General features: G+C 39.6%; 4 protein-coding genes across 6 annotated transcripts; 3 read left to right on the plus strand and 1 right to left on the minus strand.

Moving 5' to 3' along the window:
- Positions 1-1,827: 1,827 nt before the first annotated feature.
- On the minus strand, positions 1,828-7,121 carry qpct (glutaminyl-peptide cyclotransferase). The gene is made up of 7 exons (XM_087780501.1): positions 6,921-7,121; positions 4,349-4,495; positions 3,990-4,271; positions 2,552-2,719; positions 2,390-2,489; positions 2,199-2,315; positions 1,828-2,136 (listed from the first exon to the last, which is right to left on the minus strand). The coding sequence occupies exons 1-7, from the start codon at positions 7,068-7,070 to the stop codon at positions 1,958-1,960; spliced, it is 1,143 nt and encodes a 380-aa protein (XP_087636627.1). The 5' UTR covers positions 7,071-7,121; the 3' UTR covers positions 1,828-1,957.
- Positions 7,122-7,201: 80 nt separating this feature from the next.
- Positions 7,202-15,841, plus strand: mocs3 (molybdenum cofactor synthesis 3). Its single transcript, XM_087780502.1, has 13 exons — positions 7,202-7,696; positions 7,867-7,999; positions 8,057-8,149; positions 10,860-10,980; positions 11,335-11,409; positions 11,487-11,604; positions 11,661-11,769; positions 11,843-11,905; positions 12,952-13,115; positions 14,176-14,223; positions 14,533-14,629; positions 15,271-15,378; positions 15,690-15,841. Exons 1-13 carry the CDS (start codon positions 7,604-7,606, stop codon positions 15,839-15,841), a joined length of 1,374 nt encoding a protein of 457 aa, XP_087636628.1. The 5' UTR covers positions 7,202-7,603.
- A 3,024-nt stretch (positions 15,842-18,865) lies between these two features.
- Positions 18,866-60,378, plus strand: prkd3 (protein kinase D3). 3 transcript variants are annotated; one of them, XM_087780498.1, is made up of 18 exons: positions 18,866-19,159; positions 44,505-44,643; positions 48,920-49,051; positions 49,231-49,388; positions 50,606-50,801; positions 50,864-50,941; positions 51,010-51,196; positions 51,384-51,507; positions 51,573-51,650; positions 54,096-54,366; positions 55,088-55,140; positions 56,153-56,225; positions 56,294-56,400; positions 56,462-56,623; positions 57,885-57,983; positions 58,304-58,571; positions 58,666-58,751; positions 58,814-60,378. In XM_087780498.1, the coding sequence occupies exons 1-18, from the start codon at positions 18,866-18,868 to the stop codon at positions 58,985-58,987; spliced, it is 2,679 nt and encodes an 892-aa protein (XP_087636624.1). In that variant the 3' UTR covers positions 58,988-60,378. The 3 variants fall into 3 exon arrangements, with proteins under 3 accessions (XP_087636624.1, XP_087636625.1, XP_087636626.1); XM_087780499.1 differs by having other exon boundaries at positions 50,609-50,801; XM_087780500.1 differs by having other exon boundaries at positions 50,612-50,801.
- An 11,387-nt stretch (positions 60,379-71,765) lies between these two features.
- On the plus strand, positions 71,766-75,916 carry foxa2 (forkhead box A2). The gene is made up of 2 exons (XM_087780252.1): positions 71,766-71,912; positions 74,407-75,916. The coding sequence occupies exons 1-2, from the start codon at positions 71,841-71,843 to the stop codon at positions 75,568-75,570; spliced, it is 1,236 nt and encodes a 411-aa protein (XP_087636378.1). The 5' UTR covers positions 71,766-71,840; the 3' UTR covers positions 75,571-75,916.
- Positions 75,917-144,179: the final 68,263 nt, after the last annotated feature.

Consider the following 144,179-nt stretch of genomic DNA (forward strand, 5'->3'; position numbering starts at 1 on the left):
CCCTTAAAGTCGATGTTAATTTGGGTCTCGATCTCCTGAATTTTCGCGGTATTTTCATTCACAATTATTGTTAAAAAATAAAGCAATAAATCTGCGTTAAAAACATAATCTCATAGTCATAGTCTCGACTGTCCACAATCTTTCCTAATAGCTCACTAGTGTCACCTGCTGTGCAAAGTGGAGATGGCAGCGAACTTTTCAAATCTTTGTGTTTAACCGAACTCTAACCAAAGCAAGGTCCGTGGGCTACATCTGGCCCTTTGACTCCAATCAAATTACAACGGAGTAAATAAGAAACGTAGGTTAGAAAGTAATAGTTTAAGTTGTAGCTTTTTTTTTCTTACATTAAATATATTTGATTCATTTCAAGTAAACGCCACCATTGCTTTTGTATTAAATAAATTAAAGTAAATGTATAATATTGAGAGTATAAAAAGATTAATGTTGAGCTACTTTTTTGATTCTTGTGATTTCAAAAATGGACCTTTTATGTCTAGAATTGTGGTACGATTCGCATTTTAATGATAATTCAAGGCAGTAAGAGTTCCATGGAACACGTGACATTCCAAAAATACATCTAAAGATAATAAGAATAAAGTTCCTTAGAGAAATAGCAAGAACCACGATCGTCCAACATCATGAAGGAAGAGCAACTTTTGTGTAAGACATTTAGAAATTTGATTTACTTAACCTTACGTTTGCTTTTCCCCAATAATGCAGTAAATATTCCAATCACAAAATCAAGTTTAATCCAGAGAAAAGTCCATTTCTTTGACTGTTGATCCGTCGAAGTTTATTTCCAAGTGTCAAACTCAGGAGGTCCATCTTCTCCGTTGCTTATTGTTCCGGATCAACATCACGAAGTCGCGTAAACACAGCGAGTGAAGTTCTCCAGCGCAGGAAGTTATTCTCCGAGCGACGGAAGATGTTGTTTCAACATAAACAAAGATGAACCGAACGTGTCGCTGTGTAAACGTTGATCTACGATGTTTACCACGAGACAGACGGAGCCGCTGGAGAAGATCGACTGGACGAGGTTTAGAACCAGTGGATTGACTCGACGTGATCTTCTAAAGGGGAGAAAACTACCCGGACGGGCGGTTCTGGCCTGTCTGAGCCGGTTTTATCAAATCCTTCAGGAGGATTTGAGCGAGTGCAGCGTGAACTTGAACTTGTATTCACGGTAAATACAATAAAAAAAACATCAATATTTAATTTATCTCTAATTTATCACTGGCTTGGATGGTCTGAAGGTTGCAGGTTCAAAACCCTGAACTTGACATCGTAATTTTATGTGATTATTATAGACCTTGTTTTGTTGCGGCTGCAGTAGTAGACTTGCGCTCTATTTATTTATTTATCTGGATACACGACTTCTTTAATATAATGGCTTTTAATACTGCATTGTTTTTTATAAACACTGAAGGAACTTGAACAATAGTTGCTTTTTATTGAATTTTCAGGCTTTTTATGAATATTTTTGCATGACCTATAGAAGAATACATTATTTTGAGAATTAACTTAATAACTGTATCCTCTCGTCCTCAGTCATCGCCAGAATCTCGCCGGATCTCATTAATCCTTTTGCCGAATAGTTTTTCTCAGATTTGTTAAACTAAAGGTTACAAATTTACACAGAAATACATATATATTTTGACGATCATTTCTTTGTGAAATGCTTTAGATAAATGAATGTTTTCTCTTTATCAGAATATATTTGTTTTAATGAGTTGGAAAAACTTTCAATCTGACACCGAAAACTCCACGTAGCAGTTTCCTGCTTTGACGACGGTCACCCTCAGTAAAGTCATCAGGCGGAGGCTTGGATTTGAGCAGCTTCTCATCAGTTACACACATAAAATACTTCTTTTATTTGAGGTGAATGAGTTGGACAACTTCTAAGAGTCAAAGAGTACCTGCTCACATGAGACTTCACAATCTTCCAGTCAAGACTACGTCACGGGACGTTCTGAAGGACGGGGGTGGCCGGTCTGGCCTTGAGGTACTCCAGGACGAAGACCTGCAGGATCTTGTTGAGGTTGTCCACCGTGGACACGTCCAGGTTCTGCTCGTTGTCGTCGAACGTGTGCCACACGAAGGGGAACGGAGACGGGATGAGGTGGAGGACGCGGACGCCTGCGGGAGCAGAGGATGATGGGTCATTATATAAAAAAAAGAAAAACATGGAAAAAAACAACCTCTGTTCAGGAACGGGATGTGATCGTCTTCCACGCGTCCGACGGGTCGATCGGGCCAGAAGTACTCGACTTCTTCGGGGTGATTCTGGAGCTGGTTCAAGGAGTGAAGACGCTTCTCTGGAAAGTTCAAGAAGAAAAGAACGAGTTAAAAAAAAGTGGATTTCGTTCATTTTTTATTTCTGAGTTTTCACCGATATCCTGCAGCTTTGACAACCATTGGAGCGTGTTGGGGAACTGGTTTCCAAACCTGGGGCTCGGGGCTCCTAAAAGGTCCAACAACACGAACAGATCCTAGGAAGACGGATAAAGATTTAATAAAAACATCTTCATGAGTCGAAGGTCGTCAAACGCACGATGCTGTGCAGCAGGTTGGTGTCCGTGGCCCCGGGGGGGTGAGGCGTGGTCGCCATCTTCTGGGCCAGGTGCCGAGAGCCGTACAGGGAGTCGGAGGAGGTCCACTGGACCAGAGCCTCCTCCCCGTCGAAGAAGATGAGCTGCAGCGTCAGGTCGGAGTTGGAGGTCTGTGGAGGAGAGACGCTTTAAGCCGATCTGCTGCCCTCTAGCGGAGAGTGTTAGCGCTACACTGAGAGCCGCTGAGACCTTTTTGATTGACAGCTGGGAAATATTCATCTTCCACACAGCATCGCGACAAGAATGTTGAGGCAGTATTTTTTTTGTCTGTTATTAAAACCGTATTTTTTTCTTATATATTCATATCTTTATATCTCATATAAATGTCTGATACTTAAATAAAGGTTTATTTTTCATAATTATAATTCCCATCTTATATTTCATCACCTTTTCTCTGTACTTACTTTTATGTCTACAAATAAAAATAAATTTAAAAAACAGTTAAAGTTAAAATACTAATTACATTGAATTAAGTTTTTTCCTCAAATCTTTACTTCTCTTAACATTTTTATTACTGGAAATATTTGTTTAAATTTTATTTTAAATTTCTGCTATTTTTTCTGAAAGTATATATATATATATATATATATATATATATATATATATATATTTAAAAATATATAATTATTATAAATAATAATAAAATAAAACACTTTTCCTTTTTTATATATATTATTTTTCACACACATCCATTTAGTAGTGATGGTTGATGAGGTCTCTTGATAAAAAGTAATTTTGAAAAGGCTAAATAGTTGGAAGTATTTATAAATACAATAAAATATAATTTAAAACGACCTGAAAAAATGTAACAAGAGCATAACCTATGTTTTTTTATTAACCCTCTTAATGATTGTAACTAAAAAACGATTCAAATTTGATATGATGGCAAAAAAAAATAGAATTAAAAAACAAAAATTCCAGTGATTAAATAAATACATCCTGGTACTAAATGTAGTTGAATAATTTAATTTAATTAATTTAATTTGTATGAGAAGGTATGAAAATGAAAACACAATCTAAGTCTATATAAAAAATAAAACTGGATCAGCATTAAATTAAAATTCTGAAAAATAATTAGATTTTAAAAGGTTTTATTTAAGATATAAAAATAAGAACTAAAGAATGAAATCCGGCCTCATTTTCAAGTGTCATCTGTCGACACTGTATCACGATCTTCTTCAGGTGTTTCACGAGCTTCATCAACACATTAACTGACCATAGAATGAACAAAGTTATTCCACATCACTAACCTAACGGAACTAAACTATTGATTCTCTGATAAGTTTGTTTGAAATCGACTGGTCTGCGAATGATTCACCGGGTTCTTTGAAGCGCCTCACGAAACACGTCGATGAGGTTCGAACACACTGACCCTTTTACCTTCTGAGCCTTGAGCTCCTGGTCCAGCGCCCGGGCCAGCTCCAGCATCATGGCGCAGGGGGCGGCCGAGTCGGTGGCGCCCTGGAACTCCCGGCCGTGCCACTGCGGGGAGTAGAACTTGGAGTCGTAGTGGCACGCCAGCACCAGGCGGCGCCGGGCCGCCGGGTCCAGCGTGGCCACCAGGTTGGTGAAGGGCAGCGGGCCGTACGGGGTGTTGGACCTGAACCGGTCCTCGGCGACCTCCCAGCCGGCGCCGAGGGAGCTGAGGGTGGACTTGATGTGCTGGTGGGCCGGGAAGAACAGAAGGTTCCAGAAGAGCCGCATCTCTTGAATCTATTGATTATGGGTCTTGAACTCACCGCCTGCACCGCCGAGCTGCCGGTGGATCCTGGATACCTGGTTACCAGCAGAGGCCTTAGATCCCGCAGCCACATCTGCTGCACGCTGGTGTGAGTCAGCGCCGTCCGGGTCTCAGCCGGCGTGAGCGTGATGGACTGATGCTGCAGCTGAGACCACACAAGACGGGTCGAACTCAAATGTCAATCAAATACTATTGAATATTGAAATATATATATATTTCAAATATAATAAGTAGATTATTTGAGTAATAAAGAAACATGTGGGAGTAAATCAGAGTGCTTAAAGCGTCCCGGGGGTCTCCCCTCAATTCATTGAACGTTTCAAAGTCCAACCAATAGTGTCCCACCGTCGCCATGGAGACGAAGAGCTGATGGTCATCAATAACCCAGGATATAGTCGAGTGCTAAGAGGGTCAGAAGTCAGTGTTTAGAGCTAAACCATCCTCTGAAAATTAACTTTAGCTTTCGAGTTTTTTTCCCCTCTTTACTTTACTTTACTTTAATAATACTTGAATATTGAGTCGATAATAGAGCTGAATCACAACATTTTAAGGATCACCTATCCCACCATTTAACAACAAGGAATCTTCCTGGACTATTGCAGTACCAAGGCTTCAAGACGCAAAAATTCTACTGATAGAATATTTTAATAGGGATATCAATATGTCAATACATCCCTATAATCTTTTCCATGATACTGTATCAATATTCAACAGCAGTATATCGATTTATTAAAAAAACATATATATATCTATTTAAAAAAGCTTCTTTTTTTTTTCGCTTGCAAATCATATTTTATGTGTTACCGTAGTTATTCCATGGTTTATATTTCAATAAAGTCTGTGTACAATTAAAAAGATTATACATCTTTTTATTTACAATTAATGTATTCGCAGCATTTTTTCATTTTTGTGTTGCAATTACACTTCCAGACGCTAGATGGCAGCAGTCATTACATCCTTTGCAGCCAAAGGAACAATGATATGCAGCAAGATTACTGATAACTGAGGACGAGAGGATACAGACGACTCCAGCAGCTGATGTTTGGAAATATTTTGGTTTGAAAACAAATGAAAGCAGTTACGACTTCATCAAGAGTCATGTGGTCTGTAAATTCTGCAACACCAGAGTGAAGTCATTGACAATACTACACATATATCCTTGTTACTACAGTATTACAATGTGTTGCACCGATGCGCCTTGGTACATAAAGTGTCGCCAGATTCTTGCCAATACACACCCCTAGTTAGCATGATGCTAATCTGCACAATGTTTTGCAAACCAAACATAGCGTTTTTGTCATTTCCACGATCTAAGATCATCCGCATAACTAGGAACTTTTATAAATATACATATATTTTTTAATGATTTGAACAGAAATACAGTATATTATGGAAATATGAAGAGTAAGAATATGAAATACATAAAAACAAGTATTGGTACTTCATGGAAACCCAAGTGTGTTTGTTCCAGTTTCTTAGGTTCATCCATATTGTCCACTTGACTCATAAATCTCTCAACTTTTTGAGCCTGAATACATGAGACTTTCATCATCCTTGATGGAGAAAACATAAAAATCAGATTTCTTTAGACAGTACATTAAAGTACATCTATCTGGTTATGAAACTGCAACTTCAGAAAAACTAGTGGGATACAGAGGAATGTGTTGTCTCAGGCTATAATGGACACAGTTGCTTGGAAACACAAATACCTGATGAGATATGAAGTCAAAGATTAGACTATATTGGTTCATAAATACAAGACGCTGCTTAATTCAATTCACGTTTTGACATAAAACAACATCGTCGTCGGTCCAACATCTCAGGATGTGGTTTTCATTTCCGTGTCTTTTTAAAATTTAACGCGCCAAACGTATTCCTTTATATTTATGAGAGGAGGCCACATACAGGCCTGTACTACTACTATTTTTTTTAAAGAAACATCTCAGTGTTTATACAGTTTTTTCTTGAACAGTATGGACAAAAGATGGCCTCATAGTCAGAAGACCTTTAAACCAGTCCATCGTTTCTAGAGGCTGTGTGTGAAATATCCATCGTGACTTGTTACTGTGATGTCAACCTGAATGGTCGTCTGCTCCGAGGGTCACCGTCACACCTAGAGTGACCAGTTCTGGTGAAAACAGTCGCACCAGCAAGACTGAAGGACGTGTACAAATCACTCGGAGGAAATTAGTCAACGTGTAGTTTCACAACGATGGAAATAAACATGTTCCGAGCAGTAAATTGCGAAACTTGTCGACTAGATTTGGAGCCACAATTACACCGTGACGCACGTCGTAATAACACAGGTACACACTGAGGGTGACAAACATGTTTTAAGTGACCACTCGGGGTTCACTTAAATCTATAAATACCAAGAACAGCAATTGGAGGATCAATGACGATGACCGTGCTGCCATAGCAACTAGACAAAGAGGAGAAGATGAACCCTGAGAGGTGTTGCACAACAATGACATGTCAATTGAATCTGTTTGAAAAGCAATATCGTTTGAGGTTAACTAAAAAAATTGAATTATCAACTCAATGGGTGTTTCTTGTGGATTTCGTTCTACCTTTTCTTGTGTCCAGGGAATTCCATCGCTGCTCTGGACGCACGTGACGAGGATGGTCAGAAGGATCCGCGTCATGAAGGAGCGAGGACCAGCCATGGCGGTCGTTGTTGTCCGCGTTCTCGCTTCTCTTCTGCCAAAGCTACAGATCATGTGAAAGGCAGGAGGGAGGACCGGAGCCGGAGCGCACCACACACACACACACACACACACACACACACGCACACACACACACATGCGCGTGTTCTGTGTGTGTGTGTGTGTGTGTGTGTGACCGCTCACGGGCAGGAGACACAGTGTCTAGCGAGTTTAAAAAGTATCAACAACCCAGACTTGATTGAATTACTATCAAAACATTCACACATTACTTCGCGTCGTTAACGGTAAACTATTGAGAAAAATCCGTTATTTACTTAAAACTTTTTTTTTTAATGTAAATAAAAACACAAATTATTATGTGTGGGTTAAACATACACTACAGATAAACTTTATAAAAATAAAAAAATGTAAAACGAACGGTGAATTGTGAATTATTTTTTTTGTGACGTCAGGTATCACGTGGATGCATGACCACGTGAGGAAACGCGGAAGTGAATGAGGTGCGCGGCATGTGACAACAAAAACAAACACCGGCGACATAAAAAAAGCTTAAACCCTTTTTTTATTTATATAATCCAAAAGGCGGAATGGCAGAAGAGCTTTTGTTACTAAAGGCACAGCTCGTAGAACGGGATAAAGAGATCGCTATTTTGAAGGCTAAACTGGATTCACTGGAAAATGTAAGTTTAAATAAAAGTTTCGAATCTAAACGTGGATTTTTTTTAAATAGAAAGATTATTATCATTATAATTATTTTTGACGCTTAAAAATGTGCCAGATTAAGTTAATTTTCCGTATAAAAAAGTAACATCAGGACGAGCATTAACATCTCATCCATGCATGTTCTCAGGGTGACAAGCAGGAGCTGGAGCTGCAGGACACAGTGACCCCGCTGACCCCGCTAGAGGTCAAAGCTTCTCTCAGCAATGAAGATATCATGCGCTACAGCCGACAACTTCTTCTGCCGCAGCTGGGAGTGGAAGGTACACATGACCGATCTCCAGTTTGTTCATCCTGACCAGGTGGGTTCTGTCTGTCAGGTCAGCTGAGACTATCCAAGACCTCGGTGCTGGTGGTGGGCTGTGGAGGTCTGGGCTGTCCCCTGGCGCAGTATCTGGCAGCAGCTGGTATAGGTAAATACACCGTTAAAAACTTTTGTTAAGTCATTGTTTACTGCAGTGTGAGAAGCAGCAGTTTTCTCTTGGAGTTATAAGCATTTCACACTTTATTTTTATATCATATAATGATAATTTCAGATGGAATAACTCGCTTAGAAACAACTATCAAATATTTACAGAGTATTAGCAGTTTCAAAGTTACAATAAGAACGACTGGTCTGGACGAGATCAAGGATAAACTTGGAGAATAAAGTACTTATTAGTCTAAAACAAGTCAGCAATAAACTTGTGGAATAAAGTACTCATTAGACTAAAACAAGTCAACAATAAACTTGTAGAATAAAGTACTTCTTAGACTTAAAAAAGTCAACAATAAACATGTAGAATAAAGTGCTTATTAGACTAAAACAAGTCAACAATAAAAATGTAGAATAAAGTACTTATTAGACTAAAACAAGTAAACAATAAACTAGTAGAATAAAGCACTTATTAGACTAAAACAAGTCAACAATAAACTTGGAAGATAAAGTACTTATTAGACTAAAACAAGTCAACAATAAACTTGTAGAATAAAGTACTAATCAGACTAAAACAAGTCAACAATAAACTTGTAGAATAAAGTGCTTATAGGACTGAAGCAAGTTAACAATAAACTTGTAGAATAAAGTACTTATTAGACTAAAACAAGTCAACAATAAACTTGTAGAATAAAGTACTTTTTAGACTAAAACAAGTCAACAATAAACTTGTAGAATAAAGTACTTATTAGACTTATACAAGTCAACAATAAACTTGTAGAATAAAATACTTATTAAACTAAAACAAGTAAACAATAAACTTGTAGAATAAAGTACTTATTAGTCTAAAATAAAGTCAACAATAAACTTGGAGGATAAAGTACTTATTAGACTAAAACAAGTCAACAATAAACTTGTAGAATAAAGTACTTTTTAGACTAAAACAAGTAAACAATAAACTTGTAGAATAAAGTACTTATTAGTCTAAAATAAAGTCAACAATAAACTTGGAGGATAAAGTACTTATTAGTCTAAAACAAGTCAACAGTAAACTTGTAGAATAAAGCACTTATTAGTCTAAAACAAGTCAACAGTAAACTTGTAGAATAAAGTACTTATTAGTCTAAAACAAGTCAACAGTAAACTTGTAGAATAAAGCACTTATTAGTCTAAAACAAGTCAACAGTAAACTTGTAGAATAAAGCACTTATTAGTCTAAAACAAGTCAACAATAAACTTGTAGAATAAAGTACTTATTAGTCTAAAACAAGTCAACAGTAAACTTGTAGAATAAAGCACTTATTAGTCTAAAACAAGTCAACAGTAAACTTGTAGAATAAAGCACTTATTAGACTAAAACAAGTCAACAGTAAACTTGTAGAATAAAGTACTTATTAGTCTAAAACAAGTCAACAGTAAACTTGTAGAATAAAGTACTTATTCGTCTAAAACAAGTCAACAGTAAACTTGTAGAATAAAGCACTTATTAGTCTAAAACAAGTCAACAGTAAACTTGTAGAATAAAGCACTTATTAGTCTAAAACAAGTCAACAGTAAACTTGTAGAATAAAGCACTTATTAGTCTAAAACAAGTCAACAATAAACTTGTAGAATAAAGTACTTATTAGTCTAAAACAAGTCAACAGTAAACTTGTAGAATAAAGCACTTATTAGTCTAAAACAAGTCAACAGTAAACTTGTAGAATAAAGCACTTATTAGACTAAAACAAGTCAACAGTAAACTTGTAGAATAAAGCACTTATTAGTCTAAAACAAGTCAACAGTAAACTTGTAGAATAAAGCACTTATTCGTCTAAAACAAGTCAACAGTAAACTTGTAGAATAAAGCACTTATTAGTCTAAAACAAGTCAACAGTAAACTTGTAGAATAAAGCACTTATTAGTCTAAAACAAGTCAACAGTAAACTTGTAGAATAAAGCACTTATTAGTCTAAAACAAGTCAACAGTAAACTTGTAGAATAAAGCACTTATTAGACTAAAACAAGTCAACAGTAAACTTGTAGAATAAAGTACATATTAGACTAAAACAAGTCAACAGTAAACTTGTAGAATAAAGTACTTATTAGACTAAAACAAGTCAACAGTAAACTTGTAGAATAAAGTACTTATTAGACTAAAACAAGTCAACAGTAAACTTGTAGAATAAAGTACATATTAGACTAAAACAAGTAAACAATAAACTTGTAGAATAAAGTACGTTTTAGACTAAAACAAGTCAACAATAAACTTGTGGAATAAATTACTTTATTAGACTAAAACAAGTCAACAATAAACTTGTGGAATAAATTACTTTATTAGACTAAAACAAGTCAACAATAAACTTTTGGAATTAAGTACTTTATTAGACTAAAACAAGTCAACAATAAACTTGTAGAATAAAGTACTTTTTAGACTAAAACAAGTCAGCTATAAACTTGTAGAATAAAGTACATATTAGACTAAAACAAGTAAACAATAAACTTGTAGAATAAAGTATTTATTAGACTAAAACAAGTCAACAATAAACTTGTAGAATAAAGTACTTATTAGACGTAAACAAGTCAACAACAAACCTTCTTTACGTTTTGGTTTGAATATTTAAAATCAAGAATATCTTAATTTATATTTGAATAAAACTTTTACTGAGTAATATTTTCATCCAGCAACAGGAAACTGATCTGTTCGCTCATAAACGTATGTTTTCCAGGACGTCTGGGTCTGCTGGACTACGACGAGGTGGAACTCAGTAACCTCCACCGTCAGGTCCTGCACGGGGAGGAGACCCGGGGCCAGGCCAAGGCTCTCTCCGCCGCCGGCTCTGTCAAAAGGTTCTGTTTGCTCGCCAACATTAGCGCTCAGATGTTTACAAAAAAACATAAATAATTGCCGTCATTATGAGCCGATGTTCCGTAAGAGCCGAGTCATGGACACGATGTCTGGCCACGAGTTAAATGCAGTTGTTTATTTTGTCTACAAATATAAACATATTTTTCAGCTCATTTCTCAATGGCTGCTCTGTCCGTTGCTATTTTAAAAGACCACAAGGGGGCGTCATTTCCCTGATAAACAACTGTGCTCCTTACATAAGATAATTACTCCTTCTAACGTGGTTTTCTCAGCGATTAATGAGGACTTTAAGATGAACAAAAGTGCCGAGTCATGATTCCGTGTTTGTGTCTCAGGCTGAACTCGGGAGTGAACTGCGTTCCTTACCACCTGCAGCTGTCTCCGGAGAACGCTCTGGACCTGGTCCGACAGTATCCTTTCCGACGTCCCGGCTTTTTTAAATCCGAGAGCAGTTTCTGACCCGCGACCTTGACCCCGCGCCCTCCATGTACGACATCGTGGCCGACTGCTCCGACAACGCTCCCACGAGGTACCTGGTCAACGACGCCTGCGTGCTCAGCGGGAAGCCTCTGGTGTCGGCCAGCGCCCTCAGGATGGAAGGACAGGTAGATGTTCCTCCTCCATGTTCTTCTTCTCCGCTTGACTCCTGGTGTGTCTGCAGCTCACCGTCTACAACTACCGTGGAGGTCCGTGCTACAGGTGTCTGTTCCCCGTCCCCCCGCCGCCCGAGACCGTGACCAACTGTTCGGACGGAGGCGTGTTGGGAGTCGGTAGGTTTTCGCTTCTCGACTCGTCGTCTGCGAGCCACTGATCTTCTTCTTCTTCTTCTTCTTCTTCTTCTAGTTCCTGGGATCATGGGCTGCCTGCAGGCTCTGGAGGTCCTGAAGATCGCGTCGGGAAAAGTCTGTATCTTTTGAGGATCCTCGTCCTCTTCTGTGGTGGGTTCAGAAAGTGGTGATGAAGGAGCGATCCTTTCCAGGGTGTCCCTCCACATCTCTGAAGCAGGTAGACTCCAGTTCTCTGAAGGGAAAATGAAGAAAAGAGGTGGAACTTCGACAGTTTTGCAGCTAAATTTCATCACATCTTTGAACAGAAACATGAAAGTATTTCACAATCAGAGTGAAACTGACATCAATTCCTTTTTATTTTAAATAATTCAAAGTGACAGTCATTAAGCTGTCCATGAAAAACCTGCAGTAATAAGTAGTAATAATAAAAAATTAAATATACTTCATTCAAAATTAATTAATTAACTTAATATTATGACATCACATATTTTATATATATATATATATATATATATATATATATATATAAAATTAAAATTTATTTTACTTTGAGTTGGATGTACTGTATTAGAAATCAAAATGATTCCAGCAGGATTAGAAAGCGGTTCCTAAACTCCTTCACTAATATTTTAGAATTTTCTTTACATAATGTTTGAAGGAAATACGTATTAAATTTGTTTTCTACAATTTATTACGCACACATATGTAAAAAGAAATGCATTATTTGAGGAAATTGTAAATGTGCAACAAAAAACAGAATATCTAGGAAAATATACCATAATTATTTTTTAAATATATATATATTTTTTTTTCTTAGTTATTTGTTATATTTGCCAGTGAACCAAAATATTTACCAGAATATTTTCAAAATAAAATACAATTTTATTTAAAATAAATGTTTGACTATATTTTTGGGCAGAAAAATGTGTATAACTGGAGTTTATATTGAACATAAAACACTAATAAGGATTATTTATATATATATATAAAGAAATGATCGTCAGTGTGATTAACAAGGTAAATAGTAACCAGGTTCTCTCCAGTGCGATGGGTTGAGATGTTCCTCCAAACGTTGACACAACCCCCCCCCCCCCCCCCCCACAGATGACCTCACACTGGTGTCACTTTTCACACGCGAGTGTTTTGCTTGACCAGACGTGTCAGCTTCCTGTGTCCAGCAGCTTTTGATGTTCGACGCCCAGGACGCCCGGTTCAGGTCCATCAAGCTGCGGCCCCGGCAGAGCGGGTGCGCCGTGTGCGGAGAGACCCCCAGTGTGACCCGGCTCGTGGACTACGAGGTGTTCTGCGGCACCGGAGCCACGGATAAGGTACGACTCTCTAGTGTCGACTAATACTCTTTTACTAATAAAGAGGCGAAACTGAAACTGAAACAAATGTGTATGTGTATCCTTTGTGTTGTCTCTGGGTCAAGGTGACCCAGAGGCCCAAAAACAAATGTGTTTGGGGTATCTCTTGTGTTGTTTTGGGGTCAAGGTGAACAAGAGGCCCAAAATCAAATGCGTTTGTGGTATTCCTTGTGTTGTCTCAGGGTCAAGGTGAACCAGAGGCCCGAAATAAAATGTGTTTGTGGTATCCCATGTGTTGTCTTGGGGTCAAGGTGAACAAGAGGCCCAAAATCAAATGCGTTTGTGGTATCCCTTGTGTTGTCTCAGGGTCAAGGTGAACCAGAGGCCCGAAATAAAATGTGTTTGTGGTATCCCATGTGTTGTCTTGGGGTCAAGGTGAACAAGAGGCCCAAAATCAAATGCGTTTGTGGTATCCCTTGTGTTGTCTCAGGGTCAAGGTGAACCAGAGGCCCGAAATAAAATGTGTTTGTGGTATCCCATGTGTTGTCTCAGGGTCAAGGTGAACAAGAGGCCCAAAATCAAATGCGTTTGTGGTATCCCTTGTGTTGTCTCGGGGTCAAGGTGAACCAGAGGCCTGAAATCCAATGTTTTTGTGGTATCCCTTTTGTTGTCTCGGGGTCAAGGTGAACGACACATTTGTTTTCACGCCTCTGGGTCACCTTGACCCTGAGATAACACGAGGATTAATAAAAAAAGTGAAAATCGAGAAAGAGGGGTCCAATTTCAAAGTGATCTACTTTTATTTATTGTTTTATTTGATAAAACTTAACAATTTTTCTAAATGTTAATAATTTGCTTGTGATTTTTTAACTTATTATGCTCTATTATTATTTTAATTTTAGGGAACTTAATATGAAGATATAAGAACAGATGTAATACTCATTATTTCACTGGAACTTTATATTCAAAGTTTTAATACAAAAGTGATTTATGGCTTCAAATAAAATAAATGTGATTTTGTGATAAAAGAAAATGTGGATTTAAATGTTTTTAAACCTGATGTACATGTTCTGGTCCTCAGTGCCGCCGGCTGCAGCTTCTCTCCACAGACCAGCGGATCACAGTGCAGGTAGAAACTCTTCTCTCTCCACTCACTGCTGTTCTCAGTCCAAGTTTCCAAGTATTCATCAGCAGATTACAGGCTCGTACAGGAAATCATGGAACTTTTGTGTGGGAAAGAATAACATGTTTCTAGCGGCTAAGATGTTTATACTCACGACAGAATCGGCTTTTTTTTTTTAGAATCGCTGAGTCATTAGCGAGCAAGATGGCCGCCGCGATTAATTGTGTTCAGAAAAACTTTAATTTCCGTGCTTCACACACACGCCACTTTGCATGAGAAGTGTGTGGTTATTTTTGTGTGTTTTTATAATTCCAGGAATACAAATCCATACTGGACCAAGAGGAGCCACACGTCTTGTTGGATGTGCGCCCCCTGGTGGAGGTGGATATATGCCGCTTGCCCAGCTCGTTAAGTATCCTTTGAAATTATGAAATTCAGAATTAATAGTTGGGAGATCATTGTTTACTCATTAGTGATCAATCCTTCAAGTTTTCTATAGATTTTTCAATAGTTTTAAATTGTAGATAGTTATTATCGATATGTGTATAATGAACATGAACTGCAGGCAAGCATGTGACCCGAGGCTCTGATCCAAATTTGATCTTAGCCAAGATTCCAAAAATTGACCTCCTGGACTGTAGGTCGTAACCTCCCTCTTTTTTTGTAACGATAATTCAAGGTGCATTTCTTCAAAACATGAGTTTCTAGAGCATATTTTGAAGCCATAAAGTCGTGATCGCTGGAGTGAGATGATCCCGTCAGCGAGAGAACATGATGTTCATTCAGAGGCTGAAATAATCTAGTGGAGACAACATGGCGGGCACCATGACCTCTGCTGGGACCCCATTACGTGTAGTGACTTATGTCTCTATCGTGTCAAACAGAAGAATCTAGTATGTGGCCCCTGGATTTCTTTAAATTAATTGTGACTGGCCAAGGTGAAGGCCTCCCACCACTTGATGGCAGTGTTTTCCGACAAGTACCTGAGCCACCTTTCACCCCACCACGACAGTTAAAAAAAATGTTGTCTATAGTTCCTTAAGATCTCCCCAGACATCCCACTATCAAGTCTGGAAGAGAGGAAGAGCGATCCTATCCAGTTACTCCGGGAGCAGATCAGGCGGGTGAAGGAGCAGATGGCAGGTGACGACCGGCCTAAAGGTACGAAGTCAAAACACCACCTCAGCTCGTACTCACGGCTCGGAACGAAAAGCCGACCCGCATATTCATGACACGGCGCGTCAACTCTTTGCCGCCGGCTGGTTTTACAGGTCGTATTTGGGTTGCTAGGTAACGCTTTTCCAAGACAATCGTGTGCAACCTGACCAGCTGGCGTGAGAAAGAAATTCATATGAAAAAACTGCTATTTCTGGGGCTTGTTTTGTGCCTCATCAGCTAAATTTAGAGCCTCTGATAATGAGAGTCGGGCTCGTCTCATGTTTTTTATTCTCCTTCTCACGTCACTCCCGAAGTGTACGTGATCTGCAAGATGGGCAACGACTCCCAGAAGGCGGTGAAGGCTCTGGAGGAGATGATGGGATCAGAAGTGGACGGTGTGAAGGACATCAGCGGAGGTCTCGCGGCCTGGTCGCAGAAGATAGACCCGACATTCCCTCAGTACTGAAGTGTTTGCATAATAAAAATGTATTTGTATTTTTTTTTTTGTCTGATTCTTTTGTGGAAAACTTGTGGTTTAAGGAAACAAAACTTTTATTATCCTTTTGGATAGTTTTAAGTTTACAGAGGTGTTTCTATCTGGGACTGAAGATGCCAATCTAAAGTAGTTTCCTTAAAAAAATTAGTTTTAAGTTTTATGCTAGTTTTAACATGCTAATGCTAGCAGAAGTTGCTTCATCAACACCTGAAAAGTTATCAGTTAATCTTGTTATTTTTTCTTTCAGGTTTTCTCCTATAATAAAGTGAGCACAATGTACAAAATTGACATAAAATGTATTTACTCCTGCCTAAAAAAAAGGGAATATATATATATATATATATACATACATATGTGCCTAAATAAAATTGTTGTTAAAAATAATTATATATATAGATATATATATATATATATATCTATATATATATAGATATATATATATATATCTATATATATATAGATATATATATATATATAAACGTATATAGTTGTTTTTTGTTGTATGTGCTCATTTCTATTCCTTTTTTAAATTAATTTAAAATTGAATGTTCCACATGTGTAAATACTACAATAACATGTATAATTATTATTATTTTCCTAAAGATGTATCAGTCTGAGATTTGGCACCAATGTTTTTATTTTATTATTCATCTAAAATATGTCCAAATATCATCTTTAAAAAACCTAAAGAAAGAAGCCAATGGATCAAATACTATTTTACACACCTTTTTTTTAATCCTGGAATAGTAACATAAATGTAAATATAAGTGTAATATTTTATTATTGTTGTTAAATGAAAGTTAATCTGTGTAAATAAAAGCTACGTTAAACACAATGATATATGTCGAAAATTTCATTTAAGAAATCATAGAGTAACATTAACATTATTCATAATTAACTTGTTTTTGTAGTGTTTAGTTTAAAAAGTTGATTATCATAAGTTTATGTATCTCAGAGCAAACCATCGCGTTGAACACGTTTGTAAATAAAGTTTTTTTTTCCCCTCTTGACAATAGCTAAAGTAACGGAAAAGGATCGCGCATGCGTGTTTGCTCCTTCTCCCCCCGGCGGCGGTTTTGCTTTCAAAGCGGCTGTAGTTCCTGTTTCCTGCTCTCACGTGGGAAATCAACTGACCGCGGAGGGGAGCGACACTCCAACTCCCAGGGAGCAGCGCGGCTATTTTCTCTCCTCTACCAAGGGGGAGTCGTCACAGCTGGAAGGATAATAAGATGCGCATGAATTTACTATCTTAAAAAATTCACTTTAGACAAAAGCAAACACGCGTCCTCGAGGACAAGCGCTGTTCCAAACGCCGCGGCCGTAGTCAAGGAAACCAAACTTCCACTCGTTTCTTCTTCTTCGCTTTTTTCACCCTTAGTTTGATGAAAGTTTCTGGGGTCCAGTGACGATGGAAAGAAGAGTTCTGAGCGCCGCCTGCGAAGGTAACGTGTTGTTTTGTTTTTAAACACCGAGAATTCAACGTGTTTTCAGACGTGCGTGACGACAGGGCGTGAAGAAGTGTCGCGAGCTTCGCTGCTTAAAACTTCGCTTTATCCGGTTTGTTTGTTTTTTTCGCTCGTGCCGCCGGATTTTCGGGGCTCGCTGGGGTCTGTGTCTGCCAACGAAAAGTGGGAGGGGGTACAGATGTTCACCCCGATGTGCCCAGATGTGGATCGATCGTCGAGGAGGTTTAGGTTGATCGATGAGAAAGTGCGAGACTTGCGAACAAAAGTCATCGATGATCGAACCTCGAGTCCTCGCTTCCGAGATATGCCTTTAAAAATAATGTCAATAAAGTTTTACAGTTTGAATAACAACCAGACTAAAGATCCAATAGAATAATTAACATATTACATAATAAAAACTGCCTCTATCATCTTAATACATCATAAAACAAGAAGTTAAAATTCTTCAGCAGGGACAGAGTAGATGTCAGTCATGTTTCACATACTTCACATTTTTTTATCCTTGTTTTTAGATAATTCCACGTACAATAAAACCACTTTTAACAATCCTTGAATTTAAATAAGTACTTTTTGTATATGTAAAAAATGTAGTAAACCACTTTTTGTGGTTTGATATACACCTATTTATTCGTTAAACAGTTAATTATTAGTCAAAACAAATGAAGCATTAGTCAAGAACTTAACTAAGATAAAAATAGTTTTTGAAAATAAATCAAAAGTTAATAATAAGAAGGACTTGAACATTACACACAAGACAACTTTATGGCGACACATTTAAACGATGGAGAAAATCCGCCAACGGTTTCATTCAATAACATGAACATTAATAGTTTTCTAATTAGAAATAAATGTGATATTTGTAAAGTTCCTGGAGATCCTTAAAACGTCTTAAAAGACATTCATGAGTATGAAAAGTTCAGAAAGGTTAAAAATGTGAACACATGTTACGTAAGATTTGCTTAAAAGCTCAAAACATCTTGTAAAATGTACTTATTTATTTAAAAATAATTAGAGATTTAACCATAATCACAGTCGCATCAATAACTAACATGTTGTTCTTAAACTTGTTTATTGTTTATTTAATTAAAAATATGATTCAAGAAGTCTTGATTTTAACTTTAAGCTGTCGAAAAAGCTACATGTTTGACTCTGAAGACGTTGTGAATGTTTGACAGTCGCACTCTTCAAACACGAGTCAGTGATGAATAATAAATAGTCGTAATAAATAACCGGTGGTTGTGTGTGTTTGCAGTGACGACCCACCAGTCTCCTGAGGTCATCACCGACTCGCTTGGAGATAGAAAACACCCGTCAAAGCTATGAAGTTCCTCAAAGTGACTTCACTGCGACGCCTGCAGCTTAGACTCTTCCTCATCACCTGTCTGGACGAGAGAGTGTTTGGATATTTTCGTGTAGTGCAGCCACTGTGCTGACACCCGTCCCCACCCCTCTATGAGGACCCTCTCGGACTAAGGATCTACTCACAAACTTCCCCTTCTGAAGACACCGGTCGTGAAGATCCCCCCAAATGTCTGCCTCGTCACCGCCGTCCTTACCTCGAGCCTTCGCCCACGCGCTCCCCTCGCTCCAGGCGGCCGTTCCGCCGTCGCCGTCTCCGTCGCCGAGCCCCCCCGCGGTGCTCTACGCCCGGCTGTCCAACGGCAGCCACAGCGCCCCCAGCCCCACCGACTCCAGGGGCTCCTTCCACGGAGTCTCCTTTCTGCTGCAGATCGGACTGACCCGGGAGACGGTCAACCTGGAGGCCAGTGACCTGTCGCTGTCGGCCGTCAAGGACCTGGTGTGCTCCATAGTGGATCAGAAGGTACGGATCCAATTCTTCAGATGTCTAAGTAGTAATAATCGAGTAGTTATGAGGAAAAGTGACTCTAAAAAATGTGATTCATCCTTGAAAAACTGGAGGCAAGAAGTAATCAGAGGTTTTAATTTCTCGGACACGTCTGTAGTTGGGATTAATCCGGCATCCAGTCCACTTTCTTTTCAATTTTCTTTTAGAACGCTAGCACAGACAAGGGTTAGTTGTACGGTTGGAGCTCAAGTTGAGGAAGAAGCAACTAGTTGTTAGTTTTTAAATGTAATATTTAGTTTGATGCCCCTCTAAGAGGTTGAAGATTTCATTTTTCAGAGGTTTTTTTCTAGCTAGGAAGCGATCACGACTGTATCTCCTGACGTCCTAATGGTGGAACAAAAAAAAAAGGATTTCCTAGAAACTCATATTATAAAGAAACGCTACAGTAATGAATTGAATTATCGTTGAAAAAAGGCGATGGGGGGGCTTACAGTGTATAGTCCAGGAGGTCAAAAGTATCCCTGAGTTTCCAGATCTCTAGATATTATCAGGTAAAGTGAGATCAGAGGAGACCACGAACTCTGCAACTGTTCTTTACCAGGTTTACAGAAAAGAGAATGTAGCTAAAACCTTTCGGGGCAGAGCCGTGGGTCACATGCTTGCATGCAGTTTGAGCAAAGACATGTTAATGTTGTTAGTATATGCATTAAACTTTAAAATAAGGGGGTAGTATTGGAAGGAATCTTGTGATACGTATCACAAAACAGGGTTAACGATACAATCTATCTATCTACCTATATAGAGATACTGTAGTAACAAGTATATATGTGTAGTATTGTCGAGTACTTGTCTCTGGTGTTGTAGTATTTACAGACCACATGACTCTTGACGAAGTCGAAACTGCTTTCATTTTTTTTTTAAAACCTTAATATGTCTAAACGTCAGCTTAAAGTGACATTTGCTTTTTTCCACTCATGACTTTAAGTGTCAGCTATAGTAGGAACTGAGGCAAACTACGTTAAACCACCTGAGATTTGATTGAGGAAGTTATTTAAAACACTATTTAAAAAAAAAGGTTTAACTATCATAATATATAAGAGGATAGTGAGCAGAGGTGTAAGATTAGGACGACATGACGATATATCACAATGTTATTTGCTATTGTTTCTATTTCATGTGTGGCTTGCAAATCATATTTCATGTGTTTAATCATTCTTCCATCTTTTATGGATTACAGTTCAACAAAGTGTTTGTAAAATAATTAATAATTCGATAAAAAAAGGTACTATTAACACACAAATATTCACGCCGTGTTAATTTATGTGTTGAAAATAAACTACTGTTGCTAGATGGCAGAATTTGATATGTCCTCAACAGCTAAAGGAACTTTGCTAGATTCCGCTGATGACTGAGGACGAGAGGATACAGTTGACTCCAACTGCTTTTAAAGCTGGTGTTTGGACATATTTTGGTTTCAAAACAAATAAAAGCAGTTACGACTTCTTTTCAAGAGTCATGTGGTCTGTAAATTCTGCAACACGAGAGTCAAGTACTCTGACAATACTACAAAGGTATCCTACAGTATCACTATATATTGGCCCTGTATCATGATGTGTATTTTATTGCTAGATTCCTGCCAATACACACCCCTAATACTGTGTTTGTGTTTGATGCTTTTAAGTTAAGTCAGAAGTCAACAGCTACTTTGGGGGTCCCACTGCTTCTACGATACTTATTGTTGATACTTATTGAATTAAAAGTACTACCTTAAAGTGTAAGGATATGAGAACTTCATCGTAACAAAACCCTATCAAAGAATTTTAATCTTGAACATTATTCATTGACTTCATAACCACTAATTTGTTTTGTTTTCCAATGAAGAAGTTATTGTTAAAACTGCAGAAAAGTGTGTTTTGCCATTTTCAACCATGTTGATGCGACTCAGGTTTTTTCCGAAGAAGAATTCTGGGCAGCGGGCCCTAACGTGAGTCAGACGCCACACAAGTGTGCACACTACAGATGCTTACATATCGGGTTGTTTCCAAGTCATTACGTCGCAGGATGATTCATGCTTGTATTTCAAGTGCTGCAACGCTGTCGATGTGAAAACTGGAGGTGCGGACGCGGTCCCTTGAGGTGTGCCGTGTTGCTTCTTCTCACCACTGTGGAAACATCTCCATGCTTTAGTGACAACATGCGCGATTTATCAAGAGTCGATCTCCCGATCTGTAACTGACAAAGACGTATTTCATTTCTCCACACCAAATACCAAACAAACAAAAAAAAAATGTCTTTCACGTGGTCGCCTGCATTCTTTTGAAAAATTGAACTTGATAGATTCTAATTTTGATCTATGGCAGACAACAACCACAGGCGCTGAAACCCTGAAACTAATCACAGTCACATTGGAACAAGAGCGAACTCTTCCCACGAAGTTTCCAAACTTTTTGGGGGAGAACATAGTTCAGTTTGGGTCGGAGTAATCGCTTCAGACAGGTACGATGTGTGCCGAGTATAAACTCATGGTCCAGGTTGTCAACTCTGTAACACTGTACATATGTTTTTCTCCGACTGTTACCTACGCCAAGGTGGTAACGCGATCGCCTGCTTCTAGTCTGTCTGTTCGCTAAATAACTGAAAAGGTTCTGATCAGATTTAAACAACATTTTCCGGAGATGTTGATGATGGTAACAAGTGATGGTGTTGTGGGTTAAATGAAGTATTTTAGAGAGTCTTTGAAAGGTTGCAGAGAGCTTATTGAGTTTACACATTTATCTCTACATTTTTAATTTTAATCAACTGTTGCAGATTTATTCTTTTACACTTTCGTAGATTCATTTTATTATTGATAGCTACATTCTTAAAAGGTAACTTTCTGAGACTCCTGTGTTGTTCTTGGTGTTATCTTGTTCTTTTAAGTATATGTTTTATTGAGTATCATTGTTTGATTGTTTAAGTGCTTTGTGGCCCTGGTCTGGAAAAGCGCTGTATAAATATAATTTACTTACTTACTAATGGTTGATTTAAGTTTGTCTTAAATTGACGTTGGTCCTCTATTATACTCATCAGTATGTGTCTGTCTGTACAAAACTCTCTTTAAATATATATTTACATTAGAAAACATGCTCAAACTCACACTTATCCTGCCACTCTCCTGTGATTGGATGTTTGTCACTGCGCGTCATGAATCCCTGAAGTCTCCCCTTCCAAGGGACTCATTGTATAAACAAAGCGGGGCGTAAGTACAGCTGGCTGATTTTTTTATGTCCACCACAGCTAAAGGAACTTTGCTAGACGACTGAGGACGAGAGGATACAGTTGACTCCAACTCCTTTTAAAGCTGATGTCTGGACATATTTTGGTTTAAAAAAAAGAAATGAGTCAGTTATAACTTCGTCAAGAGTCATGTGGTCTGTAAACTCTGCAACACGAGAGTCAAGTACTTGGACAATACTACAAAGGTATCATACATCCTATAGTATCACTATATATTGTATCATTGCCCGTATGGTATTGCTGGATTCCTGCCAATACACACCCCTAATACTGTGTATGTGTTTGAGGCTTTTAAGTTAAGTTAAGTTACAAAAGTCAACAGCTACTTTGGGGGGTCCCACTATTTCCTCATTAGCCCCTAATGTTCTTCAATACTGAATACACCCACTGAAAAACTTGCCATTCTCCTGTGATTGGAGGTTTGTCACTGCGCGTCATGAATCCCTGAAGTCTCCCACTCCAAGGGATTCATTATATAAAGAAAGCGGGGCGTGTTATCAGCTGGCTGGAGGAGCAGTGAAGCCGTTATTACGTCATAATGGACTCTCGTAACCTCTCGTTCGCTGAGATTTCAGACGGGGGAGAACTTTATAAAGTAATAAGTTCAAAACATGGTCATGACAAGAGACTTACTGCATCTTGGAGACTTGAACATTTGAAACATGAGAGTCAGGAGAGTCGGGTTTTCACATTAGTTACCCTTAAACATAACTTAAATCCTCACTATGTTGGTTCACCTCGATTTCAAAACCGATGTTTCAAATCTCCTCGTATGCTCGGTTAGAGTTAACAACCATTTTTCATAATTTTCTCTCATTTCCCTCGACATTCCGGTAGAAGACAGAGCCTTAATTTCGATGGCGGTTCCGTGCGGCTCAGCAGTTGTGTGGGATTAATGGCGTGCAGATTTTTGGGTAAAATAATGAAATGGCAGCGCGTCCACACGTTCCTCTCCTCAACCCTATTGTGCGTAATGATGATTACTCCATTTGTGGCTGTAATTATCAAGCAGTGTGTAAAAGCTTGTGATTAGACAAAGCACTTTCATCAGCCACCGGCAGGTCAGAGCCCCGACGCCGGGTTTTTTTTTTTTTCCGACCTTGTTTTTCAATGAAAGATCGCGAGCCGTCTGGACGTGAATCCTTTATTGTCCGAAGCTGACATTCCAGAGGAGCGTGGTAATGTTCCTTTTTTTATGAGGTCTGCTGATCTTCCGCCGGGCCAGCTATGATCGGTTCTGGTCAGCGGAGCAGAACATCTCATCGGCGTGCGTATTTAAACAGATGCCGTAACACGCTGGCACGGATCGGAAGGCTGGAAAAATACCGTTAAAATGTTGCACTTTGATGAAAATGCCTTCGTAGCGCTCGCCTGTTTACATGGCTTTGCCTGCTTTCACGAGACGCCGCTCGCTACCTCGTCGGTCCGAGGATGTCATGAAACACAATGAGATATGGCAGGAAATGATCTAATTTATGGCTAATGAGTCATGCGAGCTCATTTTACAAGCTCGCATTGTATTTGCACGATACCAGGCATTTGTGTAGTTTCTGATATCACATCTGGTGGACGTGGCTGATCGACTTTTCTCTAATAAACCTGTTTGATCCATTGCACTTTATTGAAGCAATTTATTTTTTTTGTAAATAACATCTTCTGTCTCTGTGCCACAAAACTGAATTTACTTTCTCTGATTCATTAGCTCAAATAAAGCTATCACATGCAGTGCTGCACTTTACTTTCGCTGACGTTGTACATTTTTGTGTAGCGTTTCATCTTATATCATGGGATTATTTGGCCTGTATGTGCAACATTCTCCTCATATCTCAACATTCAGCCCAACTTGTTTTCAATCGCTAGTGAATTTGTTAGCATAAATGTGCTAGCATAAACAGACACATGAGTCTACCGGCATATAAGGCAAGGGGGCGGAGTCTCAAGGCAATGATTGACAGGTCTCAGTCATAACATTTCCATGACTGTCATCTCTCGATTTCTCTTGGCGATGCCTGGGGACGAGAGGATACAGTCGACTCCAGCAGCTTTAAAAGCTGATGTTTGGACACGTTTTAGGTTCAAAACAAATGAAAGTAGTTACAACTTCATCAAGAGTCATGTGGTCTGTAAATACTACAACACCAGAGTCAAGTACTCGGACAATACTACAAATATATCCTCACATTATATCCTACAATATCACAATGTATTAAGGGTGTGTATTGGCAAGAATCTGGCAATACGATATGTATCACGATACACGTGTGACGATACTATATATTGCGATACTATACTAGGAACAATAATATGTTTTTTCTTCATAAGAAACAACACTTTCTCTAATCAAATTTGAAAGTGCTTGTAGGAAAGTGCTTCTGAAAATATTAACGAAAAATGTGTCAAAAAAGTGAATCAACATCTCAAACAACCTGGAGCATCATGCACTATCCAGTATCTGTCAGGGTTTAAGTTTCTTTAAAACTTTGTTTTAAAGCCAAAATGAGTCCAAACATCAGCTTTAAAATTTCCTGGACTCTGGTGTTTCCTTTCTTTTTCACTCATTGATGCCATTTCACCGGTTTTGTTGTTACTTTGACAGGGAGTAAACGACGAACGATGCCCACTAGTGGCTGGAGGTTTAATTGCAACACACAAATGAACAAACGCTGTGAATATTTGAGTGTTAATTTTTAAAATAAAACACCAGCTGATTGTCTTTTAAACACACACTATTCAATTATAAACCATATAAATAACTTTCTATTAAAATAAAATGTTATATCAAAGGTAAAAAAAACAACAAACTTCTGGAATAAAAAGATCACAATATATGGTTATTTTGTTATATCGTTATATTTCCTAACTTGCCTTCAATATATCATATCGTGATACGTATTTTATTGCCAGATTCATTCTAAAACATACCCCTAGAAGATAGAATAGTGGGGGTATGTATCGACCTTATACAGAGGAAGTGATACAGTGAAAAAAATGGTGAAAAGTGAATATTTTCCTTGTTAATCAAAGAAATCAATAGCGAGTAGTTGTGTGTATGGATGCTTCCTCACACCCCTATAGAACATAGGTATTTTCCTGACTGTGGTTGGTCCTTCTCGACACCTCACCAGCTGTAACCACGGGGTTGTTACGAAGACAAATCCCTCGTAGAGTGACGACGTCATATTTGTGTGACTGTAGCAGCAGGTTTCATTCTTATCTCTCCATCCATCTCCTTTCTCTTACATAAAAATCTCCCTGAGTGCGCTGCGCCTGCTGAAATCCTGCCATATGGCTTCGATATCGACGGAAAATATGACTCCCCGTCCTCGCTGCAGCACTAAAATATGCATGACAATGCACAGAGCTGCTCATCTGGACTTTATCTCGGCAGCAGAAACAAAAAAAAAGGAAAGGACTCGAGAAAAGCTGTCGACATTTGTTCCAAGATCCCGACAGTCAGCGAAACATCAGGTGTGATTTAGCCGAGGTCAGGCAGGAAGGACTTGATGTGGTAATATCTGCACGGACATACTTTTGGATGGAAGCGAAGCCTCCCCCCTCCCTCGCTCGCTTCCTCTGCCGAGAGCTGGCCGGACTCTAGCCGGTGACTCACCCTCCTGTCACGCCGACAACACGGACCGTTACCTGGATCTGCCCGTCCACTCCTGCTGAGTCAGCACTTCCTCAACTTTTAAAGGGTGAAAATAAAACCGAAGATAACTAGTTGTCAACGTCAAAGCTGACTTTTTATCATCACTTCACACTAAGACAAATTTTTAATTTGTTATTTGACTTCTCTGGACTTCTTGAAATTTGGAGTCTAAACCCTCCCTTTAGCCTATTTATCTTTCTTTGTATCAAAATGAAGAAGGTGTCTTTCTCTGCCTAACCATCCCATAAAACAGGGGTCTATTTTGGTTTGTTCATTTCAGGTTTTGACTATTTTCTGCACTGAAATGTGCATTTATGGGGCTAAAAAGTTAAAGAAAGAGTAGAAGAAAGTAGTATAATTTGCAGAGGAGAAACAAGAGGCACCTGAAGAAGAGACATTTTCAGTTTTTGACCTGTATGGGTTCATTTTTGAGCATTTGCTCTGGCAGGGATCACTCAAATATAACCTGTGTGTTTAGCTGTGTATTGTTTGTTAAAAAAAGTATTAAAGAAAGTGTTTGAAATGTGATGAAACGTTGCTTAATGGTTTACGATGATGACATACTGTACTTTTAATTTAAATTAAGAATTAAGAAAGTTGTTACAGCAGTTAGCAACAAGAGATTAAACGTAGATAAACATTATATCAACACATACAATACAAAACAATAATAACGATAATAGAAAAATAATACAATAAAATAAACACAATGATTCATTAAATAATGATACATATATCAACAAGAAAAAACATAAACTCTGGTCCTGAAGCGTGTTCAGGAACCATCAGTAGATTCTGATCCACAGACCTCAGAGCCCGAGCTGGGGTGTAAGTCTGGATCAGATCAGTGATGGAAGGTCTGACCATGAATAGATCTGAAAGTAAGAACCAGCATTTTAAAAAAGGATCCTGAAAAAAAACTGGCAGCCAGTGAAGAGATTTAAGGTTTTCGAGAAATGTGAGTTCTTCTACTAGAGTTTTGAATGAAGTCATTTTTGTTGCAGCTAAGGCGGAGGAATACTAGTAGATGAATAAATTGATTCCTCTCCCATTTCACGTTCATTGTTGGGATTTTTCCACCAAAACAATTCGATAAATATTCGCCAAGACTTGCTTGATTCATTCGTCTACTTTCAAATCTATTTATTTATTTAATTTCCTCGGCCAGTCCGACTATAATCAGCACAGATCATCTTGACGTCTCATATCCTCCCTTTAAAAGCTTTAAGTTCTGAATCATTGTCATTGTTGGACGAGCTGCTTGGATCTGATACGCTTCATTCTTCTGCCTCCTAAAGACCACATGACTTGGCGTGGATCCACGGGGGAAAGATCTCCGCTGATCTAAAGCGAAACAACATTCTCTCCGAGTCAACTTCACCAGGTCTGCGGTGAAAGTCGACTCGATTCTGGGAGAAACTGGACCCGAGTCCCATTGATGAAATCTTAGATCGGCTCCTGCAGCAACAGTGACTTTTTTAAGAATAGTTCAGACCCGAGCCTTTCCCCTCCAGACTCCCTGAGGGGACGGGGAGTTGGACAAAGGGTTGTTGAGACCCTCCTGGTTAGGCAATGTTTAGCCCAGATGTGACCACCTCTGTGGTCTCGAAGTCTCCAGTCACACTTCCTTCGTTCTCGCTGGTTGGATTCTGGCTTCTGTGTCTCCTCATGAGTTTGATGAATGGCGCTCGATAAACATCCATAAGCTTCCACTTGTTGAGCGTTTCCTGTTTGGTGTCGCCCCGAGTCCCTCTCTCGCGCAGACGCCGCCGCCGGTGCAGCCGCGGGACAAAAGTTCATGACTCCTTGAGAATGACTCGCCATCTCGGGGCAGCCAGTCGGCTACACAGCATTCCTCGTCGCTCCGGCATTTTTGGGGGATGATGTGATGTCGATGGGGATGGGAAGGATCGGGATCGCTTAGTAACCGGGAGACTCGCAGCCAAACAAGAGTTCTACATCCTGGTATCTGCGATCCAGCTCTGAGGGAAGTTCAGTGTTTTCGATATTTTTGAAGATGTTCTCCTGGAGCTACTTTACTATATTCTTTAAGACAATCTTTTGCATCAAGAAAATGGGTAAACATAGCCATTATCGTGCCAGTGTTTCTTCCTGTTGGACAAGATTCCTGAGTAACTCCAACCGAGAAGGACGTCATGTGCATTATTATGGTTTCCAAGGTGGACGTCACATGGTCACACTCGCTCGTTCTCTGTGTTATACTCCCAGATATTTACCTTCAGCCTTTCAACTCAATTCGTTCAGTTGGTAGAGCATCGGACTCTCATTCATAAGGCTTTGAAAAACACCTGTTGGTGAAAAATCAAATTGTTTTTATTTAAATTTTACTTTCATTTGATTTTACATCACACTACTAACCTCCCCGATCTGTAAAAAACAATTGTTTAATAATTATTTTAATTGTATTTATTTTATTTAAATGTTTTGTGACCTAGTAACTAGTATAGCAGAGATATATTGCAATCATTTATTTCTCAGTAATGTTTTTTTTTTACATTTTTGGGGTACTCCGGTTTCCTCCCACTGTCCAAAAACATAAAGAGGTTGATTGAGAACTCTGGGAAATTGTCCATAGGTATGAGTGTGTGTGTGATTGGTTGTCTGTCTTTGTGTGCACTGTCCAGGGTGTCCCCTGCTTCTCGCCCAATGATACTGGGATAGGCTTCAGTCTCCCGCGACCCCGGTAAGGGATAAAGCGGCAGAAAATGAATGAATGAATCAATACGTTTACAATACTTATTTTTTGGTTTATATTCCAATAAAGTGTATGTTGAATTTAGTAATTAAACTATTTTATTTACAATTAAAAAAAACAAATGTTAACTGCGTTTCTTTGTTTTTGTGTTGCAAATAAACTTCCATATATCAGCAGTCATTCAATCCTGTGAGAACCCGGCGATGACTGGGGACGAGAGGATACAGTCGACTCCAGCAGCTTTTAAAGCTGATGTTTGGAAATATTTTGGTGTCAAAACAAATGTTAAAGTTACGACTCTGTCAAGAGTCATGTGGTCTGGTATTTCTACAACACCAGAGTCAAGTACTCGACAATACTACAAATATATCCTTACATCATATCCTACAGTATCACAATGTATCAGGGGTGTGTATTGGCAAGGATCTGGTGATACGATACGTTTCACCATACTTTATATTGGAATACTGTACTAGGAACAATATATTTTTTCGAGAAGAAGAAAGCAGTTACAACTTCGTCAAGAGTCATGTGGTCTGTAAATTCTTCAACACGAAAGTCAAGTACTCGACAATACTACAAATATACAGTATCCTTGTTACTACAGTATCAAAATATATTGTATCGTTGTTCCTCTATCATGATACATATTGTACTTGTATATCCAATAAACACCCCTACTAGTAACTCATAAGTAAGTGAAGCTTTAGTAACTGTAAGTCACTGATATAACTTTTCCAACACTGAAGGTAACACTTTTCTTTCTTGTTGTTGTCGTTACATGATTGTTAAATAGCCTGCGATTATCAAGTTGTTATTGGAGCAAAGGAACCTTCATCTCCGCAGTTTCACAGGGAAATCTGACGTGAATTCGGGAAAGACACAAAGAGGACCACTTGTGTTTGTTTGTTTATAAATATTCACTTCTCGAGTGGTTAAGAATGCTGCGAAGCACAGCTGCCACCGCCGCTGGTTTTGTAAGCCCTGTAACTCTGGGTTCGGGCTGTACAGCTGCGTCTGTAATTATGGAGACAAAGGCCTTTTTGAGTCCGAACTAGGCTACACTCGGAGTTTTATAAAACAGATGGATTGAGATCACTCGGAGACCCTCCAGTAGTATCGCTCCATCCGCACAAGTGGGAAAGTAGCAAACAAGTAGTTTGCGGTGAAATGCGTTACACAGCTGCCGGAGACGTTTGCGTAACAAGGGCGGCAGAAAATACAAAAAAAAAAGCAATAAGGTGAGGAAATGAAGAGGAGAAAAATAGCATTTGAAAGATGGAACTGTGGCAACACGACGTCAAATTAAAGTAGAAGCTCACAGGAAGCGTTTTACCGTCCTCATCCCGCCTCGACTAAAGTCTACATCTGTTTTTAAGAAGGTTTGCCGCCATGTTTCGACCCCCGGGGGGACGTTTCCTGGGAAGCACGTTCGGCAACTTCTGGAAACCAAAAATGTTCACATGGTCACTGGATCTTGCGGTCTTTATAGCTATGATTTGGGTCCGAGAAAAAGAAGTGGAAGTTCATGTTTTTTGAAGAAGAGGATGTTGACTAGAAGCTGTTAACGCCAAAGTCGAGCGCATCAGTCATGAGTCAGCATTACAGAGCGTTTTACAACGAGTACAAACGAGGCACGACACAAGGACAACAACACTATTGTTCGATAAAAAACAGCTACTAAAATGATAGTACAGTTATTAGATGGTAACAATAATATAGGATATCATTACAATATTGGGAATAACTACATTTGCTTTTTTTTTTTGCTAGAAGAAACAATAATAGTAGTAAAAAAATGTATAAAATGATATATACAGTATTGTGCCATAGTGTTTGTTTTCTTTGTGGACCCCTTGCGTTGTACTCATCAAAGCGCCCTGTAACGCTGACTCAGCTGATTCAACAACATTTGTGTTGCATGTGATTTTGTCGTCGACAGCTTTGACCTTCAATTATTATCATATTACCCTCAGATCTGAAACTAAAACACACTATGTGAACATTTGGTTTCCTGAAGTGTGTCCCAAATGTGAATCTATGAAGGGCAATAAATTGCAAATTATAAATTGATGGAAAAAAAGCAAAAATTAATCAAAAGAGAAAGCTATTAATACATGAATATATAAATGTTGAAATAATCAAAACTTATTAAATACACAAATAATTACAAGTTAGTTCACAATGTAAAGCACTTTTTGCTTTATTTTTTATGTATGAAAAGAGCTCTATAAATAAAGTTCATTATTATTATTATTATTATTAATAAGATAATTCAAATCAAAGTCATTTATTTCTTTTTAAAGATGTTTACATTTACTAACACATTCATGTATTTATTTATACATTTAGTTATGTATTTATTCATAATTATGTCACTTGTCTTCCTTCATGTCAATTAACCCAATTGTTTCTGCAACAGACAATCATTTTGTGAGGATTTTGGAGTTTTTAGCATCGCAAAAAATCTTTTTTCCAATATGAGTGTTTCTGTCATGACGTCTGATAACTTTACTTTATCAACAAACATGCACAAATTTCAAATGAGAAGCTGTTTTAGTAATGAATCCATGTGTGGTTTTTCTTTTCATCACTACCTATTCTGGGTCACTTTTCTGGGCCTCGCTCAAGAGAAAGAACGACGGTAAGATACCGAACCTTCTTTCTAGCTTTGACTTTTTAAGAAGAAAACATCCTGGTTCGCCGAAAGAATATCACAGTGTTCCTCGATCTAAGAGAGTCACACACTTCCATCCTCGCTGACTTAATAAACGCTGCAGTACATTCAAAGACCCACTTGCACAAGGAATCTATCAATTTACCCAATCTTGGAGTAATTTGTGGAAAACCAGAGAGGGGGGGAGGAGGTTTTGTGGGGGGGGGCGGGGGGGGGGGGGGGGGGTACAACATAAAGGGAATATCTCTGAAGTTAAGTGAGCTAAGTAATTTCCAACATCTGTCGTGCACATTTCTACTGCTTCCCTGCGCTTTAACGTTGAATTAAGAAGCGACGCTCTCGCGGAAGATTCATCGCGTCGCTGATGCTCCCTTTTCAAAGCCACAGGTAGAAAAAGCCGACAAAATGCTTTTCCTATGATCCGCGAATGCCCTTTAGCCGTACTTGACGCGAGATAATCTCACATCCATCCAATCTCTCTCTTCTAATGCTGGATTGTGTTGTCGTCACTTCACTTAATCATCCGCATTATTCGCGGATCGGTAGCGCCGTCGTCAACAGTTTCCTGGTTTTAAAAAATCTCGACGCAGACTCAAGAAAAACAATCTGATTTACCATCGATTTTTGCTGCGACGGCAGTTTTTCTCAATTTGTTATTTTGTGTTGTTTTCCCAGCGCTGTGGGCCTTTCCTGTCTTTCAGTGAGTGATTTTTCAAACTGATATGAAAGTGGCGAGGGTGAGGGGTGAGGGGGGGTTCTTTTACCACAAGAATACAACTGAAAGTGCAACATTAAGAAGGTTCAGGAGGTTGGTTTTGGAGTCACCCACCGTGAAAGTTGATGTCATGACCCACACTGGTTGTGGGGTATAGTTCCCCTCAGAGCCACTCCCTGTTTCCATATTCCCTTTGCTGCTGCTGCTGCTCAGTGTGCTGTGGTCAGCACCCGTACAGTCTGTGCCTCGGTTCAAAAGGCTTTATAGCTGTCGGCAACCGCTTTGACTCGAAATGTCATGAAAATGTTCTCTGGTTCCAAAAAACATCAATAGATAGAGTTTTATCAAATATCAAATGACTAACTTGACTATGCTTTAGAAAAAAGTATCAAAGGCGAAAATCAACGTATTATATTAGATTTAACTTTATCGATCCCTCTGGTGAATTCCTTATTAGATGGCGTTCTACTCTCAAGGTCACTGTAGGTAGTCCATGGAGCTTGAGAGCAACCAGTTGATGACCCTTGACCCAAGAGAATATCTGAATTAGAACCCTGTATCTAGAAGTCAAATTAGGCTGTGCCACGACGCACTGGTACAGCGATATATCGCATTGTTTTTCGCACAATACTTTATCATCATTTAACAGCACTGTATGGATGTTTTTTATCATAGTTATTTTATGGTTAATAGTTAAATAAATTGTAATTTAATTCAGAATTAACAGGTAAATATTCACAGCATTCGTTGGCAGCAGTCATTACGTCCCCCGTACAAACAACAACAACAAAATCCAAAGATTTGGGCAATGACTGAGGACGAGAGGATACATTCAGTTTCTGCAAAGAGAATTATTTTAAACTGTGTATGTGGAGGAAAAAAGGCAAGGTACTTTGATACAAGTGAATGTATCTCCAAATATATTCTGTATGGCTGGGGATGGATTTACAGAATCCACAGACGTACGTCCAAAGTGTAAAGACACCGGACTACGACACAAACCTTTATTTGGACCATCATCCTACTGGTTGAGCACAAGAAAAATTCATTTTTGGAGGTGACACACTAACTAGCTGACTAGAAATACAGCATCATGAACACCGGTAAAACCAAGTTCAGCCATTATCGGCAAGATTATAACCCCTTAAAGCTCACTCGGTGAAGGGTGTCAAGGAAGGGGTTTGGAGTTACTGTCCCTGCAGGTATTGTCGAGTCCATGGGAGACATCAGTAGATAACCAGCCATTGATATGAATGTTTGTTTTGAGAAACAGCTGCACACTCCTGCATCCTGCCTTCAGCTCCCGCCTCCCGACCTCTGCACCGTCTCCATCAATCACTTCCGCACATAAATTCCATCAGTTTCACCTGTTTATTTGCCCTCTCTGGAGCCAGGTCTCCCCCCTCGAGTGTCTATCTCTGAGGCCGGGGAAGGATTGCACCGTGGCGATAACTCAAGAAAAGGGAAGGGGTTGGCAGGGCTGGATCGTGCCACACTTTTACTCACTGTAGACCTGTTCGGGGTTTAGACGGAGCTCCGACTGTCTATGGTTACTGTGGGTAAAAAAAAAAAAATCCACCTGGGTTCGATTATACTTCAGTGGCTCGAGACACAAACCGTGATCTCACCACCAATATCTCCACTTAACTTCTGTGCTCTCTTCTCGAATCACCACAGTAGACTATTGTTTCTGGGGATTTAAATAATCAAAGGCATTTTGAATTCTTGTGGCTTTTTTTTTTTGGAGAGCCTCGCAGCTTTTCTTTTTTTTTTTCATGAAACCAGAAAAGAGAAAAACCACCGGCTATTGCGGCCGATGGGGTAAGAAGGATAGTTTAGTTAGGACCTCTTGATAATTCACAGAGGTCTAGGATGACAGGTGTAGAGTCTCCTGCAATGACACATGCGGTCTGGATGCGGCGGCGAGCCGAAGTGGTTATAGTGCTGATTTCACCTTGTCTGCGCCTGAAACGAGCGCACACACACACACACACACACACACGTGCTCGCTTAAGTACAAACACACATGCACAGCGCTCGGTTTACAGTGAGAAGGACTCGATGTTTAATTCATCACACATGAAGACTTGGCCCTTTTTCAAGCCCTTGTTTTTCCTCGAGTTACCAGTCGAGGCTCGTCGGTCTCTGCTTTCACACTTGACCGGGACTTACAGGAGATAAAACACCAGGAGCGGTCGAGCGTCGCGCGGATTAAAAGGTACCGTAGCTCCGAGTCACAGGTGTTAAGAAAGTATACAAGACGGTGAATTACCAGGAAGCCACTTAGAAAAGTCCAGAGCGATGTAAACACGTAGAGCCGAGAGTGACTGACGACTTTAGTGTGTTTACAAACATCGAGCCCAGGCCTGGATGATATATTCATGACGCACCTTTCAACGACAAATTGCGGTCAAATCTCACTTTCGCTGACACGGTCACGTAGCCTTGAGAAAGATTAAAAAACTGTTGAAATTAGTGGGAATGTAAGTAATTAAGTAAGTAAGTAATATTTATTTATATAGCGCTTTTCCAGACCAGGGTCACAAAGCGCTTAAACAAACAAAACAATACTCAAAAAAAGTATATACTTTAAAGATCAAGATAATACTGAGAACAACACAGGAGTTCCAGAAAATCAAGGAAAAGCCTGAACAAATAGAAATGTCTTAAGATGTTTCTTAAAGGAGTCAGTAGACTCCATCAAGCGCAAAGAGAGAGGAAGATCGTTCCAAAGCTTAGGAGCAACAGCCTGGAAAGATTTCTCTCCTCTGGTCCTGAGTCGTGTGCGTGGAACCATCAGTAGATTCTGATCCACAGACCTCAGAGCCCGAGCTGGGGTGTAAGGCTAAGAGCTGGGGTGTAAGTCAACTAAGCACAACAGATTCAGTACAGTAGCAAGGTCTGTACTAATGCAAACACGGAAATTGAAGGAGAAGCTCAATGGGTTTCGCCCCCAAAAAGTTCTAAACTAGTCCTCAAGTTGGTTTTCTGTTTATATCTTGGGGTCAAAGCAAGGGGCCGAAAAAAAAGGTTTTAAATATCAATGTCAATGTGGAAGTGCAAAAAGCCGCAGTTCATCAAGTGTCCACTTGAGGCTAGAAGTCGAAAGACTGGAAGTCAAGGACAAATCCAGACAAAAAGACAGACTTTTACAGCATTAAAAACACATTTACAGCATGTTAATCACTAATTTCACTATCAGCATGAATATGAATATTTGTTTCCACCCACCATTATATTCCCAGTTTTCCTTCATAATAAGGGGCGTAGTTGATAAAGTACTGCCTAGTATCGCCATAGCCTCGACTTAAAGTTTAGCTCATTCTAACTCTTTTTACCGGAGTCTGGCTAAACCTGAAAAAGACATTTCCAAGATTACCACGGATTTGCATCTTAAGTTGGTCGGAAAATAATACTGTACAATTGTTATCGAAAAAAAGTATGGTTCAGATACCGGTATCGAAGCGAAGGAATCGGTATCAAAACTGGTTTCAAAATGTTTGCAATGGATACCAAGACCTCTAGGTCAGGCTACAGTGTTTAAATGGTATATTTTTGATCATGATAAACATATTTCTGTTAAAAACTTGTCTTTTTTGTAAGTTGATACTTACAGTCGTGAGGTCATCGAAACCAAAAAACATGATCAAAGACCAACTGAGTATCTTAAGACGTTTCTATTTGTTCAGGCTTTTCCTTGATTTTCTGGAACTCCTGTGTTGTTCTCAGTATTATCTTGATCTTTAAAGTATATACTTTTTTTGAGTATTGTTTTGATTGTTAAAGCGCTTTGTGACCCTGGTCTGGAAAAGAGCTATATAAATAAATATTACTTACTTACTTACTAATGTTGCGAAGGTCATTATTCAAGGTCACTTCAGAGCTCGGGTCACCCAAGTCCATCTCAAATCCAGGTCTCTGGCTCTTCGGTGGATCATGACCGTAATATATATAATCCTCTCTGTACTTCCCACCACAACACAAAACACCTGCACCACTCTCAGCCACTATATTTCCACATCCATGTTTTTTTTCCGAGCTCCAAAAAGTTGGCAGCGGCGACTGCATACTCTCGGAGAGAGCGTTTAAATCTTCCCTGTCATGGTGATTTATGAACATCGTTTTAGGTTTTGGAAAGAATATCTTCTCAATACATCTTTCTGCTTGATTCACTCCCTAGTTTGCCAAAGAAGCTTCTGGTTCGTGGCCAGATCTGCTGTAAGGCTTCACAGTACGTCGTTCACCCAGAACGACTCCTGGAATACTTTTTTTTTTTTTGTTTTCCATTAAAGGATGTTTTTCGTTTTCATCTCAGCGGTGGAAGAATCCACGAAAACGTCCTCCAGTGATGAAGTTAACGTCAACGATCCGCCGACGAAAGGAAGGCTTTTGACTTTGACTTTTCATTATGATGCAACCTTTTTGGAGAGGAAACAAAAGTGAAAGTCTGGAATCGTACATGTCAGCGTCTTCACTAGCTTTTCTTACAAGAGGGCCTTGTTAGCGTGTTAGCTCACGAGTCCGTTTCTGTTGATTCACCTCCGAAAACATCTTTCAAACAAAACTTAAAAGCTTCTTAATCTCATTTAAGTCGATGTAATCTCGACAAACACGACGGTTACGGCGACGTCTACGTCCGACTCTCTGGTTTAGAGATCAGCGTAACACGTCTGTTTGTCTGACCGTGTCGACTAATCCCGCGACGTTGTGAAACAAGTCTGAGACTCAAGAGTCAAAAAGCTCATGTTGCAACGTCAAGTTCTTCCTTTTTTTTAAAAGTTAGAAGCCAGAAGATGTTTCCATGTGCTTCTGAGGGTTTAATATCTTTGCGGTGAAAGTAGTTGCTTTTCTTGTAATCAGTTGTTGATTGTAAAACACTTTTCTTGCGACTCGAACAAACCTTTCTCCGCTCGTTCTCAGGCTACAAATCACTGCTTAATTGCATTTTCCAATGTTCTAATTTGACAAGTCATTGAAGTGGATTTTCCTCGGTGCGTGTTGTTAACGTTTGCCTCGCATCGAGAGCCGCTCTTGGCATTGATGGGTTTACTTTTGTGGAGCCTTTGTGTTGTCATGATGACACACACACCCGGAGATGTTACACAATAAATCCATTCACTCTGAGCGAGGTTAAGATAATACTTGGGTGTAAGTTTTAATACTAAATATATGTTTTGATCATTTTTCATAATACATTATTAGGATAAGATGAAATATATATATATATATATATATATATATATATATACAGTATATATATAGAACATTGTGAGGAGAGAAAGAAATGCAACTAAAAACTAAAACTAAAACATGCAAAATAACAAAATCATGTATATGTTTAAGAAAATACAAAACGTTTTGATGATAATGTACTTACAAATATTTCAAAAATGACTATAAAACATTTTAGTGTTGTTTCAAAATAAGTGAAAGTGTGATAAAAACAAAAATAAAAAACATCTGAAAGAGGTTTATATGTTTAAATAGGATTATAGGTTTAATAAAATACAAAATGTACAATATTATAGACTTATATAAGCAGGTGATTTTGATGGTAATGTAATTACTAATACTGAAAAAATGAATATACTCTTTTTATATATAAATGTAGTTATTAAAATTAATGAAAGTCTGATCAAAACAAAAATAAATAAAATTAGAAAGAGGTTTATATGTTTAAATAGGTTTATATGTTTAATAAAATACAAAATGTACAATATTATAGACTTATATTAGCAGGTGATTTTGATGGTATTGTAGTTACTAATACTGAAAATGTTTTATTTATACATGTAGTTATTAAAATGAATGAAAGTCTGATCAAAACAAAAATAAATAAACATTCGAAAGAGGTTTATATGTTTAAGAAAATACTAAACGTCCAATATTATAGACTTATAAATGGATCATGATGAGATTTTGTTTAAAATTTAAAAGAGAGAAAAGTATATATATAATTAAAAGGAAGTTCTAAAAACAAATGAATGAATAGAATTTAAAAAGAGAAGAACATTTTATGTTTAATGTTAATGTATGATTGACCTAAAATATTAATGTTACATTAAATGTAACAATTACCAAAAAGGTAAATATTCATTTTTATTGGGCAAAATATATAAATATAAATACAAATATTAAAAAATGTGTGTAAATTATTTTTTAGATGAATCTAGTTATTAAATGAAGTGAAAGTGTGATGAAAAGAAAAATAGATAAACTGTCTTCTCAGCCGAAAAATGATGAAATAAAGTAAAAATATGGAACAAACAAAGTAGGACGACTAGAAAATTCTCTAGAATTGTTATAACATATAATGAGAATTAATTTTGTTTCCCTGAAGAATATTGTTTCCAGTCAAAAGACTTGTTCATGGAAGGAATAAAGGCAACTTCTATCGAGCAGATCTTGTGACCTTCTTTATCTCCAACACCTCAAGCGAAGAGGTTTTAACCTCCTGACTTGAGCCTCGACATCTCTTCCTCGTATGAAGGTCTTGACAAGGCTATTATTGTGTTACATGTTTCGTTAACTCTTGCATTTTTATTAATTATTTCATATATGAAGCTTTCTTTAAATCATTTATGTATTCCTTTCTTTTTCTAAACCCATTTGGTAATTATAGTTTTTCACCTTAGGAAACAAAAATATTCTAATAAGAATTAATAGAAACATTTAAATATAAATATCTTTGATCTTTTTATACAATTAATTGTCCCATACGTCAATTTCAGTGAATTTAAAGAAATATTTTTTTTACAATCACACACTTTCGATTCATGTACAATTAAGTTTCGTAAACATGTTTCCCGTACGATCGTAGAATTCTCAACTACAATATGACAATTTTTAGATGATCAAACACATTATTTTATAGATTGACAATAAGAACATACAAGGACAATTATTATTATTTATGCCTCTTATTAAAACATTTTCTGTTCACTCCACAAAATATCAAACTTCATTTTTATTGTTCCTTATTCTGTATATATAAGCAACTTTATTGTCATATAAGTGATTTACAATTTTAATATCAAATACATGTCTTTAGGAAAAAATACACATTATGATTATTACTTATAATAATTTTAAATATTAAAAATTCAACTCTACCAGTAGATTAACAGCTAAAATTTCCCAAAATATTTTGTATCATTAATACAAAGTTGTACAATTTTCCCGCTCATTTCCTGGTCCGACTGTCACTCTCTCTCTTCTAACAGGATTTAGCATCTCAATGACGGATTAGTAAGTTTAACAAAAGCTTTTCTCCCGCAAAGCCCCCTTTTTTCCACTCGTCCTTCCAGCCTGACTTGTGGACCTCACACACAGCTCCCGTGCTCCCGGGTCTTTGGTGAGCGTGTGTGGTCGCACAGCGCCGCCGTTAAAACGCCTTTGTGTTTGAAGATCGTCAAAAGAGTCGCTCTGGTGTGCGACGCTTCTGTTTCGCCGACAAGTCACTCGTCGACTCGCTTGTATTTTTTACCACGACCTGCCGCCATGATTCCAGTTTTTAACCCCCCTGAACATGTATTGTACTCGCACCTCACTTCCTCTCGCTTTAATGAGGCGTGGAAACATGGCGGCGTCCTCCGGCCTCGCGGCGGTTATTCTCCGTGGAAAAAACACACACAGGGGTTGCCAGAAAGTCAGGGACCCCTGCTGAGTGTGAATGTGGTTCGCGTGTGTCTGAGAGCAGGCGTGTCATGGCTGTGAGTCGGCACCTCACTTAGGAAGGATGTCCCCTTTTCACCTCGGGTGCTGACCGCTGCCGGGACAGCATTAATCACAGGAGAATGTGCCGGTGAAGGTAAAGGCGGGGCCAGTTAAAACCTGATATTCAAAATGCTTATTCTAGTAGAACTAGTGTTCTTTATCCATCCATCAATCTATCATCAACAATGTTTTCTCTGCATAACGTCGTTGTGAAATCTCAGCGACTTATTTTCAACATGGACGTTCAATGCTACAGTTATTACCAGGAACGTATTGCTAGAAATGTGTCACTAGAAACAAGTAGTCAGAAACATTTTGTTGTTAGAAACAAGAAGCTAAAAAGAAGTTGCTAATAACACATAGCTCACAATGTGTAGCTTTAAAACATTTGAGCTAGAAACGTGAAGCTAAAAAAGTATCTGAAAACATGTTTTCAGAAAACATGTAACAAGGAACTTTTAGCTAGAAATGTGCAGCTAGAAATGTGTAGCAACAAACATGGAGCTAGAAACGTTTAGCTAGAAACGTGAACCAAAAAATGCATTCACGTATTCGCTAGAATCACATAGTGAATAACTTTAAGCTAGAAACCTGTCGCTAGAATCACATAGTGAATAACTTTAAGCTAGAAACCTGTCGCTAGAATCACGTAGTGAAGAACTTTAAGCTAGAAACCAGTCGCTAGAAACACGTAGTGAATAACTTTTAGCTAGAAACCTGTCGCTAGAATCACGTAGCGAAGAACTTTTAGCTAGAAACCTGTCGCTAGAATCACGTAGTGAAGAACTTTAAGCTAGAAACCAGTCGCTAGAATCACGTAGCGAAGAACTTTTAGCTAGAAACCTGTCGCTAGAATCACGTAGCGAAGAACTTTTAGCTAGAAACCTGTCGCTAGAATCACGTAGCGAAGAACTTTTAGCTAGAAACTTTACGCTAGAATCACGTAGCGAAGAACTTTTAGCTAGAAACCTGTCGCTAGAATCACGTAGCGAAGAACTTTTAGCTAGAAACTTTACGCTAGAATCACGTAGCGAAGAACTTTTAGCTAGAAACCTGTTGCTAAAATCACGTAGTGAAGAACTTTAAGCTAGAAACCTGTCGCTAGAATCACGTAGCGAAGAACTTTTAGCTAGAAACCTGTCGCTAGAATCACGTAGTGAAGAACTTTTAGCTAGAAACCTGTCGCTAGAATCACGTAGTGAAGAACTTTTAGCTAGAAACCTGTCGCTAGAATCACGTAGCGAAGAACTTTTAGCTAGAAACCTGTTGCTAGAATCACGTAGCGAAGAACTTTTAGCTAGAAACCTGTCGCTAGAATCACGTAGCGAAGAACTTTTAGCTAGAAACCTGTCGCTAGAATCACGTAGCGAAGAACTTTTAGCTAGAAAACCTGTTGCTAGAATCACGTAGCGAAGAACTTTAAGCTAGAAACCTGTCGCTAGAATCATGTAGCAAAGAACTTTAAGCTAGAAACCTGTCACTAGAATCACGTAGTGAATAACTTTAAGCTAGAAACCTGTCGCTAAAATCACGTAGTGAAGAACTTTTAGCTAGAAACCTGTCGCTAGAATCACGTAGCGAAGAACTTTAAGCTAGAAACCTGTCGCTAGAATCACGCAGGGAAGAACTTTTAGCTAGAAACCTGTCGCTAGAATCACGTAGCGAACAACTTTTAGCTAGAATACTGTCGCTAGAATCACGTAGCGAAGAACTTTTAGCTAGAAACCTGTCGCTAGAATCACGTAGCGAAGAACTTTTAGCTAGAAACCTGTCGCTAGAATCACGTAGCGAATAACTTTTAGCTAGAAACCTGTCGCTAGAATCACGTAGCGAAGAACTTTTAGCTAGAAACCTGTCGCTAGAATCACGTAGCGAACAACTTTTAGCTAGAAACTTGTCGCTAGAATCACGCAGCGAAGAACTTTTAGCTAGAAACCTGTCGCTAGAATCACGTAGTGAATAACTTTTAGCTAGAAACCTGTCGCTAGAATCACGTAGCGAAGAACTTTTAGCTAGAAACCTGTCGCTAGAATCACGTAGCGAAGAACTTTTAGCTAGAAACTTTACGCTAGAATCACGTAGCGAAGATCTTTTAGCTAGAAACCTGTCGCTAGAATCACGTAGCGAAGTACTTTTAGCTAGAAACTTTACGCTAGAATCACGTAGCGAAGAACTTTTAGCTAGAAACCTGTCGCTAGAATCACGTAGCAAAGAACTTTTAGCTAGAAACGTTACGCTAGAATCCTGTAGCGAAGAACTTCTAGCTAGAGGCTTTACGCTAGAATCACGTAGCGAAGAACTTTTAGCTAGAAACTTTACGCTAGAATCACGTAGCGAAGATCTTTTAGCTAGAAACCCGTCGCTAGAATCACGTAGCGAAGAACTTTTAGCTAGAATACTGTCGCTAGAATCACGTAGCGAAGATCTTTTAGCTAGAAACCTGTCGCTAGAATCACGTAGCGAAGAACTTTAAGCTAGAAACCTGTCGCTAGAATCACGTAGCGAAGAACTTTTAGCTAGAAACCTGTCGCTAGAATCACGTAGTGAAGAACTTTTAGCTAGAAACCTGATCCTAGAGATGTGACCTAGGAAAGCGCTGGGGCTGCCGCGAGTTGTTGCGCCATCTGCGCCAATAGGTGCATGAATCTGAAGTTTCTGGGTCATTTTGGGGTCATTTTCTCACCTCACGAGCTCACAATTAACAATTGTATATTCTTGTCGGGAGCCGCTTCCATGTGAACTTCCAGTCCGACCCCCCCTCCCTCAGACCACCCTCCTGTCTCCACACAATCGCCCGTGTTTTCCTAAACCATTAATCTGTCTCTCTGCCTTGATACTTGTGTTCTTTGGACGCCGGGAGGCTGCAGGTGCTCGTCTTCACCGTCCCGGTGCTCTCCGGCCACACAGGCATTGTTCTGCGTGGCCCGTGTTGTGTGACCCCGTTTGATGGGGAAACAGCTGGTAGATCCTCCGCTGCCAGGGACGCTTGGCATTTCACCAGCGTGCCCGGGTTTTGATGTCGGAACCCCCCTGGCCCGCTTTTCATGGCGCACTCTTAAATATCAGCAGAGACTCTTGATCCTGCTTCTCCTTCCTGTCACCCCTCGACAGAAACTGATGAGTCCGAGAGCGTTTCCTGCACAAATCTTCCTTCGAAGTGGATGAGCGGCGGCTCAGCGTAATGGTTCATATAATGTCCCTGTTTTGACAAGAACATTGCTCTCCAGGACGTTATGAACTGTCTTCAGCACAGGAAGTGAGTCAGAATTGACTGACGCGGCGCTTCCTCTGCCTGGATTCTTCACTTCTCCTCTCAGGATGTTTACCTTCTGCTTCTCCCCGGCGCTCGCACTCACACCATTTTTCTTTTTTTCTGCACATCGTGTCAAGAGATCTTCGTGACACGTCGAATTAAAGGACCGGTTTGACGCCTCAGCGGCCCACAGTATTTGTGGCCCATGATGTTGTTTTATGGGACCGGCTTTCACTGTCACAGTCACTCCTCATAGTACTCATGTTTATATATTTAAAATGTTTGTGTGTAACCATCGGTTTTTAATGCAATATAACCTAAAACATTTGAACAGATTTTATTTAAAATATTCAAGGAATTTTCGACACAATTTCAAGGGACAGATGAGTGAATTTTCGTGGGTTTTTTGCTACTTTTTAAAGACCCATGAATTTGTTTCACTACTGTCATGAGATCGCAATGTGTGTGTTGTGACAGCAAGGCAATAATGGGTTAAAAAAAAAAAGGCAAATATTCTTTAAATATACTTTTTGAAAATTCAAATTTATTATTCAATTCATCCAATTATTTTCCAATTATTATTTTTCAAACATAGTAATAAAGTAATACATATTATTGTTATTATTGTAATATTTATATTATACTGCAACTGATCCTAAGTCACCCACGATAAATACAAATAACAAAAACACATGTATAAGAAGATACAAAAAAAGCAAAGTAACAATTATGTTAATTGATTTTAAAGTAATTTTCAAATTGTTTTGTGCGTCATTAGTTTGAATTTTCACGCAAATTAAAAACTTTTTTTTCTTAACTTTTATCAATATTTGGTTTGTCGTCAATATTTGTAAGAAAAAAAAAAAAGGAACAAACACATTTACGTTTATAATCTCTTTGAAGTAGAACAAATCAGCCGACATTTTATTTAAATGTAGCAATGCATTATGGGACTTGCAGAATCATTTTTTTTTATGTAGCACATGTGGCCTGCGAGCCTTTCGTTTGATCAAACTGCCATAAGCCGTGAAAACATTTGACTTGAATATGTTCGTACGTATAAAAAACACCACAAAACAGAATCAAACCGGGATTAACCGCCGCAGCTTTTACAAAGAGACTTCCAATATGGGGCTGAGAGTAAAGTGGGAATGAAGGGAACACTCTTAACAGCCACATTAAAATAATCCTCCAGACCTCCCAGACTCTAATAACTTTTTATTACTGCTAACAAACAATTTTTACAGCCGCTCATTATGTTGGTGCTTTCACTTTCAGACGAGCGAAGTCACGAGAAGAACATTCAAGACGAAGCGATTTTTTTTTTATGCTGACTTTAATCCCTTCTCTCCTCCTAGTTCCCGGAGTGCGGCTTCTTCGGCATGTACGACAAGATCCTGCTGTTCCGCCACGACCTGAGCGACGAGAACATCCTGCAGAGGCTGACCTCGGCCGAAGACATCCACGAGGGGGACCTCATAGAGGTGGTGCTCTCGGGTACGTCCGGCGGAGTTTTTTGTTTTTTTTGACATTTAGACGTTTTGTTTTTCTTTCGTTTCTGTCGAGAGGGAACTTGAGGGCGTGGTGGTGGATTGAGCGCGGCTTTAAGGTTACGTAATGCCTGGTGAGCTCTCTGCGGATACGCCGCGGTAGGAGGGTCCGGACTTCCCGTCGTTGTGAGGCTCACCTGCCCTCAGAGTTGGACGAGAGCGTCTGGTGCATCTTAGACTTTTTACAAGGCGGTGCTAATATCCTCGTTACTGAGAAACATCTGGAATCCAGCGTGAAACTCATCAGAGAAGTTCCAGTTCCTCCTCTTCCTCGGTCCTAATCCGACCTTCTGCCTCCACCGGGGAAGCACCTGATACCACCTGTGCTCAGTGGCACCCCCCGAACCCCTTCAATCCCCTCTCAACCAACAGTATTGTTTGCAGAGATTTTCCACGGGGGTTGATGGTGTGGTTTCAGGATCTGCGGATACTTCAGGCATCAGGCCGGAGGAATGTAGACTTAAGACTGGAGGACTTCCTTCGTCTTTGTTTCTCCCCCGTCTGTGTTTGTCTTGTGATCTGGTCTGTGTCAGTCGCTCCTCTCTACTCCCGGCTTCTCCCTCGACTCGGCTTTCGCCGCGAGAATATTGACGCAGGTGTGGACGACACCGAGGTCTATAAGCTGTTGTTGAAAAGGCTCGGGAGGAATATTGATCACCTACTGATCAGCAGATGAAGGTTCAGGATCAAAGTTAGAAGCAGCGAAATAAATGCTGGGTTTTCTCTGAGAGACGGAGAAGCTCAGACATCCAGGTGAGCCTCGTAGTAGATCCACTTGTACACCTCAAGAAGCCAGGTAGTTCAGACATCTTCACCTCAGATGACGGGATTGATTTATCTCAAACAAAAGACACCAAAATAGCACATACCTCCGCCAAGGAGCTCATCTAATATGGCTTCATAAAACAACCAACACAAAAATCAGATTAGATAAATTGATAGATAGTCTGTGTGAAACTTTACCACCGGACCACGAGTAACATCAGCATTTACGACTTGCCAAGACTACCTAGCAGCTCTAAAAAGAAATCTTAAATCAAATTTAATTAATTTTGTCACCACGGCCACGCAGAAGTTGATTCGTTTTAGTGATTCATTTGTGTTTAAAAAAGCCTCGAAAAAAGGTTTTTGGTCCTTCAAAACCTGCCTGGATCCAGATGGATCCAACGTTATTAAACCACCTGTTCCTTATCTTATAAACTAGCCCCATGAGTTTTCTTCATACATATGTACAGAACTTTTTGAGATATTTTGCTAACCGACAGATAAACAATGACGAAACAAGATAGTTTGGATCGGTTGCACCCTTGCATGCTGGGAAAAGGGGAGTTCAGGATAGTCTTTTCTTATGCGAGAGACATGTTTTTTCAAAAGACATTTATTTACATCTATATAAGACGATGTGGTAGTTGAGATGACTCACGGATTTGTCGCCTTCGAGATAATTATTGTGTGTTTAATTCAAACGTATCGACATTAAATGGATGTTGGAGTAAAGATTAAGCCAAGAACCGTTTGTCCGCCGTTATCTTTCATTCACTTGTAAGCAACCTGTTCCCGGATCTGATCTCTCCGTCTTTCTCCCTCTCTTTTCGGGTGGAAATGGAGGCAGAAGTGGTTTTTCTTGGCCGTGGGCTCAAAGAAAACGGCTTGTTTTCGCAGCGGTAATTGATTGTAGTGGACCCGGGGAGCGTAAACACACCCGGGCCCGAGCGCGAGGTTTGAGGTCCGACCCGACCGTCACTCTCTCCCGCTCTCCACTCTCTCATTCTGTTTGTCGGGAACACATTGTTGATCCGATGGAATACTTGTGGTTCTCTCCGAGTGGAAAACCCGGGAGCAAAGGCAGCGCTCGAAATAATAATAAGCGCCGTTGATGTTATACTCGTTTGATTCCGTCGAGCAAATCATCAATTACATTACGAGGCGTCCCGAAGAAGAAGCTGGTTGTTTTGGCGGGCGTGGAAGAAGAGCAGATGAATACCACTATTCATTTATCTGTTGCCCCCGTGACATGTGATTTTCAGTTTTTTTCCAACCCAAACTGTGAACATCACCCCCCTGAAGTATTTGCCCTTAGTTGCTTCCAAAACAAGGTCCCACTGTTTGCCCGAACGCTGGATCTCCACCGAGGTTCCGAGCAACTGTGTATCATTAGCAAGAGACTGCAGTTTGACCCTCGTGTTGACCCCTGACCCGCGAGGCCTTGGGAAGTGTGTCATTGTTTTTGTCAAGCTAACGGCTTTAAATCAAAGTGGCTGTTCGTGACCTGGAGGCGTCGGCTCGTTGTTTTGGTTTTTACATTTAGGTGACGAAAGAAAATAACTTGATTTTTCTGTCTTTTATCCTTAATGGCTGCGAACATTCACAATTGTTTTTGTTTCGCCGACAACCTTTCCAGTGACTTCACCTCAACTGTGTTTGGTTGCTCACTGTTAGCATCACTAGCCATAGATGCAGAAAACAAAAGATTAAAGGTCTTAAAAAACTCTATATATCTATATAGCAAAATAAAATCTAACAAAAAATGAAAATATTTCAGAATTAATCATTTAGAAGAAAATAAACTTGCCAGGTAAACAAGTAAATAATTATCCCAAATAAACTAAACCAGACTTCGAAAAACAACAACAAACAAAAAGTAGCCAAACTCATTGATATCAACTCCAGATTAGCCAAATTATTTCTCCCTAGCCTTTCACTTAGTGAAGAAAATGGAAAAGTTTGTGGTTAACTTTTAGCATCTATAGCTAAATAAATGTAAAGAAAAAAATGTTTTACAAAGATTGAAATTATTTAGAAAAAGAACATCTACAGCCAAAACCAAAATGGAAATCAATGGTCAAAATGCTTGTAACACAATCCCATAACCAGTAAGTAAAAAAAAAACAACTTGAATATGAATTAAATAGTGAGCAAAAAGCAAATCATTTTTGTTAGCAATGTAGCTTCTAACAGCTAACTACGCTAAAAATACTTCATATGAAACCTTTCACTTAGTAAACAATGTCGTTTGTGGCTAACATTTAGCCTCACTAGCAATAAAATATTACAATAGAAAGATTTCAGAAAATGGAAATAAAAAATAAAAACCAATTGCCACTAAAAACCAAATTAGAAATAAATAAATCACACGCAAATAAGCTAAGATCACCACAAATAAAGAGAAAAAACAGCAGCCACACTTCATGTTGACGTGATCAAAACAACTCTAGATATGGAAGGTTCTAGTTAAATTAATTAAACAAAGCTGGTTAAGCTTTTTAAGCTTTTGATAGCTAGCTAGCAACGTAGCTCACCACGCTAAAAATAGTTAATACGATTGTAAACTTGTCTATTTTAATAAAAGAGATGTTGATTTCTAAAAGAACAAAAATCAAACCTTGATTCAAGTTCAACAGACTCTTAGCTAGAATATGATATTTAATTGCTCCCATCTTGAATCATTAACAAACGTTTTAAAACTTTCCTTTCATTTTTGGGTTTAAAATGAAGAGAAATATCCCCCATTTATTTTTCCAGACACAGTTGAGCTGCAGCAGAGAGCAATTTTATTCCCATTTGAACATTTGTGAGGTTTATCGGATCATTCTTTTTCGTCCATTTTTCAAAGGGAAAGAATTGTGTTTTTTATGAAATTATTTCATCTCGGGTTCAAAGAAATAATGTGATTAAACGTGAAAGCAGAAAATAGGTTTTAACCTGAAAAAGAGAAACTTAATTACGTGAAGTCGTCATGAAATAATCTCCTTTTTATCCTCATATTAGCTTTGAAAGAGGGAACATTAGAAGAAAACAAAAACGCTCTTGCCAATTTCCTGCCGACTCAGCGGCTAATACAATGCTACGACACTGTCAAGTGTGCTGACTTTTTAATCAGAACCAAAAAAACAAAGGTTCATCTCAAAAAGACTCTGTTGAAATGAGGTGACACACATCTACCCACGCGATGACATCACGCTCGCCACCTCAAAGGTTTCGTAGCGAAACCGCAGTCTAACCATTAACCATCCGTCAGCAGTCGCTGCCACATCAGTGATTGCGCGAGTAAATGATTCTGTAGCTATTGAACCCAACGTTGTGTTTATCGTGTCCTTCGGCGAGTCAATCGGAATAACGTCGCCCGGCGAAAGTTTACAAACTTCTCTCCTCTTTCATCGCCTCCCATTTGTTTTTCCCCAAGTCGTTTTCATTAATGGTGTCGTTTGTCTTGTTGGCTGCAGCTCAGGCCACGGTTGAAGACTTCCAGATTCGACCCCATGCCCTCTACGTCCACTCCTACAAGGCCCCCACCTTCTGCGACTACTGCGGGGAGATGCTGTGGGGTCTCGTCCGACAGGGGCTCAAGTGTGAAGGTCAGACACGCTCTTGGATTTTTCTGCTTCTCAGCCACGGGTCGACCGTTGTCCACACGCACAAACACAACCTCAAGAATGCTTCGCTCGGATACACAACGCACTTTTGGTCTGGCTGCTCCAGACGGCAGGATTCTTTGAATTGCATGTGTGACTTTCCTCCTCGCCCGCTGCTCTAGGATGTGGCTTGAACTACCACAAGCGCTGCGCCTTCAAGATTCCCAACAACTGCACCGGCGTGAAGAAGAGACGGTTGTCCAACGTCTCCCTGCCGGGACCCTCTCTCTCCATCCCCAGACCGGTACCTGCGGAAAATGCCGTGGTGGTCTTGGACGAGGTGAGATCTATTTGGCCCCCCCGGGCTAGACTTTGCTCAGGTCGGAATCACTTCAAAAACGCAGACCTCCGTCCAGAGTCCTATCTTTGGGTCTATAATTTGATAACTTTTTTAGTGAGTATTTAAAATATTCTCCAGGGCTATGAGTTTGATGGTACCAGTAGCAATCCAGAAGAGAGCTCGACTTATCCTTCAAAGGATTCTCAGATCCAGATGGCGATTCCCAAGACGCTGTATCCTCAAAATTCCACTGAAGTCCATCCCTCCCTTATTTGAGTTGATAACTTTTTAGTTAGTATTTAAAATATTCTCCAGGGCTATGAGTTTGATGGTACCAGTAGCAATCCAGAAGAGAGCTTGACTTATCCTTCAAAGGATTCTCAGATCCAAGTGGCGATTCCCAAGACGACGTATCCTCAAAATTCCACTGAAGTCCATCCATCCCTTATTTGAGTTGATAACTTTTTAGTTAGTATTTAAAATATTCTCCAGGGCTATGAGTTTGATGGTACCAGTAGCAATCCAGAAGAGAGCTCGACTTATCCTTCAAAGGATTCTCAGATCCAGATGGCGATTCCCAAGACGCTGTATCCTCAAAATTCCACTGAAGTCCATCCATCCCTTATTTGAGTTGATAACTTTTTAGTTAGTATTTAAAATATTCTCCAGGGCTATGAGTTTGATGGTACCAGTAGCAATCCAGAAGAGAGCTCGACTTATCCTTCAAAGGATTCTCCGATCCAGATGGTGATTCCAAAGACGACCTATCCTGAAGATTCCACCGAAGTCCGTCCATCCTTTATTTGAGTTATAATGTAAAAAGACATGATATTTTGTCTAGACTCTTAAAATGGCTCCATTTTTGTAGAAAACTTTTGAAATCGGCAGAAAAAGGTTGAACTGGAAACGATGGGTTTCAGTGTGGAGAAGGCCATAGTCATCTTCTTGTTCTCCAAGAGTCCTACGATATCCGGAAGCGTTTTTACGAGCTGTATCGGTTACTTTTGAAAGCTAGGGCTAAATCAAACTACACATCTCAGAAATCGTAGCTCCAACCTAAGAGGCCGGAACCCAGTCTGAGTTTGAATTAATGTATAGATGGATACGCGGTAATAAAACATTTTTGCGTAAGACCTACTAACTTATGATAAAACTACAGTATAGCACTTGAATTTTTGAGTTTCTTGAGATTTGGAAATACTTTTCCAACCCTTCAGCAGCAGAGGTCCCATCAGGAGGCGGGGAAGAGGATTCTCTCCTGGAGTGGGCGGCCCATCTGGATGGAGAAGATGGTTCTGGGTCGGGTCAAGGTTCCGCACACCTTCGCCATCCACACCTACACCCGCCCCACCATCTGCCAGTACTGCAAGCGGCTGCTCAAGGGGCTCTTCCGTCAGGGCATGCAGTGTAAAGGTAAACGGGGAGCGACTCCTGACGTATCAGAAGATCATCTTTGAAGGAACCTTCTCGTCCAGACTGCAGGTTCAACTGCCACAAGAGATGCGCCTCGAAGGCACCGAGAGACTGTTTGGGAGAGGTGGACTTCAACGGAGGTTTGTGTCGTCGGTGCAGACTTAAGAATGGACCGGTAGCTCCGTTACGAATTGACGCTGTCGTTTAGAGCCGGCCAGCCCGGGCCCGGACTCCGACACGACCTTGGACACCATGGAGGTGGACAGCAGCGACCTGGACAGCGGCAGGGGACTGGACGACGCCGAGGAGCCTTCTACGCCGGACGATAGGATGTTCGACATGGACTCCCCTTTCTTGGACCGAGAGAAGGACGAGGAGCCCATCAAAGCCATCAGGTGAGCATATGTACCCTTGACCTTTCAGAGTGAAGGTCATGTATTTGAAACGGTCTCATAATGCAGTGAAACGGTTGAATAAGTCGCTTTTTTTCACACTAAACAGAGGATTTTTGATTGATGATTTGAAGTCGCAACATTATAAACATTTGTGTTATTGTGCGCTGATAGTTGTGTTGTTTCGTAGCCCGTCCACGAGCAGCAACATCCCTCTGATGCGGGTGGTCCAGTCCATCAAACACACCAAGAGGCGGAGCTCCACCGTGGTGAAGGAGGGATGGATGGTCCACTACACCAGCATGGACAACCTGGTGAGACCCAACCGGCCAATTCCTGTGCACTTGGTACGACTGACCCTTGACTGTGATCTCCACAGAGGAAGAGACACTACTGGAGGCTGGACAGCAAAAGTCTGAGTCTCTTCCAGAACGACACGGGAGCAAAGTTCTACAAAGTAAGTTGACTTTACTTTAGTACTTTAGTTTTTTTTGTATGATGTTTAAATGACCTATAGAGGTCACGGTGAGGTCATACCAAAGACAAACAAATTGTAAATACTAAAAACCATATAGAAATACTACATCTAATTAATTAATTTGATTATTTTAAAATGATAACAATCCACTAATTTAATAATTATTTTAAGTACATTTATTTTCGGTTGCTTCAATTTTAAGTTCTAAGGAAAAATTCTCCAGTTGCTTTATATTTACAAGCTTTTACGTTCATTTTTGCAGTACCATTTGCTATTGCAGTATAAAATAACAAATAACAAAACTTTTCTTTTTATCTTGGCTTCAAAAGAAATTCAGTTTATATTAAAATGACAAGTCTTTTTCAAGGGAACATTTACCTCTAGAACTGTGACACCAGAAGTGAACCTTTAATAAAGGTTCAACCCCAAAACTGCATTCACAAAAGTCGAAATAACGGCGACGTTTTTTTAACTGCTTTTTCCTCACTTTTGAAGATTCTGCCACAATGAACACAACAGTTCTGTTCTTGAGTCAACTGAGGGATTCACTCTGATGTAACCGTCCCACTGCAGATGTGTTATTAGCATCGATGCTACAAAAGTTTAGCCTCAAAGCAGTGATTTTATTCCTTTAAACTTTTAACCAATTTTTTTTGTTGCAAATTAAGATATACCTTTAATACTAAGTAAAACATTACCACCACCTGTGTGATACTGAAAGTGAAACTGTCCCCCTGTGCCCCCCTAAATTATAAATCTTATTATATTGACACCTTTAAAGAAGTATTTACAAACACACACTTTTTCATGTGAGCCATGAGAATAAATGACCACATTTTTTACCACTTTACCACCGTCCACATGGCCGACCCTAGCACAGGATGCAAAAAGGGAGCTCAGAATGAGCAGGTGGTTATTATGTCATTGTCCGAGTCAAATTTCCTTCAGAACGCCTGGATTTTAAACAATACCCAAAAGGTTGGAGGATGTCGAACGCCTGCAACGTTGCCGTGTAAAACGACTTCTGGAGCTTGTGTGACACTTCCCGCTCAGTGCCAGCCGTGCAGTCAGTCATTACGCTGCCGCAGGGGCTTAATAGCACAGTAATTACACGGTGAGCGGGACCAGAGGAGGTAAAGACTTCCACATGTGAGCCGGGGCGGGGATGTAGCGCTTTTATTGTGCATGTCACGGCATTTGTTTGGAGACGTTGACACCTCTCGGAGCCGGGGACGGGTGTGAAAGAAGGAGATGTTCTGGATCTGGGTGTGTGGGAGGAAATCGGCCGGTTTTCGTGCAGCTGCAACTCCATCTTTTCCGCTCTACAGGGGCCAAAATGGTCGAAAAAAGACTATTGTCGGAATTTAAACTTAAAAAACGAGTTGCTGTTTCGGATTGAGAAGATTCATTTGCACCATCCACAACGTGGAGGCGAGTCCAGGAACCTTCTTTAGGGTCTTGTTGCTCATCATGCTTTAAAAGGTCCCCCCCCTCTACGCTCCTTTAGTGGGCTCAGCGGCGGTCGTGCTCTGAGCCATTTCCTCCATTTGGAAGCCATCACCGCTGTCGTTTGAAGACGAGACCCCTGCATTTGTGGCTGGTTCTGAAGAACCTCTAAATAGGGGGCGATAGCGTTTCCTTTGTCTGCGCTGGATTGAGTCCTGTCACACACGGGCGGACCCACCCACCCACATTTCTCTCCGCGGAACAGTAGTCTGCCGGTCTGGGGTCGCTGCAGCGGCTCGTGCTCCGACCCGGGGGCCTCCGGTGGGCCGTGCCTTGTAATCAAGGAGCCGGCTCGCCGCAGGGTCCGCTCACGTGACCCCCACAAGCACTTCATTCGATACTCTGCGGTGAGCCGCGCTCGGAGAGGACGGCGTGTGCCTGTGTGCGCCCCGATTGGTGGAAACCCCGTGAGCGTTTTCCCTCGACCCTCCCCTCTCTCTGGTTTTGACATGAGAGCGAAAGGCAAGGGGGCTTTATAAGTTTAGAACTTTTTGGAAAGTTTTGGAGGACTACAGGCGAGAGAGAAACTCCTGCACTTGAGTGAGTGTCGCTTATTTTATTTCTTCAATTACGAATTTTTGAGAGGCGTTAGGAAAGAATGTCAGTTTTACAGTTGCCTGCACGTCTCAATCAGAGGCGGCAGGTCAGGAAAGTGAAAGTAGAAGAGTCGGCTTGTGTTGGAGCTGCAGCTTCAGGGGTATAGTTACCCAAAATAAGCCGAAATAGCAGGTATGGCCACGACTATTTCTCTGTACACTTCGCTATACAAAAGGGGGGAAATTGTAACTGTGACATGTGGCAACACTAGTTGATAGGGAGCGAGTCTAAGCTACTGGACCACCTTAGCAGGACTTACTCAGACCGTTAAGTCATTGCGTGGTCGTTCATCTAACTTTTGGAATCAATATCCTTCCATAGGAAATCCCACTGTCAGAGATCCTCCAGGTGGAGCAGTGCAGGGACTACAACAACCTGGCCCAGGGCAGCAACCCGCACTGCTTCGAGATCATCACCGCCACCATGGTTTACTACGTCGGGGAGAATAACGGAGGCCACTACCATAGCCCCGCTCTGGCCGCCTCGGGGGTCGGCATGGATGTAGCTCAGGGTTGGGAGAAGGCCATCAGGCAAGCGCTGATGCCCGTCACCCCTCAGCCCAGCGTGGCGAGCATGGCGGGCAAAGATCACAGTAAGTCAAAATGGTCCTCTTCAATTCTGTGTAAAACCTCTAGACCAGTAACTGAAGTTATGAAGTAGCTTAAGCTACACTGACTGAAATATTAACCCATTATATCAGGTTGGCTTCTTCACTCCGTACTGGTGAGATGTTCAGAGCTACTTAGATGAGCCTCCAAGTCAGACCAATGACAAGCTAGACACAAGATACAAAGGGGAGTTTGTGATGTTTGACATGTAGTCTGAATGTTATGGTGCGTCAATATTACCGGAAATTAATTGCTTAATAAATGCATTTGTCTGTGACCTTCAAGTTCTTAATAAATGGTGCTTAAAACACTAACAAGATCTAGGTGGTTTAGATGTTGTCAAGTGTTGGGACAATGTTTCATGAGGTCATTGACCACCGTTTAAATTGTTTTATCTAAGACGTGAAGACTTAAGTGATGAGACCGCCAGCGTCTGCAGGCCTAGACCATCTCGCACTCCGAAAAGATGACCAATGGAAATGTAATAACGTCCACTGTGAAACCGCTCAGAACCATCCCCTCCTCGACTGTCCGTCGCTGGATCTGAGCCGGTTATGAAATACATCGCATACTTACAGCGTGAAGTCACAGTCTCGCGGCTCAATTACACAACCTTTTTTCCGATGAAGAGTCGTTATTGTGGGTCGTGACTGCTCGCTCGGGGTGTTGTCTGTGAAGTTGATAAAAGTGTGTTTGTGTTCCCAGAAGAGCTGTCCATGAGTATCTCGGTGTCCAACTGCCAGATCCAAGAGAATGTGGTAAGTGGGTCAGTTTATTTAATTACACAGCGTTCTCTCGATGTGCTATGACATCACCAACTCACCAAAGAATGATTGATTTCACAAACTGAATCCTGGTTATGCAGTTTGTGTGTTGCAAGTGTTTGTTAGATAGTCAACCTAAATAAACACTCTTGGTCTTGCTACTTAAGAAACAGTCAAACACAATTATGAAACATAGTACAAACATATAAGGGTTTATATGTGAGTGCTAGGGTCAAGGTCTCTGATTATCTGTTGGTTATCTGTGATGTTTGTGAACATATGACAAGTTTTGTTGCCAAAACTTCTTGAGAATCCCCTCGAGACATGAGGTCTAGGAGTTGATCACTTGTTCCAAGTCAACATCACATTTGCCCTGGTCAATATGTCCACATGGTTACTGGTCTATATCCTGAATCCAAACTCTTGACACACACTGGTTCATCGATACAGCTGAACCAAAGTGAAATGTCAGGGACACAAGAACAATCCAGAAGTGTGCTCAAACCCATGACCTCTAAGTAAGAGGGCAACCAGTTAAGATATACTAGTGTCCTGATGCTAGAGTTTCAGAAAATAAATGTCTAGGCATTGAAAAAAGAGGCATAAGAATTCGTAGTATCTTGTCATGATGCCTTCTAAAGCCTCCCTGGTGTTGTTGTTTGGGGGCATCTAGTTGAGGACACTTAGGGTGAGGAGACGATAAAGTTATTTAACTTGAAAACTACTGGGTATCACACCAAAGTGTGTACCAATAGAAGGATAGGAAGGAAGGAATCTGGTGTCGGCAGCTTCCTTCTATTTTATAGTGGCCACCTTTAGACACCCAACATTTTTCCCTGGTACAGTAGGTAGCATATATTTGAAAAGAAATCTAAAAAATGGTTCATCATGTTGGGGGATTCATCTCTCTGAAGAACTTCAGGTGATAACTTTACCTTTAGCAACTCAATGTCTTGATTTTTACATCATTTGATATTTCTTAATGATGTTCTATTCTGTCAAACAGGATATTGCGTCCGTGTACCAAATATTCTCTGATGAAGTGCTCGGGTCTGGTCAGTTTGGCATCGTCTATGGAGGTAAGTCTGGAGTTCTCAAGTCACGACCGAGGCGAAACAAGGGGAGTCTGCTGACATTTGTGTTGTAGGAAAACACAGGAAGAGCGGGAGAGATGTTGCCATCAAGGTCATAGACAAGATGCGATTCCCCACCAAGCAGGAGAGTCAGTTGAGGAACGAGGTGGCCATACTGCAGGTGACTGGACAGACATGTGGGAGCAGGTGGGGAATCGGGACTCAAGGGTTTTGCGTTTCAGAACCTGCACCACCCAGGTATCGTCAACCTGGAGTGCATGTTCGAGACCCCGGAGCGGGTGTTCGTCGTCATGGAGAAGCTCCACGGCGACATGCTGGAAATGATTCTGTCCAGCGAGAAGAGTAAACTTCCCGAAAGAATCACCAAGTTCCTGGTGACGCAGGTCAGTGACGGTTCCGTCTGAAACATGTCTTCATTGTTCAAGAGGCGACCCGCAGACATTTACTTACACAGTCACCGCGGAGAGTTTGTTTTCAGACTGAGGGAGGAAACGCGAGTACCTGGCAGAAACCACAAGTTATTTGAAGATACAAACTCCAGTCTGAAAGCTAGCGACTAGGCACGGACCCACTTCCCCTGAGGCCTCCCAAACTACCACAACACCACTTATATTTGTTATGATGGACCTGCGATACTAACACGTAGTCAGCCATAACATTGTGACCACCTGCACACTTTTTCTGTAAACCTCCCCTTTTACTGTCAAAATGGCAGCTCTGGTTTCTGTTAAGGATGGTTAGGGTAACACAAACCAGTCTGTTAGGGTAGTCCGATGACCCCAGTGAAGTCAAAGTCAGAAATCTATCAACTAACGCACTCTTGCCAGCTAACACAATGATACTTTCTTTGGAAGCATTCTGGTCCAACCAATATTCACAGAGATAATCCATTAGGAGTAACCGCCCTGGACACAAAGGCTCACATGATTTACTTTTTGGGGATGTATTCAGGGGTAGATTCGGATGAGGGTGGTCTCCTATATTACCCAACACTCTGCAATGCTTGCTGGACCAGTCCAGGTTCGTGAGCTAACCCCAGTTCTTGGTAAAGACTTAAAAAAACATGTACAAAAATCAAAAATATCAAAGATCATCGTGCGGTTCTTGAGTTCTTAGAGCGACTCAAAGATCTTATAAACAGAGGTTACCCCCCCTTCCTCCATTTAGGGGAGCCCACTTATCGTAAGTCTGTTTATTCTGGTGGCGACCTGATTGTGTAGAACTGTTTATGGGGCGGGTCCACACGGCACTGGATTACAACCCGAAGTGGGCCAGTGGCTTTGCGGCCTGATTAGAGGCTCCAGGGTCCGACTCTGGATCCAAACAGGAGCGGAGCCATCAACAACAGCCCCATTAGCCGAGCCAGGGCTGGCTCTGATGTGGCCTGGAGGACTTCAGTCGGAGCGCGGGTCAGGATCGGGGATCCAGGCGCGCTGTGGTTTCGGGGCGGGACGGACGTGCAGCGATGAATATAGATAGAAGCAATAGATGAGCTCATCAGATTTAAAGGTGCTGGTCAGGATGGAAGGATTTAAGATGGTTAGCATGCTAGCTCTTCCCCACATGCTCTCCACACATGAGGTTCTACGATCTAGCGGGTTATTGTGTCCTTTTCTCCGGATAAATATTGGTATTCCTGCACAGATCCTGGTGGCCCTGAGACATCTGCACTTCAAGAACATCGTCCACTGCGACCTGAAGCCCGAGAACGTCCTGTTAGCCTCCGCGGAGCCGTTTCCTCAGGTGTGGATGCTGATGCGGCCATTATTTTAATTTGATACTATTATTTAAATTTTTGGTTTTATAGGGTATATGAAGGATTTTAAGATGTTTTATTACTTGTAAAGGTAATTTATCATCTTCAATCGTTTTAGTTTTTTTCTTAATTTTATAAATTTGCTACACATATTGTTTTATAAGGTTTTTCCCCCCAGCAATTTTTATTGTTATTATTCCCAATTTAAATCTTATTTTTCAATATTTATTAGTCGTGTCACTTCATTTATCATTTGTTTATTGAATCATAATTAATTTCTTTATATTTTTTTTATAATGTTTCTCAGGTGAAGTTGTGCGACTTCGGCTTCGCCCGCATCATCGGCGAGAAGTCGTTCCGGCGCTCGGTGGTGGGCACCCCGGCGTACCTGGCGCCCGAGGTGCTGCGCAGCAAAGGCTACAACCGCTCTCTGGACATGTGGTCGGTGGGCGTCATCGTGTACGTGAGCCTGAGCGGGACGTTCCCTTTCAACGAGGACGAGGAGATCAACGACCAGATCCAGAACGCCGCCTTCATGTACCCGCCCACGCCCTGGAGAGACATCTCCGCGGAGGGTGAGGGTAGCATCATGCTAGCTGCGTTGTTAGCATTACTTAGCAATCCTACTTCCTGTTGATTTCGTTATTAACTTTTGTCTTTTTTTTTTAGCCACGGATCTGATCAACAATCTCCTCCAAGTGAAGATGAGGAAGAGGTACAGCGTGGACAAGTGTCTCAGCCACCCCTGGTTACAGGTAAGACCCCGTTTGTTGTGTGGCGCGTGAGCGAGCTTCCTGACCCGGATCTCCTCCTGCAGGACTACCAGACCTGGCTGGACCTCCGGGAGTTCGAGACGCGGCGAGGCGAACGCTACATCACCCACGAGAGCGACGACGCTCGCTGGGAAGAGTTCGCCGACGAGAACAGCCTCCCTTACCCCAAACACTTCATCATGGCGCCCAACCTGGACGACATGGAGGAGGACCCCTAGTGCCCCCCCCCCCTTCCCCCGGAGGAGTTAAACCCACCACATGTATCAAGGACAGGAAAGAGCGCCACACCAGAACTGGAAATGAAAAGTGGCCCATCCGGCGGAGATCTCTACCGTGTAGCGCGACGCTCCGCGACAAAGCAGGACTGGAACCGAAGTCTGGACGGTTTCTTCAGGAAAAATAATATTCTGAGGAGCGTACTGCAGGAACAAAGGGCACTTCTACAAGGGATCGAGTGTCTCGGAGCTCTGTGAATGTGAGACTGTCCTGTAACTGGAACTCTCTGAACTGTTTTTAAGTATCTTGTTAGGTTTTTATGTTGCTGTCAAAAAGAACATTCGGTGCTTCAGAGTTTTTCTTGTCTCGGAGCACGGGCGCCGCCCCCCCCTCCCTCGTGAAGAAATGTGGCGTCAGAACGATGACTGACCTCTGAGATACATCCGAAAAATATATGTTTTATCTTCTGTATTTTTGATATCGCCTGAAAATAAATGAAAAAAATCGGACAAATATTGCGTTCAAAGTCACAAGGTTATTCCCATTTAAGTTAGAATCAGAACCATGGTTCTGTTATTAAAGTACAGTTATTTTGGAGTTGCTATCCCTCCTAGCATTCTAGCGTAACGTTGTGTCGTCATGCTAGCTTTTCCGATCCACAGCTTAAAACTTTCATACACTTTTCAAATAAACACTAGCTTGATTTCTTAAGAGAGACACAAGAATCTGACCAGGTCACGTGACTACGAGTTTTCCCGGTATTCATTTTGGAACTTCGTGGAAGTACATAAAAAGTGAAAGAAAATCTAGCGCTTGAAATAGCAATCATGAAATATTAAGTGAGACCTATTGCATATGTTGACATCATTTCGATACATTCCTTCACATCATGTGTTTCTCCAAAGTAGCGTTAGGCTAGCTAATGCTAGGCTCTAAACGCAACAACTTCAATAAACTCCAAACAAATCAAAATATTACTAACTTCTACTGGGAACATTTTCAGTGCTAAACATACAACTAAACGTTGCCTTTAAAGGCTCGCGTTTAATTGTTCATTGTTCAAAAATATTAAGGATTTAGCATTTAGCAACAAAACAAAACAAATGCTAATTACAATACATTCATGTATGGTTTTGCTCGTGAGTGGTGGGAGAAAGATCTAGTGAGCACACGTTGAAAAAAGAAAACTTTCACTTCTTGTCTCAGCCTTTTGTTAATTCATGTTGTCGTTTTGTTAGCTTGTTCGGTTAGCCAGCACAGTTTATCCCCTCCTTGCTGGTGCGATATCGGGATTTCCAATCATGTCGTGTCTGTCTGTGTTGCCGCTGGATTGGCAGATGTCAATGTTTTTGTATAGTTCAGTCGACGGAAATAAAACTTGAAAAATGCTAAAGCGTCTGCAACGTTGTTTGTTTTTTGAAAACAATAACAGATCGTATTTACTTTGGATATGCTATTTGAATTAGCTCAACGAATTAGCATTGTTCGCATGTTTTTTGTTTTAGCATTGTTAGCATGTTAGCTACTTTAGCACATCATAATGAGGTTATTTAGAAGGTGATGCTTATAATTTACACAACTTTAAAAAAGGCACATTAAACTAGTAGAAGATACAATAAATGGTTAAGGATTTTTGCTAATAAAATGGCGGCTAACGTTGTTGAAACTTCACAGCAGCGTGAGCCATCTTACCGCCCCTCAAATAATCTTTTTAAACACCATAACTATAAGTTAGTAAGTAAGTTAGTATTGTGGTATTGTTTCTCAAATCAAAGTTCACTGTTGCATCACGATGTGTCGCATCTCATCCCGGCAGCTGGATGTGATTGTTGCGCCGCAGCGAGGAGTTTGGCGGCCGCTCGCTCGCCACAAGGCAATAATGACATGGTAGGAGGGAGGACTTTGAACTGGTTCATGATGAACGCCACCACGGTTATCCCTCCACGGATCCAAACCGGTGTTTAACTCCGGCAGAAATGAATAAAATGCTGCGTTTGTTGGCCCGTGAGGCTGAATAGTTCCATTGTCTGACCCGCGGCGAGTCGACTCCGAAAGCGTTTGATCCCAGATATCGCAGCCGGAGGAGGAATTGATTTTTCATCTGATCTGTTCAAGATGTGAACTCACGTGACCCCATTAATCCAAAACATCTAAAGCAGAATTAAATCAATTCATAAATGTCAATTATGGTGAAATGTTAATGTACGTTGAAATGTCGCCCCCTGGTGACACAAAGATGTACCTACGACCGGCCAACAAGTTTTAGATATTTATATAAAAGAAGCAGTGCAGAAACAAACAAACAAAAAATCTTACCTTTATTAGAGATTTAAAGAGATTCTTATCTCTGCAGGAAGAATTTCAACACAGGAAGTTGATCCACCTGAGAAATAATGTATTTACTTTAATACGGCATCAAACAATTCATTAAACGAGTAAAACAAATATGACTCTTTTCTCAGAAAAGTAATTCGAAGATGCAAAAGATGAAAATGTAGCAGATTCTGACACTTTTAAACAAAAATAATGAAACAAAATTGGGTAAAACAATTGTTTCTATTCTTAAAAGACAAGACTTAATTATTATCACTGTATACTTTGAACAAATTGAAGTTATTTTTTATATATATATAATGAGAAATAAAACATGTCTGTTCTCTGATCCTGCACAAAACTATGGTTAAATAATAAATGGAGCTAAAAAACGTAAATATTAATAAAATTAAACAACAAGTCCAACAAAACAATATCAATAAATAATAAATCGAATAAAACACACAAACATCTTATTTATGAAAGAAAAATGCAAAGATCTGATGTAGCAGCCCTTAGATCTTAAAAGTAAATAATTTATAATAAATAGAATTGAGCTACCACCTGACAGACTTTATTCAAATATAGAATTAAGGGGGAAATCCAATAGTTATTGTCAACTAATTAATCTGAGCAACATTTAAAAAGAGTTTCGCTTTCGTGACTCATCCTGCAGCTCCCCATGTCACCACTAGACGTCTCTCTTGCTTCCTTGAGGGATGATATGATGATCCTCATGGACGCGCATACGTTCATAGTGACGTGAGGCCGATGACGTCACTGCCGGCAGAGCAAAAGAGCAGTCTGTGATCTACTGATCCATGTGTTTGTACAAGTGCTTTGTCTGCAGGTCTCTCGTCACCTCAAGGGGAGGTCTCTCTCTCTCTCCCCCCTCACATCCCCTCTCTCCTGCTCGTCCTCCCCTCTCAGCATCATGCTGGGTATCTATGGCCTCCAGACCAAACAGGCAAACAAACAGAACAACAGAAGAAGCCGTCAAGCCAGACAAGGTGCAGAGATGTTTGCTTGCTTCCATTTCACTGCGGCGGGCAGGAAAGGACGCGACCGGCCTCCGCGAGTGTTTGACGACCAGCGGGACCCAGGTGGTCCACAGCATGACCCGGTCTAATACACACCACCGGTGATGGAGCCGGATCCCTCTCCCTGCTTTACACGATGAAACTCAATCAAAGTTAGCTTCTTTTTAACCTCGTTCGGTCGACACTACTTTACGTAGAACTCTGGTTCAAAACCTGAAATGTTGACACGACAATTGACCTTTTAAAAGTGGAAACATCTTCTTCACATCTTCTACGCCTTCGCTGCAGTAACTCCTCGAGTCAGGATGGTTCTTGCTAGTTTGTTAGCGAGTCCGTGACGAGATCACGTCATTTATACCAAGGGTTCCCCAACGTTCTTTGTACCGCGGACCGGTTCAGGTATAAAAAAGTGAAAAAAAACATCAGGATTAACTTCCCATAAACTACAATTAAGTGCATTAAGAAAACATCTCACTATAACGCTGAATCAGCAAGAGCTCTGGACTGGATAGAACGAGATTATTGTGTATTTTCATCTAATTACGTTGGATTGTATGCAGGCGATGGTGTTCTGTATGTTCGTCTCCTGGCTTTTAGAGACTTTGTCCCAATGTGTGAGCATTTTTCAGCTGGAATGCGAAACTTTCTGTTCAGCCCAGTCTCAAGTATCAGTACTGGTCCCCGGACCGAGATCGAAGACCACTGATTTATTCATTTGATTTATTATATCATTTTTATTAATGTCATAAAATAAAGATGGTTGAATTCTTGATTTATCCACAAGTCCACATTCAAATGCTAGTAGTCGACATCTTCTTTTAGAGATCCGAGGCATTTATTGATCGTAACTTGCGATCAATATTGACAGTCATCTCAAACAAATGTGGTGCAAGGGATACCACAAACACTTTTGTTTCCGGGCCTTCGGGGTCACCTTGACCCTGAAATAAGGGTTGACAATATGAAATATATGCGTCACACCCAAAACATTATATTTTAATTATCAATTTATCTTAAAATTCGACATTAAAATGTTATGAAATGTTGTTATTTCGCATCTTAAACTTGACATTTTGAATTATCTAAGACCTATTTTTGTAACTGGGTTAGAATTTAAATCTAAATTTAGTTTTAAACAAAGTATAGATATGACAAAAAAAATGAATAGTAATTTAAAAGAATGTTGGCCTTCAATCCAATCTTGGCTCCATTATAGACAGAAATGCTTAAATCCACTCGCCGTCTTGTCAACTTACATTAGTGTCATTTCTTTTCGACGAGAAATACTTTTTTTTCTGGTTCCGTCTGAAATGTTTCGACCCCTGCCTTTGATGTCACCATGGAGACGCTCCCGACACACACACACACACAGAGGGAATTACAATGAAATAATTTAAAGTTTGAAAAGTCGAGTTTATTTATTATAATAAATTCAATATATACGTATAGTTTCAATTCTATCAAACCTCATCAATTTGTTGTGAAAACTAAAAATAATAAATTCAATCATGACTTTTTGTAACTTTTTCAGTGTGCCATTTAAAAAATAATAATAATCTGATTTACTACTTTTTTTTGTAAAATATTTAACATAAACTGTATATTATTCATCCATTACTCTTTTATATTGTCATATTTTTTCGACTTCCACAAAAATATCTTTGAATAAATATTTATTTGGTTTTGTTTCAGATAATATACTGATTTATTCCTTTTAATAATGTTTAAATGAAAATAATTAAAAGATAAAATGAATTAAACGTTATTAGTTATTTTCTTTTTAAAACTACATTTTTTAAATAAAGAAAATCTAATGACATTTAAACGATACACTAATAAAGAAAGTTTGATGAAAATGTATGTTTGTGTGTCTGACAATAACACTTTTTTACTGGTGTTCTTTTTTTTACACTTTCCCTCGCTTTCCATTTCCAAATATACATATTTGAGTATTCAGAGGGTCGTGTTGCATCATGGGAAAATGAAGAAGCTATATAGCGATCAATGAAAGATACGACAGTGTGTGTGTGTGTGTGTGTGTGTGTGTGTGTGTGTGTGTGTGTGTGTCCAGTTGTAAAGTGAACACTGGACTGGTTTCTCTCTGGGAAAATGCTAACAAGCCCGCGTAGGTATGTTTAATTTGCCGACTCCAGCTGTGCCCGGGGAATTCCCCTGACCCGTCCCGAGGTCCGGTTGCTGTGTGAGACCACATGCACCCCTGTAGCAGAGACAGGCGGTCGCAATACGCAACCCCAACCCCCCCCCCCTATTGAAAGGGCTGGCCATTGAACTCTCAGGCAAGTGGCAATATTTGCTCACCTGAAATACACACATCTTGCCAATTGGGGTCGGGGTGGGCCGGGGACCCTTGATGCAGCTGTGACCAGATCAGACCAGGAAGTTGTGTGGCGTGGGAGGTGGGGTTGGGGAGGGAGGGGGGGGGGGGGGGGCTCGCTTTAGCAGCCCCATTGTGTCCTAAAGGAGGCCGGGGTTGTATTTGTCCGGAGCTGCAGGAGGCTGATGAGGTGCTAATCTGTTGAGTGGCCGCGTCATTGGGGCCCCTCTTCCCAATGGCCTGTTAGCTGTCAGGGCCCCCGTAAAAGAAGCCCACAATTTACGGGCTCCAGACCAGAACTGGGCCCTCAGTGTCCACGGGTAAGCAAACACAGATTGGACGCTTATGTTGCCGCGCCGGTAGGGTAGGTTTTTTTTTTACCAGCGGGGGCCCCCCTGCGGTGACGCGTTAGTGGACCTCTCCACCGAACGTCCGCCCCTCAGCGCTCCTCTGTCAACACCACAAATGAGTCATCTGCATATGGATGGACCTTCACCGCGGCAGGAAGGAAACAAACCGTCTGCTGGAAGATAGTCACCCTGGCGGCGCGAGGATATGGCGGCGTTTATATCGGCCCCTCGCCGCCGCCGCCGCCCCTATGCATACGGAACGGCGAGTGTCGTAAAGGTTCCGAACCTAGGAGGATAGAACTCGGAGACGGGTCAGCGGTCAGACGCAAACTTGAATTTCCCAGAATACAGATAAGACAGATGGGATGGGAAGCGAAGCAAAAAGATTCTCCCGTTATCGCCTTGAAAATATTGGTTCCAACGTAGCCACGGTTGTGATGTCATGGGGGGGGAGGGGCTTATCGTAGATTTGAGCTTCATCTCAAAAATAATTGTTCGTTGCCGGATGGACAGGAAATACACTGAAGGGGCCACATGTCTAGATTTGATACGTACATATATAAATCTACCCAAACATGCGCCAACATCGTGTATCTAAAATGGGTCTCGACCAATCAGGCGGCTCGATCGGGAGCAGGAGCATGATGGTTAATTCCAATAACATTACGACCGACGCACTTCCGATAACCTCACCCGTCCTTCAGGATTACCGGGACAATTAGCGAAAGGTTTTTAATCGCGGCGGCGGGTTTGCCCTCTCGTCCACCCCGCCACGGATCTGACAGCTCGTTGTGGATTAGAGCCGATGATGTTTCCACACCAAGCTTCCCGCAGGAGCCCCCCGGCGCCATTAGCATAGCAGCGCCCCCCCCCTCCTGTTTTAATTGCCATCGGTCTGTGATTAAATGTGTATTGACTCGGTAGTTGGTCCACTAATGAATAACAATGTGCTGATTCGGTGATATTAAATATTGAAATACACACTAAAAACATATATTTAAAAACACTGTCAGTGTTAGCAACACACTAACACACAGTAGGCTAGACACACATGAATAACACAATTTCCAACATGGAAGCAGACAACAGTAACATGAACACACACACATACGAAATGAAAGAAAATACAAACATACACATGACATAAAAAACACATATACTGTAGATCAAAAACAAACGTACACAAAAAACAGAGATCCAAGATACAAAGTACATAACACTCAAATATACTCCAAAGAATGTACACAGACACACACACCTGTTTTTTTGTATAGTGTTTTGTTTTATACATGTATTCAGTAGACACACGATTCAAAACACATACTCATATCGAAACGTAGAATCAGTGTAAAAAAAAAGCACACACAAAAAAGCAAGACGACACTCACCTAAAAGACACACAGGAAACAAATGCACAGACACACAAACGACACACACATGCAACTTTCACTTAATCAAGCAAAACCACAAAAAGAACACAAAAAGAACAGATGGTATCATGTCAAACGAGTGTTAGCGGTAGAAGATTGAAAGTGTTTAAGAAAAGAGCTGAGCTAAAGGACTACCCTGATGGTCTTTGACGTCGAGCTGAAATAGAGAAAATAAGTGTGTTTTTGGCTGAGACTGAAGAACTGTCGATAAAAACCTGCTGAGCTAATGGCTACATTGAAAAGCACAACACAACTATCTGGCTCGAGAGTGAGAGAAATCAACTTGAAACGTGTCACGGAAATTGACTGATGAATCCCATAATGCACTGCAACAATTTAGGATTACTTATGGCCCCTCCTGAGGTTTAAAGATGTATTCACAGTAGTTTCCTTGCTAGCAAAAGTTTTCGTCTGTTAGACACTTGGAAGTGGAGCTCCTGGAAAGCATTTGGGATTCCTCTCAAGAGCCGTGGAGAGATCATGGTTACTGTAGATCTCTTCAAGGATCTCACTGAGGTTCTCCGGGTGCGATGGGGGCGACACCTGACCCGAGCGAGTCTCTCCCGGTGTGGTCCTGCTGATAAAGCGTCACCTTGTTTGACAAACGAAGGGCAGCGGTCAACACTGGACTCTTTGACATGACAAGAGAATCCACTCTTCCTTGGATACAGTCAACATATCCAATGGCATCCCCCCCCCACGCCCCCTCCTCAAATCAAAAGGTGCGTATTTGAGGATTTCCTAAGCCGCCGCTGACCCTCAATAACTCCGGACTCCCTCTGACCGCTCTGGTTTTATTTAGCCGGCTTGTGTGTCTTCCCAGTCCGGCCGCTTTTCAGATTCATTTCCAGGTAAACACAGCGCGGCCGGCCACAAACCTGCGGCCAACAGGCGTTGTCACAGCTGTGGCAGATAATGGCGAGTCCGAACTCTGGCCCCCCGGCTCTGGAATGTTTACTGTCACCGCAGGCCGGGTCGCCGGCAAACACTTGGGAGGAAGAGCTTATTAATTTTAGCTTGATGAATTAGCCCCGCGGATCTGAGGCGGACATTCTTGAGCGGCGCCCTTTGATAGAGTCGACACATTCTTGCCAACGGCTCCTCGTGTTTGAAGAGAGGATCCCGCATCTGTGGGACTCATCTGGAGCCGAGGCCGAGGCTTTTTCGGGGAGATGCAGGTGTTGCCATGTCTTTTGACCGGCTCTTTAAACTTTTGCCACTTTTTTTTAGTGTTTGTCTTCGTCATCGCCGGCGAAGGCGAAGACGACGACGGCGTAGGCGTGAGATGCAGACGTGGCAAAGAAAAAGAAACATTTAACGATCATTATTAGGCTTTTTCTTCATTATTCAGACTTGCTGACCACATTTGTTGTATTTATAAAATATATAAAATATTCCAATCCACTTTCTTATTGAATTAAACATTCACACACACATATAATATATTTATAATCTTAATAACAAGAGACACATACTCAAATATGTGTCAAATATTTTTTATTCTTTTATTTAAATAAATTATAAAATTATAAATAGGTTAAATACACCCAGGAAACTATATATATATATATATATATATATATATATATATATATATATATATATATACGTAAAGACATTTTTAATCTACGATCCCGTTTGTTATTTTCCAATTTAAAGTGGTTTGTTAAAATATTTCCTGGCTACATGTAGAGGTTATTTTATTAGTTATAAATTAATTAATTAACTTAAATAAATATATATATATATATATATATATAAAAAAACATTTTTTGATCTACGATCACATGTAGTATTCTCCAATTTAAAGTGTTTTGTTAAAATATTTACTGGCTTCATGTAGAGGTTATGACGTTATTTTATTAGTTATAAATTAATTAATTAACTTAAATTATTATTATTATATATATCTATATATATCTATAGATATATATAACGTTAATAAAAAATATTATTTGGTGGTTTGCTGGTTTTGGAAATTAAATTAAAATAAACAAATATAAATAATAAATAAATAAATTATCCCTTTATATGACGGGAATCTTCCTGTTTTTAATTGTTTAAGCATTACCTGGTCATTTAAATTGTATGTAACATTTTAAATGCGACTCTAAAGTGTTGCTGTTGCTGAAATCTTTTTTTTTTATTTACCAAAAATATTCAGTTCTGGTCAAAAAAGTTTGTTCAACAAGTGATCAAAGCTGAATTACTGAATTGAGGTAGTTGGTGGTTGAAAGTAAAAAAACAGCAACTTTAAAGTTAACTTTTGTGAAGTCTTACTCGTGCTCGTCTCCCACGGACGCTCCGGTTTCCTCCCACAGTCCAAAAACATATAGAAGTTGCTGAATTGTTTATAGGTGAGAGTCACAACCTCTTGCCCCCCGGGTAGCTGGGAAAAACTCTGATGGTAAAGATATATGTGAAGATGATTAGGTAAAGACTTAAGAGTAGGTCACCATGGCAACCAGGGTTACTAAAGATAAATATTATAAAATCCTTCAGTGGAAATCAGCTTTAAATAGAGATTTTTTTGGATTGGAAAATATTTGTGGTGATTGAAGAAACACCGAAGTTTCTTTCAACAGAGCAGAGTAGAAAATCAAAATAGACATTCGCACCAACAAACTTTATCTCTTTTTTGACGGTAAATTCAAAAACCGTCCTTCACCCGTGCGAACGGGCCGAGGCGGGTTGATGATTGACTGCAGGGGAACAGAGTCGACCGGGTCAACGACCACTTTCAAGAGTTTTTATCTAACTTATGAAACAAATGTCAATATTTTAAGAAACATACAACACTATTATAAAATGAGTCAATAACAATATATACCAAAAGGTTTGGTTAAACACAATCAATCAAAAAACATTGAAAAAAAAAAGATATAGCTGGAATACATGAAAAATTATATATTTTAAATGTATAGATTCATGATCAGTAAATTGAAGTAAGATGCAAATATGAACTATGGAGGTTTTCTTTGAATTAAAGTCATTTTAAAATAATTAAAAAATATATGTATTTAGTGACGAATCAAAAAAAAAGGATAAATAGGCAATAAAAGCACTGGAATATATTGTATTTGTGAATAAATTAAGGTGTTTTCTACGTGACTAACACTATATATAATAGAATTAAGCAAGAAATATTGATTTTTATGCAGATTTTTTACACTAATAGGGATTATATTAAGATTTAATCTTTTGATCATAAAGATATGATAACGATTGTTGCACTTATTTTAAAAAGTATTTCCCATGTGTACATTTATTTTCAATAATTTACAACTAATAAAAAAAACTATATTTAAAGGAATTGAGTCTGACGTAGAGCAAGCACTATGCGTGTGTGTGTGAGTGTGTGAGTGTGTGTGAGTGTGTGTGAGTGTGTGTGAGTGTGTGAGTGTGTGTGAGTGGACACTCGTTACTTGAATCTTCAAACACTCTCAGTTTTCTCAGCTCATGATCTTATTTCCAAGTTAAGCAGAGAGTGTTGGTCCCTCGTCAACAAGTCAGGTTTACTCGCCTTCACTAATGGAGCTCGACACTGATAGTTATGCTGCTCCGTCAATATACACGCACACACGCGCGGGCAGACACGCACACCTTGATGTTTGCGTGTCGCCGCGAGAACACAAATAATAATAAAAAAACACACTCGTAGAATCAATAAGATCAAGTTAAACACGGATATGATCAAATATGGCTGTGGCTGTTGCAGACAGTGGCCGACAGAGGGCGCGCTGACGCAATGTTTGACCTCCCAACAAAAAAAAAATGACGTTGAGAGTGAAATCTCGCTCTCTTGCAAATATTGATGCATTTATTTAGGAGGCAGAGTGCGATGGAGGACTAATGTGTTTGAATTGGTGCTTTTATGAGAGCGGGAGCTCAACAAATAACACTTGATCGCTGGTACAAGCGCACACGAGACCGCAAATATCAACGAGAAAAAAAAGTACAATGTTGTTTATATGAAGCACTTCAGCCCTTGTTCTGGTCTTGTTTGGACCGCGACTAGTATTTCCTGACTTCGAAACGCTCTTCAATTGGGCCTTTAAGTTGTAATATGACCGTCTCTGTAGTCATCTCCCCCAAAATGACGCTCGTCCAACTAGTTGTGGTCCCGACCCCTCAACAGAATCCCCAACATCTAGCCTAAAATCTTATTCCTGAAAAAACTCCTGGACCCAAAGTCCTGACCCTATACATATTTTTTTTATCTCCTTCGTGTCCAGATTTCGACCATAATAAGGTCTCCATCCTTCAACGTCTTAAAGGACCCCTTAGAGTCTGGTTCTAGTCTTGGTCTAACACTCTCTAGTTCAGCTCCTAATAAAGACCCCGCTATACAATCAGGTATTTTTATTCTTACCCCCCTTACCCCTAAAGTCAGGTCTCGGATGTAATAACGAAATGTTAACTATAGATGCCCATTTTTACAACTCAAAGTCGGGGGCCACATTTTTGCTCGCCATGTCAATTGAAGTGGAAACTCGAACTCGATGTAAACACACACTAAAAACTAGATAAAATAATATTTGTTTTGAAAGAACAAAAATAAAATTGCGATACATCTTAATAACATAATCCAAGGTATGAAAAATTAAAACATTTGATATTGTGTTGATATAAAGATGGCGTTTCATGGTGTGGTCGCATTACTACTATACTGTGAAATATGGCCCCCCGGTCGCAAGTTGGAGACCCTGAAATATCTTTTTGTCATACGTCGTTTTGTTCATGCTATAACTCAGACCCCTAAACCTCATAAATGTTTAATCTCGATCCCTAAAAGTCAAGATTAAAAGTGCATTTTTTACCCCCCTTAAAAACACCGTGACGTAAAACAGCTGATAATAATAAGATCGTTCGGGCTCGTTATTCTCCGTCGGCGCTCGGCTCCCGGTATTCACAGATAGAATAGAATAAGAAAAAAAGAACAAACGCGGAGGGTCGTCACAGACCACCAGCATCAAGTCTGTCCATAACAACAGGAATCTTTCAGAATCTTTTCATATGAAACTCTTCCATTCAGCGGCGCAGGTGTACGATTGGGGGGGTGGAGGGGAGGGTCGTGGACGAGGAGGAGAGAAGAGGAGGGGGAGTGAGGGGGTGAGGGGTGAGGAGTGGGGGGGCTGAAGCTTGAGGAGTCTCACGCTTAGGTGCGAGCAGATTATTCAAATAGGGCCCAAGGCGTAGAAGTGGGGATTGGACGCTCGCCTGGCGCACACAGCTATATCACTGCGCCAACACGCAGCAGCGAGCGTCACTTCTCCTCGACTCCGCCACGCACACATGCGAGGACCGCGCACGGAGACACACGCAGTGATTCCCGAAGAGACTTTTGGCTTTTCCTCTGCTGGGAGACGCTTTTGTGGAAGTCCTCCATGATGCTTGGAGCAGTTAAAATGGAAGGACACGAACACGCAGACTGGAGCAGCTACTACGCCGAGCCCGAGGTGGGTACCTTTTTAAACACCATATATATATATATTTATATTTCCCTCTCGCGGTCTAAAGCCGATCCCATTTTATACAACTCAATATTAGCCCTGAGATAATATTAACTTTGTGATCAAATATTGACTTGAGGCGCCTCCAAATCCTCCCCCATCATCTCCCACTATCCTAACAAAGTTGCTTGACACGGAGAGAGGGAGCAAACTTTACACTCGTTTCTAAATATTTTATCATTAAACACCCCTTTTTTTTTTTAAACACTTTACAAACAGCCGCGATGTTTGTGAACGAGTTGATTTTGACTTTCAATCGAAGTGGACTATCGCAGTCCGCGTGTGTGTTTAACGACTGAGTCAATTCTAGATTCTAAAAAGCGAAGTGAAAGTTAAATAACGTTTGATTGTTAAACATTTGCGTGTTTTTTTGTGTTTTCTTTTAACTTCCTGAAACATCGGGTTGATACACATCAAGCAAAGACGCAACTGAGCGCAGCGACTTTCAAGTCAACGACGAATAGATATAAAGAGATGATTCTTTGATTTTCTTTTTTACAAATTTGATTCTCTCAATCGCTTATTAAACACCAAACATGGAGTTAAAACTCAATATAAACGCAACATTAAATTATTAAAGAGCATCCATCTGAAAATCACACACCATCTCAATACGTCATTGAGAAATTTTGCATCTATTTTTCCTCAACTTTTCCGATTCTGGATTGAATTAAAGGCATATCTTGAGAAAATACAACATTCTTAATCTAAATAATAACGAAATTCCAAAAAGAATGCATTGAATAATAAAAAAAAGATTTTAAATCGATCCGAATATATAACCATCGTTATTTTCTCACCCACGATTAATCTTTATACTAACATTAGAAGTGCCTACCGCAATCTATATAGCGATAACTTACTATAAATTAAATGATTTGATTTTTAATTTTAATGCGTTGATTTATTGAGAGCATATTAACGAATAAAAAAACGTTCGAAGTGGTTCACAAGAAAATATTGTAGTTGGGTTTTATTTCAGCGCAAAACATTTGTTATTATTTTAAAGTGAGTAACTGCTTGAAAAATAATACACATTACAATTAAAATCTAAATTAAATATTTTCTTAGTTCAATTTTTGTTGCTTAAAAGAAAATCCATGCGACTTCTATTTCAATTACGAGTTAGATTTAATTATTCAAACATAAAATGAATTGTTTCAGAATTATTTAAAACATTATTGCAGTTTAATATATATATATATTAAACAGCGTTTAGGTTTCAAATATAATAACATATATGTCACATTATTTAAATTAACCTTAAATACTTTCTTTAATTATTCGTATTTTAAAGTAATTTTTCCAGACCCTTTATTATTATTTATTTTAATTTTTTGCAACGAAACTTACATTAACAAATGACGCAATTCATGTTTTTTTTATTTATTTATTGTTTTCACGTGAACAAAATTCAAGTTTTATAATCGAGTTAACAAGCCAACACGCCTCGGACTCAGTTGTTTCACATTTAAATAAATATGAGCAGAAATGTGAGTTCAAGATGAAGTTAATTATTCAACCACATCATCACAAATGAGATTTCCTTCTGTCGTTATAGTCATAAACGGATAGCAGGGCCATAAAAAGAACTGTCAAAGAATAACCTCCTTTATTAATAAATGACTGCGGGAATCTATGTAGATGAAAAAAATACATTTAAGTTCGGCCTCCTTATAGATGAGATTTTTAATAATATAATGGGAATTATTTATTTTACAATTGTATTAAGACTTTATTTATTTTTATTTATTTTTTAAACTTAGGGCCTCGAGCGAGCTCAACATCCGAAATTTAAATGTTTTTGCTTGAACGATGCCCGCATTTTCAGATCAAGCAAAGTTGGTTGTTGATAAGGAAGTTTCTTGAAAATTAATTTAACTGATCCAAAACAAAAAAAGACGCATCGATTTAGATATTCGGTCTGTTGCGTCACTCGGGGACCGAAGTTTGATCCAGAAACACGCAACAATAAAAAAAAACTCAAACTCACAGACGCATACTTTTAAAAATCAGCGCTACATTTAGGTAAAAATAAACTTTAAATATTTAACATTTTATGATCAACAGTTCCATAAAAACAGACTCTCTATAATCTCTATAATAAGGAGAAATACATGTCGTTAAAAATGCAGGATATCTTTATATTGTTTAGTATTTATACTTATATTATGCAATTATATATATTTTTTACTTTCTTTCAAATGTATAGATTAATTGTATGTTATTTAAAATAATATTTTCATAGTTCAAAAAAAAAAGTATCCTATAAAATCTAAACATTTTTAGACACATTAATTACTGGAATGAATAAAAAATAGCAACATGGTTAAACCAAATAAACGTCTTGATTTTTTTTTTTTTTTTAAACCACAAAATAAAGTTGTTGCCTCTCCTGCCTGACTTGGGTGTGACTGACCGGGTCTCTCTCTCTCCTCAGTGCTACACCTCAGTGGGCAACATGAACCCGGGTCTGGGCATGAACACCATGAACACCTACATGAGCATGTCCGGGATGAGCACCAGCGCCAACATGACGGCCAACACCATGAACATGTCCTACGTCAACACCGGCATGAGCCCCTCCATGACCGGCATGTCCCCCGGCGCCGGGGCCATGAACGGCATGGGCGCCGGCATGACGGCCATGAGCGCCGCCCTGAGCCCCAGCATGAGCCCCATGACCGCCCAGCCCGCCTCCATGAACGCCCTGAGCTCCTACACCAACATGAACGCCATGAGCCCCATTTACGGACAGTCCAACATCAACCGGTCCAGAGACCCCAAGACCTACAGGAGAAGCTACACGCACGCCAAACCCCCCTACTCCTACATCTCCCTCATCACCATGGCCATCCAGCAGTCGCCCAGTAAGATGCTGACCCTCGCCGAGATCTACCAGTGGATCATGGACCTCTTTCCCTTCTACCGTCAGAACCAGCAGCGTTGGCAGAACTCCATCCGCCACTCGTTGTCCTTCAACGACTGCTTCCTCAAAGTACCGCGGTCGCCCGACAAGCCGGGCAAGGGCTCCTTCTGGACCCTGCACCCGGACTCGGGGAACATGTTCGAGAACGGCTGCTACCTACGGCGACAGAAGCGCTTCAAGTGCGACAAGAAGTGCTCCAAGGGCGACTCCGGGCGCAAACAGGGCGACGGCGGTTCTTCCCACAGCAGCTCCGAGAGCTGCAACGGCAACGAGTCCCCGCACTCCAATGTCTCCGACCACAAGCGGTCCCTGTCGGACCTGAAGGCGGGCCAGGGGCTGAGTCCCGACCACGCCGCGTCCCCGGTGACCCAGGCCCAGCACCTGATGTCGCAGCACCATTCAGTTCTGGCCCACGACGCCCACCTGAAGCCCGAGCACCACTACTCCTTCAACCACCCGTTCTCCATCAACAACCTCATGTCCTCCGAGCAGCAGCACCACAAAATGGACCTAAAGACTTACGAGCAGGTGATGCACTACTCCGGCTACGGCTCCCCGATGGCAGGACCCCTGTCCATGGGGTCCATGGCGGGGAAAGCCGGTCTGGACTCCTCCATACCGGACTCGGCGTATTATCAGGGAGTCTACTCCCGACCCATCATGAACTCCTCGTAGACCCCCCCCGAGTGGACTTTTGTACATATGTAAGATAAAATAGAGTTTGTGTACTATTATATGTATTTCCAGCTCTTTTAGTTGTCCAGTTGTTTGGTAGCCTAATTATTTTTTTTGGAGGATGTTAATAATAATAATAATTAAAACATAATAATGTGACAAGTTCTGTTCTGGAATGGACTCCAAAGACAACGACGACGTTCTGCTGTATATGACATTTCGTGAGTGGACACTGTCTCCACGCCGGATTTCAATCATTGGTGTGAATCCTATTTATGAGCTGTACATGTGTATTCTTGTAGTGACAAGAGCAGAAGCGATATATTAAAGTGTTATTTGTTTGTTTTCTCAACATCACCTTGTCTTTGCATTATTATTATCATCATTATTATTGATATGATCCGAATTGGGTAGAATACAAATGTTACTTCTTATACCTTTAAAATAAATATTGAAATTGCTAAGTGAGTATTTTTTAACTTTTACCATCATCAGTAAGAAAGTGCATCATAGTACACCAGCAAATAGTTTTAGAAGTGGTAGTAGTGGTAGCAGTTGTAGTAGTAGGTCAAGTTGTAGACAAGTTTTAGTGTTAGTATAAGGTGTTTAAAGCAGTATTAGCAGTAATATTTGTAGTAGTAGATACACACAAGTTGTAAAGTAAGTATGTGTAGACAGAGTGGTAATAGAACATGTTTTGTATTTGCAGAAGTAGCAGGTATATACCACTAGTGGTCGGAGCATTAGAAGTAATACTATTAAATTGGAAGGTTTACCACTTATCGTAAGTTTTTACTAACACAATGGTACCAATAGTAGTAGTAGTAGTAGCAACAGTAGACGTACTAAGATGAGTTGCACGAGTATGGATAGTAGCAGAAGCAGGTTTTGATGATCCGTAGTAGTAGTAGTAGTAGTATGTTAAAATGGCAGAAGTAGTCTGAGTAGAAGACCAACTTATCCTCGGTAGCCACAAATTGTTCCTTCAGTAGCAGTAATAAAATATAATAATATAATAATTTAAATGTGTTAACACAAGGCCACAAGCAGTGATAAATACTACTAATACTTACTACTAATACAACAAGTAGTAGCCTAAGCTGCACTATAGCTAGCTTAGCATTATTAACATTAAGCCTATAATAATAGAAAACGGCTGCAATAGTGACATAAACAATACTAGCAATAGTTTTGCTAGTAGTTGTCATAAGTAAAGAAACCAATGTATAGTTGTTTGGAGTAGCATCAGTGAATGTGCAGGTGTAGCAATTTCAATGGGCACCAGTTGTAGCCATTAGCACGGTAATGGTTATTAGAATAATTTAAAAAAGGAATTAAAAGTAAAGGCATTACCAGTGTCAGGACTTGATGTTGAGGTGGTTGTATTAATGTTTAAAATAGTTACATTTAATAGCAGTTAAAAGTGCAGCTGTCATTTGTAAACTATAATATTAAAATTATTTATGATGAAATAAATAAATAAATAATCCGAAACCGGAAGTCGTAACTAAAGAGCGGAAGTCCTGGACGCAGTTCCGCGTCCATAAACAGCGCGGATGAACATTAATAACTTTCTGGAAACAAACCAAAAAAAAAGACGTCACATGAACGCGCACGGAGCTCCTGCATCGAGACGAGTGAACGAGATTACAGTGTCTTTGTCACATGATCAGCCTCCCGCGGCGCCGCAGAATGGATTTTGGGGGTCCGGGGTCGGGAACAGAGGGTCCCTCACTGTGATGCCCTAACTTCTGCACCATTGTCTCCGCATCTTTAAAACACAGTCGAGCCCTCCTCTCTCGTTAGATAAGACAAGTTTGTGGTGGTGGTGAGAGGGGGGTGAGAGGGGGTGAAAGGGGGGTCTCCTCAACTCCAAGGCCGCGCACTTTAGTTTCACTATCACATGACTCGTCTTTAGGGACCAAAAGTGAGCGTTTATTCTCCCGATCACACTCTAAACAGCGAGATCTGCGAATAAACAAAGGCAGTAAACAATGGAGTGGCCGCATATAGAAAGAGTACACACACACACACTGAACACACACACACACACACACTCTCTGTCAATTTACACAGACATTAAATTATTTCCCTCCATTCATTTTTACACATATAAGCTGATTTCTTTACGCAGCGCTGATCGATATCTGGAGTAAAATAATCATTTTTAACTAGCGGGGCAGTGAAATCTTTGCTTTGTGCTAAAGTCAACAGTGACAGAGTTTGAGCTCAAATAAATGCTGGGATGTCTGAAGCGGGAGGCAGAAGAGGAGAGAGTGCTGGACAACAACGCGCCGCCGCGGCCCTGCACAGGTATGGAGCCGTTTTTATACTTTTATTTTTGATTCACGAGGTTTGGGGGGTTTTTTTTGAGGGGAAGTTGTTGAGGCTGACAGGCCAGAGACGAGGGGTGATGGAGGAGGGAGGAGACGCCAAAGTTACGAGAGGAAAGAAGTTCCTTTAAGATGAAAAATATTTTTTTATTTGGAAATTTCTTATAGACTCGATGTTGAGATGCGTTCAAGGGATGAGAGCCGAGGGTCGCGGATTCCGACGAGCGACGATAAGCGCTCTGTCGAAACAGTTCAATTATTAAAGTGAGCGGATTGATTATTTTTTATAATATAAAACAATTTAATTCGATTCGATTTATCTCCCTGCAAATAATATTGATCGTTTAAAACGCGAAATGATATATTATCAATAAAAATGTCATTGATCTGGAAAATGTTTTGCTTTCAATTTAATATTCGTATATACAATGTTTTTTTTATTTAAAAAAAAATAGTTAAAGGGGTTTTATAATAAAAACAAAGAGATAAATATACTGTGACATAATAGGAAAATAAAATAATAATAATTGTTTTATAAGTTTCAGTAATAATCATAACGTACAAAATAATAAATGTAATAATTATCGAAATAAATATAGATAATATTTTTGTCTAAATAAAACGGATTTTTATTTAAATCCAAAAATACAATTCACGACAATTCTATAAAATATGCTGGTTCTTATATTTCTCTCTGTTGGGTTTGATCTTTTGTTGGGGGATTGGGGGGGGATTTCTGGTTCAAAGGTAACAACCTCAATCTGTAAGGCATTGGAGAAGGAGGCTACATCTGTGTGCCATCCCATAATCATCTCATCTCCTGCGACTTGCCAGGGTGGAGAAAGTGCGCGCCATCACACGGGTTGTTATAGCAACACCGGAGGAGGCTGTTGAGCTCGAGCTAACTTGATTTTGGGGGAAATTTGCATCTCTGACCCTTAATTGACGTGAGAATAAAAAAAAAAAAAGAAGTTAAAAGGCGAATTCATGATGGTGCGTTCAAGGACTGAGCCACGGTTTGCGGATTTGATTCAACCAGTGTTCAGTATTTTAATTATAAATTACGTCTTTAAAAATAAAGTATTACTTTTCCGTTATGATTATATAATGTGCAATAAAAAAATACACGTGTTTATTTAATTATAATAAATTATAGAATATTTATCAGAAAGTATTTCCAATAGATTTTAAACGATGATTGAATACACATATTCTACACATAAATATAATTAATATTTATATATATATATATATATATATATATTAAAGGCAGGTAACTAAACAAAAAAAATTACAGAACAGATTGAACAATTTTTTATTCAAGTCACTTTGTTGCGACATTGTTAAAGAAAAAAAAAAATCTATCCTCCACTTTGACAAGACGCGGGATTTGATTTCTTTCCTCGAGTCTCAGTAGAATTCCAGGGATCGCTCCAGACTGGATTATGAAACAGTCTGCCTGAAACGTTCTGGTCTTAAACTGGATCTAGAGTCAGACATTCTCCCTGCAGCGACGCATTCACCGCCTCTCGACGAGTTCGGGCCTCTCTTTTTTTCTTGTTGTTGGGTCGCGGGTGAATCACCGTGTGGTTCAGGATCCGAATTAAAACATCGATCGCCAAAAGACAGTTCCTCGCTGGAACACCCAAGTCGATCCCGTCTCCATGGCAACGGCGGGACTCCGGTCCAACAAGCGGTAATTCCGTCTCAGCCTCTTGCAGGGGAGGGACCGTCCATCCCAACTTAACTCCTCTTTCAGGAGGAACACTGCTAATCCCGAGTTCGAGCGAGCAAAGCTTGCCGGTCCACGCTTTATTAAAGACCCGCGAAGTCAAAAAAGTGCGAGCCGCCCAAGGAGGCGCAGCGGGCGGCCCCGAGCGGGCCAGACGAGCCGCTGGAACGACGGAGCTCCGCAGCCTCATCCATCACCGCTGTGGCTTGAATCTCACTTAAAACTTAAAAATCACTAAGATTATTTACACCTGCCTGCGTGTGTGTGCGTGTCTGGAGTTGTCGAAAATAAATACTCTTAAATAAATAAATCTCTTTTTTTTAAATCCAACTCATGTACAATTTTAAATAATTTATTTTTAAATAACTTGTTAATAATATGTATTTGGACCTTTTTTAAATAAGGGAATCTGCCTTATTCCAAGCATGGAAAATTATTTGAATTTGAATTAATTAATAATAACTAAAAATATATTTTGCAAGCAATATATTTTAGCAAGTAAAATGTTAATTCGAGTAAAAGAAAAAATGTATTTCTGATATCAATAGTGAAAGAGAATTGGTCATTATTTATCACAGGCTTTTCCTTGATTTTCTGGAACTCCTGTTGTGTTATCAGTTTTATCTTGATATTTAAAATATATACTTTATTGAATATTGTTTTGATTGTTTAAGGGCTTTGTGACCCTGGTCTGGAAAAGCGCTCTACAAATAAAAATTACTTACTTACTTACTATATATTTACCAACTTTTATTTTCAAAAATAAATAAAAATGAGGATATATAAGAAAGCTTTATTGCCCGGGATTATTTTTGTGTGGTTACACACTATGAAATAAAATGAATGAAATAAAAAGTGGTTGATAATGACTCACAAGAAACAGTGTATAGATGTTTCAAAATAAAAGGTTCCAGCGCGACAGATTTATTAAAGAGTCGAGGCAGAGGTCATTTCGAGGAACGGTCAAGACGGAAAAGCCGATGCGAGTCCGTGTGTGAGTGTGTGAGTGTGCGAGTGTGCGAAGACATGTCAGGACCGCCGGGGTGAGAATGCGGCCACTGGCTGTGATGTGTCCGCACTCTCCTGACACCACGGTGTGACATTCCAGTCTGGGACTCCTTCATGTCCCTGAGACGAGAGAGTGAAGTCTGTCAACAATGGGCATTGAGGAGTGAGGGGCAGCAGCTGGTGGGACGCACGGTGACCCGGAGGTGGTCTATTCAGGCCGGGACGAGGGGCAGCTTTTATGTGACGGACGCTTTTCGACGTTCCGGTGAAATAACAGTCGTCGTGTAAATAGACGGAACACAAGGAGACGTCAAGGACCGGAGAGAGAGACGAAGATGATGATGATGATGTTTGAGCTCGGAGGTCGGGAACGCTCATGAGGGAAGTAAACCTAGTATGGCTGACTTAAAGGAGAACTTTATAAGATGCTACTAGCATAATAGAAACAACATAGTTTATGATGCTAAACCTTTCTCTAAACTAGCATCAATGCTACTGTACGCCTGGCTCGTTTATGTGTTCCTTTTTGCTAAGCTAACTCTACACATGTGCTAGAACAACAAGGATATTAATATAAAACAAAAGGTGCCTTTTAAAAACTAGAAAAGCACTGATACAGTGCATACTACTGCCAAAGTGCCCATTTCAAGTTGCTCTTTATAAAACTACAAAGAAAAGAAAAGAAAACATCTTGTGTGATACAAGAATGGTATTGTCTCATCTTAAAAAGGAAGGGAATAGAAAATCGTATTGCTTATAAATCCTTCAAAAAACGTCCTGGATCCAGATGGTACGACCACTAAAACATCTCTCCCTTTCTTCTGTAATTATGTCCTGTAAATTCAATTACATATTTATTATAGTATTTTCGAATACATGCCCACCACCACATGACCTCCTTGGCAATTTCAAGAATACTTTAGCTCAGGAAGCTAGCACAGGGGTCATTTTGGAACACTTTATTGGAGACTATTTCCTTCCTGTCGGCCTTATTAATATGACTGTCAATCTAAACTACGCCTCTATTGATGTTAACAATTAGCTAGTAAGTCAGTCCTAGTGACACGAACGCAAAGACAGTTTTCTTTCCCTCCGGGTTTTTCCATAAAAAGCAGGAACGTGGGCGAAGCTTCAGGTGTTCAGGTTATCTCCGGAAACAGCAACGAGAAAGTACGTGTGGCAGGAAGATATGAGATTCATCGTCGGCGGAGATTAGATGCTGGAAAAATACGACACGGTTTGAGTCAGAGCAGTTTTTCTTCGGTGGCTGCGCAGGTGTTTTTTCCCCACCGGGTCTCGCCGCAGATCAAACCGACCCGACCATCAAATGATACGTCGGTCAAGATGCCTGCTTGGCTTCCATTGATCTGCCAACGTCTCTTTATTCCCCTCGAGACTCCACACTGCCAACGCTGATGGATATCTGGGGGGTTTGGAAGAGCACCAAGCGACATACCCCTCTTTTTTCCCTTTTTTTACTGATCTATTTACACCCCAGAATGGGCCATTCGGGCCGGACGCCGTGGGTGGCGCCGGCGCCAACACCATTTCTCCTCAGCGTCAGTTCCAGGAAGTTATAAGCTAGAGATTCCCGACCAATCACAGCGAAGGACACCCAACTCATTAAAAGTTAATGAAACCTATAAACGTGGAGCGCCAGCGATTCATTTAAACCCCCAATCCAATCTCCTCTCCCGGCGAAGGCAAACAAGCCCGTGTGCCCCCAGCGCCGTCCTCGGAATAACAAACTATGGAATATTTTGTCCTGCATATGTTCTCCCGAAGCAAGACACGGGCGCCCCGGTGATAGGATATCTTACACCGGGACTTGTCCAATTTAGTGAATGCCAGAGCGGTTGTTCTGCAGGGGTGAATTCTGTAATCTGAATTTAATGCCTTTACTTTACACCGCGGCGGCTTGTTCGGGAGAAGGTTCACGCCAGACGTGTGCCATTTCAACATTCATGAGAAGCACTGACATTCAAATAATGCGCTGGTTTTAATACCGTGTGAGTGCCAGACAAATCTGGGAGAAAAACTTGCACTTACTCGCGGAAGCTCACAAGGGTGTTAAGATTTATTCTTGATCCGTCTTCCTTTTCCACTCTAAGCCCCGTTTTTTTTCCTTCCCACTCCATTGACTTCCGCACAATCCCACCTGATGTTAGCGCTGAATGCTAACACCAACGCGTCACAGTATTTCTATATACGTTACACTCCAGGATGTTTCAAGTATGACTTAAATATGTCTCTTGTTACTTATTTAGCAGAAAGCATTTAAACCGCTATAAACAAAAGATAATTCATCTTCTGTTCATTAAAAATGGCTCTTAATAGAAACAATTAAATTTGGACAGCAATTTTTGAGCAAAAATTATATAACTTTTGATCAAATAGTTTTGTCAATGCCTTTGTTATTTTGTTTTTAGTCATTTCTAGTATAATTTTCTTTTCCAAAATACTTGATATACGGACTAAGAACAGGAAATTCTGACATTTACAAATACACAACCAGTTCAGTGCAGTAGCCTCTTAAGTTACCCCTTAAACACTTGAGAAGAGGCTCTAAATAATCAAGATACACAAACTTTCAACCACTCATGGACCCTACTTTGTAGGCCTCTATATTGGACCCAAAAGCTGTTTTTTTGGTCAGTATGTTTCAGTATTTAACTTAAGTTAATCTCATTTAAACTGTAAAATATAGCACTAAAGAATAGCAAATTTAAAAAAAAGAAAAAAGACACTTTTTTTATTGCTAAATAATAACCATTTAGATTTTACTTTATTAAGAATGATTCGGACTGTATTGTATTTGTAGAAGTGTATGAAATATAAGTGTAAAAACCCCAAAATTCAAGTATGTCGTGCCAAAGAAATCCATGAAAACTGAACTAAACTGATAATACAATTCAACAAATCTGATATCTTTTAGTTTAATGTAAAAATAAAGACTGGAAAAAACATCGAATATATTTCGATTGGTTTTCCCAGAAAGACGAGGCAAAGAAAATTAGCTTCACGTTTGTTAGCCGCCATGCTAAGTGGTCGCTCCTTGTTTTGATTCAATAACAACAAATCAAATCGGCCCAGAAGTGGTGAAGTGCCACTTTATCCCTCCTCATCTTAACACCGTCCCCCCCTCTTTCCTGCGCCTCATAGTTCCTCCCTCGGGGGGGCTCAAATTAAATTCCCTGCATGTATAGCGCCACTGTCAGCCCGTTAATGAATTCCCATACCCTGACTGGAATCAAATTAATCCCCAATTTAATCCCACATAAATGGCGGCGTTATTTATAATGGAGAGGAGGGCGTCGGATCGGAGGGAGCCGGGAGGTGTCGACGGGCTTGTTGAGAAGATTATGGTGAAGGATGAGGCCTCGACAGCACCCCTTCACGGCGGAGTGGTCCCCTGATGCACGCCATTAACCCTCGGCGGGCGACGTGGTTCGTCACTTCATATCCTCGCAGATTAAAGAGTCAACTGGCAGATTTATCGGTCACGTGATAAAGGACAGTTGCGTCCATGCAAATGTCTTTCATATGCAAACTTTCTGTTGTCGCCTCTAAGTCGGGGACAGTTCCTTATCCTGGACCGGATCATGGACTGATGGGAGCTGGTTTGTTTTTTTTGGGGGTTTGTTTATTCAAATAAGACAGTAGCATGAGGCACCAGAAAATATTCTCCAAAGCTTTTTTAACATGCAAATTTTCACAAGGGCCGACACCCCGTGTAAAGTGAAGGCCGTTATTTTTCACACAGAGATAACCAGGTGGAATCATGGTCCATGTTGATAGAACGTCACGCATCACAACTCGTGTTTGGATCATATAGAGACGTAGACGTCGAGCTGGTCGTCGAGTTATGAACGTTTACCAACATCTCAACACACTTCCAGTCACACAATAAGAACACAACTGTTCATTTAAGAGTTGACTCTTTCATTTATTATTGACTAAAGTTTTCTCTGAATCAAATCCAATGAAAAAGGTTCTAATCAAGTATTTTTTTTAAATTATTCAGCCAGTTAAGTCTATATACAAGCAGCTGTCATTTACCATGAATACCAGGCTTTCAACAATTAGAAGAATACAAATGAAAAACAAAACATTTTGTACTAGTTGCGGGTGTATTTAAAATATTTTTAAATAAAAGTGAGAAACACAACATTTCTCCTTTATTTTTTGAGCTATTTTGTGGTTGTTTTTTTTTTTTTTTTACAAGTTTAGTTGTTTTGTTTTGAGCCATTTTGTACTTCCTTTTTTTTTTTTTTTTTACAAGTTGATTTGTTGTGTTTTGAGCTTTTTAGTGCTAGTTTTCTATCATTCACAAGTTAAGTTTTTTCATTTTGAGCCAGTTTGTGCTAGTTTTTAAATTTTTAAAAGTTGATTTGTTATGTTTTGAGCTGCTTGTTTTTTATTTTTAACAAAGTTATTTTTATTGTTTTGAGCTTTTCGGTGCTTGTTTTTTATTTTTCACAAAGTTATTTTTATTGTTTTGAGCTTTTCAGTGCTCGTTTTTTATTTTTGACAAGTTTAGTTGTTTTAGCTTTGAGCTATTTATTGCTTGTTGTATTTGTTTTCTCTTGTATCTTCATTTTATCAATACAAGAATCAAAAAAAAAAAAATCTGTTAGGGAGAAACAAACAAATCAACAAACTGAATCTCATCAAAAAGCACCTAGATAGCACATACAGTTGCCAAGGGTCTTAAAAATAAACAACATCTAATTAAATGAATGAAAAAACTTCCATGATTTAAATAATTGCATCGGCACTGGGAGAAATATTCAAATGAGGTACTGGGGGGGATGAAAACTCATGACCTCGGGGCGTTTTAACTACTTTTTCTTTTTACTTTTGCCGATCCATTGCTAGGGGTAATGAGAGTTAAAAATAAATAAATAAGAAGGACATTTGTTTAAAGAAAAATGCAAATACAATGCAAATACAATCAAATCAAAGCATAATAAGCAAGAACCGTTGACCTGAGAAAGCATTGATTCAAATCTAGTTAAGACAAACGAAAATGAATACATTTATAATATATATTATTGTGAGTAAATTAAAAAAAAAGGTGTTTTGCTCCAAAAAACAATCAGAATTAACTACAACGTGAAGTTTTTCCAACAGAATAATGTAAAAGAATAATGAAGACCAAGGAAGTGTAAAGAACCAAACGTCAAACAAACAATACATGTCAAATGAAGACAAAAATGTTAATCATTAAGCATTTTTGCAACTTTTATATGTCGTCTAGAAGATTTTCATGAATGTTAACAAGTGAATAAAGTTTTTTAAACTCAGATACTCTTGTAATTGTAGGAATATTCAGCTCAAGAGGTCCAGAGAAGTATAAAAAGGTATCACAGGACGGGTTTACGGGCGGCAGACGCTCCTAGACTCTTGGACTCTTGGCAAGTCCCGAGGACACTTGGATCAACCGTCTGAACCTCCACGGTTTATTGAGGCATCTGTAATCTCGCCGCCGGTTCCTGCCAAGCTTGGCTCGTGCACCTTTTTTTTTTTTTGGGGGGTCCACGAAGAGGGAGGAGAAGTTTGTGTTTGCCTTGGTCGCCACCAAATCCTCGACAGCCGCGCTATAGCCCATCACCATTCACGCCATTGTGTTGTCACGACCGCTAAACGCATCATTTGTGTTGCAGAAACTCATCCTGTATGTATCCAATAATGTTTGGCGGCGACGGCGGTGGGTGGGCGGCGTGGCGGGGGGGGGGCGGCGGCATAATGTCCTCGGAAACATTTTACCGAACATTTGGTGATAAAAACAAAAAAAACAAAAAAAAAAGAGGGGAAAAGGCGCCGGCGTCAGCCCCGAGGCTTAAAGCAATTAATTCAGGATCCTGACATAAACTCTCCAATCCTTTGACAGCTTGGAGCTGAAATAAAAATGCTAGTTCTCCTGGGAACGGCAGGAGATAGCTGGCTCTTTTCTGGACTGTTTGCTCACTGGCCCTGAGAGCAATCTTCCCCAGTCAGAATGAAATGCAAGGACACAAACAATGTACCGGCCAGAGAATGGGAGATGGGGAATGAACAGTTTGGACTATTTGCTCAGCAGAAGGGCAGCCACAATGGCCGGCCCATGGCTTTCCCATGCATCAAGCCTCTTAGTCTTAAGGCCTCCCTTTGTTGCCGGGGCTTCTTCTTCCCCGGGCCAGATAAGAACGCAGCTGCCCCGATACTTTCAACATCCCATTGTCGGGCCCCGTACTGTATTGCTCGTTCATCTGAGCACGTTTGTCCCCCTGAACGTTTTATCGTGAGTGTTTCTGATCACCTTGTTAAAGACACTTTTCTCATGAAAGAGGGGTTTAAAGGAGGCGAGACCCCTCTTCTCCGAGCACAAGTCAAGCACCGGGTTTGATTCCGAGACTCGAGCGCCGCCTCTGATGATGGCTTTGATGGCAGCAGAGACTAAACCGTTGTCCGGAAACATCAATTAAACAATCGCGGAATTTGATCAGAGAGACATAACTGCTTAGCTGCTCGTTTTTATCATGATTTTTGATTGAAACATATCCAATACTAGCTCAAAACAAAAGGGACAGCTTTTAAATACTGCAGTATGAAAACCTCCCAGCATGGAAAATCAGTAAAATAGTACTATAATATAATATAATGTATATAATATTTTGTTTTAAATGCAGAATTTATTTACTTATTAAGAACTTAAAACCTTTTGCTCAATTGTAAGAAATAAATGTATAATAATTAAGAAATTATATTGTATAATCAATTTTGATTATTTATAGTATTTCTTAACTTAATAGGAAACTTTGTGGCTTAAACTCATAACTTCACTTGCTGCAATAAACTAGTGGTGCATTTGTATTTCCCTGAAATTAAGTATTTTGAAATAAAAATACTGCTTAAAAGTCAACATGGATTTTCTTCGCTTCAAAATGTTCTTAAACAGCCTCTAAATTCCAGGTTTACTGCTGTTTACTTTGTTAAGAATCAATTTTAAATGCAATCAGAAGAAATATTTTTTAATTTAATTTCATATTACTGTCTAAATGGATTATAACATGTGTTTTTGTAATTCTAAATTGGAAAAAAAGGTATTTTATTTGCAAATTAGAGTTAAATGAATAAAAAATACCAATTTGTTGCTGAGATTTTTGGTTTTCTTTGCATTTTTATGAGTTTATTATTGTTGCTTTTTATTGCTTTGTTTAAGTTAGAACAAAGAAACGGGAAACTATTAAAAAAAATATGACATAAGTCTTATTTTTTGAGAAAATCACATTTCTATATAAAATGTATACAAAAGAAATGGTCAGTGGGAAGTTAATTAATTCAAGCTTATGCTACAATTCTATTATTTAACTCAAATCATTTTGATAAATTATATATTTAGTGTTTTAAATAAAATGACTTAAAAGGAAAAAAAGGCTAAAACACAGTCTAGTTTGTGTCGTAGTGTGTGTTCAAGAAAAGTGTTGCGCAAACTCATCGTTGCACTTTTACAGCCGCACCCCAGAAAAGAGGGTTTGAGGGCTCTTGAGGTGCCGTAAGAGTCTCCCTGGTTATTTGACCCGAGAGCGCCGGCGCCAACACAACCTCCAATGTTGTGCTTCTTTTTTTATCAGCGTGTTGTGCGATCACTCACGGTGGGAAACGCTGCGGTGGTTCCTCCGCTCGTGGACTCGTTCTGAAACCAACAGAGGAGAATACACATCAGATGAAGGAGAATATTCATGCATGTGAGCAGACACTAAAACACACACGGCCGTGCACCTCCCCCTCTGTAAAGGTTGTGGTGTCAGGGACCCCCTGGGTGGTCAGACCGGGGATCAATTTAACACAATATGATGCTGTGATGTCAAACCTTTAAGTTAAGCCATTCAAAGAGTGGATATTGATATTTGTCAGACCTTTTTAGCCTTGCTTATAATGTATTTATTCATCGTTCAACCTCTTTTTTTCTCCTCTTTTATTCTCTTTACTTGTTTTATTTAGAAATAATTCCCCTTTTAACCGATAAAGATTGAAAGATATATATTATTTTATTGTTGTATTTTCATAGTGAAGGTGTAAAGTGGAAAAATCTTCATTTTGAAAATATGAATTAAAATATTTCCTATTATATAAATGATGCTACTAAAGGTATATTTAACACAATGTTTACTAAATTCTTTATTTCCATATTTTTACTACTTTCATTTTATTTTACAACACTTTAATAATAGCATAAAAATACATCCTTCCTGCGTTTAACTCTCTTCATTTTCACTTTATTGTCAATCTCGACTTTCCAGGAACGGCATTAAATGCTGTTTACTCAGCTTCTGTTTTAAGGATTTGACCGTGTATCGTGTGTGTGTTTGTGTGCACATGTGTACGCAAGCGTGAGTCTGTTTGTGCACGGGCGTTTGCTTTTCACGTTTACGCGCGTGAATAAGGTTGTCAGCCATTCATAAGATCTTTCAATTACACTTTCATCCACTGTTTTTTAATTTCTCTCGAGCAGCAATATTTAAAATCGTCTAACAAATGTATGCATTCACACATTAAGAGTGACTGAAAGTACATTCAAGTGAAGAACGTTTAGCCAAAGAGTCAAACAGATCCAAGTTAGTTATTGACACACAATTCTTTCACAGTCAGACATAAGTTGATCAGAATGTAGATATAAAAAAGGGACAAGAACCAGTCACAAACTCAATAAGTCCCACATATCTGGATGAGTCCACATGACTCATCTAAAATGTTTTTAAATCAGAATACAAATCACCAGAAATAACATGTCATATTTATATGAGAATGAGAATATTTTTACATATTTATATAGAGAGTCCATGTAATGAAGTCCTGCATATCTGAGTGAGTCCATGTGATGGAGTCCCACATATCTAAGCGAGACTATGTGATGGAGACCCACATATTTGAGTGAGTCCATGTGATTGAGTCCCACATATCTAAGGGTGGCCATGTGATGGAGTCCCACATATTCGAGTGAGTCCATTTTATGGAGACCCACCTATCTGAGTAAGTCCATGTAATGGGCTCCTGCATATCTGAGTGAGTCCATGTAATGGAGACCCACATATTCGAGTGAGTCCATGTGATGGAGTCCTGCATATCTAAGCGAGTCCATTTGATGGAGACCCACATATTCGAGTGAGTCCATGTGATGGAGTCCTGCATATCTAAGCAAGTCCATTTGATGGAGACCCACATATTTGAGTGAGTCCATGTGATGGAGTCCCATATATCTAAGGTTGGCCATGTGATGGAGTCCTACATATTCGAGTGAGTCCATGTTATGGAGACCCACCTATCCGAGTAAGTCGCAGTAATGGAGTCCCACAAATCTGAGTTAGTCTATGTAATGGAGTCCCACATATCTAAGTTAGTCCATGTAATGGGGTCCTGAATATCCGAGTGAGTCCATGTAATAGAATCCTGCATATCTGAGTGAGTCCCACCAACTCCTTTCGCTACAGATGTGTCAGTCTGACTCTAAAACTCATATGAGGCAACAAACCAGATAAAAATACATATAGTCAGGACTCCAGTGTGTGCGCTAGAAAATGTCAGGATACGGATAATTAATATGACCGTGTCAGACCCGCTTTCTTCTGCTTCTTGACAGACGAAAGTAGGACTCATGGTGCAGCCGAGTCCCACACATGCGAGAGTCTCTCTACAAATAAAGAGACTAGAGGACTCACTCGTTCTATCTACAAATCCAGCCTAATCTTAAGCAGAGGATAAAAGGCGGAGCTGAGTTGCTCCGACGGTTGACCATGTTTAACCAAACGAATGGATGACGAGTTAAAGTGACGAGTCGTGGTCCTCAAACCAGACTCAGTGGGAAAAATGCTCCTGCAAGAGTGGAAATAATAATTACACAAAGGTTTATTGGAACAGACAAGCTCTTAATCTGTCAGATCACGTTTCAAAGCAGCAGCAGCCGCCCCCGCGACAGGCCCGGACGAAAACCTCGAACGGCAAAAAAACAGAACTTTTCTCAATAATAACGATATTAAAAGAAAGTTTGTGTTGTCGAGGACGGGTCGGCGAGAGAGGAGCTCTCGTGTCCATCAGACCTCAGGTATGGAGAAGACAAATAGTCTTATTTGAGTTCTCTGAGAGCTTCGGGCTCCTTGTGGGGTGGTGCTCCCAGCTTCACGCTCCACCAGCGCTGAAATAAAGCTCCGTTCCAGGCATTTCAACACCGCTTAAGGTTGTCGGCCGCCGTGTAATTTATGAGTCGAGAGGACTTGACTGCGACCTACAATCTGCCATGGGTGGAGGGAAGCGGCAGCGTGAGTCATAGGAAACTTACAACACTCTGAGTCCAATTACCGGAGACGATGTGGATGTGAGCGATACCTGTGGCGGTTAGTAAAGAGGGGTGGGGGGGGTGATGCCATGTAATTGGATGTAAAGGCACTTAAGCAGGTGAGGAGGTTTGTCACCTGTGAGGCTCAGTGGGTGGTCCATGCAGTTCGAAACAAACTGGGTAATTTTGAAAAAAAGACTCAAATTCACCCCCATTTTCTATTTTTTTAGGTCAATATTTAGATTTCCACGTCTCTGTTTGCAGCGAGCGACTATACGACGCGAGGGATCTGCTTTTACAGCCCGCACGTCAAATAAAGGGAAATTAAAACACGCTATCAGGACAGCTTCATAAACATTTACAGCATCACCAGTTCTCCCTCGTAATTACCTCGCTCACTAAAACTAACACTAATTAAATTTATGTCGCCGAGCACAGCTTTTACAGTTTTACTTTAATTTCCCCTAAACAAGATTGTTCATCTGTTGCCAAATTAAAAAATGTTTGGAAAAAAACCCTAAAACAAATGGACGGAAAATACACTTTTATTATGATTTTTTTTTTTTTTAATGAGACAAAAGATGTGAGTAATGATATTTATTTAATAAAATCAGAGACAATTTATTTATTTAATTAAATCCTATATACGATTTAAAGGGTCACAATATAGAGGAACTTGTTTGATTTTGAGGGCTAGAGAAATTGGAAAACACACCTTCATTTTGAATTTAAAAAGAGTAAAATATTATAAAATAAAAATATATTCATTCTTAAATGAAGGATTGAACCAAATAATATATTTATTAGGTGTCAAAATAGAGTAAAACCTTTTGACATGTATTTTAAAAGCAATAAAGAAAAAGTAATATTTAAAAAAGGGGCATATGCATAATAATATAACAAACTGTATTCTTTTTAGGGTCAGAAAATAATTAATTTAAGCGTAAAGTAATTTAAATAAATACATATAAATAAACTATGATTTGATTTGCATTGCTTTTATTCTACCAACCTAATAATCTATAGGGAAAAGAGAATGATAAAACAGAAAAGTATATTCAAGTCAAATAAAATATAATTATCGTTAGACAAGAACATTTTTATTTACAGTATTGTTAAAAGGAGTGACAATTAGAGCTACAATATTATTCCATAAGTTAATGTTAAAGTATTATTAATGGAAAGAAAAACCAAAAATGATTCTGAAGGCAAACAAAAAATGTTTCTAGAACAACATCTATGATATTTTAAAACGTGAAGATCTTGTCTTGAGACCCCGGGGTTGATACTTTGGGTCCCTGCTGATGTGTGAATGTCAACACCCTGTAAACACCTTTGACACACACGCTTGAATGTGCCGGGCGAGTTAACTAAACATTCCTGGGTGTTCCCCGTGAAGGTTTAAACCAGGTCCACCAGGGCTGCCACCGAACCTCCTCATTTACTGACACCTTTTTTTTGTTGTTTTGTCTCCTTTAATTGTGTTTCAGATCCTCCTCTCCGAGCTCTCTTAAGAAGGAAATCTGAGAGTATAATTCCTCTCCGGCCGCTTATCGCCGCACCCAGACTATTTGAGTGTTTTGGAGACGCGGGGCTCCCCGAGGACGGATCCGAGCAGAACCGCACATCAAATAAATAGCAGGATGGGATTTATATGGAGGCTGAGTCTGAGTCGAGCAGGGCTCTGCTGACTGAAGTGATCCCGGCGGCCCGAGTGGAGCGCACACACACACACACACACACTGGAACACACACTCTCTCTCAAACACAATGTCCCCTCTCAGTCCTGGGTTGTGACCGGCCCATGGCATTGGCCAGGTATGTCGGCTATGTTTGCCGAGCCATCCATCACCCGTGTACCTTCCCCTCCCGAAACAGGAACTTTTGTTTGAAGCACACACTTGTTAAGCCCATCCTTTGACTCCGCTCGAGCTAATTTATTTCCTCATGGCCGAGCGGCGAGCGGATTTATTATCACCTGTGTTTTGTCCTCCGTTTCCAACACCCCCCCACTAACCCACCCCACCTGCGCCCTGAGAAACCGCGTTGCCGCCGCACAGAGATTGTGGTTCCGGGGACAGCTCGGGCTCTTATCGACGCTGACCAGGGTCGGCAAATAAACACGGCGGAGTCGAGAGAAATTGACAAGATTTACAGCCGAATGACGCTCTCACCTCAATTTGACTTTATGACCTCATATTTCCTCCCACTTAGCCTCTCGGAGGAGGACGGAACAATTTCTACTGTTCATCAGTGGGCGGAACTATTTACATTTACCTGGGTTACCATCGACCACAACTTTGATAGTACCTGACAACAGGGGTCTAAACGTAACATGCCACGTGGGCACTGAATGACGGGCCTTATATGATGCAAGTATTCTACAAAAATATGGATATCTGGTCCCAAAACCCCACCTTGTCCATCTGATCACCCTGTACAGCTAAGAGGTGGTGAGGTGCCGAGCTAGCAAAACCAAGCTAGTTAGCATTAGCATCAGAGGCCACAGAGGAAAGCGTGTATGACCAAAATACAAAACTAAAGGCAGTCTGCGATTGGCTTATATCATAATACTTGCGACCAAGTATCGTTGACAATTCTTAAAAATAGCTAAAAATAACACAGTTGTTTCATAAACACAAAATACGGCGACATTGTTCCCATCAACACTTTTTTCCAGCACGTTCCAAATATTCCCGACGTGTCACTGACAGTTTGTATAAATGGTTACTCCTGAACTAGTCTTTCTCGAAAATAGATCTTGATGAATCTGGCACTGCCATCCAGGAATGCACCAGTGCCACCCGTACCGTAAGCCCTGGCAGAAGCATCCAAAAAAGAAGGTTATCTACCTCATTAAATCCTCGAGCCATCTTTTTTTGGGCCTGGTGTTGCATAACCCATTGGCAGACAGGTGGTCAGTTTTTTTCCTGGGGGGGAAATTGACCCTTTTGAAATCTTAAAGCCTTACTCTGGACTTTTCTTTTACGAGGGATGGGTACTGACTATTTAGGTTTCATCCGATCGGTAATCCATTGATGCCGAAAATGGCGCCTTAAGAAAACAAGTTACTTAGCTAGCTACAGTAGCTAGCGCTTTGTTTAAATCAGAACCAATGCCTTTATAGTGCCAAGAATCTAAACCGATCTCTAGTCTTTGCTAGGTCTCATTTAGCTCTTCTCAAAACCCTGTCCCGACTAAGTTCCTCTTAAGTCTCAAGGATACTACTCATCTCAGTCTTGCTTCACCTTGTTATTGGTGTTGTATTCTTTTTTAAGGGCGGTATCTGGTTTCTAGGACCTTAAATAAATACCATTAGATTCTACCATAGGTAATGGGAAAATCCATCGATTGGTCTCCATCGTCAAAACAAGTCTCTCGCACCGCTAACCCTGATTTTCAGCCCAGAGGAAAACTACCAGGACGCCCCACACCACATGGTCAGCATATTTCCTCCCACAGCACGACCTTGTTATCAGTCAAACTTCTGCTCCAGATACCAGTAAAGGCTACAGGTCGATCATTAACTCCGGGCGTCCGGCACTCTGGGATGTTTGCAATCCCAGACCTTCTTCCTCTGCTTCTCATACAGTGACTAGAGGGGGTTTTGATTTGGGGAGACAGACTTTTTTTTTTTAAATAAAGGCCCGTTCAAGAGTGTCTGCGAGGTTTTCGGCTCTTTATGAGAGCGAGGCTGAGTAAACCTCATCAGCTTCGACTGTGCAGGACAGACTCGGGTTTTCAACCCCTTTCGTTTTTTCCAGACGCATTAAATGAGTCCATTGACAGTTCGAGATGAAGAGCAAACCCAGATTAGAGGAAGTTAATTAATTGGTGGAGGAAATGACTCGCTGTTTACTGCTCGTCTGTCAATCACCACTTTTTTGTTGTTTTTTTTATCATGTATTTTCGACCTCTTCATACTCATGTTAAAAAAATAATTATTTTTATGAGAATTTAAATTATATTTGTTGACTCTTTTTTTTTTTAATTATAAGTTATATTTAGGATTTATATGTCTAATATAATTCAAAATAGTGTTTTTGTAAAACTAATTTCCACTAAAACATATTTATGATGAAATGATTTATTAATTATGAAACTTTCTGTAATTCAAAGATACTAGATATAGTTTCCTGCAACTCTTAAAGAAATAATATTTGAAATTATATGCATAAAATATCCTACTTTCCATCAATGAATGAAACCAACAACCACCAAAATAAATACGATAAAAAAGATGTCTGATCAAATTTTATAAAATAACAAGTAATGACATTCTGACCAATTTCAAATCAACATCTAGAACAATAGGTTAAAAAGTTATATAAAATTATATAAACTATGATACCAAACATTTAGTTTGTTGGGATTTTTATGAATACAACGTGTGCCCTTATATTTCAACAGTAATAATCATTTAGAATTCATTTTAATGAGGAGAAAAAAAAGGAAGAATTTTACCATTATAAGCATTTTCTGGATCTAATATCGAAAAGAAATGGGAAAAAATGTAGTTGATGATTTCACAGAAATAAATTATATCCATGTGTATTTTTTGTACAATTATCTACACAATTATCATACATTGTTTAATATTAAATCATAATTAATCAAGAATATTGATGAATATTGGTTAAATTAAGCTGGACATTGGCTTCATAATAGTATATTCAAACTTTAGATCATTTAAAAATGAAAATTAACGAGTGTTAAACTGTAAGTAAAGAAAGTAAAACTGGATTTGATTTAATTGGTTGAAACCATGTTCTCTGTTAATAAATGTGTGTATTTGTACTTCTAATGAGGTTTCTTCATGTCCATGAGTTGATATGGAGTCGGAGAACAAGAGTCAAACACGTTCTAAGAGCTAATTGACTTTGCTTTCTTCCACAGATGGATGGTGTCGTCTTAAAAGCTCTCCTGTCGCTGCACTTGGCCATATCTGCGTCCGACCTGTCTGCCATATGTAATATCAAAGCCTCTGTCAGCACGGAACTGAATAGGAACAAAAGCGAGGCCTCCATTAATGATTAACTGTTCTAAAAGCCCCGGCTTTTGTATTCCCATGGTGCCCGGGCTATCTGGCCGCCATGTGACATGCTCACAGCGTTTTTCGAGCAGATTGGGGGAAAGCTAGTGAGCAAACACAGGTGCTTTGGAGCCGTGTTGCCGACGCTGTCAGGGACAACCACAAACAAGAGCAGCTATGCCCGGCTAAATGAATCCCCACCCCTCCCACGCTGACACCGTCCGCACCCCTGCCCCCCAGCTAGCTGACTTGCTAGCTCCACATACACCCCCCCCGACCCCTCCACACACACACACGTCCCCCTTAAAAAGTCCAACGTCCGCTCCAGCCTGGACTCCTCACACCCTCCACGGAAACAAACAAATAAAAGTGAGCTCTTCTTTGAGGTGATGGCATCTTGACTAGTGGCAGAGCAAACACATTAATGGTGTTCCAGTTTTCACTTTCCAAACCAAACTTAAATGTCTTTTTTTAGCTCAAGTGGGGCAATTCCACTGACCCCCCGTGTCACACTCGCACACTTGAGACGCCGGAGGAGAAATTAAACAAGAGTGGAAACATGCTGATGGAGGCTCGAGGGATGAAACCTCATTTTTATAGTTGAAGGATTGTTAGAACGGATGGAATCAGGGATGAAACGTTCGTATATTAAAACAACATATTCCCAGTTGATGCTTAATTATTGACGAAACAGTTCATTTGTTGAGTCTTAAGTGACACTTTTCAGGTGATTTTTTTTTTACAGGAAAATGTAAAGTAAGAATAATATATAAAAGTCCAGGTTAAAATATAATAATATGGGCAATTTTATCAGCTAATCTCATGAGTAAAAAGATATATTCTTCTTTTTATTTCAAAATGTAGTTGTTTTTTGTTTTATTTAACGGGGAAACTCTTTGCAACAAAATTAAAAAATTGAAAACTGCTGTTCCTACAATAACTTTTTCTAAATATTTTGGAAATTTTGATAAAAAAGTAGCACATTTTTGAAGTCAAAAATTACACTTCAAGAAAACATGCTAAATAAAGATACAAAATAATATTCAGTACTTTAAGGGTTTCTTGAATATTTTGTTGTTCATTTATTGCATCCGACCCTGAAATTGTGACACATTTAAAAAAAACAACTTTTGGCAGTAAAATCCTGGAGTTGCTGGAGTGAATCCTAAAATCTTGTTGACAATGATTTTGTCTGTAGTTGTTCGTGGCTATTTGTTGATTTGGGACGTAGTTGTCAGCCTTTCCAGGGTGTCCTAAGTAGCCACAAATAAACTCTTAACCTTTTCAAGAAGAATAATGTAGGTTTCATTTTGTGTAAAATCTTTGAAAAGGTTTGATATTTTTTTTGGTTAACAGACTATATAGTAAAACAAATCAGGTACTTAAGTGTCATGGGTTGCTGGAGTGAATCCCAAAATCTTGTTGAGAAGGATTAATGTCAACATTTTATCATCATGTCTACAGTTACAAGTGGATATTTCTTAATTTGTAAGGAGGGTGGGGCCCTTTCCAGGGTGTCCCAAGTTGCCAGGAATCCACTCCAGCCCCTCGCGACCTTGTCAAGATGAGTAATGAAGGTTAAATTGGATATGAAAAGGGAGGCTTTGGAACATGGGTTTGAGATTTCCAACCCAGTACTGGGCAATATTCCGGAACAACTTCACCCCGAGATCCTCTTAACCTTTTCCATCGCCGCTGCCTGATTGGGTCGCCGTGTCGAGCGACTCGGATAAGACAATCAGATGATAGGCTGGCGTTATCTTAACACGCCTTTCCGGAGACAAATGATAACGGGAACAAAAAGCCGGGGCGCCGGCGAATCATGAAGAATTATCAGGATGGAAAATTCACGAGAGGAAGCGTCTGCTCGCACTTTAATTTTCTCCACGAGCCGCTCCGGATTCATCGTCCTCTGCCTGAAGCGGTTTTGATGACTCGACAGATATGATGAATGTAAATCAAGTCGAGTGGAAAAATGTTTTTGATCATGAAGTTAAATTATCATAATATTAGTTACAGTACATCTGAATCTCAAAACCCTCAATGATTTGAATGTCAAGAATCTAAATATTGACATAAACGTTTATGGTCAAGTCAATAGAAACTCCTGAAAATCAAGTGTAGGAGCTAAAAAACTAATTTTGATAAATTTTTTTGAGTCTAATATGATAACCTGTTAAAACACAAGAATCTTTTCATTTTTATTTTCAATTTTAATAATTCATTACTTCAATAAACCAAGTTTTAAGACGATAAATGCAGAGTAATGTGATTGTGATAACAAACATGTAATGTAATATTTTGTCTGTTTTTAGTCAAATTGATTCAAAAGTTAAAATGTGTTTTTAATTTTAAATTAAAAAATAAAATTAGAACGTTAAAAGCTTGTTACTATTATACTATACTATATTATACTATAGTAAATACTCTTGTGCAAATATTAAAAATACAACCTTTAATATTCTTGTTGATTTATTTTATTTTTATTGTGTAGTTAAGTATTTGTATATATTGCTTATTTGGTACGTTTTGTTATTTATTAACTGAAAGTTGTGGTTTGTATGTTGTTGGCATCACTAATAAATACAACATCTGTCAACAAAATGTTTTGTGTGTCAGTTGTTGAACACAACACCATAAAAATATGACATGACACAAAAACACAATGGATGGCATCATATGAAAATAACATTCGTTTATCAATTGCTGTCTTTAAAAACATAAAAACACAAATATGAATCGACTTTGGAAGGTGGTTAGTATCGTGGCTTAGCAACAAGATGCTTTGCCGCCCAGCAGAAGCAAGAAGTACACAACATGTCTTGTGTGAATGAGGTAGGTGAGGAACAAAGGACCTGGTGTAACGATCCATGCAATGGAATTTGAAGGTAAGATGACAACCAAGCTTGAAAAAAAACAAAAAACTATGAATCAATTAGCAAAGAAAAGTACAACATGCAAAGGAGACCCAATGAGAGAAACCACATCTGGCCATAGATATACATATTAACACCACAAAGGGTCATTTACCATAATGTGCCGCAACAGTCAAAGCTCTTATAGCTGCTACAACCATCACATTTCTATCCGAATTTCATGAAAACCATCACACAATGGAGTGTCGAGAAGTTGATCTGTGAGATCTGGGATGAATTAGTCATGACTGAGATGGACAGAAGGAAGGCAGAATATTTCACTCAACTTTGAGCACATCTGCAGGATTCGAGCACAAGTCCTGCGAGTCAGAGACGCTTGTGTGCTCAAGGATTCACTCAGAGTCTCTTGTTTGCTCTGCTCCCCAAAAAATAATTGGAAGGAATATGGGTGACCTGGCATGGAATATTAGAACTTTGCCAAAAAAAACGAGAAGTCTCTCTTCAATATGCATGACTGAACTTTAAAATGAAAATGTGGGGGGTGGGAGGGGGTGACACAGGGTGAGGGACTATCGGGGGAGATAGACCTCCTTCCTCCCGCCAGGGATTTATCCTCCGCTGGTCGTGAGCTGAGTCTGATCCGAGGAGTTAAGAATCTTCTCTGGGGCTGCTACTGTAATTCACGGTCCCGGCGCTCGCCGACATATCGAGAGAGATTTTTGAGACGATGTCCGGCGTCTCGTTGAGAAAGTCGTCCGGCGCTTTTGTCTCGCCGCAGTCAAAGGAAAGTTTTCCAGTAATGAGGTGAGACATGAAAGCCGGAGCAACAACGCCACACGGGTTGAAAAGCCTCTTTTGAAGTCACCGGGCACAATGGTGAGTTTGTAAAGAGCAAAGTGCTTGAAGCAGCAAAGGACTGCGTTAAACCAGGCGTCCTTTGACCGGGACGGGGAAAAACCCAATATTGAGCTGAGTAATGAAGGGGAGGAGCTTAACTTTCCTGCCGCCAAATCTACCTGCTTCTTTGAAGGGCAACCAGTGCTTTGATTTAAGTGTCTTAAATGGATCTTGGACTCTATTGTATCATCAGTGTCTGTTTGTACAAAAACTCTCTCTTTTCATTGAAGTATTGACATTAGAAAATTATCTTAAGCCCCGCCCATTGAAAACACTTTGATTTTCTGGAGATTAAGTCTCGTTTACCATAACTACACCCACTCTGCTGTGATTGGTCAAGCATTAAGGTTTGTCACCACGTGTCATTAATCCCAGAAGTCTCCATCTCCAACAGACTTGTTGTATAAACAAAGCGGGACCTGATTACAGCTGGCTGGAGGAGGAGTGAAGCTTTATTATGTAATGACGTTATTAATAACATTAAAATGAAGCTCGTACTCTGTAGTGGAAAATAAACGATTCAAACGGCTCGTTCAGGCGCACGAACTACATGTTGTCATGATTCGATGTGAACATGCGACTGAAACAGTGAAATGAACGTGCGAAACAAGTGTAGAGATATGCACATGAAACACCCCGGCTACCGTTGCAGTCGTAACCCTGGTTCTACGAATGTGTGCTCTGGGCTGTCGCTGTGGTTTTCCTCTGGAGATAACCCATAGCGACAGCCTGTAGAGGGCAGAGAATGCATAAAGTAGATCTGTTTAAATAAATGGCTTTTAGATTGTAATACAGTTTAGGCATTTTATTCGTCAAAAGCAGATTCTAAATCCATTGAAAAACATAGTTTTTAAAGCATTAAAATATATTTCAATCCTGTTACAAAAACAGTCGTAAATATTAATCTCACTAGGAAATGGAGTTGATTATTTTCCCCACTTTTAATTACATTCCCAATTATTATTGACTTGACCAACAATCGGTATCAGCAGCCATTGCCATCATGGATTATTATTATTATTATTATCGTTATAAAATGCATTTACAAAATGTCCGCCATCAGGATTAGCTTCAAAGCCGTTTAGCCGTGTTGAATGAGGTCTTGAGAGAAAATGCACTAATAAAAATAAATCACAAAACAATTGTGGGTTTATGAAAAATGTCTTGTCATGTACCTAAAAACGTATATTAGACTTTTTTTTTATTATCAAAACTTGAAATGACACTACAATGAGAGTTAGACCCGGGTTTGTCTATTTAAAAAAACAGCTAATGGCTACAGTGCAAACAGAAAACTACCTTTGTTAAAGTCCGATAAACAAGTGTGTTCTTCGGTTTCATCTTATTAATACATGATTAAGCAGAATTGGTAAATATTTATAAAATGTAATAGTTCTTTACTTGAATCCTTAAAAGACAAAAAAAGCTTCCAGTACCCAGTAATTCTGGGTCCATTAGAGCAGATATAGGGGGCGTCACCGAGTCACTCGCAGAGATTGAAGGTTACAATGACGCCTCTGTTGTTAATTGACTTCAAAGTTGCTCCTCTTGTTTTTATGAAGAGTGATAAAAAAAGTAAATGGCATTGTGCTGCGGCGGACAGATAACCCGGTAGCTGGGGACGGCGGTCACGGGTCAGTGCAGGGACGACTCCGTCCCCAGACTCTGTTAACTAAGTGGGCCGGCACTATCCGCCCATCAGCCAGCCAGTCTGTCGTCTCTGCAGAGTGCTCTCGTAAAAATCTACCTGTCCTTTGTTTCTGGTGGAGGAGGAGGGATGGAGGGATGGAGGGATGGAGGGGGGGCTGAGAGAGCATTCATTAACCTCTGCATCTTAATTGAATGATTCACCACAGGAAGAGATAAAACACTTTGGGGGACTTTTCAAAGTGGACTTTTAGGACCTACAGGTGAAGCTTAAAGTTCAACTTTGAGATGTAAAATGTCCGCCTATTATCTTATTTATGCAGACGTTTGAGTCTATTATTGCATCTCAAAATGGCAATATACAATTTAATGTATATATTTAACTAAATAAACTTTAAAGCTCTTTGTTTAAGAACTTAATTTATCAGTTTTCCTTCTTTTCTTTTTCCTTAAAATTTTCAGGTCCTTCAAATACATAGATTTAAAATCGCTTCATCAATTTTTCTTGTGTGATTTACATGTAATAACATGTATATAAAAACACATGAAATCACATCTTTAACTTGACCAAAGTAACCTTTTTTCCATTTGTTTCTTGTAGTTTCTAAAGAAAAAATATTTTTCTTCAGACCATATTTTCTCTGGCTTAATATTTATTATTTTCCTTTAACTACAAATATCTGTAGATATTTGTTTTCATTATTATACTTTATGGTGTTGTATTTTTAATATTTAAATCGATTGTCTTAATAAAAAATTGGATCTGTGTTTAGTCTTTCTTTCGATAACTTTTGCGAAAACTCAAATTTCCTAAATGCGATCACAATAAGGTATCAACATGGTAAGAGACGGGGGACACCCTGGACAGGAACACATGCAACATTCACATTTTGCTGTGGTTTAACCTTTTCATACATGTTTTGACTACAAGACCTTTTCCTCTCAAGCCACGGAGCCCATCGACGCTCCACAAAAACACACTAATTAAAGCAACACAACTTTTCCACCTGCTCGTGGACACACACGGGACAAAGAAGTCGCCTCAGGTAATGGAGGGAACGTTGCCCGACTGTCTCAGCTGGGCGACCTCTGCTCTTGCGGGCGTCACGCCTGAACTGCAGTCAATGACGAGCACGTCGCCGACACCTCGCCCGCCATATCCCCGACTGTCGGGAGCGCCTCGCTCTCCCAATGAGCGTCTATTCACGCCATCGCTTCTGTGAAAAGACACGTGAACAATTACCCGAGTCAATAGAGACGACCAAACAAAAACATGTACTTGAACATTATTAGGGGTAGAAAGAAGTGTTTTTCAGATACTGAGGTGGATGTTGTGTGTTTAGGTTGTTAACGGGGGAAGACGCCAGAGAGCTGTTGCTCTTAACCCGTGTGGCACCATGCGCCACTTTCTTTTTCACGACCAACTAATAACGTGTTAAATACAACTCAGTGTAGGGTTGAATAAGTGGGTTAGTAAGTAAGGTCTAGGATTGTTCCCCACATTTTTATCCCCAAACTGTATTTTTCGGACTATAAGGTGTAAGTATTTATTAATGCAGGTTGCACTCACTGACCTCAAATTGATTTTAAGTGGTTTATGGAACTCAAAAATCTCAAAATGCTTTAGTAGGACTTTGGTAAGCTACCAAGTCCCGCAGGCTTGGTAGTATTACGAGTCACTGTAGCGTTGCACCGTAGCGTTGCACCGTAGCGTTGCACCGTAGCCTTGCACCGTAGCCTTGCACCGTAGCCTTGCACCGTAGCCTTGCACCGTAGCGTTGCACCGTAGCGTTGCACCGTAGCGTTGCACCGTAGCGTTGCACCGTAGCGTTGCACCGTAGCGTTGCACCGTAGCGTTGCACCGTAGCGTTGCACCGTAGCGTTGCACCGTAGCGTTGCCCCGTACCGTTGCCCCGTAGCGTTGCCCCGCAGCGTTGCACCGTAGCGTTGCACCGTAGCGTTGCACCGTAGCGTTGCACCGTAGCGTTGCACCGTAGCGTTGCACCGTAGCGTTGCACCGTAGCGTTGCACCGTAGCGTTGCACCGTAGCGTTGCACCGTAGCGTTGCACCGTAGCGTTGCCCCGTAGCGTTGCACCGTAGCGTTGCACCGTAGCGTTGCCCCGTAGCGTTGCCCCGTAGCGTTGCCCCGTAGCGTTGCACCGTAGCGTTGCACCGTAGCGTTGCAACGTAGCGTTGCAACGTAGCGTTGCACCGTAGCGTTGCACCGTAGCGTTGCCCAGTAGCGTTGCACCGTAGCGTTGCCCCGTAGCGTTGCACCGTAGCGTTGCACCGTAGCGTTGCACCGTAGCGTTGCACCGTAGCGTTGCACCGTAGCGTTGCCCCGTAGCGTTGCCCCGTAGCGTTGCCCCGTAGCGTTGCACCGTAGCGTTGCACCGTAGCGTTGCCCCGTAGCCTTGCCCCGTAGCATTGAGACCCCCCAGCCTGCAGCCCAGTCTCCACAAGAATTGACGTCCTGTGGCCCCCCCTGGCCAGTTGAGTTGGAAACCAAACTAACTCCAAACTAAGCTGGATTCAAACCAGCAACCTTCTTGCTGCCCTCAGTTGGTTCATCATGTCTTTTCTACTAGAGTACGACAGAGGCTTTTCAAGTGAGCCACACCATGATGACTTTAGTTATGATCAAATTTACTGGATGGAACAAAAGGAGGATGTTGAGAAAATGGAGTGTGATGATGTAGAGCAGACAAAAAAGATCACGAGAATGACGAGTGCCCGTGTGCCAGTTGTGCGTGTGCGTGTGTGTGTGTGTGTGTTGCGTGTGTGAGGCAGCTGCTTCTTTCTTGGACACTAATACAGTACGTGCAGACTCAGTCAGGTAGCAGCTGCACCGCCTCACCTGTCATATTAATAAAGCCAGACAATCCCGTCCGTCAGCGAGCAGACGGAGAGAGCGAACAAAGGAGGTGCGAGGGCGGAGCCGCGTAGACTCTCAGACATGAGCGTGGAACCATCACAGCGCTTTTATCCAGAGAGGAAAACACCTTTATGGGAAAATATTTAAAGATATTCATGCGACTGCAGACTTCAAAAGAAATTATTTTATCTATGAGAATTTAAGTTGGTCAGAACTTCTTTATGGTTTGCAAATATGTTCTTTATTTGGGAGCGACAGCAACTATCAAAAAAGAAAGATTTGATGGAATAAAATGTGAATTATAACTGATAGAAAATGTGTTTAAAAGATTACAAAAATGACCTAAAAAGGAAATATTTAATTATTATTATCGTTTTACGTTGAAAAAAAATGAATAAATAAAACTAATCTTCATTGAATGAAAATGATTACTATTACTGATGATGATCAAAAGATTACAAAATGAACAAAATAGTCCCTTAAAACCTACAAGAAGCATATTATTATTTCGTATTACATTACAAAAATAAACTTTTTTTTTTCATTACTAATGAGCAATATATGTTAAACAATTACAAAAAGAACAAAATGAGTAACTTAAAGCTAGAAAAGATCATTATCATTGTTTTACTTAAAAAAAACGGTAATTAAATACATTTGCTTAAAATAAAAATGCACATTATCAATGATGAGGAAAAGATTGCAATAAGTACAACATGGTATCTTAAAGGCTAGATGACAAATAAACTAATTAATAATTAGTTAATTAATTAATAATAATTAATAAAAAAAATAAATTAAAAAACACTAAGTAAAAATGTATTTTATTACTGATGAGGAATATATTTCAAAATATTAGAAAATGGTCAAAAGTAGTACCAACAAATCTAGAAAAGTAAAGATGATTATTATTATTGTTTTACATAAAACAAAAAGAGATAAAAACGTATCTTCATGGAATAAAAAAAATTGTTTTATAACCGACGAGGAATATATGTCAAAAAATATAAAAAGAACAAAAGTACTACCTAAAGAATAAATATATATATTTTTTTATGTGTTTGATGTGATAAAATTAACTTTAAAATATCATGAATAAAGGTCAATAGTGTGTAACAAACATCAAATAAATGTTATTAGTTAACTTTTTCAGCATTACTGTTTTTTGAAAGTCAAATATCTATAATAGTATTTATTTTTAAAGTTTCACAAGGAATAAGGAAATACTTTGTCTATTGCCTCACATGTTTGAAAACAATAGCATGAACCTGCTCATCTCTCTCCGGCGCTATGAGGTTGGGATCTTATCTTTATGTCAGGAGCTGCTGGACAATCACACCGAACCTGATAAGATAGCAGAACTTTTTTTTACAGGCTTCCTCATTGTTTACAGCGTCTCCCGCGGTGTGTGTCTTTACGAGTGTGTGTCGCTCTCAGTCGGCGTGTCGCTGCTTGCTCACTGGCATCAGGAGGAGGAGGACAAAGTGAGGAGAGGGAACAATGAGAGCCGGTGGAAAGAAGAAAAAAAAAAGCCTGGTGAAAAGAGAGGCTTCCTGTGGAGAAGAAGAATCCTCCTCCTCCTCCTCCATTAACCCGTGGAGCTCCTGCACAGGTAGAGCTGATTCATTGAGAGTTCTGACAGCTGCTCCATGGGTGGGATCTGCTTGTTTACTTTTACCTGTAGACTCAGAGGACTCGTCCTAAAGCCAATGAAAGCCCTAATGTGTCATAAGTGACAGCCCAATGAAAACACTCTCACGGGCCCAGAGGCTCGTCGAGCAGAAGCTGCCGTCAGACAATTAGCAGCGCAATTATTCTGTTTATTCCAGTACACATGCAGGTGTCACAACCAATACGTCTGCAAATATATTAGTTTGAACCATCACTCTGAGTACGACAAGTCTTCATGAAAGACATGTCAAATCATTATATTCACATTTCATAGATTTATATGCACAATTAATAAGTTTAAGTAAGTAAGTACTAGGTATTTGTAAATACATGAATTAAATCGATGGAAATGTATTTGCTGACTTCTAGAACAAGAAAAAAAAACAATGTTCTAATTACTAACAATAAATTCTTATTATATAATTATATTCAAAAACATTTTATTCATAATCATTTTTTAAAGCAATATTAATTAGTCTACATACAGATACTTTCCTCCTTAATCACCAATAATAGTGTTAACTGTTATATAAATAATAAATCACAATAATCATATTCATAATTAAAAAAAACATAGTTTTAGTTATTTATTGTCATAAACGTTATTGCAAAAGAAGTTGAACCTTTTTTTGCAGTAGAAAAAAAAAATCAACAACAACAATAACTGAAATGTTTTTTTGTTTTTTTTAAATAACATGAATAAAAAACTGAAATTGTAAAAAGCAATATATCATAAAATGTTTGGGAAACTCCCAACTTATCATGATAAATAATATATTGAAAATTAGAATGTTATAAATATAAAAAGAACATGAAAATAAATGAAAATATTAATAAAAACTATATAAGACATAAAACATGCTAACAAGTCAATGCTAACGTATTTGACCAACTTTTATTGCCTTTTTGTTTTTGGTTTGAACTCTCTTTTGGATTGTTTTCAACACACTTTTTGTGTCATGTTTTGAGTGTCATTAGAACATTTTTTAAGACTTGATACAGATTTTTTAATAAGATATTTGTTAAAAAGTTCACATGGATCCTTTGCAAGTTAATTCTTTGACTCAAATTGCATCACATATATCGATGTAATATATTATTATCGGTTCTAAATCCAAACCCTTCATGGTCCATTAGCTTCCTTTATGAAATTAGCTAAACGTGACCCCCCTCCCCATGAGTGTGATCCCCATTACCTACATGGGTGAATTGACAAAACGTGTCTGAGGGGAAAAGCAGGAAACGCTGCCTAAAGACCCCTTTGACTCCGGCTGACAGCGGCCGGTGAGTGAGCATCGATTTATGGACGTGGGCACAAAAAGGAAAGTTCCCAGTGTTCATCGGAGGCCAGTGAATCCAAAATGAACTCTTTTTATGAGGCCGACTTCGCCCGGGCGAGGGTGTGAGCACAAAGGGGAGGCAGTAAAGGGGGAGTCGTGACAAGATAGACGCACAAAGAGAGCGTCAACTTTCATGTGGCTGAATGCAGACAGCAGCCGGCCCAGCTGTTTTTAATGGCGCTGCTGAGGCCATTTCTTAAAATCGCGTGCATCACCGACCCCCCCGCCCCCTTGTCACAAAGCTTTGTTCGGAACCTGTGGTGACGTGACGGTGTTGGGGTGCGCTGCACAAAAGCTGAAAATGCAGCTGAAAGTAAACTTAAAAAAAAAAAAAAAGATTGTGTGCAGAGATATTTACTAATTTCCCGCTAAATAAATGTATATAATGGCTCGGCAAACACACAAAGAATGTCCAAACAAGCTCAGGATCTTGATGAAAAATTCAAACAATATTAAACGGGGAGAGTCAACAGCACACACACTCGTGCTGAGGGTCCTTCAAACACGCGGAGTAACTCGGCACACACATTACCACAGCCACAGTTCAGTGTAATGATGATGGCCGCTTTAACCAAACCTTTTAAAACTGCCAGAGAGTGGGAGGTAGAAAGATTCTGTGTCCGGGCTTGTCATTTCCTCACGGATTTACCTGAGCGTCACGGGTCACCTGCTGCTCCAGGACCCTGCCCTCCCTCAACGGTGACCACTTCTCCAGGAGTTCTTCCTCCTGAAAGACGCAGATTAAGAAGTCAGCGCTCGGGATTCCAACTGTCCTGCTGCACAACGCCGAGCTGTAATGCTTCCTGACAGAAGAGCTTTCGGGGGCCAGACCTCGGGTTCCCCGATCCGTCAGTGATGCCTCGTCTCGGGGAGTCGAGAAAAAGACACAACTCACACAAGTATGTGGACGACTGAACACAGAGGTGGAAAAAAAAGTGTGTAAACTTAAGAAACGATTGTATTCCATATATAATTACTGACTTGATACTGCCATGTTGTATCATGCTAATAACCACGTGTCTTTTAGCGACACCTCGCATCAAAAGGTTTGCTTAAAGCTTAAGTTTGTATGTCCTGTTCTTGTGTGGGTTAACTCTAAGTACTCCAAATTCCTCCCACAGTCCAAAAAACATACAAAGATTAATTGTGTACTTTAAAAAGTCTGTATGTTTGTTCAACTTTTGTTGGTCGCTGTGTGCGCTGCTACAGGCTAGCAACCCGTTTCTTGCCCTAAGCAGTCAGGATACTAGCTAGCTAGGATGCTAGCTAGCAGTTAGAAACACTATAAGCAGTTAGCAACACAATTAGTAAAATCATGATCAATCAATCACACGCTGTCCACATGTTTTGTGTTAAAATCTACAATTAAAAATATATTTAAACTCTAAACTATAGAAAAATTACCTATTTCACACACGCTATTAGATGGCTAGCTTCCAAATTTTTGATAACGGAGTTAGAGGTAGAAAAATGTTTACTGTATCGCAGCATTAGCATCATCGTTAAATGATTTCATGTTTGATCTAGTTTTTAGACAAGATTTCAAGGCAAAATACTTTTTATTAGTTATATTTAGATTAAATGGAATAACTAGTTGCTAACTGCTTATAGGGTTGCTAGACGCTAATAAGCACTTAGCAACAATACTAGCAATTAGCAACTATATAAACGATTGGCGGCAGTCGACAACTTTTAACTCAAAATTAAATCAATCCACACATGTTGTCCAGTGTAAAATTTACGATGAACATATCTTACACAAAAAAAGTACCTGCATTAGCTTCTTAGGGCTAACAATAGATTGCTGCTGCCATAGTTGCTACCTTCTTGATAAGAGAATTAGCGGTAGAAAAACTTTAAATGTTATCGCAGTCTTAGGATCATTGTTGCATGACTTAGTTTTAGATTGAGTATTAGGGTGAGATTTCAAGGTAAAAAACTTTTTGATTCTTTTTCTTGAGAGTAAGTACTAGATACTCTGTCTTGCTTACTGCAAGGAAGTAGTTAAATAGTAATGTAATGTTATTAAAACTATATAAATCGATCACATGTTATCCAGATATTTTTGTGTAAAGATGTATATTACTAGCTACCAAAATTATACTCAATAATATCTCAGCTAGTCTCTGTTTTTCTGCTTAAAACTTCTAGGTTTACGTTCTTCAGACAAAATAGACGACACAAGATCATCTGCTGTTTCAAACATGTGTACTCAGTAACAAACACTTCTGGATGATTCATAAATAAAGCCAGTCAGCAAACAAACCTTTATGTTAGAGGTAAAAGCAGATTATTGTCGGATTAAAAGACACTTTTCCTTTCTGCGCGACACAGTCCGACAACACCTGCGGTCAAAAAAACGGCTGCAGCCGAGAGCGGTTTTCGACAGGAAGTGGAGGCAGCAGATGCGCCGTTATCAACTCTATAGAAAGGTAATGAGGCAAAATCAGCATCAGCGGTTCACGGAGACGCTGCTGATTTAACGGTTAAAAAACCTTGATAAGAAAACGTCTCTTTTGTTTCTCCACGTCCACTTAGAGCAGTTAGAGGACCTTCGCTTTGAAGAGCAGCCAACTGATCTGAGAGCAGTAAAAAGAGCCACCTGCCCGGCCTCACCTGCTGTTGTGATACTTGCTACTGTACAGAACAACCCCCCCCCCCTTCAGTCGTCTCTCTTGCAACAGACAGAAAAGAGGATAGAAAGAAAGAGGGCTGTTTTCTTTTCAGTGTCTCCCATCGTCTAAGACTGGGGTAAGCCTGCTAATCCCGCTTGGTGTGATGACTCACGACGGGTGTGTCCAATGTGTTCCCAAAGATATCTACGCCACAGTTCGGTTTTTTTTCTCGCCTGGAATGTTTAGCATTGCTTTGAGATTCACCTTGTGTAGCATCTGAGGGCTCCGTGAATGACGAACACCTTCTTTATTTGTCTAATTTAGATGGCTGTCGATGCTAACACGTTAGCGTCCGGGCTTGATCCCGTCGCTGCGCTACTGAGGTGACTTTAGAGAGGTTTAACTGCAATTTATTTTTATAATAAATTCAGGAATTTATTTCATTAATTCAATTGCTTCGGCTATTTCCCTTGATGCACCTGTGTCAAACTCAAGGCCACGAGGCCAATCCGAGGCAGCATGTTATTTGATGAGCCCGACAGGATGATAAATGTAAAATTTAAGGTGGAAACATGTCCAAAAAACAACGACGATAAACCATAACAGTAAAATTAGTAAGGATGGGTAAAGGTATTAACCAATACCGGACCCATAGCCTTCGAAAAGGTTCCCAAAACGCTACTTAATAATTAAACGCAAAATTGAGTCTGAGTTACGTTCTGTCAGTAATATTTTGGGGGTAAATTTGGTTTCCGGGGACTATATCAGAGATACATTTATTTAAATAAATGTATTTTTGAGTATGAGTGTATCGTTTATTTATCTTAATAATTATATCAGTTCAAGCAAATTGTATTTTTTTTATTCATTTTCAGGTTTAATCACTTTTTTTTAAGTTTAAGAGAATCATACTCAATCATAAACTTAGATTTGTGTAATTTACTACAACGGAACACATGCATAGTCAGCTGTTTAACGACCGTACCCTTCGTACCATACACCATTTTTTAATATAGATCATATACTTATAATTGCAGAGTTAAAAAAGATCACCATGATTGTACTTCGTACCTGAACCCATCCCCCAAAAAAGAATTAGCATTAAAGTATTAGTATTAGTATTTTGTTTACAACTACTTTGCATTACAAATAAGACAGAATGTATTTTAGAAGTAAAAATAAAGGAAAGTACACAAAGAAGTTGGTGTTTCTTTTCAGCCCAAATAAAAAGTATTTATATTGTCTTAGTTTTCTGTAATTTCAAATTGTTTTATAAATTATATATTTTATTTAGATTTATTTTATCCTCAGATCTTTTTATAATCGTTTATTTAAACTATACTTATCTTCATGCTTTACACTGGACTTATTTTGGTTGATTAATGTTTATAAAATATACTTTTTATACATCTGTATATTCACAAAGCTCGATAATCTGAATTGAGTATTTATTTTTCCAGTGCAGACTACGGGACAATGTCTTTATGGTCGGGACATCCTGGAAAGCTGGTTGAGTAGTTTAAATGTTATACATTATCGATAAATACATTTCCACCGTTTCATTTAAGATGGATATTTGTATTCAGTGTTGTGTTTCTGACATATGTGTGTGTTTGACAGGCAGAGAATTGGGCCAGTGTCCCACCTAATTGTTATTGCGGCTGTGTTTGGCCTGGAAGCAGTCGATAGGAATCAGCTGTGAGCCTGCCGAGGGTGCTGGGGGGGCTGGGGGGGGGCTCCTTCTCTCTCTTCCCACTGTCTTAGTTGTAATGCATCCCTCCACTAACAGGGATCAAGGTATTAGGGATTCAGGTTATTTGTATTGATTTTATGTGCTGTCATGCCAGGCCCGAGGACGCCCTCATATTTGTGGAAATTGCAAATTCTCCCTCGGAAATGTCACCAGCATTTATACTGGGCTCCGGTGGTCAATATGGGACCCCGAAGCAGGACCAAGGTTTATTAAACAGAGACTTAGCTCTGCCGCGGTTACCATGACACCACTTAGCACGGGGAATGATTGGATGGTAACAAGGGAGCCGAGCAGTCGAACATTAATAACTTTTATCAAATCTGTTTCACTGGTGATGAGATTGCACGCGGATTACGGGTGTTGACTCCGAATATGTTCAGAATCATAGTTGAGCTTTTCAATAACAGTGAAACGTTGGTTATATTTTATTTTCAAATGCATCCACAGCAGTGGAAATGTCTCAGTCTTCGGATTTGATTGGAAAATCATCATTTCCACAATCTTGGCAAAATTGATTTCTTTTGATAATTGTGTGTGTCCCTTGAAAAATCGCTAGCAGAGAATTAATGCAATTTCTTCAAGAATGCCCATATTTTACCAAATGTTAAAGTAAGATATTACAATGAAGCCCAAGATAAACGGAATAAATTGGTTCTAATTATAACAGAAAGAGTGCCATTATTCGAACCCACGCTTTAACAAAACTGCCTAAACTTAATTAAAGTCTTTAATTTTCATTCATCAAGACACTTCTAGGTGAAAAATTTGGTAACGATTAAACCTAAATATTGTTCTAAACAAGAAGGATATTTGCAGGCCTTGAGCTAATATTATGCGGCCCCATATTTGACGTCAAAGTTTTTATGAGATTGGGCCGAGCCAGGCTACATATTAGCGTGTTCTGCTAATTGTGCTAGCTGTGATGCTACTAGCATTTGTATATTAAGTAAAGCTGAACACTGTCACACATGTCACTTAAAAAGTGTACCGCCATCTCATTCCCACTTTTTCAAAGTTAAAAATTAAATTAAATTAAATATGCGTACCTGTAACGACTTGAAAAAAAAACTTGCAGGATTTTAAAATAATAATTTCCGTGATTTCCTTCAAACTGTAATTAAAACAAGCGGTTCCCCGTCTAACTTCATCGTAAAAGTCTAATAGAGTGTCGGGATGAAGGTCAGTATCATTATTCTTTGTGGACTCTTCAAGGGCCGCAAAGCAAACTGCTTTGTTGCATCTGCTAACATTTGCATGCTATTATCATCTTTGCTTTATCCGTGTCATAGCAAATGTTTCTCTTTCTCCACTGTTTACAGGAACGGACAAGTCGCCCCTCCTCTCGGCATTTGTGCGCAATCAAATTTACTCTGGCTTGAGTACACGTTTAGTGGGAACCATTTGTTTGAGGCAAACACTTAGGGCCCCTGTATGTCATTGACCAGTGTCCACAAACACAATCCTATCAAGTTCAATCGTCCTGCCGTTGGTTTTTTTGTTTTAACAAATGAAAATCCGCTCGGAAAGGACGCTCGCACACGCGGCGCGTCTCAATTTCGAGTCGTTATTAAGACTCGCCGGTGATACTGTTTCGCCGAAACTCCGGTGTTGACATCAAACAGTATTTACGCTTCTATCAGACGGCCGACAAACATGAACCTGCTGGGGTGGACCCGTCTCCCCTCGCCTGTTGATAAACCCCCGCTTCGCCCGGAGCCCTCAGTTGACTTGTACCTACAGAGAAAGCCTTAGCAAAACAAGCAGGACCCTTGTAAATATGCATTGCTCAACAGTGGCACACGCCGTGTTGGCTTACACAGCGCTCCTGGTGTTTTTCTTTTTACCTCCAAATTTGCTCGGAAAACTAATCATGGCCTGATAAAGCCCACGGTAAATATGGGAGAGATTGACACCCACATGTCAAGGTTTACATAGACCAAGTGTACATATAGGGCGGGAGAACTGGGGTAAGCAGGACTTGTCTGACCTCGCGGCTACTGAGGAAGATTTTCTGGTCAAAAAGAAACTTTCCCTTTTTTCCGCCTCCACAGACAAAAGAGAGAGGCTGGCGTCTGACTTTTTATCCGCCACCATCCATCCAATTGGCCGATAATCCACAGCAAAGACAGTGCAGCTAACAGAAAAGGTTAACCCTTGACTGATGTGTCTGATGTTAATCTATAGATCAATTAGGCAGAGGCACACTGGGTCAAGCTACAGATATTGCGATGGCTATTAGCTCCTGGATCTGCCATTATTACACAGTCACATGCTCAAACATTGCGCTGGGTTGGTATGCTAGGCACAGATGCCTAAAATAAACACACAGCTCAACGCGGCTTGCACAAAATATCGATCCGACAGCAGATGGGAACGTTGATATCAGCCGTTCACTTTCCCTCGGTCTGCGTTTCCTGCTGTGGTTTGGAACAATTGTAGAAAATGTGTTTGGAAAGAAAGGACTTATAAGCACCTTTTGTTTGTTTGTTTTGACTGAGATCCATTATGTTCTCTCCATCTTTTTTATATGTATATGAACTGTTTAAAACTATTATATTAGATACATTTAGAGGTTATAGTTCAATTGTTCAAAAATAAACAAATAATAAACAAGCAATACAACATTTTCCCACATGTTGCTTTTTTTGTTTGTTGTTGAATAATCAATCATTTCCATTGTATCAATTTTCTTTATTTTCATTTGGCCAACAATATGTAACTTCATCATTTTAAAAGGTTTATTTCATTCTAAAATTCATATGACAGTTTTTAAAACTAGTGCTATTATTTGTACCTTTTTCTTAATTTTGACTTACTTTTATGCAATGTATACGCTTTTTTATTTCTCACACACGTTTTTTATTTTAAACAGTTTCACTTATTTTTACAAAATGATGACATTTTTTCCTGATACACATTTATTATGACTTCAAATATCTTGTCATTTTCTTCGATTCCATATCATTATATAATATGGTTTATTTTTAATAAATCAATTGTTTAATATAGTAGACTTTAAAATATATATTTGATTTATATTTCTTAACCACAAATCGTTTTATAATTATTCATTTATACTACACTACTATTTTTTTTAACACTGGACATTTTTTCTTTTTGAATGTTAATAAAAAACGCTTTTTTAAATCAGTTAATTTCTCTGGCTTTAAAATGCAAAACAGCCAATCACAAAGCACGATAATCTGAATTTGATTGCACTTGCTTCAAAAGATTCTTATTCAACGTCAAATAAAATAGGTGATGGAGTGACACATATTTTGGGAGATCAAAATGGCTCCTGCTGTTTCATGAATGACGTCTTTATTACCGAATTTGTTTCACTCCAGCTCTGGCTTTAACGTCAAAGCATCATCATTGCTATTGTCATTCCTCAATGGGAATATCTACATATGAAATTTGGATTTTGGTAAGAGGTTACAGAGGGTCACATATTTGGTCCCTTCCTGCACAATACAGGCAGCTTGTCCAAATAGCAATGATGGGTAATCCAACATTCCAGATCCTCAACTCTCTGGCTCATCGCAGCAGGGGTTCTGGAGGCGTACTCGGGACTAATCATGGTTCTATATCAGCCTCTCAGGGTGCTTCTGGCCCTGGGGATCAATCGCAGCCTGCTCAAACACCATTGACAAGTCCGATACAAGCGAAGCTGGCCCGGAGCGTCACTGGCCACCGTTCAATTAGTCTTGGTCAGCGAGAAGATTCCAAAATTAGCCATGACTTCCTTGGGTAAACGGGTCGGGGCTATAGCCAGCACCTTGCTGCTCGCAGAATCTCCACAAAAAGGAGTCAAGCATTGGAAGAGAGACCAAAACCATCCAGATAAACTCGCCCCGAAACCCCTCTACGTTGCGGTACCCCACTGCTCGACACAACCCTCCCTGATAAAGTGGTATTTCCCGCATACAAAGGCGGCATCAGGCCTAATCCCCGGCCTGCTCACACCCCCTTCTTTCTTCCCAGCAAGAGGACACAATGAGAGAGGACCTCGTCTTAATCCAAAGGTGGGCTATCACAGTAATCTGGTAATACATGCTGATCAAAGCCTATTCAATGCTAATCAGGACAACAGATCAGTATTATGATCTAATTAGGGACACCCTGTGTGCCACCGCGGTGAAATGCCACGGCATTGTCAAACGGCAGAGGATGGCATTGAAGCGCTGGAGGAAGAACAAAGAGGAGAGTGTAATGCTCCCGTTTAATCCTGGATCACACCCATGCTGCCGTAACAACATACCAGAGGCTCACGGACAGAAACAGACTTGAAATGGAGACATATTTGAGTCGATTGTCACTCCAGGAGTAGACAAAAAAAATGATTCACAGGTTGGATCATAAGAAGCATCATCATTAAGTAATTACTTTCAAAACCCTTTTTCCTTGAAATGGACATATATTTCCTCAGAGATGGTATCATTGACTAGCCGTACTTAGGTTCCGAGGAGACTGGAAAAAAACCTCAAACATTTACATTTGCCCGAGACCATGATTGTCAAGATGGAGGCAATATTTCAGCTCGGATCACACAGACGATGAGGCTCTGGTAGGAACCCCACTCAGGAGGACAACTGCCTTGATTATTATTCTTTGCAGAGGTTGCACGTGGGATTTCCGACGGTCCCACGACAGCCAGAGGCCACATCTGACATGGAGGAAGATGATTAGGTTGTTGGGGGTCAGTGCTTGTACTTCACCTTCTTCTCATGTCGAGAAGCCATAAAAAAAACACAGTTCATATCACTCATACAAAAAGACAAGCCAGAGAACTGAGAGAATATGGTGTTTAGCAAAACACATACCCTGCTCCTATACCGTCAGATTGCTAGCGTCAAGTGAAATTAAGGGTCTTTAGATACTGTCTGGACTCAATGAATCATTTAATGAGCTGTCCATAGTGGCAAAAGGTTTTTTAGATACAATATCTAAGGATGGTTTCAAGTCAAACATAGTGGATTCTTCTTGATTTAAAAGCTGCCTATTTACACAATTCTTTCCACTGGCCTTAAACCGCTACCAGATTTATAACAGGTATGATGCAGAGCATTGGGTTGAAAACAGGTATTAAAAAAAATGGCATAATAAAGTAAATCATGTCCAAAAATGTATGCCTTGAGTCCTCAAAGTATCACTGTCCAAAGGATGACTTATACACACACCCATGCTAACTGTTTTGACCTGTTAGCCGCTACTGCCAGTCATGTTGTGCCTAATTAGCCATAAGCTATTAAAGCATTAAATCAATTATCCACACGCCCTTTCGGAAGTTGTTGTTCTCCTCGGGGAGGCGCGTCCGTCACGCCTTTTCCAGCGTAACCATCCCCTGCGACTCTAGAAATCTGGGTGGCCGTGGCCCTTTTCAGAGCAGCACAATGCAGCTCCTACTTTTGGATAAACTAAGTCTACTCCAACAAGCCTCCCGGCAATGGCTAATCCTATCAAAATGGACTCCTTTTAGGAAAACAATACCACCAAGTGCCTACTAATGACTGTGATGTGGTACGCTCAGAATGCAGGCAAAGCAGAAATCAAAAATTCCTCCAACGCAGAGCGGCATCTCTTACACCTGCGTCTAACACAACAAAGAGGTTTCGGGATTGCGCGCTGTTTAGATACTGCTTAGCTACGAAAATAAAAGCCAGATGTGCAGGCAGGAGTCTCGTGTGGCTACATGTAGGAAAACTTGTGTGTGAAGACCAAATGCAGCCTTGTCGACAGGCATTTTCTTTGCAAACCAACTTTCCCTTTCTTTGTACAAAGAAGCTTTTAGACAGAACAAACATAACAAACGCCGCGAGCTGAACCTGGCAAAGCATCAGTGAAGAATTCCGTGTCCAAAATAATGAATATATCTCAGGACTATTGATCAGTTTCAGTCCCAGCCTTGGTTTTTTTTTCTTCAGAGCACTGTGTGGGTCAGCTCCAGGCACTGCCCCCACTCCCATTCTTAGTCCCACACACAGGCAGGAACAAAAAGACCCACCTCGGTGTGGCCCTATCAATGTCACCGCTTTGTGCCGCAGTCTTTCAGGGTACATGAAGTGTCTTTAGCCACAATGAGATCAATAGCGCAGCCAACTGTGCAGCAGCTAGTGGCGGCGGCGGAACCCGGGAAGATAAAGCTGATTGGGGTCGACACGTTGTCAGATCTGTATCTTGATTTAGCCGCCGTGGTTGAACTTTTCTTGTTTAAAAAAAAAAGAAAAAAAGAAAGAACGCTGCACAATATTGATACGACATATCACCGTTAAATGTGAAGCGTCCCTGAGGACCTTTCAAAGTTTCTGTGTACTCTGCTGAGCCAGATCTTTCCTGACAGTGACCCCGGTCAGATTATAGGTACACTGGCTTGGACAGGTCAGTCCCATTGATTTCCCATTCCCTCTTGGCCCAATAAAGACTGTCAACGAATCACTGATATGTGTCCTTGACTAAAGTGCAACCCACGGCGTTTTATCTACTCTGAAGCTTTTATCTTCCCTCCAAAAAAACGACAACACTGGATACACGCCGGATATTCTCCCCCATTAGCGTCACTTTGATCACTCACTTCTGTGATCATGTAAACTGCAGATGAATATATCATTATGAATAATCGCAGACCACCAAGTTAGTCTTTAAAAGTTTTCTTCTTTTTTCCCAACAGAAAAGAGCCGGAGCCTAATTTGCCATCATCAGCTTCTTTTGTTCAAACAGGGGCTGGTATTTGAGATATAATCCTCCCTCCATAGAAGATATAGAGTCTGGACAGGCAGCGGCAAGATTCTGTCAAAACCCTTTTCCAAAGACGAATCGTTGTGAGAAAAAAAAAAAAAAGTGATGTAAACTTCCCACCTGGCTTTGAGGGAAGACGCAATTAAAGCGCGGGCAAGCAGCGAGATGTTTGATTTATTTGTTGTTTGCTGTGGCAGAGGAAGTGTGTGTTATTTACAGAAAACTTCTTCTCTGCGGTTTCTGTAACACCAGATGAGCTGACCTGGCAAAGTGACATGTCCTGACTTTATTCCAGCTCATTATCCTGTGGAAATGCCAAGTGTAATGTCATGCAGTATCTGACAAAATGACCTCAATTTAAAGGGCTGCCATTGATGTCAACAGCAGGTAAATACCAAGTTGCAAATGTGAATTGATTGTTTAGATGCTCCAGGTGACACCATGCCAGTGGAGGGAACTTCTGTTTACCCCTCAAATTCCACACAAGGAGCACTAAAACGTATCAATATATCGCTTAAGTGACCTCATAGGGAGCGTGAGTGAAGGTCAGTCCAGTATTCACATTTAGTGAACGCCTTGTGCAACCAATAATTCCTTCAGTTAGGTCCGTCCAGGGGCTAAAGCAAGGGTCTCCAACCTTTTTTGCACAAGCCAGTTTAATAACGGCAGTATTTTCTTGGCCGGCCATTCAGGTAAAAACAACAAAAGTAAAATAGCAAGACTGGCCTAAAAATCTAAAGTGATGCTAATAACAGCATTTTCTTGACAAAAACAAGCGTCTTGATATGTCAATAGTCGGAGGATAATATTGCTTTTTTTTCCCAAAACAAAGTCAGACAGATAACAGAATTTCAGTTGTTTTTGTGAGGTCCGATATCGAATGCAACACCGACTGGGACCGGTTCATGACCAGGTGGTTTGGGACTAATGGGTTATGTGGAAAATGGGATTTGGTTACAAGATAGAAAAAAATCTTTCAATGCAGTACCAGGAAGTCAATTTATTAGTTTTATTTCCTTAACAGGATTGGCTTTGAGCATATTAAAGCTACACGGGGTAACAGGCAGACAGACTTACACCTACGGATAATAATAACCGATTTACTGCCTTGTGTTTTTGGATCGTATGAGAAAAACCCACTCGAGCATGAAGAAAGGAAAACATTTAGAAAGGACGGAGTTTTCCTGAAGCTGCATTGAAACCCAAAACCATCTTAATGCGAGGCTGCAACTATGGACCACAGGTCAAAAATCAGATCCCACAAAAGTTCCATTTCTTTTTAAATAAACTATGATATGGAGAAATTAAAGTCCTCTGAAAGGTACCATATTGTCTTATCAACAAAGTAACCAACTTATTTCGTCTACTTTCAAATTTCTTTCCTTGCCTGAGGAATTGTCCAATTTAGAGTTGTGCAGCATTTGTCTCCAGGTCGTAAGAGAATGTGGCGTCGGAGACGTATAGATCAACTCAAAGCCCGTCGCTGCTATTCAATAAGGAAATGAGATGCAAATTGCTCCATACGTCTACAGCATATTTAGCACTGCTGCTTAGTGTTTTGATCTTTTCTTTGGTTGGCTAAAAGGTACAAACTATTCAAACCATTTCTTTTCTTCCCCCCGCTTTTGAAGAAAGTGGAGAAAATATTTGGAATGCATTAGTGTCCCAAACACCGCCTGTCATGGCCGACAATGAGGAGAAGGCTAAAAGATGGTGATGAGGACAAAGAGGCGCGGACCTCTGTTGTGCCGCTAACTGCTTGGCGCAACTAAAAATGAATCCATTTACTTCAGGACTGTTGACTTTGTACTTTTGGCCGCTTAGGCCGGGGGGGAATAAAAAAAAAAAGGCGATTCACGAGGTGCAGGAGCCAAGGCCTCCGCGTCTCATTCATAGGCCACGTTTTTTCAGCTTTTTAAAAACCTTCACGCCAAACGCGCTGGCAGCCAGCGCCGACCAGACCCGGAGACAAAAACAGTAACATCTGCAGCCGCTTCCAGCCAGACAGTTTGATGTGAATAACTCAGCACTTGGTGCCCTGACCTTGGCGAACAAAAGCTGGAGATGCCTCAGGAGCGAGGAGGGACGCCCCGGGAGGCGGGTGTCCAGAGAGCGGCCCGGCTCGTTTCGCTGAGCTGGAGTTATTGTCCCCGGGACGGGCCAGAGAGGTGCCACCGGGCCCTGCATGCCACTTGCACTGTCATAGTATCCACACAAAAAAGATGGCCGCGTGACAAATGGAGCGGAGTGAAATGTCATCTCCGGCGCCGGGTCAGCAAATATCTATAGAGCCGTCCGGGGTAATTGTGATGAATAAATGCAAAGCGGACGATGAATATTTATCGTCCATCGACAGATTAATTTCAACTCTGACGCCAGATTCCTCCTCATCATATCAAAGGCAGAGACAACAATGCAACTGTGTACTTCAAGACTTAAATCTTACAAGTTCCTAATCCTCCTGAAGTCCACGCGGGACCTTTGGTCTCCATGGCGACGGAGGAGCATTCAACCAAGTGATTGCCTCCAATGAATTTCAGATAAGACAAAATGGAAGTGAATTGATGTGATTTTAATGCAGAAGTGAGCGGCGGAGGGGAGGGTCCGCTCGGTTCATATTTGAATAAAGCAAACAGAGCAGACAAAGGCCTGACAGCCGTAAATGACATTGTCAGTACAAAAATTATCAGCCAGTTTACAATCTGTTTGCTCATGTAGAACAAACAGAATGTGTGTGGCATCCCCGGGCTTTGTGAGCGGCAGCCGGCGGCCAGTGAAAGGCAGATATCGGCTCCCCCTGCAGACCCTGCGACTATTAGATAGCAATTTGACAGGAACACTCAAAATGTCCGTTTGTTGTTCTGCTCCAAGGGCAACATCTTTTAACCCCCTCCGAACAGGAAATACATAATTGAGGCATCGGGAACAAAGACAAATTGTGTGACTTATGAGCGGCCGGGGTGGGATAGGGCAGAGCCGGGGAGACACATTCCAAACATCAGTCCCTCAGTTACTTAGCGAGGGCTGGAATCAAGGTCCCCCTTCTTTTCCTGGACCAACGGGGAGATCTTCCTTAAAGACGACGGCGTTATAGACCCGTTCTGGCCTTTGTTGCGTTTGTCACTTGTTTTGTTTTGCGCTTGTTAACTTCTCTATAGATGCGAGGACAAGCAGCAGCTGGTGGGCTTGCACTGGGCGGGCGAGACATCAATTTCATCCCGAGGAGGGAGGAAGAAAAAGAGCAGGTTTGGATGTGACAGCACCTTGAACCTCCTCACTGTAACCCTCCATGTTGCCAGGCAACCACCAGTATATATATCTATATATATATATATATATAGATATATATAGAGGGAGAGAGAGAGTGCACAGTAATGAAGGAGCCACTATGTTTCCTCCAACTTTTCACAGGTTTAAAACCCATTTTTGTTTGCCTAAATTGAGACAACTATTAAAAAACATCGTTTTATTCAACTTATTTATCAATAAAAGTCAAATTGATACATTTTTGGTTGTGATATTTGCCAAGTATGTAGACACATCCTGGGACTTTCCTATAACATATCAATAAAATGAATTATATTTTATCAAATATGTCTTTATTATGGTTTATTAAAGAAAAAACTATTTTGTAGATGACAATTATTTTTTTCCTTGGTTTCCTTTGGTTGAAAACAAACAAAAAGTACAAGGAAAAAAAAAAAATTAAGTTTCTATTTTTTATTTTTACATTTTTCTAACGTATAAAAATCAACAAACAATAAAAAAGTGTTTGGATTTTTTTCAAAACGTTCAAAAGTTTGATTTTTCTTTAGAGAAACTTAAAATGTGCTTTAATTCTGGTAATATTTTGTTTTAATTGTATTTACTTTTTTGGGTAAGTATTGGCAAGAACATCACAAAAATTACAGAATCATGATGTATTAAATATTATTATTAAGAAAAAAAGGACATAATATTACTCAAAACTGAAATAAAAAATGTGGTTAAAACTGTTTATTTAAATAAAAGATTTTGATTCCATTTGGGACTAGTGCCAACAAAGTAGAGGTGTGGAAGTCCTATTTTTGCAACGAAGTTATGATTAAAAAATAAATAAATCTGTATTAAAATATGAAAAATAGATCTTATATCAGTGTCAAAGTATCGCCATATATTTCCAGCTGCTTTTTCCAACACATTTAGTTTAAAATGTATTTATTCATTTCTATAATTCAGTCGTTCTCTCAAAAGAATCAATACACTAAAAATTGAATATGATAAAAGTCTTCGTCGTATAAGAAACCCTAAAATAATGCATAAAAAAAAAGGTGTTTAAAAGTTCAGAAATGGGTGTAAAGTGATAGAATTTTGTGTAAAAGAATGCAAAAGGAAGTCAGATATATGTAGACGTCATCAGCATAGAGGGTGACATGGACTGCAGCAAACAAAGCGGCGAGTTAACCATCAGTAAAGTCAAGTTGAGTCGAACACCAGCAGTGGCCTCTCAGCGGGCGACTCTCAAACAAAGTCAGCCGAACCTTCTTGATACTGTGTTTGCAGGAAAACTGCCTGTTAATTGATATTCACCCGGAGCTTTCCTTCCTCTAAACGTGCAGATGCTTATTTAGGCTTATTAAAAACTTGTTTGATTAGCCGGCGCTGGAACGGGGGCTGCCGAAAGCTCTGGCAGCGGCAGATAAAAGCAGGATTGATAAAAAGGCGAAAAGCCAGTCGGCCACTAGAGCATCAAAACATCCATTTCTCCAAGCAGTGTCACTCACGGATTTCGCTTTGCTCCTTTTCACTCGGGGCTAAACTGTGCCTTCCTGTTTTATTTTGCCGATATGGCAATCGGTCATAAAAGGCCAGGCATCATTAGAGCTGTTTGAATTGGAGCCTTGTAGTGTTTGGTTAAGAGGGTAAATGCAAATTTGATGAAAGAATAAGGCTGCATTTACATATCAGCCTCTGCTCACATGGGGCGAGTAAACATTCTGTTTATCTCAAGTGTCATTTTATGATTTCAGTCCAATATAAACTCCAGCCTGGCCCGGCAGGAGCACAGGAGCGAGGAGATCGACTGTAGCTGCAACCAAATTTATGTCTTTTTTGAAACATGAATAAATATTTTTAGTTTGAACTTTATCTTATCTTTATGTTCATTTTTGAATTTTAAGGTTAAGTGTTTTTTACTTCAATCAGCTCAAAAATATAAACAATTACAATTTAATTTTAATTGAAAAGTACTTTATTGCAAAAGTAGGTTTGTTGTGTAGTAATATTAACTGTAGTTGAAGGTAATGACATAAAATTATATTTATGTTTGTATTGTTCTTTAGATGAATGCTGGTTGTTTTCCCCAAAAAAATGCAGATCAATATTTTAACAGAAATTTTAAACACATTTATTGACGTTTAAATTGAATTATAAGAAGTTATATAACAGAAACACAATAGTAGGAATCAAACGAGGACGTCAATCTGTATCGTTATAGAGTGTGTCATTAGCTAATGAAACTAAATCTTTTATTTTTTATGTTGTTTTTTTGCCATGTTATAAGATTTAATTAGAACATTTTCTGTGCGATACATTTTTTAAAAGATGCTATTACGATGACTTACAAACGCCAATATGGACCCAAACGGTAAATTTTACAACATTTGACAAAGTTAATAATATGTAATAGTGACTTAATTACCTTCAAATGCAGTTGACATTTTTTTTTTTTTTTTTTTAGTAAGTTATGATTCGACTAAAGCTTGATTCAAATGTTTTTAATATAAAATAAATTGTAACACCATGAGGCACTATAAGTCCTAAACCATCAACATGCTTGGACCGGTTTTGAACTTTCTGCCAACAAAGTCACCTTTTGCAGCTTTAAACATGACATGACACTTATAATAACAAACTCGCATGATGGACGTATGAACTAGAATGATTGACATGTTTTCACAAAAGACCTGAGTTAAGATTTGTGCAAGACTTGCAATATTGTCAAGTCAAATGTGTTTTTAAACAAACATTGTTGTTTACACACTTCTTTAAATATATTGTGAACAAATAAAGTGGTAGATAACTACAGGAAAATCCCATCAATAAATCCAGCATATTGAAAATATAGTAGCTTTAAGACAATTGTAGAAATTATGAAGGTTTGGAAATGGTGTTGCATGATATAACATTAAAACCACCAAAGATTTGATGCATGAATTATTCATTTTTAGTCATTTGAAGATAAAGTTATTTTTTATTACAGGAGATAATTGCTTTTATTCTTGGTTTGGAATATTCCAATTTAAAAACAAGACAATATGAATCAGAACACACAAACAAGGTTAAAAGATTAGCTCAATTTAAATAAAATTGTATTCAAACCACTACAAAATAAAGATACTTTAAAGAATAAATATATTTCTTGAGATAAATTCAGTTGAATTGCACAATAAAATATGACATAAGGATTGTATTGGTTTATTTGTAGCCATTCTATTATTCTTTAAATATCTTAGAATAAATATCGTTAAGAAAACAAATTAAGATGGAGTTAAAATAATTCCCCATGGTATGATTTAGAGTTTAGAAAAAAAAAGAAGATGAAGCGTCTCCACGGCGTCTGTGAAGCATTTTTGGAGCCGAGACTTTGACGTCAGCGTGGAAAACATGCCCCTCACATATTTCTGGCCGAGAGAGAGCTGCTAAGAATAAGGCAAAACACTGCCATCTATGGCCACAACCCGAGGACTGCCGAGCCGCAGGCTGATGACCGCGCCTCCCACTTTTACACTCACATTCCACTCTTAAAAATCACCTCAAAAAGTTGTCCTGAAAAACAACTTGTGAATCCAATATATGGAAACAAAAGACGAGCAAGTTTTAAGGGGGGATTTCTTTCCTTTTTTTATTTTTTTTTATGGCGACACGTTTTTGGCGAGCGGAATCGACAGATTAGACCGAAACCTAGAATTTCATCCAAATGGGCATCTGGTGGCCATATCCTTTAAGCAACACAATTCTGCACAAATCAGGGGTTCTGTCGGAGCTTTTCCTACCACCTGCTGTGTATCTTCCCCTCAAATCGACAGAGCCTGCCTTTATTGTTTCATCATCGTTTTATCTTCACGCTTTGTTGACCAAAACGCAACACGCATGATAGGATGATATTTCCGGCGATGCACGTTTTCCCCGTGGCTTCACCGGATGCGATTAAGAGGGTGGTTGTTTTTTACTTTGAGGACATGTATGTATAAAAGCGAGAATGGGGTCGTAAATTTGACTTTGATTCAAGAGCGCATTAAGGCGCAATAATGAAGTGCATATAGCTGCCAGACTGGGGTAGCAGGCTGGCGGAGCAGCAGAGAAGGAAGCCAGATGTCAGGGCTTCTATAGCTTAGGCCTTGACCAGGCCTTCGTCTGCGCCGGCCCTTTATGCAGCTCTGTGAGCGATGCAGCGGTCCCCTATGGGAGCCCCCGCGGCTTTACTGGTGATGAGACTCGAGCCGTCCCGTCTGTCACCTCTCCCCGAGTTATTCATACACCATCCATACAGTCGGTCCTCCAAGGCCTCTAATCCCACACCCGTCTCCCGAGGTGGAGTGCAGACAGCTCGGCAGACAGGCGGCCAGGTTGCAAGTCTGTTCATAAGATGTCCAACATGACGGAGCATTCGCTGGATCTCCACGTGGCCATCAGGAGGAAGGTGTTCTCAAAGGGGAACTGGGAAACCTTGACCTTGCAATTGTCTCTTTAGATCCACGTTGGAAAATTCCAATTGATTTCAGACAAACATAGAAACGACATCATATATCACCAGAGATTAGACATGAAGAAACAAAGATCAGGGTTTATTTTCTAGAAAAGAAGCTAGAACTGTATCTTATTTCGCATTATATAGAGAGATTCATACTTCTTACTCAGCCCAAACAAAACTATTTTCAACAGAAAAATAGAATAAAAACAACTTAAAGATCGACACCAGTTTTCCCAATGTTCAGTTTTTGATATGGAAAAACAACACACTGTTGATAAGGAAGCTTATGTCTTGCCTAAAAGCTTAATTAGCTAAAACTAATTTATTTGGAGTGTCGGGAAGTAAATTTAATCCAATATCTTTGCCATACCTGTACTCTTACAACTGTGCATAGAGACAGAAAAACCTTCCTTCAAATACCAAGACAGCTAAAGACTATAACACATTTTTCTTCCTCTCCGTCAGTATAAGCTTTCCCAGGTTAATATATGAATATATGTATTTTTATCAGAGGAATAAAAATAAAATGAAGCACCAGCGCTCACGTTTCTTTTTGTTCTGGATACTAGCATCAGTACCAGTACCAGTAACAGAAAATTTGGCAGAATAAAAGTAGAGACGGATGGACACTTCTTTAACAGATCTCTGTCTCTTTCTTAACATGAACTTTTACTTGGATACTTTGTTGGTAAGTTTTGAATGATGTATTTATGGATGGATGTGTTATTTCTGGTGGACAACACAATTTCTCCATCGCGGATCAATAAATCTATCAATTTTTAAAGAAATTGGGTGATTATGTACAACCATTAACCGAAATTAACCAATATAGGCGGCAATAAACAGTTTTTAATGATCAGCAACCAGCAAACATTAAATAATAAACCAAAACAACGTCATCCAAAGCCAAAAAAGAAAAAGATTTTTAGTACAATAGCAAAACAACATAAGCATTAACCACAAGATAAATGATATCAAAACTGACAATAACAATGATAACATAGCTAATCACATCAACAAAAATGCTCAAGAACGCTCAAGACAACAATTGTTCTTGTCTTAGCTCCTTTGAATCCACTTAATCTTGTGTTATTACAGTAGAAAAATAATATATATAAATCATAGATGCATGTGAACTGACTTTTTGGAAGTTATAGTTATATTTTCTTGTCGTCGTGACCGGGCTCAGGGGCTAATTAGACGCACAAAAATAAATAAATAAATGTGTTTCAGGAGACAAGAGGTAAGAATAGTCCAGGATTCTTTGCACGGCCAACACGCCTATTGCAGATTAAAGTTTGACAGAACGCCAGAGAATTATCAACGTAAATTGGACTGACAGCTGAAGTGTTTTCTCTTTGTTGTGCGTACAGGGGGGAGAGGGGGAGAGAGGGAGAGAGGGAGAGAGGGAGAGAGAGAGAGAGAGGGAGAGAGAGAGAGATTCACCTTCCCTCCCTCCTCATCAATTAACTCGGACAAGAGGACCACTCCCTTAAAGGCTGGGCACAAAAACTCTGACCTGGGACGTCACATTAATCACGGCGTGTGTGGATGAGGTCACATGTGTCGCAACCGCCGGGTCACTGGCAGGGCACTGGATCGGATCCGTTTAATGAAGAGATAGTTTTTATTGTGATTCATTTTTGTTTATTCGGCATGTGTGATCAGGAATGTTTGTCAAACTCAAATAGTGTTTTTTTTTTTCTTTTGGTTCGTGCGGAGATTAAACTGTTTAATGCAGGGAGCAATCACCCATTGAGGTCCTGTGGATGTGTGGCACGTGTGTCTGTGTGTGTGTGTGTGTGTGTGTGTGTGTGTGTGTGTGTGTGTGTGTGTGTGTGTGTGTGTGTGTGTGTGCACACGCGTCAGACAAAGACCACCTGTGCAGTGGAGGGAGCCAGAGAATTCGGAGCCAGCTTTGTCAACTGGCATTTGATTTGTCACTCAGCAGTCTTAGCTCCGGCTGAGTCACTTAGCAGAGCCACACCCGCCTCTCCTCCATCTCTGCCTTTCCCTTTTTCTTCGCCCTCCTCGCAAGGTGTTTCTGGGTTCACCTGCGGGTCAGTGCTGTTGACACACATACCTTGTCGCGCGTGGCACACACACCCAGTTGTGTTTGAGCGAAGGTGAGAAAACACAAAAACATCATCTTTCCATTTAATGACATTCTCGTGACGTCAGCGACGCTTCTTCCTGCAACATGATTGTAAGAGCTTTATAATGAATATTAGTTTTCATGTTTGACTTTTTTTCATCACGCCTGTGTCCAACTTAAGGTTCGTGGTCTCAATCTGACCAATTTTTATGTTGCCTTGAGCTTGAAATAAGATTCTAACAATTTAAAGGGAATCAAATATTTGAGCCGTTTTAAGTATTCATGTAAATATGAATCTCATGTACCGTGATTGGACGTTAAACTGTTGATTTGTTATTCAGGTAAACAAGGTGCAGCTACAATACCATGTTCTATTTCGTTAGATACATTTCATTATTGTGCATTTTAAGACGGTAAAAGAAGTGTTTTTTTAAATGTACAAAATGATGACTTGACAATAACAAAAAAGTAATTACAACGTGGCGTGGGAATAACTCAACTCAAATAAAGGCATACTTAAGAAATATTTTGATTTACTAAAAAAAACGACAGTGCACCTTGTAATCCTGTGACCCTTATGCACTTATTCTGACTGTGATTTCTGACCTTGATCTGATTTTATGTGTAACACTGTGATAGCAAAATTCTGTCAAAATCTGTGTATAACGGCCCCTAAAACGCCACCTGTTAAGAGAAGCTAATGAGCATAATAACAAAGTGTGCCTCATGTATGTAAATAGACCACTTTATTGATATTCCGCCTTCCAATCTAGTGCGCCTTATAGTCCAAAAAATACCCTAACTTTTTAAAAACGGTAAAAGTTATTTTGCGTTTATTCCATAGCCCCCTTTTTGGCAACTTTTCAGCACTGGTAGCGTTTCAAAAGTACACATTTTCTCATGTTGTTTTGTGACAAGTTTCTTCCCACAGGACGTCAAAATCCATTTATGGGTAAATAACCTTTTAGAACAACATGTTTTCAACTTGAACAAGTGCAAAGTCGAGGATTTATTTAGGTCCAAGGCAGTTGCTTAAGGTCAATTAAGCTACTTTTGACTTTATCACGATTGAACAATTGGTTGTTTTTTTGTCCCCTGAATTAATGTCTGTTTGCTACAATCACAACAGCAATGTATGCATGATTTCCAGACACACTGAACCTACATTAAAATCATGTTAAACAAAACAAAAAACAATTTCTCCTGCTCAGTTGTATTGACGCCAAAAATTATATCTTCACATCAGCAGCACTAACTGTGTGCTCTCTTAAGATATAGCTTTTTAAGAGCAATATTAATTACATTTTTACATAAATAATCTCATATTTAAAGTTATTTCATATCAGAATTATACAAAAGTAAACTGATGTAAATAATGTTATACTCAAGGAAAGAGGATTTTCCGTTTCTGACGACAGTATATATTTGTGACCATGTAAGTGGATTCAAACCAATATTTAACTTAAATATAGTTTAAACTCTGATAGAGCTTTTATTTTGAATGTGTTCTCTGTTATTACTTTCGTAAATCTCAATCTAATAATGAAAAAGGTTCATGTCTGCAAGAAAAAAGGGAACGAAGAGTCTTAACAAACAGCATGTTTGAAAGATGAAATCACAGCCCAGATAAGAATGTCAATATATAACTCTTGCACTGAAGACTGAAATCATCCATCTCTGAGCTTTGGGAGAATTCCAAACTGAAGTTTTATTCCACAACAGGTTCAATCATGAGGCCCAGAGAGGGTGCGGAGGTCAACGCCATCAAACACTTGATTAATTATTGAAGCGATGCAGACGAGGTTTTTAATGTGGAGCGCAACCTCTAAGTCATTCTAGTCCCGCTGGATTCTACCTGCCAGAGAGTCCTGTCTCTCACAAGCCCTCCACTCCCTGAGCAACAAAGCACATCTCTCTGTACAGACAATCCTTCACAAAGGAACAAGTCTGTGCTGAAACCATGAAAGTTGGAGAAGGTTTGAATGTGATGAAACCACACCAGTCAGGTGAAGTGAGTTTCCCATGACCAGAAACACTTTGAAGACTAAAGCTTTTTTTTTTTTAAAGGATGTTAGCAACTCGGTATGGAAACCCCCAAAACAATAAACAGTAGCGAGATGTTTGAAATGACATCATACCAAGATCCCATTCAGAAGTTCAGTGTAAAAGCATCTTCATCCACGCGAATATTGGAAACTTATAACGAACAGAAAATTATTTTTTGGAGTATTTAGTAGTCAGCACTTTACTCTAAAAAGTTTTATTTAATACATTTTCACTTTACAATAAAAAAAAAACAAAAAAACGTTTATTAACATTCTTTGGTTGAATAATAAAGTTAATAGCGAAAAGGGGCCATGAATGGGGTCAACGTGACATTGGAATAAGATGACAACGATTGGGAGAAAGAAGGGCTGAATAGGATAAATTAAGATTGTTTGAAGTAAGATTAATTGATCAAGTAAGATTTTTTATTATGTTTATCCCACAAACCTTCCTGGATTTATAAGATACTTTTACGATCTCATAGAAGGTATTTCTTTCACAGACTTAAGGTACAATAATCTAACTAGCCTTGATCACAAGTAGCCAAAAGTTACGAAAGTTAAAATGCTTTTCAAAAACATTTTGAGCATCTATTTATATATATATACAGTATATATATATATATTTCAGTGGAAAGACTTATATAATTGAAGTTAAACTCAGTGTATTTGAATTTCCTTTTTTTGTTTAAGAAATTAAATACATATTTTGATTGTATTTTACTCTAAAGCATTAACAGTGATGGACCAAGCATAATCTGGAGTTGATGATCTGAACAATAAAATATATTTTGATGTATTGTGATATTGTAGGAACAAGGATATATTTGTAGTATTGTCGAGTACTTGACTCTGGTGTTGCAGAATTTACAGACCACATAACTTTTGACGAAGTTGTAACTGCTTTCATTTATTTTGAAACCAAAATATGTCCAAACATCAGCTTTAAAAGCTGCTTGAGTCACTGTATCCTCTCATCCTTAGTCATCGGTGGGAACTCGCAGAATTTAAATGTTCCTTTAGCTGCATAATGACTGCAACACACAATATCGAACTATAAACCACAAATTAACTATAACACATAAAGCCAAGCCAAAAATAAAAAAGAAATAAATGTCTACAGTGCTGTTGAATATTCACAGTACATGATTCAGTATCGTGCGATAGAATACAGCGATATCTCGCAATATTTGCTAACAAATTTAGCAACACTAGCAACACATTTAGCAACACAAATTGTGTAATGATTATCAACAACCCATTTCTGCCCCATAAATCCTTCAAAACTTCAGAACACTAAAAAGGTTTCTTGTGCCATTATCATCCTTACTTGAAATTTGAACAAAATATATTGTTTTCCGAAGAAAACACACTACACAGAAATTCACATGACTTATGGTCCTGTTATTAAACACAAATCACCTGAAAAGTTTGATTATTTTTAAGAAATTTGTCTTTAACAACCCTTCAAGTTGGAGCCGAGGAGTGAAAAGCAGAGGGAAGGTGTCGTTTGCAGGGTCGATAATTGATGGTGTGGCCCGGACAATAGAAGGGTGTCATCTAGTCACATTCCTAGCATGCCAGTCAGTCTGTCAGTGACCCTGAAATGTGGCCCACTTTCCCAATTAGAGTCATTAGTGTGAGCCAGTAAGTGCCCCGGTCACACATGGCTGCAAACTGGGCCCCGCTTTGGCACCGAGGAAAAGACCCCCAAGAAAAACAGCCCAGTCAGGCCCATGTCATTGTTTTCACCTATATGTCCGTCAAGGCAGAAAAAAACTGGAGGTTGGGAATCCTGACAGTTTTGGCAGTTGATGGGGTCTTAGGATGCAGACCACAGAATGCATCAGTCCGCTTCCATCTTCATGGACAAAAAAAACCAAGCCGGAACCCCGTAACCGCCGTCCCCTTGTTGTACCCTCACCAGCCTTTCATCGATATTAACTCATATGGAAATCGTGCGCAATTCTTAAGACTAGAATTTTCCTATTCCCAACAATAGTTGATAATAGAATTATATTAACTGAAAAGAAAAGGACATCTGGACATTTACATCGAAGAAGAAAATGTCGTTAACGTGTCGTTTAACGTTGCTCATTTGACTGTCTATTTGCGTGTTCACTTTAAATACTAAACATCCGTTTAGCTAGCCTCGCTAACGTCGATAATGTAGCAAAAAAAGTCTATTTGTCCATTAAAATAGAAGATATTATGAAGGAAGCATGCAGGTAGAAAGTCGTTTAGATGCTAATGTGGCTGCCGGTGCTGGCTGGGCCCGACGTTACTGCATCTGTTGTCAGGGTTTACGCCACATGCTAACAGGTAAGACTCATTTAGTTCGCATTAGCAGGTTGGTACTGAAAAATGTTTGCTTATGTTCGGCGTAATTTCAGCTTCTTTTCTTAAGGTGCTTCAGGTTTAATGTGGTTGTGAGGATTACACGCTTTGTTTCTGCCTCAGTCAACCTTATGTTCACCTGGATTCACTTAAACGTCGAACGAGCGAGTTTCATCTGCTGGCGAAAATAATCAGCCAGAGGGAGGGAAAACAACATTGGAGGCGAGATGGAAAGTTGAGTCAGAGGGTGCTGAAAGGTGCTAAGCTCACAGAGAAAGGGTGGCATCTTCCCTTCAGTCGTTGTATAAACATGAGATGCTTCCAAAAACAGCTCTTTGGATGGAACTAAATATATCGTTCAGATGGCACATCGGACTGAGAATGCCTCTGGTGACCCAAGAGTGAGAAGTAGGTAAATAGTCAAGCAAACAGCATAAGGTAAAAGTAAAAATGGAAGGTAGATATCAAAGGCTGCTTTAATATAATAATAAATAATAATTCATTTTATGTAGAGGCGGCTTTCTTGGCACTCAAGGTCGCCTTACATAACATTTAAACAGCAAGCATAAAAACACAATTAAAACATAAAGACACCTGAAAAAATAATTGAAAGCCAGTTATCAGGTTCAATAAATATTAACTAATAACATAATAACATAACTAATAACATAAATGAAGGCGAATTTGAAAATGAGTTCAGGATTGTAATGAAGACAATGATTGGAGGACATATATAGATAGATTCATTTATATAACATGGCCTCCAGGAGGCGCTATACCAGACAAGAGAAAGACAGCCATGTGGAAGAGACACTTTACTTGCACATCCTTATAATGGAAACCCCAGATTTGAAGTTAAAGTCCTTCAATCTAGCTGGAAGAAAATGTATGAAATATAGCCACTGTACGTAAACTTAGCATCAAGGATCTGTGGGTCAGACGGCACGAAAATAACCGTCTCAATGCCAAAAGAAAACAAAAGCTTTCTGGGCAGATGACCCAGATTTGACAATGACCCAATCATTATTTTATCAGGTCGTTTTACTGCCGTGTTACAAGCGCTGTTATTTAAAAACCATTTGTTTAAAATGTGATCTATTTGCCTAAATATCTTATGTTGCAATATGGACATCTGGAACTTACAGAGGTACTCTTTTGTTTATTCTCTCAAAATGATAGTTATAGGTGAGCATTAACAACCACTGTGTTTCAGTTTTACTTAAATATTTACCTCAAAACAATCCTGGCTAGTCTTAGAATTTCTCGATTTTAGTGAAGGTCACGTTTAAGGGCCCAAAGCTATGTTTAGATCATTAATGCATTTAATATTTCAATATATATTATAAACCTTTAACATGTCCCACCCGTGCTCATTCGTTTGAGAATGTTTCTAGCAGTTACTACTGTGGAGCCAGTACACTGCCCAGAGCCAGAACCTTTAGATAGATGATCAAAATGATTACTTGTCGTTGCGCTTGAATCTCATTCACAGACTTACACAGACTTACACAACACTGCAGTTCAGGTGTTTCATTGATGATAATTTGCCAAGCCAAACAGCATCCAGGATACTGTCATCCAATTTGCCAAATCCAAAAAACAACTTTTACTTTTAGGCAACAATTTCCAATAGAGGAAATTATTTGATCTATTTCTGTGAGTCAACAAATGGTCTGTACAAACGACTGTGCACACCTTCACCAGCAGCAGCATCTTCAGTTGTCTTGAGACACTACATTAAGACCAGGTCAGGCATTCCTCAAACAGCGAGAAAAGTTTTGCTAGGTGCATACGTGCCGCTTCAGTGATTATTAGACCGCTGTAATACTTTGCTATTGTCAACAGCTGCTCTAATAACACAAATCAGATGGCACAATGCGAGTGTACTCAGCGCCTTTAGTGAGTTTGTTTGAGGAGTTGTCTGGCTTGTAGTGTCTGAAGCCACTCACCTCGCTCGCCGTCATAAAGAAGCTGTTTGCACAGAGATCCGCAGACTTACTGCGCATCACGTCGAAAAGTGCAGTGCTCAAGCTAGCTGTTGATCTGTTGATCTGGGTGTTGGTGGAGTCCAGTTGAAAAATAATCAGCCAGGTTTGTTTGTATAACCAAGAACCAAAGCTAGAAAGTCAGTCTTGCTGGGTGGCACTGGCCCTCACATTTGTTTTTTGGACTAAAAACACGTTTTTCAGTTTACAATTGAAGGTACTGATGGAGGTAGAAATGCCCCTATCTGCGTTTAGTTGTGTAGATGTTCTTGTTGATACCAAGATGATCCGACTATTTCTTTTGGATTCACTAACACAAGAAGGCGCTGATGACGGTTCTACAAATGCTTCTTAAATTGTACATACAGGCAACAGACTCGTTTCTGAACAATTCGGTTTAGAGCAGAGAGTTTAGAGAGTATGTGAGATCGATTACTTCTTTTTGCAGTGTAAGTGCAATGTGGTGGATCCTCCATTACAACATAACGTATTTGTATTAGCTCACAAAATGAGATAAGGGCTCTCGCAGTGCCAGATATTTTTTCAACATCCTGGTCAAAAAGTTTCGAGGTGCTTGAGCTGAAAACACAGTCCAACATACAGCTGTATAGCAAAATAAGAAAAATAATTACATCGCAATGTTATGTATTGTTGCTTTAATTAAACCATAAGAATATTCCTTTAGCAAAAGTTTATATAGTAATAGACCCTTAAATTGCAAACTATACTAAATACTATACTAAAAAACAACAACAACGAACAATGAACTACTGAGTTCTAAAGTTTAAATTTGTTCAAAGGTTATTTTAATTATGTCAATATTCAGTTAACATTACAATTTAACACATTTTTTTGCAGTTCCTCTGCAATACCATTGTTTGCCCACTAGCAAATTTCAAGGCAAAATCTAAGAATTTTTTTTAAGAATCTCAATTATATAAAACAGTAGTTTCAGATATACATTTGAGGACATTAACATAACAAGAAAACACGTTGAAAAATTTAACGTCTAAAATGAAACGTGTTTTCTAAGTTTTAGGGACGTAAAGATGAATAACATTAAAATTGATATCAACATGGATTTATGAATTAAAATACGTGGCTTGTGTTGGCAAGTTTCAGTTCGTAGAACGACGTATTAGTCAGCCATGTTTTTGTTCAGCCTCTAACAGATGAAATCAAAACAAAAAAAATGAATAGTTTAAGCTCAAATGAGTGGTTGATGCATGGTAAGGATGTGTTCGTCTTGTGTGGTAAAAGTAAAGAGTCATCAGACGGTCATCGCTTCAGATCAAAGTGTGCTTTACACCTCTGTGAACTCCCATCTATCAAAAACTGACGCATGCATGAGTGAAAGATGAAAAGTGGTTAATAGTCTTTTGATGAATGACAAAGGAAAAAAAAAAAAGATTAAAACAACACTTGAAGATACAGGTGAGATGTGCTCACTACTGCCTGGTTTAGAACAAACACATGTAAATATAAGTTTCATAAACCTACTTTAATCTTTTACTTTTTTTAAATTATAAATTAAATAATCAAACTAGCAACCGTCAAATCAAGAATCAGGATACTTCCGTAAAGTGACAGCAATTTTCCGTCTTTTAATTTATTGTTTCGCAATCTATCTTCCATTATTTTTATAAAAAGATCAATCACAGGAACTACGCACAATAAATATGTAAAATGCAATATTTTTTCAACATGTATGACGTTATCCGTAAGTGTTTACACAGTCAATATAACAAAAATAAACATTTAAAATGATAAATAAAGATACAATATGTAATCCAGTTGTCATGTAACGAAGTGGACAATAATGCAATAAGGACTTCACGATGTACACAACGTCACAGTTCAATAAAACACACTCAGCGTCTGCTGGGATCTCACTCCCTTATCGGTGTTCCGACAGGTGGGCTCACCTGGGAAAGGGCAGCAATTAAGTCATAAGGCTGCATGAAGGGGACGTTACTTGCACCTGTGACATGTTTGGGCTCTTTATCAGCAGCTGGTCAGTGTTTTTCTTTTATAGTTTTACTGTCGCTGCCATGAGGAGGAAAGGTCAGGGGAGGGAAGTGGAAGTTCAACTCGGGTACTGCAAGACGAGCCAAACATTGCCAGAAGAATGAAACGCTACAATCTGGTCCTAGTCTGTGGCGCCATCTGGCGGTTGCGGGAATGAATTGAAGGAAAAGGGAGGTCACGTGTGGTGTGGATTATTCCGTTTTGTTCTTGGAAATTGGGATACGATTTCGCAGCATCTGAAATCAACAGTTTTGGATAATCGTTTTAATGTGGTATTTTTGAATTAGAAGCGATTTTTGAAAACAAAAGGATTAATATTAAGCTAGTTAAATACTCGGATAATCCAACTATTTGTTTGCTGATTAAACCAAGTGTGTTGAGTTTATCACAAGAACAACTTATTATCAGAGTAAGAGGAACATTCACGAAATTTTCATGACTTTGTCAAATGACTAAGCGACAGTTAGCTTGAAAGCATTATGATGTCAGCGCTGTGTTTGTATTAAAGTGTTAAATTACGATGACTTGATCACACGTTGTTTTCAGTGTAAACTAGTAATAAAAGATAGACCCTTCATATGTTGCTTCTGATTGGTTAATATTGCTAGGTGGCGTCTGTGATAGGCTAGATTAATGCAAAAGGACTAAAGTTTATTATCATGAAAATATAAATATTGACAATTTAATGGGTCAATATAAGCTTGAGAAAAACAAATAATATTTTATTTAAGGCCAAGTTGTTGTTTTTAAATATTCTATTGTATTTTTCTTAGTCTTGTCTCTTTTTTATGGGATTGAAATTAAAACTGTTTCTGGTCTTAATTTTATCTGTAGATAAAGTTCATGCGCCTTTTCTTCGCCACACAAAACCTCTGTTACTTTTTTTGTAAAACCTTATTTCCTCTAGTTTTAAAAGTCTCTCCGCCTCAATGGAGATGTACTGAGTTTGAAGAGGCTCATTAGCGTTTGCCTCAAACTTCGCTTTTTCACTGCGGCTGTATTTCCGATCAGCGAAACTAAATAAGACCCTTACAAACGTTACACTTTAATAGTTAAAGGCATCAGCCAGACTGTGGAAAATCAAGGCAAATAAACATATCTGCAAGCCTTATATTGGCTGAATTCACAGATGTAACGTACGTCAATTGCATGTTTGTGATGGATTGCACATTGAGAGGCACTGCCTCACCTGCCTACCCTGACTGCACGTCCCCGACTCATGAACCTCTTGGGTTTAACAGTCTGACAGAAAAGGGACACACAGTTTCACCCAAGTTTGGTCTGAATCACCCGACCAATATTTGACTTCAATAAAATAAAAAACGTGTTTTACTTACAGGTAGTAGACTTCAACGTTGACCCTTTATTCAGAAGAGCAGCAGATTCACCCTGAAAGGAGAAAGTCATCATCATCCAGTTGTTCCAGGGAATCTATGTTGTCATGTCGTTGATTTGTCTGTCTCTTAAGTGAAATAATAAAAGAGAGGAAAATATATTTTTTTTAAAAGATGACAACATTTTGTCCGTAATTAACGCCTGGCGTCAGAAATCTTTTGAAGGTTTCGTCACTGGGGAAGAGAGCAACAGTTCAAACTTCCCTTCTTGCTTGTTCTGGATTTCTACTGCCACCTGCTGTCCTGTGTACTTCATTACACATCTGCACTCCCAGAGTACTATATATTATACTTTATTTAAGCATTTTTTTCTACTTCTCTGACTCTCTCTGTTTTAGTAGTTATTCACATATTACTATTACATTTTACCTTTTTTATTAACAAGTGGTCAACCATTGGGTCTAGTGTCTGAACTGAATCCGTCCATTAGCAAACAGCTTAAAGCAAGTCCCGTGTCAGGGAAGTGCGAGGTTAAAAATGACAGTCCACTTGTTTGCTTATCGGGTGTAAAAACATGCAGGTAGAGCCGTGCAAACATTTAAACAGCACTCGCTGAGAAATAAAACAACACTTGCTGCAAACAAATAGTTCCTCCACAATGTTTGCTCGGCTTCAATTTATCTTGTGATCTGTGCGACGATGACTCACTTTGATCGGGTCAATTCAGTGTAATACAGAGGCGATTATATGATTTTCTTCTATGAACTAAAGTGCGGTTTTTGGGTTCATTTGGTCCACTGCAGTGAATCTCAATCAGAAGGAAGCAATTAAAAAGCTCCTTGGTTCTCCTCTCCTGTTTTTTTCCCATCGTCATGTTCTGCTAATGGCTTCGGATCACAGTTAAGCCTTCCTGCAAATGGCTCCTAATCCAGTGGGCCTGCGTTTGGTTACCTGAGGGAAATACTATCCAAGCTGCGTGCTGCCCCGACTGCAGGCTTCCAGATTAGTCCAATATATATTAATCCCCCCATTTATCTTTGTCAACTTAGGACCAAAAATAATTTAAGGGTGGGTAAATAAAAACCAGAGCAATAAGTGGAGGAAAGGCACCAACAGAAGGCAGGTGCCTGCCAACCTCCCGAAGCCCCTCACTGGGATTGGTTCTCTAATGAGCTTCCGTATGGTAAATATTGCGCCGCTCGTTCCGCTCATGAACATTTAATGTGTTGGGTGATTATCGCCTTCAAGCGCGATGTTTCAGAGTTTCTGTGATGCGATGTGATGTGTCTATGAAAATGTGACTCTTGGTGGCAAAAACAAAATACATTTTTAAACATATTATTGTGTTAAACAGAGACAAAATACTATTTTTGTAGCAAATGTGGGAACAAAATGTCTTAAAGTTAAGTACAAACCTTCCATATTGATACATTATTAAAGCAGCCCTAAGAATGATTAAACAGGTTTGATTCTGGCTCCCCCTGCTGTTAGAACAGTATAACTGTCCTTTAACCTGGCCTGAAAACTGAATGGTCTCCATTCCTGCCATCACTCTACATGTGCATCTGTTTATAAAACAAGAGCGTTTTTCAATTCACCTAAAAAATTAATTCAGCTACAATCGAAATTAATGAAACCGCTTTCTCAAAAACCTACTGACGCAAGAGCCATGATCACATGATCACTGGTCCGGTCCAGCAAAATTATCCAACTTTGAGTACAATTAAATAGTAGCTAGAGAGTTCTACTGTGCATACCTTTGGTACTATGCTGAGCCAATCAGAGCCCAGTGCTGTGTCTCAAATCGCATACTAGCGTACTCAAAGTTAGTATTTTTAGTGCGTTAGTGCGTTTCAATTCTTTGTATGCAAAATTTAGTGCGCCATGCACACTAAATTGACGTACTAACACGCCGACAAAACTGAGCATGGTTCGATGGACACTAACCACCCTAAACAGCCGCCATCTTAATGACGTTTTAAACGGAAGTTACGTCATATATAAATGCATATACTGTATATTCATATACTTACAGGTGCATTTTCAGCAGCAGTAGAAGGATGACACATCTTCGGTGCGGATACCAGCTTAAATATCTCGCGAATATTTAGATTCTCATATTTTTTCTTTTTCCAAACTTGCAAAACGTGCTGCCAGCAGGTGTCGGCGATAGCGTTCAAACAGCTGGTTGAAACATCGTTAAATAGAAGTAGAAGAAGAAGCTGTCATGTGATTTCCTGTTAGTGTGTAGCAGCAGTGTTTGATTTGAGACATACTATCTGTGGAGAATTTGCGTACTAGTTAGTACGTACACTAAACTGATGCATACTAACTTCTAGTATACTAAGAGTAGTATGCTAGTTGAGACACAGCACAGGATACTGACCTTTGTATGATGGAAAAAAAGGAAAACATATGGGGAAAAAACTGCTTTTAAATAAAGATATCAAATAGTGTAGTTCAAAAAATACTTAATTACTAAATACTTAATACTTAACTTGAACTTGAACTACTTCATTTTTTGACTGAACATGGGTTTTTAATATAGACACTCGTTTTTATTTAATAAACAACTATGAACAAAACATGCAAGTACATTTTATTTTCAAGGGAAAGAAAGAAAATAACGTGGCAAAAGAAAAGAGCTGGAAATGGTAATGGATAACAACAAAATACTAATAAAAAAAATTGTGATAATAATTAAATTCACAGATTATAGAAGCATTTTCTACATCAAAAGTTTGAGACTTTCACTCCTGTCCTAATGATGGGCGCAAAAATACAACCAAAGAGCTCTATGTGGGGCCCCAGGCCGCACCTTCCCCACATCTACATTAGCTGTAGTTAAAAACCACTTGCTAACATAATCCCTCTGATGCCGCGCGTCGCATGCTAACCTTTATATTTGCCAGAATGTGAGGACTTACAGAGCAGCTGAACCCTGCAGGAGAACGTCGCCACGTTGACATTTACAGTTTGGCGGGAGACTAATAAACACAACAGCAAAGTAAATCACAGGCATGTGTTTGAAGTGCTGCCAAAATCCATAAAAGGGATTTGACCCGATTTCAGGTGATTAGTCGATTTTATAAAGAACGCCGTCGAAAGAAGGTTTTTCACGAAGAGGTTTTGGTTACGACTGAGAAGAACTTTCCGAGTGGACAGTGATGTTTCTCCGTGTTGCTGGAGGAGCTCATTATTCCAGGCCTGGAACACACCCACAGAGAAGTTGGCACAGACCCACGGTCTCCTGACATGGTGCAGGTACACCATCAAAGCTGGTGATGCCTCTGTAAAATACCTCATGAAGCCCAAGTGGACTTTAAGCTTTCCTTTTTTTTTGTATATGTAATTACGGAGAGAGCTTAATGAGTCCTGAGGCTCAGGTTGATAAACAGGATTTTTGACTGACTTGTGAGTTTGTTTACATCTTGATGAGCCTTAGTAGTGACCCAAGTTGCTAGACAGGAAGTGAGTGTTTTCCATGCAATTTGGATTTGTATTAGCATCAGTATGAAGCATTGATAAACAGGAAGTGAGCCTCAAAATGTCCGACACTTGTTTACTTGCTCCACTTAGGCAAGTTGCCAAACAGGAAGTTGAAATTATTCATTGCATTCCATCTGCCTTAGTGACTCAAGTTGCTAGTGTCTGACTCATAAAACATTGAAACAAGTACATTTTCTTGTATCAACTGTACTTCAAAACAGGAAGTGGAGTTGTCTCTTCATATCGTTCACATTTTCATGTCCGTATGACTCAAATTGTTCAACAGGAAATGGGTCCAACTCGTGAAACACTATTGTAACACATACCTGCATTTGTCCAAGTCCTGCTAGTTGCTAAACAGGAAGTTGATGTAAATTAAATCGCAGGAAGTGGAGGGTTGGGGTTAGAACATCTGCTTAATCACCAGTGACTTGACATTGGAGTTGAATCACACAATTATTTCTGTTTTCATTTGCTCGAGTGACTCAAGTTGCTGGACAGAAAGCAAGTTTCAATTGTAGTTTTGTTTAACAAAATATCTGCATTAACGTCAGTGAAACAAGCTGCTTAGCAGGAAGTGATACTGATTTGTTGAATGGTTCTGTCCAAACATCTGCATAAGCTCCAGGGACTCAAGTTGCCAAGGCGGGAAGTTGATCTGACTCATTGAATTTATCTCAGCCAACTAGTGCATAACCCTGACATAAGAAGTGGGTCTGTTTCATAGCTGTTTTTCACAATAAGGCAGAAGCAGGTCATCTAGTGGTGAAACAAGGCAAGTGCAGAACACGTTTAAATGAATGGAATGTATAATAACATTGTAGTGAATCTGTTAGAATGATATTATTTAATAAAAGATCAAATAAGAAAGCCTAACTTATAGAACAACACTATTGACTGAATCACACACATCTTGAACTCATTAAAAAAGTAAATATTAAGAAATATTTGTCCTAAATATAGATCACTGCTTCCTGAAATTTCCACCAGTTGACCCAAAACTCTTCCTCCCTCTCAGGTTAGCTTAGTGTTAACACCCTCAGGGAGGAAAACCAGCCGGGCTCATAAGAGCCGACTTGGTGAGTGATCCATATTTCCCGTGCACAGACCCGGGTTCACACTGTGTATCCTGGTCCTCAGCTGGGATTTCCATTTCCTTCTCTGTGACCTGAACTTCACATGGCAGAATCTTTCAGTAAGGTGCGGCGGAACAAACATGGACGCCGGGAACCAGAAGCCAGAAACTCAGAGCTTCTCTGTCTGCCAGTCTGTGCGAGGGAGGATTGGAAAAACCATCAGCGCCGACTGCGTGGGTGGCCGAACCGACGTGGGGTCTCCCGAAATAAATGGCTTTACATGATGTGATCGGTATCTGCGAGGGAGAGAGAACATAAATGGCACTTTCCTGTCGAGAGGGATCGTTGGTGTTGTTGCAGGATTTCTTGTTGCAAAATATCAGATCAGCTGAAGAACGTTGAATTTTTAACGAGTAAAGGAGCCGAGCAGAGGTGAGGATTTGAACCTTCCATCATTGCCAATTATCAATTTTGAGCAAGTATATTAATATGTATTGGACCTTGGACTACAGATATGAACACAAACAAACATGAACAGATTTATTTTTTGTATGTTTACTTTTAATATGTCCGTATATATATATATATATATATATATATATATACATACATATATAAATATATAAAACTAAAAAAAATAATAATTAATTAATTGTTCAACTTTCTATGAACATAATTGACATCTCATTTTAATTAAAAACACTTGTAATTATTATAATATCGTAAGATATAGAAAGCATTTAAACTTGCAAAAAAGCCTTTGCCAATGGTTTTATGAACATGAACTTATGTTGAAAATATGTAATGTATCATATATTTAATTAATCATTGTTTAACATTTCTGTCGGTTGACATCCACGTCACTACGTTGTTGACATCATGCACTTTTAAACAAAGTTTTTCCTCAAACAAACTCCTAGTGAACCAGATTTTAAAACATGTGATTTGTAGTTCACCACAACATCTGCCCAACATGCTCACGCTGGTGCAGCGCAGCATTTTCCTCCTCTTACGTCAACCCTGCTTCACCGCGGAAATTCGCCTGATCACCAGCAGAGGGCACCAAACCACCTTATCAAGAGAGGGAGACCAGTACTCTGCTCTCCAGCTGCAAGGTTTTATTATCGCTAATATTAATCGAGTGATCATCATCATCTGTTTAACCAGCTTTTTAAATAAGGACCTTTAGCTAATTTTATATCCATGCGGACAAAATTGCCATATGAAGTCATTTTAAAATACAGTTTAAGTCAAATAGTCAAATATTATTTTTAAAGTAAACGTTTGAACCAAATGCATCATGGTAGTAAAGGGTTTAACATAACTTTTAAAACAAGATCATGTGTATTATGACAACATCATGGCTAATAAACGTCAGAAAAAGACAAACAATATTTAGGTTTTGAATGACAGATTTGACTTTGAATAAAAAATTTTAGTAGCATCTTTTTACGCTCAGGCTTCGGTGCAAACATCTTTTAACTGCACTGTAATATTTGGATTTAACAATGTGATAATGACACTTAAAGATCTCTGGGTCAGAGTAATACATGTTCAATAATCAGTTGCAAAATGAAGAAGATTCTTCGCTTCACACAGATGTAGACAGATACGCTCACCCGGTCCTCTCTTATTTTTGGATTCTCAGTGTGGTCTTT

Source organism: Callionymus lyra, chromosome 18 (assembly GCF_982586985.1).
Source record: "Callionymus lyra chromosome 18, fCalLyr1.hap1.1, whole genome shotgun sequence".
Lineage (NCBI taxonomy): Eukaryota > Metazoa > Chordata > Actinopteri > Syngnathiformes > Callionymidae > Callionymus > Callionymus lyra.

What these genes read in the sequence shown, in the direction of transcription:
- qpct (XM_087780501.1), bottom strand. Translation starts at nt 7,070, where the DNA reads ATGATCTGTAGCTTTGGCAGAAGAGAAGCGAGAACGCGGACAACAACG. An exon ending in GCAGCTCGGCGGTGCAGGCG is followed by an intron (nt 4,272 to 4,348) that starts GTGAGTTCAAGA and finishes CCGGCCCACCAG; the next exon opens with CACATCAAGTCCACCCTCAG. An exon ending in AGGAGCTCAAGGCTCAGAAG is followed by an intron (nt 2,720 to 3,989) that starts GTAAAAGGGTCA and finishes TCTCCTCCACAG; the next exon opens with ACCTCCAACTCCGACCTGAC.
- mocs3 (XM_087780502.1), top strand. Translation starts at nt 7,604, where the DNA reads ATGGCAGAAGAGCTTTTGTTACTAAAGGCACAGCTCGTAGAACGGGAT. An exon ending in GCTCTGGACCTGGTCCGACA is followed by an intron (nt 11,410 to 11,486) that starts GTATCCTTTCCG and finishes CGCGCCCTCCAT; the next exon opens with GTACGACATCGTGGCCGACT. An exon ending in ACCAGCGGATCACAGTGCAG is followed by an intron (nt 14,224 to 14,532) that starts GTAGAAACTCTT and finishes TTATAATTCCAG; the next exon opens with GAATACAAATCCATACTGGA.
- prkd3 (XM_087780498.1), top strand. Translation starts at nt 18,866, where the DNA reads ATGTCTGCCTCGTCACCGCCGTCCTTACCTCGAGCCTTCGCCCACGCG. An exon ending in GTTTGGCATCGTCTATGGAG is followed by an intron (nt 56,226 to 56,293) that starts GTAAGTCTGGAG and finishes TTTGTGTTGTAG; the next exon opens with GAAAACACAGGAAGAGCGGG. An exon ending in ACGAGGTGGCCATACTGCAG is followed by an intron (nt 56,401 to 56,461) that starts GTGACTGGACAG and finishes TTTGCGTTTCAG; the next exon opens with AACCTGCACCACCCAGGTAT.
- foxa2 (XM_087780252.1), top strand. Translation starts at nt 71,841, where the DNA reads ATGATGCTTGGAGCAGTTAAAATGGAAGGACACGAACACGCAGACTGG. An exon ending in GCTACTACGCCGAGCCCGAG is followed by an intron (nt 71,913 to 74,406) that starts GTGGGTACCTTT and finishes CTCTCTCCTCAG; the next exon opens with TGCTACACCTCAGTGGGCAA.